The sequence below is a fragment of the Salvelinus alpinus genome, chromosome 4 (genome assembly GCF_045679555.1).
Source record: "Salvelinus alpinus chromosome 4, SLU_Salpinus.1, whole genome shotgun sequence".
NCBI classification, from domain to species: Eukaryota; Metazoa; Chordata; class Actinopteri; order Salmoniformes; family Salmonidae; genus Salvelinus; species Salvelinus alpinus.
Genome location: NC_092089.1, coordinates 56198588 through 56342766, shown reverse-complemented (window position 1 = coordinate 56342766; position 144179 = coordinate 56198588). Strand labels below are relative to the sequence as shown.

At 43.8% G+C, this 144179-nt stretch overlaps 4 protein-coding genes across 10 annotated transcripts; 3 read left to right on the top strand and 1 right to left on the bottom strand.

Annotated features, from left to right (window-relative positions):
- Positions 1-63339: 63339 nt before the first annotated feature.
- Positions 63340-68441, bottom strand: LOC139574003 (alpha-N-acetylgalactosaminidase-like). 4 transcript variants are annotated; one of them, XM_071398075.1, is made up of 10 exons: positions 68277-68441; positions 67189-67345; positions 66641-66781; positions 66133-66344; positions 65840-65934; positions 65064-65225; positions 64479-64676; positions 64097-64237; positions 63668-63903; positions 63340-63525 (listed from the first exon to the last, which is right to left on the bottom strand). In XM_071398075.1, the coding sequence occupies exons 1-9, from the start codon at positions 68347-68349 to the stop codon at positions 63679-63681; spliced, it is 1404 nt and encodes a 467-aa protein (XP_071254176.1). In that variant the 5' UTR covers positions 68350-68441; the 3' UTR covers positions 63340-63525; positions 63668-63678. The 4 variants fall into 4 exon arrangements, with proteins under 4 accessions (XP_071254176.1, XP_071254178.1, XP_071254175.1 ...); XM_071398077.1 differs by lacking the exon at positions 68277-68441 and adding an exon at positions 67775-67899; XM_071398074.1 differs by having other exon boundaries at positions 63340-63903; positions 68277-68394.
- A 6442-nt stretch (positions 68442-74883) lies between these two features.
- On the top strand, positions 74884-77829 carry LOC139574002 (uncharacterized). The gene is made up of 2 exons (XM_071398072.1): positions 74884-75165; positions 75982-77829. Exons 1-2 carry the CDS (start codon positions 75147-75149, stop codon positions 77493-77495), a joined length of 1533 nt encoding a protein of 510 aa, XP_071254173.1. The 5' UTR covers positions 74884-75146; the 3' UTR covers positions 77496-77829.
- An 18754-nt stretch (positions 77830-96583) lies between these two features.
- LOC139574001 (myb/SANT-like DNA-binding domain-containing protein 4) lies at positions 96584-100309 on the top strand. Of its 4 annotated transcripts, XM_071398071.1 has the most exons (11): positions 96584-96967; positions 97255-97325; positions 97413-97589; positions 97680-97741; positions 97824-97910; positions 97998-98039; positions 98108-98281; positions 98361-98396; positions 98495-99049; positions 99331-99442; positions 99537-100309. In XM_071398071.1, exons 1-8 carry the CDS (start codon positions 96810-96812, stop codon positions 98394-98396), a joined length of 807 nt encoding a protein of 268 aa, XP_071254172.1. In that variant the 5' UTR covers positions 96584-96809; the 3' UTR covers positions 98495-99049; positions 99331-99442; positions 99537-100309. The 4 variants fall into 4 exon arrangements, with proteins under 4 accessions (XP_071254172.1, XP_071254170.1, XP_071254169.1 ...); XM_071398069.1 differs by having other exon boundaries at positions 98108-98396; XM_071398068.1 differs by having other exon boundaries at positions 98108-99049.
- A 4633-nt stretch (positions 100310-104942) lies between these two features.
- On the top strand, positions 104943-128303 carry LOC139574000 (transforming growth factor beta-2 proprotein-like). The gene is made up of 7 exons (XM_071398067.1): positions 104943-106235; positions 121083-121246; positions 124439-124571; positions 124691-124801; positions 125160-125328; positions 125699-125852; positions 126138-128303. The coding sequence occupies exons 1-7, from the start codon at positions 105890-105892 to the stop codon at positions 126294-126296; spliced, it is 1236 nt and encodes a 411-aa protein (XP_071254168.1). The 5' UTR covers positions 104943-105889; the 3' UTR covers positions 126297-128303.
- Positions 128304-144179: the final 15876 nt, after the last annotated feature.

The following is a 144179-nucleotide window of genomic DNA, read 5'->3' as shown; positions in this document are numbered from 1 at the left end:
ATCATGACGTCACTCGAGACCTTGAAGTTGTTGTTTCCTTTGCTCTGCAAGGGCCACGGCTTTTGTGGAGAAATATGTAACGATACTTTGAGGGAGGCAGTTGTTGATGTGTTCAGGGTGTGTCACGACTCCCACCGAAGGTGGCTCCCCTGCCTGTTCGGGCGGTGCTCGGCGGTCGTCGTCGCCGGTCTACTAGCCGCCACCGATCCCTTTTCTGTTAGTTTAGTCTTATTAGTTGCACCTGTTCCTGTTTGTTTCTTGATTTTTGGTCTATTTAAGCCTGTTAGGCCCACTTAGGTTTGTGCGGGATTATTTCTCTCTGTCGGTTGTGGATGTGTTTTCTTTGTTCTCCGGAACGTTTGCCCTGTGTTTGGGCTGGTCAGTGTTTATGCGCCCTGTATTTGGCGTGACCGTTTTGTGCCGGAGAAATAAATCTACAAATCACTGAACCCTCTGCTCTCTGCGCCTGACTCCTTCCTACCCACCACTCCTAGTAAACTGTGACAGGGTGTCACTGGTTCCAGCCCAGATTGGGGTGAGGAGAGAGACGAAAGCAACACTGTTACATATGCATTCATGCTGCCAAGTCTAAACAGAATAAAAATGAAACCAAAAAAATGTGATAGCCGGGGTAAAGAATGGTTTTATAATAAATCGATAAGAGACATGGCAAAATATCAAACTGGATTTTCTCTTCCTGATGGACTGACCTACTTATCAGAGTTGCTTCCCAACAAACACAAGCAGACTGTGTTGCAAACTATGAAAAGCTTTGGATGGTTAATAAGGGGCAGGGATGGCAATGAGTTATGGGGGAACTTACCCTATATCCTGCATTATGGAGCCGTACTACAGACACACGAGAAATATTGGTCAAACTAAAATTTGTAATTCAGAAGCTCCTGACTACATAGGTTGTCTAGAAAAACACAAAAACAAAAAATGACTGTGGGAGCCTTAAGCATGAAAGACACAGAGAATCTCACTGCCAATAGACTGCCGATAGGTACTTATCCTTCTCTTGCTAGAACGAAAGCGATACCTTCTGCGTGCAGACCCGGTAGCAACGAACCCACCGATTCTACTTGTAAAATCGTAATGCTTGTCAGTGGCCAACAATTTGACTTTGAGCCAATCAGAGAGCACGATCCCCCTCGTGGGGGAGCCAACAATTTTTTTTTTTTTAAGGGGATTTTCTCCTTACACCCACAGATGAGCCAGTCACACTTCATATGCAATGTAGGCTATGGGATGGTCGCTAGTTAAGTACACAGATGCAATGCATACAACACTAAACACTTCCTTCAAGCTAGCTAACCACTGTAGTTAGTATTGAAATTATACGGAAATCACAATGGATTAGCTAGTTTCCATGAAACAGCTGCCTGTGTTAGCTGCCGAGTTAGTGCAGTTTCTTTAGCTAGCTAGTTATGTTGTTCTAGCTAGCAAATATTCTAAAGTTACCTAGCTATCTAATCATTTTGGTTATGGGCTGGCACTGGCAGTATGGGATTATGGAGAGTGAATTACATTGTTTCTTCGTCATCTTGCTAGGTAGTTATCTAGATGTGGCCATCTGGCTAGTATCAACAAGGGCTTTCTACAAAATAACAACATTAGCGCAGAGAGCTTGGAATCTAGACTATTAGCAATACGCACGGAGGCTGACGACTTCCAATGTCTTTGCTTTGTGAACACAAAAGAGATTGACTATCGACACTCTGTTCAGAGGTGCTAAGCACTGTAGACAGACAAATGTTTGACAATCCTGTCGGTGTGTCTGAGCTTTTAGGTGAGGCGAAGTGAAGGTCGAATCATGCACCCTCCGGACACATGACCCGCCAAACCGCACCCGCTTATCCCGGAAGCCAGACACACCAATGTGTCGGAGGAAACAACATTCATCTGACTACCGAGGTCAACCTGCAGGCGCCCGGCCATTCACAAGGAATCGCTAGAGCGCGATGAGACAAGTAAAGCCCCCCGGCCAAACCCTCTCCTAACCCGGAAGGCGCTGGACCAATTGTGCGCCACCCTATGGGACTCCCGATCACGGCCGGTTGTGATACAGCCCGGGATCGAACCCGTCTGTAGTGACACCTCTAGCACAGCGATGCAGTGCCTCAGACCGCTGCGCCACTCGGGAGGCCCGACATACATAGTTTTAACATGGAAATATATTTTATAGTTTGTAAATGGTTGATTTCACAATGTGCATGAAAAACAGTTTGATCTCACTGCAGGCCAAGTTCAGCTTGGTTTAAGATTTCCACATATCAGTCAAGTGTTTCAGCTTCTTGTGGATTTTTGCATTTGATCAGGTTCCAGGTTGTAATGTTCCTACGAAAAACAGACTTGAAAGATTCTTTGCCCTCAGAAAGGTCAGGCTGGAAGTTTTACAATCAGATAAATATTTGGGCATGTTGAATTTTATGAGCGGATTGTTTGAATATTAGATGCATCCAAAATGTAAACATAAAGCCAGACTCCAATATTCAGTAATGAAATAACTATTCAAACAAGCAAGGTTCTGCCCACATCTCGAGCTCAGTATGTGTGCGTTTATACATGTAAGTATGCCTTTATGAACATATGGATCCACAGCTTGTACGACAGCTCAGCTGGCAGGATGGACGCCTGGCTTGCTCAGTTTGCCAGAGCAGCTGCCTGTGTAGTCGATGAGGAGCATGTGACCATGATGTCAGGCCCAGCTGTCGTGGATGTGGAAACGACCTCCCAGTCTGAACCATGGGAGGGGAGTGATCCTTCTGACTCAGCCTCCCTCTCAGGGAGAGACTCCTCTTTGGGTTCAGCCCAGTCTTATTTACATCACCTTCAAGTGCCTCAAAGCTGAGGGGAGGTGCCCTGAACAGTAGCAGATTGCAATCATTTATATATTTTATACATCTCTCCCTTTTTCTCTCTGTCCCTTTCTCTCTTTGTCTGTCCCACCCTCTCTCACACACTCTCACTCCCTCTCTATCTCATTCTCTACCTCTCTCACTCTCTATATCCCACTCTCTTTATCTCACTCCCTCTCTCACTTAGGCCTACTCACTCTCTAAGTCCAATCTCCCACACATAACTCTAGAAGAGTCTCTCTTGGTGTGAAATGTGAGATAACTGCATAAGGAGGCTCTGACTAGTTGACACTCTATCAATGTTCTCTGGCAGGTCTAAATTAAGCTCCACGGAGCGGAGGACCAAGCATAGGAACGTCTTATTAATAGTCATCTTCACCTGGTGCAGGCAAAGAGCAGCAGTCACAAGATGCACTCACCACCACCCAACCTCCCCCAGAACTGACACCCTGCCTGGCTGTCCTAGAGCACCAGCAGGACACAGGAGGAATCACATTTGCACTGCGGGTGATTAAAGTTGACATTGAGAGTCCTGGGCCTCTGGCCCCAGTAGGGGTTGGATGGATGTGATAACCTGAATATGCTTTGATCGTCAAGGGCTTATTTTGTTCCATGTGTTGACTTGACGACTGGGAGTAGGGGTGTCTTGAAGGATACCCCCCTCTTAACTTACTCCCCTTGCGACCTCCCTGTTTACCCATTACGCAATGGCAAGATATTTCCAACCCAATGAGAGAGCACAGATGTCGGATCTTAATTTGAGCCAGTTTGATACAGCAGGAAAATAATCATTCAGCAACAGGAAATGTGAATTATTATGTGGATTATACTTAAATTTACATTTTTGTAGTGGTTGATATATTTTTCATAATGGAAAATCAAGTCTGAAATTTCAAAGTGTAAATTACAAGCTTCAGAAGCCTTTTTAGACCTCCTGCATTGCAGGAAAGGGTGATCAAATTAAGATCCTACATCTGTATCACCCTCGCTCTATTTATGCTGACGTCAGCAGGCCTTAGTCAGTCAGGTTCACCACCCAATAGGAAAACTCATCTGGGTTTTAAAACAAGCCTATGATTCACTCAGGAATGAAATATGGATTAAATCTGTACTCCAGCCAAGGCCATCCGAGACACCTTGTGTACCACGAGCCAGATTGTGAAGGGACACCGTTTATGATACTGCTCCTTTCTCTCTGTCCCAGAAGCTTACAATAGTCCAGTCACAGCTCCAAATGATTTCTCCCAACCCATTGCATTTTCCTCAGCTCCACCAGCTCTTATACACAGTACATGTTCTTCTCTCTCCTGTACCTATATTCTGCTCAATTCTGCTCGTTCTGTATGTTCTACATTGTTTATCCTATTCTTTTCCTGTTCTCAGATCCATGGAGAGCATATGCTGATATTCAACAGGTGTTCGATTGGTGACCATCACATCAGGAGAGGTTCTGAAGGCCTAAAAGGTAGAGTGTTATAGGAGAGTGAGTGGAAACAGGGGGGTAAAGGATAATGGGGCAAGTAGTGTGGGCTGTGCCTGCTAAAAGAAGAAAGCACCGTGTTGCCACTGGACTTCATGCGTTCTGGACTACACTCAGGAATGGAAGGAATCTTCTAGAGTCACCTTTGCAGTTAGAGAGTAGAAAGATATAAATGTGGTGAGCCATAGTAACCTGTTGCTTCCATAACAGCACACGGGACCACAACCACGTGCATATTGTCATGCAGTGTTATGATGTCACCATGAATAGTACACAGATTGGGCATATTTAGATTAATTTATAGTTAATGTCATCCCCAATCTCCATAACAGTACACACCTGAATTATACATCTAAATAATGCCCCAGTTAAAGTTACTGTGGCGAACACTCCCTCACCCATTTACTAGGCCTGTTGCCAAGATTTATCATGAAGACCTTGAGCCAATAGTGGGAACAATTTGTGAGGAGTTGTCAGATGCTGTTATTGCCCTGCAGAAGAGTTTGTTCAGGTTTGACTCATACAGAATGTCACTTCACCCCAGTGTCTATGGGTCCGTTTCTATTTTCACACATGCTGTAAATGCTTGAATGATCAAATGCCCAGTGACTTGGTCACTCATCCTGTCCAGATAATGTCAAAGCCTTATTTGTTACCTGAGTGAAAGAAGCCTCCCTTAGACTGACCTTGTGTCTCTTGTCTAAGTGCTCTTATATAACACACTCAATACACGTTGCCATCTGGTTGGGTAAGACTGTCACTGGGAAGGGATGGTATTTACTGCTGTTATGCACTGACTGATGTATATACATCAGTTAAGTTAGATATGCTGTTTGCAGGATAGGGGAGTAGGAGGGAGGATGGCAAAAAAGCAACACATGTAGTAGATTGGGCAACAGAAGCATGTCACTGTGACTCTGCTTCAATATGCTATTGTAGAAATATATACAGCATCAAACATGTGGTACACACTCAACCACAAAAAAATATGTGTGGGCATTTATTCCTACATGAGCCACATGTTAAGACATAACTAAGTCACTTCGTATACAGTTGATTGAAGCGAATGATAAATGACTACACTGTATGAAGTTGCGTTCCTATGTGATGCTGTTGTGTATATTGTGAACACTGGCCGCTCTGCATCTCTGGCACTGTGAGAGGTGCTTTTGGGCAAGGTTGGGTTTTTGCAGCTGTATTGTGGGAGTGTACCTTATCAGGGTGCCAGAGCGGGAGGCAGAGCAGTCCAAGCGCTCCCGCTGGTGTGGTCTGACCTCTAGATACCCTCCCAGAGATGGTTATAGACAATAAGGGCAAGGTCACCTTCTCAATACAGCATGGAACTGACATACCCCGTGAGGTCACTGGTCAGCTGATCATGGAAAACATCTCTGACGTGTGCAAATAAACATAGGGAAGCCACATAGCATGTTTGCCAACTTAGCGTCTCTCTCTCACAAGAGCGAGCGCACTCACACACACAGCTCATAAACATGTACTGTATACACTCCCCTCCCTCTGTTTCTATCTCTTACATAAACATTCTCAAACGCACGTAAGATACTTTTCTCAAACATACCCTATTTGCAAACAGACTCGCAGTATCTTCCAAATTACACATGCATGCACACACACACAAATGCATATACACAAAAACACAAGTATACAATCCCCCTCCTCTCATTTCCATAAGCATAGCCCCATTCTGCTTGTTCTGTATCTATCCAAGGGAAGGTCACTTGGATAAGACCTGGTTGAGGTGCAGCCAGTTCCCTATGGAAGTGCCAAGTATCCAGCAGAGCACAGGGTCTAAACTCCCCCTACTCACCCTGAGGGTTATACACTATTATAAGCAATCAGGAAAATCAACAGAGGGGGAGAAAAAGGGGGTTCTTTGGAGGTGTTTATTCCCCAGAAGCAGCCACGGCAGGTGGTGTTGGCTAGGCTGATTTGCCATTACACCTTGGCCGGGATCTGGTCTGTCAACTGAAAAGCTGGTTAGAGGAAGGCTTCCTTCCATTTTGGGCAAGCATCTCTGCTGATGGCCCATGGAGATATGCAGCCGAGGGAATCTAATATGGTTGTGACAATTATCTTTTAGAGAGCTTCAAGGCAGGGGACTCTTTTTCAAATGCGTCCAGTATCATACAACACAAATATACACTGACAATACAAAACATTAAGAACACGTGCTCTTTCCATGACATAGACTGACCAGGTGAATCCAGGTGAAAGCTATGATCCCTTATTGATGTCACTTGTTAAATCCATTTCAAGCCGTGTAGATGAAGGGGAGGAGACAGGTTAAAGAAGGATTTTTAAGCCTTGAGACAATTGAGACATGGATTGTGTATGTGTGCCATTCAGAGGGTAAATGGACAAGACAAAACATTTAAGTGCCTTTGAACGGGGTATGGTAATAGGTGCCAGGCTTGTGTCAAGAACTGCAATGCTGCTGGGTTTTTCACTCTCAGCAGTTTCCTGTGTGTATTAAGAATGGTCCACAAACCAAAGGACATCCAGCCAACTTGACAACTGTTGGAAGCATCGGAATCAACATGGGCCAGCGTCCCTGTGGAACGCTTTCGACACCTTGTGGAGTCCATGTCCCAACGAACTGAGTCTGTTCTGAAGGCAAAGGAAGGGGGGGGGGGGGGGGGGGGAGAGTGGGCAACTCAATATTAGGAAGGTGTTCCTCATGTTTGGTACAACAGTGTACACATTATACACAATATATATTTATATATATATATATCTTGTGGCAGACCAGGGGGTTTGGTCAAGACGTTTACACAGATCAGACACAGACAGAGTATGATTAGCTTGGTTTCAAGGGTGTTTATTAAATAATAAATCAAAAGGAAAGGATAGGTTTCCCCCATGAGACCCTCTCTGGGATACCGTCTTCTGGGCTCCAGGTCTTGCTGTATCCTGTCGGGCACACAAACTCAAACTCCCTCGTCGGGCACCAACTACACGGAAGTCACCTTACTTCCCCCAGTCCTCTCCTGTCCCTTCTGGCAGCTTTATGGGGCTTGTACAGCTGGTGAGCAATCAGCCCTTGATTACTCACCAACTCCCCAATCAGCCCCAATTAGTCCTGGGCGGAGTGCCCGTTGAGACCTGGCACGTCCAGCAGATGGAGCCATCACCTCGTGATGTATACTCCGTCTGTCACCAGGCCTCGACGAGTCTCCCCTTGGTGGCTGACCTGCACGTTCGGGATGCCCACCCGGCTAAAGAGGTGGAACAGCTCCAGGGCTATTCCCTTGGATACCGCCACACGTAGGGGAATGGCCTCGGGATACCGGGTGACATAATCTACTATCACCAGGATGTACCGGTGTCCTCGTGCTGTTTTTACCAGGGGCTATGTCCATGGCGCGGCGTTCAAAGGGCACCTCGATGATCGGTAGGGTGACCAATGGGCTTTGGAAGGGGGCTTTCGGGGCCGTGAGTTGACACTCCGGGCAGCTGCGACAGTAGTCTTCCACGGCCATCCTCATCCCGGGCCAATGGAACCGGGCAGCGATCAGTTCCTGGGTCTTCTCCATTCCCAGGTGCTCCCCCAACAAGTGGATGTGGGCCAGCTGAAGAACGGTTCCCACGTACCGTCGGGGCAGCAACAATACCTCTCGAAGTTCCCCCTGTTGGCGCGACACCTGATACAAAAGGTTACTCTTGATTTGGAACTGTGGGTATCGCCAGTCACTCACCCCCGGAAGTAGCTGTCCATCCACCACTATCACTTGGGCTTCGGTGGCTTTCAAGTTCGGACCCTCCCACTGGGCTGTCCCGAATTGTCCCCTCAGTTGGCCCCCAGCGGGGGTCTCGACTAGCCCCTCAAAATCGAGGAGGGGGAGGCTGGGCTCCTCCTCCAGGGGTTCCCCAGGGGGTTCGGGTTCCGGTGCCCCCTCCGAATCCGACTCCGGAGCCGTAGACACATGCTGGTTAACCGGTTGCTTCTGGGCCACACAGGCTATTGGTCATCCTCACTCTCTTCTTCGGCCGGCTCGTACCTTCTTCCTCAACTCGTGCCCCCATAGGGCCGCGAACAGTGGACAATCCCGTACCACTAGGAGAGGTACCAGCAACTCTGCCACTGCACCCACAGTCATCTGGCAGCTCCCTTTTGGCGTCACCATGTTGGTCCGTATGGTTGGATACCGCTGTGTCACCGTGAACACAGGAAATGGACATCTCCCTACCCCTTTCGGTCTCCTGGTCCAGCAGGCTCGTGGTTACGAGTGTAACCATACTTCCAGAGTCCAATAGCGCTTCCGTGTCGTGTCCGTCAACCTTCGCCGGGACCATGAGTGCAGTTGATTCGGGGTGCGCCCAACAGGAGGTGACATAGATCACAGCGTGACCCACCTCGCCTCCGGGGCTAGCTGATGGCATCGACTCCTCTCGAGCAGGGCAATTCCAGGCAATGTGCCCCCGGGCGCCACACTCAAAACACCTCCTTTGGTCTCCATCTACCTGGGGTCGTCGGTGACGAGTCGGCCCTACCCCAGCCATTTCTCCACGGGTTTGCGGTCCTTTGGCCCTGCCGACTGTCAGTTCGAGGTACACCGCGGTGGGGCTGTCCTTCCGTCCCCTCGGACGGGTCGCCGACTCATCCCGGCTCCCACTCAGCAGGGCCTGCGTGTTATGATGTCTCCACTGCTTCCAGGAGGCCCTCCAACATCTGGGGCACGCATAGACTCACTGCCCTCTTCATGTCGTGGGGTAGAGCCCGTAAGAAGCGATCCAGGACCACTTTGTCAAGGATGGAGAGGGTGGATACGTCGGTTAGGAGCCATGCCCTGGTGACGCACAGTAGGTCGCTCATCTGTGTTCGGGGGGATGCGTCGACTACGAACCTCCAGTCGTGGAACCGTTGAGCCTGATGGGCCAGGCTGTACACGTGGCGGCTGAGTATCTCCCGTTTGAGTCTGTCGTAATTAGCCGCCTGTTCGTTGTTCAGGTCCCAATACACCTTTTGGACATTCCCAGAGAGGAACGGGGCAAACAGACTGGCCCAATTCGGCCTTGGCCATCCTTCCCATAGAGCTGTCCGTTCAAACGTACAGAGGTAGGTTTCGACGTCATCGTCTTCTGGTCGGGATGTGATTCAGGAGACGCTCCTCCTTGCAGCTTCCTGATTTCCTCAACGAGGCGGACGTTTTGTAATCGCTGTTCCTCCAGCGTTCGTTCTTGAACCGCCTGTTGTGCTTGTTGGGCCCGGACGAACTGAGCTATCAACTCGTCCATGCTGATGCTGCGTAAACGTCAACCCTGATCTGCCCACGTTATCAGATTGCCCGCATTCTCCACCACTTGTGGCAGACCAGGGGGTTTGGTCAAGACATTTACACAGATCAGACACAGACAGAGTATAATTAGCTCGGTTTCAAGGGTGATTATTAATAAATAAATCAAAAGGAAAGGATAGGTCTCCCCCATGAGACCCTCTCTGGGATACCGTCGTCTGGGCTCCGGGTCTTGCTGTATCCTGTCAGGCACACAAAAGTCACCTTACTTGCCCCAGTCCTCTCCTGTGTGCTGCCCTTCTGGCAGCTTTATGGGGCTTGTACAGCTGGTGAGCAATCAGCCCTTGATTACTCACCAACTCCCCAATCAGCCCCAATTAGTCCTGGGCGGAGAGCCCGTCAAGACCTGGCACGTCCAGCAGATGGAGCCATCGCCTCGTGATGTATACTCCGTCTGTCACCAGGCCTCGACGAGTCTCCCCCTGGTGGCTGACCTGCTTTTCGCCACAATATATATATATATATACTAGCAGGTGTCCACATACTTTGGTCATGTTGTGTATATATATAGTTCGCAGTCGGCGTTCCAAATCAATCCAAAGGTGTTCGATGGTGTTGAGGTCAGGGCTCTGTGCAGGCCAGTCAAGTTCTTCCACAATGACCTCGACAAACCATTTCTGTATGGACCTCGCTTTGTGCATGGGGGAATTGTCATACTGAAACAGGAAAGGGCCTTCCACAAACTGTTGCCACAAATTTGGAAGCACAGAATAGTCTAGAATGTAATGTTATGGTGTAGTACAGTGGTTCCCAACCAGTGGTACTTGGCCTATCCACAAGGGGTACTTGAGAAGAATCATGAGACCATAGACCTACTGTTTAAATGCACATACTTTGGATAGTCCGGGCAGAGCACAATTCAGTTGGTGGTACAGGAACCCGAAAAAGGTTGTGAATCACTGCTGTAGCGTTAAGATTTCCCTTCACTGAAACTAAAGGGCCTAGCCCGAACCATGAAACCATGACAGCCCCAGACCATTATTTCTCCTGCACCAGACTATACAGTTGGCACTATATATTGCGTCCTCCTGGCATCCGGCAAACTCAGATTTGTATGTCAGACTGCCAGATGGTGAAGCGTGATTCATCACTACAGAGAATGTGTTTCCACTGCTCCAGAGTCCAATGGCGACAAGCTTTACACCACTCCAGTCAACTCTTGGCATTGCTTATGGTGATCTTAGCCGTGGAAACCCATTTGATGAAGCTCCCGGTGAACAGTTATTGTGCTGATGTTGCTTCCAGAGGCAGTTTGAAACTCGGTAGTGAGTTTTGCAAACGAGGACAGACTATTTTTACGCGTTACATGCTTCAGCACTCGACGCTCCCATTCTGTGAGCTTGTGGGGCGTTCAGTAAGGTCGTTATACTGCCAATATTTGTCTATGGAGATTGTATGTCTGTGGCTGAAATAGCCGAATCCACTCATTTGAATGGGTGTCAACATACTTTTGTATATATACAGTATATTAAAATACAAAACACAGTCATGGGAAGCACAAATAAAACATCACAAATCACCCAGAAAAACAGTTACATTCCTTCACAAATAAGTCCCCAATAGTTAACATTTTCCGAACGGTACTTGAACATCAAGATGAAATATATTTAACATTTTGTTCCAGCAATACGGTGCATTAAAACTTAAAGCAGATTTACCTTGCTCGGTAGAGACCCTAGGAGCCTCAAGAGTTAACCAATCCTGTGAATGGGTCAGGCAACTCAGGTGTCTATACTTCAATAGAGACGTTAGATAAGATGGAAGTTTATGAAGTAGAGCCTTGTAAACAAAACGGGAGTAATGTAGAGATCTACAGGTCTTTAGCGAAGTCCAGCCAAACTTTTGATACAGGATGCAGTGATGAGTATCAAAACTATCACCTGTAAAAAAACGAAGGGCACTATGGTAGATGGCATCTAAAGGTTTAAGAGTAGTGGAAGCTGCACTTTTCATAAATAATAGCACCATAATCAACATAATAATCAACCTTTAAAACAGATTTAAAGGTTGACTGAATAATCTGCTTCTTACTGCTAAGAGACAGGCACGATCTATTTCATCCATATCAGTCCAAATGCCTAAGTATTTATATGCAGGAACACATTCTAATGAGTGAATTAATCTGAAACATTCTTACGAGAGTTTAAAATCAACATGTATTTTGTTTTGCCCGTATTAAGCGCAAGTTTTAAATCAGCAAGGATTCCTGCATAGCTATAAAATATGACTGTAGTTTTGACGCAACCAGATCAACAGTCTTTATTTAAATGTTATTTTATTTAACCTTTATTTAACTTGGCAAGTCAGTCAGAACAAATTCTTATTTACAATGATGGCCTACCCCGGCCAAACCCTAACCCGGACGACGCTGGGCCATTGTGCGCCGCCCTATGGGACTCCCAATCACAGCCGGTTGTGATACGGTCTGGAATCAAACCAGGGTCTGTAGTGACGCCTCTAGCCCTGAGATGCAGTGCCTTAGACCGCTGCGCCACTCGGGAGCCCAGTCGGGGCATTAGCATACATAATAGTATTATCCGCATATAGATTGAATTTAACATTTTTAACAGACTGACCATTGGTGTTTATACATATAGTGAAGAGAACAGGTCCCAAAATCAACCCCTGTGGTACACCTTTATGTACTTCAAGAAATTCAGACTTAACCCCATTCAATCACTATGACCTGAGTTCTGTCACTAAGATAATCATAAAACCATGAACAGGCATCAGAGCTCAGGCCTATCGAGGACAACTTATAAAAAAAATAGCATGATCAACAGTATCAAATGCTTTTGACAGGTCCACAAACAAAGCAGCACAGTTAATTTTAGTGTCTAAAAGATTGACAAGGTCATGAACAACAGGTACAGAGTCAATGTGCGGGGGTGTAGCGTGGTTCGCTCTGCGTTGTGTACTTTTAATTAGGACACTGCCACAACTAGAGGTCTGCTGGTTGAATTATTTTTATTTGCCCTGCACACGAAGAGACAACACACAATATTTTAGCCCTTGGCGCAGTCACAGCTCTCAGGCACCTGCGCAAGCACATGGACACTCACTCAAACACTGTCCCAAGTACTCACAAGTTACAATAGATACCCTAGTTAGCGAGCTCGGTGAAACTTGTTAACATAAATCTTTATATTGTTCACATTGTAACAAAGTTATGGTTGCATAACAGCACATTGTGTAACATTACCACAGTTTTATATTGAACAATTTCGGAGCCAAGGACAACATACCTTGCTATGCCGAAGGTCAGGCAAAAGAGAACAATAAGGGGGTACGGAAATACAGATAACCCGCGATGGGCCAAACCAAAATATACAAAACTTTTACAATCATGTGTATATACAATATTGATATGAAAAAGTGTTTGTACACCAAAGAATAACATTAGCTATGCAGCTGTAATTAAATTTAAAAAACACACAGAATTATTATTATTATCAAATTATTAACATCCCCTCTTGACCTGGCCTATTCGAACTGGTCCTTGTGTGCAACTTGGTGCATAATCTAGGGGAAACAACATCCCACTGCTACAGGGGCACCGGTTAGTCGAAGTAATTGAGGTAATATGTAAATGTACAGTTGAAGTCGGAAGTTTACCTTAGCCAAATACATTTAAACTCAGTTTTTCACAATTCCTGACATTTAATCCTAGTAAAAATTCCCTGTCTTAGGTCAGTTAGGATCACCACTTTTTTTAAGAATGTGAAATGGCAGAATAATAGTAGAGAGAATGATTTATTTCAGTTTTTATTTCTTTCATCACATTCCCAGTGGGTCAGAAGTTTACATACACTCAATTAATATTTGGTAGCATTGCCTTTAAATAGTTTAACTTGGGCCATACGTTTCGGGAAGCCTTCCACAAGCTTCCCACAATAAGTTTGCTGTTGTTCTGGGATTGATTTGCACTTTTCGCACCAAAGTACGTTCATCTCTAGGAGACAGAACGTTTCTCCTTCCTGAGCGGTATGACGGCTTCTTGGTTCCATGGTATTTATACTTGCGTACTATTGTTTGTGCAGATGAACGTGGTACCTTCAGGCCTTTGGAAATTGCTCCCAAGGATTACCCAGACCTTTGGAGGTCTAAAAAAAAAATTCTGAGGTCTAGGCTGAATTCTTTTGATTTTCCCATGATGTCAAGCAAAGAGGCACTGAGTTTGAAGGTAGGCCTTGAAATACATCCACTTCCAATTGACTCAAATTATGTCAATTAGAAGCGTCTAAAGCAATGACATCATTTTCTGGACTTTTCCAAGCTGTTTAAAGGCACAGTCAACTTAGTGTATGTAAACTTCTGACCAACTGGAATTGTGGTACAGTGAATTATAAGTGAAATAATCTGTCTGTAAACAATTGTTGAAAAAATTACTTGTGTCATGCACAAAGCAGATGTCCTAACCGACTTGTGAAGTGGTTGAAAAACTAGTTTTAATGACTCAACCCTAAGTGTATGTAAACTTCCAAATTCAACTGTAGGTAGAGTTATTAAGAAGGCCAGCACCCCGGAGTTGTCTGTTCACTGTTGACGTTGAGACTGGTGTTTTGCAGGTACTATTTAATGAAGCTGCCAGTTGAGGACTTGTGAGGAGCTTGTGAGGCGTTTCTCAAACTAGACACTCTAATGTACTTGTCCTCTTGTTCAGTTGTGCACCAGGGCCTCACACGCCTCTTTCTACACTGGTTAGAGCCAGTTTGCTCTGTTTTGTGAAGGGAGTAGTACACAGCGTTGTACGAGATTTTCAGTTTCTTGGAAATTTCTCGTATGGAATAGCCTTCATTTCTCAGAACAAGAATAGACTGATGAGTTTAGAAGAAAGTTCTTTGTTTCTGGCCATTTTAAGCCTGTAATCGAACCCACAAATGCTGTTGCTCCAGATATTCAACTACTCTAAAGAAAGCCAGTTAAATTGCTTCTTTAAATCAGAACAACAGTTTTCAGATGTGCTAACATAATTGCAAAAGGGTTTTCTAATGATCAATTAGCCTTTTAAAATGCTAAACTTGGATTAGCTAACACAACGTGCCATTGGACCACAGGAGTGATGGTTGCTGATAATCGGCATCTGTATGCCTATAGATATTCCAGCTACAATAGTAATTCACAACATTAACATGGTCTACACTGTATTTCTGATCAATTTGATGTTATTTTTATGGACGAAAAAATTGCTTTTCTTTCAATAACAAGGACATTTCTAAGTGACCCCAAACTTTTAAACGGTAGTGTATATATAAAAGCGGGATGAAACCCAAAGTGCAAAATAATAAAGTACAGGAAATAGCTGGAGAGATTCCTCTCAGGAAAAGAAGCAACATTTACAATGACCGACAAAGACAAATGACAGAAGGAGTATATATACAATGATAGATTGGGGATTGGAACCAGGTGTGTGTAATGATGACGAGACAAGTCCGGGTTGATGAGTGAAAGGCATTTGCCAGCAGCAGATTCGGCAGCAGCTAGAAGGCCGGTGACACCGAACGCCTGAGCTGGACAGAAGTGGGAGCCAAAGCGAAGGCTGGTGTGACTCTCCTCAGGACTTTGAACGGTCCCACAAATCGTTGGTTCAGCTTCCTGCAGGGCAAGCAGAGGGGCAGGTCCTTCGTAGAAAGCCAGACCCCGGGGCCACACTGCAGTGACGATTGGTCTGTGCCTTCTGCCAGAGGACGACATGCTGGAGACGGGTGTGCGCTGTGTTCCATACCTCCTCTGCACGCCGGAACCAATCGTCCACCGCAGGAACCTCGATCTGACTCCAGTGCCAGGGTGCCAGGGCCAGCTGATAGCCTAGAACACACTGAAAGGGTGTGAGGTTAGTGGAGGAGTGACGGAGGGAGTTTTGTGTGTATTCTGCCCAAGGCAGAAATGCAGCCCACTCCCCGGGTCGGTCCCGACAGTCACTATGAAGGTACCTACCCAGTTCCTGATTTACCCTTTCCACCTGCCCATTTGATTGGGGACGGTACACAGAGGTGAGGCTGACCGTGACACCCAGTTGTTCCATGAAGGCCTTCCAGACACGGGAGGTGAACTAAGGACCACAGTCAGACACAGTGTCCTCCGGGATCCAGTAGTGCTGGAAGACGTGAGAGAAGAGAGCCTCCGTGGTCTACATGGCCGTAGGGAAACCAGGCAGAGGACTCAAATGACAGGCTTTGGAAAACCGGTCCACAATGACCAGGATGGTGGTGTGCCCCTCCGAGGGGGGAAAGTCTGTGACAAAGTCCATGGAGAGATGGGACCAGGGTCATTGTGGAACCGGCAGCGGGTGTAGTTTGCCATAGGGGTGGTGTCTCGGTGGGCCACCAGTACTTGGCGGAGAGACAGTCGATAGTACGGGCTATACCCGGGTGCCCCGACACAGGTGCTGTGTGTGCCCAGGCGAGGAGATGGTCCCACACATCAGGGGGCACATAGGTACACCCCTCGGGACAGTGGGCAGGTGAGGGCTCCTGACGCAGGGCTCGACGGATGTCAGCGTCCACACTCCACACGACAAGAGCCACAATGCGGGACAGGGGAATAATGGGTGTCACTTTCTCCCTCCGATCCTCTGTGTCATGCACCCGGGACAACGCATCGGCCTTGACGTTCTTAGATCCCTGCCGGTAGGAGAGGGTAAGCTGGAGGCGGCCGGAGAGGTGGACGGACAGAGGAATCCTTGGGCCAGCACCTTCTGGACATAGACCTCCATGGCTTCGGTCTCTGCATGCGAGAGAAGGTAGATGTGCCCCCCTGGGAGGGTAGGTTGATAGTGCAGTCCCATGGGCGATGAGGGGGTAGGCACGTGGCACGAGTCTTCGAAAATGCCACCTGTAGTTCCCGGTATTCCTCCGGGATAGGGACGTGGGTCGCCTGGTCCGGACTTTCCACAGAGATGGCACAGATAGACAGAGAGACACCTCCCCTTACACTCCTGCGACCAACTCAACAACCTCTTCTCTGTCCATGATATCCTTGGTTATGCAACTGTAACCAGGGGAAACCTAAAACTACATGGTGTGCAGGAGATTCTAAGATGAGAAAAGTGATGCGTTCATGACCTCATGGCTTGGTTTTTGCTCTGACATGCACTGTCATCTGTGGGACCATTTATAGACAGGTGTGCCTTTCCAAATAATGTCCAATCAATTGAATTTACCACAGGTGGACTCCAAGTCTAAATACTTATGTAAATAAGGTATTTCTATTTTAAATTTTTTACACATTTGCAAACATTTCTTAAAACCTGTTTTCGCTTTGTCATTAAGGGGTATTGTGTGTAGATTGATGAGGAAAACATTTAACTTAATCAATTTTAGAATAAGGCTATAACGTAACAAAATGTGGAAAAAGTCAAGTGGTCTGACAGTTCTCACATTGGAAATGTGTCCGGTTAATATTATCCAGGAACTGTGCAAAGTAGGTGCAGCTCCTACATGGGATGAAATGTTCATCATAGTCTCTGAAGGTGGTAGAAGTCAATCTGGAAAAAGTAAGTTTTCCCATGTGGCAGAAAGTGGTGGAAGCCATTTTGGAAAAAGTCTATTAAAATCCACACAAATAAAATGGGTTGGCTAGAAATCAGCTAAAAGTCAATCAATCCACACAGTGCGATAGTTAGATTGAATCACAAGGTTTGTAGGATCACCACAGTTATAGGCAGCAAGCCAGATCTCAACCACAGACTAGAAAGCAGCTAGGACCCACAATAAACACAACCAAGGCACAAAACTTGCCAGTATAACAACAGCAAGGAGAGAGCTGGGGCCCATCAAAACAGCAACTTAACAGAGGCCATGTTACCATGATAGCCAGGAGTATAGCACCTTGGAGGGGATGTAGTTTCCAGTATAGGCCAGTGGAGGCTGGTGGAGGCCGGGAGGGAGGGAAGCGCTTCATCGGGCCGTGGGAGAGTCAAAAATAGTCAATCCAAGTTGCCTAAACCAAGCGGAGGTCAAGTTTGGCAGTAGTCCAAAACAGGCAGGAAACTCAAGCCTCTCTCACCCTATTCTCCCCCTCATTTCTCTTACCCCACTCTCATTTTCTCCAATTCTCTTTGCACTCTCCTTCTTTCTCTCTCAGCCACCTTTATAATGTTCATCCTTAATCTTTCTTATTTTCACAAGTACACTAACCTCTGTGTGATATTCATTGGCCAGTCATCACCTGTTGCCGCGTCCGTCTCTGGGGAGGACGTGACAAATGGTTGCACTTTTAACTGAAATCCTGTTCCCTGTGTGACCTGCATGTTCTGTTCATGACCTGTGTCACGTCTCACAGCTGCTGCAGCTTTGCCTGCAGGTGTTTCCGAAGTCACAGGAACTGAAGGGGCAGCCGTCTGACCAAGCTACAGTATGTGACCAAGTTCTATGTCATGTTTCAGTTGGGTGAGGTTTAACTGATTCACGGTCTGAAAAGCACCAGGAGGGACCTTCAAACTCCCTCAAAAATAGACTTGGTCCTCTAGCAGATGTTCAGACTTTATATCACTCTTAGCTTACATGCTGTCTTCTCCTGTGCTTTCACTCAGCACGTATATTCCATCATCCATATTTCTATGAAACTATATGTGCATATGAAACGATACATACATGCATATGATGCTATGTTCCATGAAACACCTGATGATGAAATGGACAACCTGACTGGAGTGGGTGTGGAAGGGTGGAGGGATGGTGTAAATGCCATCAGGTGGGATAGATTTTCAGGCCTGAGGCCGAGTTGCCAAAGATAGATAAACTATCCTTCTCCGATCACTTGTATGTCCTCTGTGCATCAGGACGTCAGCCACCAGCCAACCCTGCCACCCCCCTTGTGTCCCCTGGGGGATTTGTCCCATGTAGACACACCCAGAGGCCTCGTATGCTCTCTAGGGATAGGCGTCCCACTAGCGGGACACCAGCCAACAACATCCGGTGAAATTGGAGGGCGCACAATTCAAATAAATAATCGTAATATTAAACATTCATGAACATACAAGTGTGTTATATAATTTAAAAGCTTAAAGCATACCATGCAATTGTCTGAGGACGGCGCCCCATATCAACATATTTTTCAACCAGCACAGACTTCATAAAATAACAAATTGTGATTATATAAATCACTTACTTTTGAAGATCTTCCTCTGTTTGCAATCCCAAGGGTCCCATCTACAACATGAATGGTCGTTTTGTTAGATAAAATCCTTCTTTATATCCCAAAAAGTCAGTTTAGTTGGCGCCATCGATTTCATTAATCCACTCGTTCAACATGCAGACAAAGGAGTCCAAAAAGCTACCGCTAAACTTTGTCCAAACAAGTCAAACAACGTTTCTATTTAATCCTCAGGTACTCTAAAATGTAAATAATTCATATTTCATACGGAAAGTAGTATGTTCAATAGGAAAGGAAAATTAGTAAGCGCGCCGAAAGGACTGATATTGTTCCGGTGCTCTTCTCACCAAAACTCAAAATTCTTGCTTGTTTTTCAAAAAACAAGCCTGAAACCTTGAAGAAAGACTGTTGACATCTAGTGGAAGCCATGGGAATTGCAATTTGGGAGACAGATTTAAATAGAAACAATAGGTTTCCATTATAAGAGCCTGGGACCTCAAATTATTATTCCCGATTGGATTTTCTTGGGATCTTCGCCTGCCATATCAATTCTGTTATAGTCTCAGACATTATGTTGACAGTTTTAGAAACTTCAAAGTGTTTTCGATCCAATGCTACCAATTATATGCATATTCTGGCTTCTGGGCCTGAGTAACAGGTAGTTTACTTTGGGCACGTCAGTCAGCGGAAATTCAGGAAACTAGACACTATCCTAACAAGATTTATTAACGCTAAGGCAGACTCCCTTACATCACAGTCCATAGGTCTCAGGAGAGACTGACCTGATAACCAAATTACAACCAGATAAAGATGTGTTTTTCATGACTAGATTGAGATGCCTGGGAAAGATGGCATATTTTGTCATAATGCAATATCCGTTGAAAGGACCTCTTTTTCAATCAGTGTTTTTGGGGACATGACCGTTCTACACTATGGTATTCATTGTAGTGTTTTTGCAGACATGACTGTAGTGTTTTTGCGGACTTTACTGCAGTATTCACTATAGTGTTTTTGCGGATATGACTGAAGTATACTATAGTACTCACTGTAGTGTTTTTGCTGACTTTACTGTAGTGTTTTTGCAGAATTTGCTTTAGTCTACTGTAATGATTTTGTGTACATGACTATAGTAAAATATAGTATTTACTGTAGTGTTTTTGCAAGCATGACTATAGTACACTATAGTATTCAATGTAGTGTTTTTGTAGACATGAGTGTAGTATACTATAATATCCGCTGTAGTGTTTTTGCGACTTTACTGCAGTATTCACTGTAATGTTTTTGCGAACATGACTGAAGAATACTATAATACTCTCTGTAGGGTTTTTACGAACTTTACTGTAGTATTCACTGTAATGTTTCAGCGGACAAGACTGTAGTATACTATAGTATACACCGTAGTGTTTTTGTGGACTTTGCTGTAGTATACTGTAATGTTTTTGTGTACCTTGCTATAGTATACTTTAGTATTCACTGTAGTGTTTTTGCAGACATGAGTGTAGTCAACTATAATATTCGCTTTAGTGTTTTTGCGGACATCACCGTACTACACTATAGTATTCACTTTAGTGTTTTTGCAGACATGACCATAGTATACAGTATTCACTCTAGTATTTTTGCAGACATGAGTGTAGTATACTATAATAATCGCTGTAGTGTTTTTGCAGATATGACTGTAGTATACTGTCGTATTCACTGTAATGTTTTGGCGGACATGACTATAGTATACAGTATTCACTCTAGTGTTTTTGCCGATATTACTTTAGTATACTATAGTATTCACTGTTAAAAAAAAATCTGACATTACTGTAGTATACTATAATATTTTCTGTAGTTTGTTTGCAGAACATGACTGTGGTATACTATAATACTCACTGTAGTGTTTTTGTGGACATAACTGTACTACACTATAGTATTCACTATAGAGTTTTTGTGGACTTTACTGTTGTTATCACTGTAGTGTTTTGCTGCCAGGACTGTAGTATACAGTAATCACTGTAGTGTTTTTGCGGGCATTGCTTTAGTATAATATAGCATTCACTGTAGTGTTTTTGCAGACATAAATGTAGTATACTATAATATTCACTCAAGTGTTTTTGCGGACATGATCATACTACACTATAGCATTCACTGTTGTGTTTTTGCAGACTTTTCTGTAGTATTCACTGTAGTGTTTCTGCAGACATGACTGTAGTATACAGTATTTACTGTAATTTTTTGCAGACTTTACTGTCATATTCACTGTAGTGTTTCGGTGGACATGACTATAGTATACAGTATTCACTGTAGTGTTTTTGCGGAAATGACTTTAGTATACTATAGTATTCACTGTAATGTTTTTGAGGACATTACTGTAGTATACTATAATATTCACCGTAGTGTTTTTGCAGAACATGACTGTAGTATACTGTAGTATTCACTGTAGTGCTTTTGCAGAACATTACTGTGGTATACTATAATATTCAACGTAGTGTTTTTGTGGTCATGACTGTATTATACTATAGTTTTCACTTTAGAGTTTTTGTGTAGATTTCACTGTAGTGTTTCTGCGGATATGGATGTAGTATACAGTAATCACTGTAGTGTTTTTGCAGACATTACTTTAGTAGTATACAGTAATCACTGTAGTGTTTTTGCAGACATTACTTGAGTATAATATAGTAGTCACTGTAGTGTTTTTGCAGACATGATCGTACAACACTATAATATTCACTGTAGTGTGTTTGCAGACTTTATTGTAGTATTCAGTGTTTTCGTGGACATGACTGTAATATACTGTAGTACTTACTGTAGTGTTTTTGCAGACTTTACTGTAGTATTCACTGTAGTGTTTCTGCAGACATGACTGTAGTGTACAGTATTCACTGTACTTTTCTTTACGGACATAACTGTAGTATACTATAGTATTCACTGTACTGTTTTTGCAGACATGACTGTAGTATACTTTAGTATTCACTGTAGTGTTTTTACAGACTTTACTGTAGTATTCACTGTAGTGTTTTTGCGGCCATGACTATGATATACTATGGTATTCACTGTAGTGCTTTTGCGGACTTTACTGTAGTGTAATTCACTGTAGTGTTTTTTAGGATATGACTGCAGTATACTGCAGTATTTACTGAAATGTTTTTGCGGATTTTACTGTGAATACTACAGTAAAGTATGCAAAGACACTACAGTGAATATTATAATAATGTTTACATGTCTTGCATTACTCATCTCATATGTATTTACTGTATTCTATACTATCTACTGTATCTTAGTCTATGTCACTCTGACATTGCTCATCCATATATATATATATATATATATATATCTCAATATATCTCGATCTCAATCCCATTGAGCACGTCTGGGACCTGTTGGATCGGAGGGTGAGGGCTGGGGCCACCCCCCCCCCCCCCGAGAAATGTCCGGGAACTTGCAAGTGCCTTGGTGGAAGAGTGGGGTAACATCTCACAGCAAGAATGGGCAAATCTGGTGCAGTCCATGAGGAGGAGATGCACTGAAGTACTTAATGCAGCTGGTGGCCACACCAGATACTGACTGTTACTTTTGATTCTGACCCCCCCTTTGTTCAGGGACACATTATTCCATTTCTGTTCGTCACATGTCTGTGGAACTTGTTCAGTTTATGTCTCAGTTGTTGAATCTTGATATGATCATACAAATATTTACACGTTAAGTTTGATGAAAATAAACGCAGTTGACAGTGAGAGGACGTTTCTTTTTTTGCTGAGTTTATAAGCACAAGCACACCCGCAATAACATCTGCCAAACATATATATGTGACCAATACAATTTGATTTGATTTGATTGATAGTGTAGTACGGTCATGTCCGCAAAAACACTACAGTGAATACTGTATACTACAGTCATGTCCGCAGAAACATTACAGTGAATATTACAGTAAAGTCCGCAAGAACACTACAGTGAATACTATAGTATACTACAGTCATGGCCGCAAAAACACTGCAGTGAATATTATAGTATACTACAGTAATTTTCTGATAAAACACTACAGTAAATACTACAGTAACGTACGCAAAAATAGTACAGTATACTATAGCAAAGCCCGCATAAACACTACAGTGAATATTATAGTATACTAGTCATGTCTGCAAAAACATTACAGTGAATACTGTAGTGTAGTACTGCCATGCCCACAAAAACACTACAGTGAATACTATAGTATACTAGAGTAATCCTACAGTATTCATTGTAGTGAATACTACAGAAAAAAATGTGAATTCCCAGTGAATGCAAGCTATACAATATGTTAGCAAGAGTTGAAATCAAATGTAAAAACAAAGGGGCAATACTGTAGGTGACTGAAGGTATGTCTCACTGCTATCCATGTTGTTTGTTTCTGTGGAGAATAGTCTTTATGCAGTGACCTGCTCACCAAAGTCAGCAGAGATGCTTTAGCAACAAACACTTATGGCACCATGTCTCTCGTGCTTGGTGTTTGTTTACAGAAACATTATCACTTTCAAATTTGTTGCTTTGTTTATTTTTCTGTCTCTGGGTGATTGCGTGTAGTATTGTATGTTACAAAGTTTCCTTGAGAAATTTACTTGGTAATTAGTAAAAAATAAACTCCTGCATACTAGCAAGGAGTGCACTATAGCGCTAACGATGAAAATGTCCTATTAAATGCATTAATCAACAAAGTGTGTGCCTTAAAGATGGAAAAACTAAGATGAATTACTATCCTTTGTATGAACATCCTGTAAAGTAGAGCCAACGATGCACTTGAGACATTAAACGTATCATAGACTTCAAAAATAGATAACAGGACACTGAAAACAAACCGTCATACCCCAGATTCCACTCTCTCTCTGGGTAAGCTGCTGAACATGTGAAGGAGTAGTGGTAGTGTCCATGGTCGGGATAATGCTCCCTTTATCCTTATCTGCAATAGCGTAGAGACGGCCTGTCTCCAGAATCAACCACGTCTCATTTACTCCTGATTATGGCTGAGGCCCGGCGAGACAGGTTGTGTTGTCAGGGACGATGTGAAGGTAGATGTGCATCTCATGTTGTTCCAGGAAGACTAATGGTTCCCATTAAAGATGAGTCCTGTTTGCTCCAAGGGATGACACTGCTAGAGTACACAACACTGTTACATTTTGGGACAGATGGAGAGATGGAGAGATGGAGAGAAAAAAGGTTAGGAGTAATTCAGATGCAAAGTGGTGTCACACTGAATGGTGAGAGTGGGAGCTGAGAAAGATGACCATACATGGGTTCCATATTGTGGTTGCTAAAATGAGAGGATTCTCAATATGGGGAGGTGTGATAGATTTTTTCAGCAATTGTGATAATTAAATGTAGTGACCACCACAATGTTTTTTTTTTATCACTATGGACATATTGTCTGTGGTAAATTCTCTGGCAATTCTTTATTATACAGCATTGTGAGATTCACTGGATATGTCTGGTCATGAGTACTGTTCCAGGAACATGAAGAGATTAAATGGTGATCACTGAAAAACATACCCGTCAGGCATATGAGTAAATTTCAGCCATGAACCTATAATAGCATTTAGTGAAGCCTAGTTTGACCCCTGAGCAAGCCCCAGTCAAAACCTCTCTCATCACATCCCCCTAGGGAGTGTAAAATGTGAGCTGTGTTGTAAATTCTTTGTTTCCACCACTGGAGTTTTACACAGTTATCAATCTTCTCTCTCAGTGCAGTATCATCACTGGGATCGCTGGCCCAACTGGACATAATGGCCATCATCTCGGGGGGGGGGGGGGGGGGTTTAAGTGCATTACACAACACTAATCTCTCATGGACAGACTGTATCTTAACAGTTATGTATCTCTAAATGTATCTTAACAGTTATGCAAGATTTTGTATCTGAGTTTCCGAGATTACACAAAACATACAGTGGTGGAGAATGGGTTTTGGTGTGGGGTTAAGATAATGTACGGATATAGTAATACTATAGTGGTCTAATGGGAAAAGAGGTGGTTTAGTGTCTCTGGATTCCATAGAGAAGGAATCATGGTACATTGAGAAAGAAAGGGACAGTGCAGAATCAGGTCCAGGCCTTAACCTGGCATCTAGCTAGTGTCCATATGGGAATTCCAGGTGGGTGGTATGACTATCAGCTCTGTGAACACTTTACGTTTGGGAATGTGAGAGACATGCTGGAGTTTGACTGTGGCTGCAACCTGTGGTCTAAATACCCATGCTCCCTAACCAAAAACATCCAGAGGATACGATCATTTATGTTACTCACAATTTCACTGTGTCATTGCAGACACTACAGCATTAGCTGTAAAAAGTGTAATTGACAGCATTTGAACTACTTTGCATTTATGAAACTAACAAACAATCATAATAACAGCAATAAATATACAATTCCCAGTTCATGCTACAAAACCAACTTGATAAGAGGTTTTAAAATAGGTTATATTTGACACAACATTCCATGACGTACAGTCGTGGCCAAAAGTTTTGAGAATGACACAAATATTAATTTTCACAAAGTCTGCTGCCTCAGTTTGTATGATGGCAATTTGCATATACTCCAGAATGATATGAAGAGTGATCAAATGAATTGCAAATAATTCCAAAGTCCCTCTTTGCCATGCAAATTAACTGAATCCCCCAAAAAACATTTTCACTGCATTTCAGCCCTGCCACAAAAGGACCAGCTGACATCAGTGATTCTCTCGTTAACACAGGTGTGAGTGTTGACGAAGACAAGGCTGGAGATCACTCTGTCATGCTGATTGAGTTCGAATAACAGACTGTAAGCTTCAAAAGGAGGGTGGTGCTTGGAATCATTGTTCTTCCTCTGTAATCACGGTTACCTGCAAGGAAACATGTGCCGTCATCATTGCTTTGCACAAAAAGGGCTTCACAGGCAAGGATATTGCTGCCAGTAAGATTGCACCTAAATCAACCATTTATCGGATCATCAAGAACTTCAAAAAGAGCGGTTCAATTGTTGTGAAGAAGGCTTCAGGGTGCCCAAGAAAGTCCAGCAAGCGCCAGGGCCGTCTCCTAAAGTTGATTCAGCTACGGGATCGGGGCACCACCAGTACAGAGCTTGCTCAGGAATGGCAGCAGGCAGGTGTGAGTGCATCTGTGTGTGCGCACAGTGAGGCGAAGACTTTTGGACGATGGCCCGGTGTCAAGAAGGGCAGCAAAGAAGCCAATTCTCTCCAGGAAAAACATCAGGGACAGACTGATATTCTGCAAAAGGTACAGGGATTGGACTGCTGAGGACTGGGGTAAAGTCCTTTTCTCTGATGAATCCCCTTTACGATTGTTTGGGGCATCCGGAAAAAAGCTTGTCTGGAAAAGACAAGGTGAGCGCTACCATCAGTCCTGTGTCATGCCAACAGTAAAGCATCCTGAGACCATTCATGTTTGGGGTAGCTTCTCAGCCAAGGGAGTGGGCTCACTCCCAATTTTGCCTAAGAACACAGCCATGAATAAAGCACGGGACCAACACATCCTCCGAGAGCAACTTCTCCCAACCATCCAGGAACAGATTGTTGACGAACAATGCCTTTTCCAGCATGATGCACCTTGCCATAAGGCAAAAGTGATAACTAAGTGGCTCGGGGAACAAAACATCGATATTTTGGGTCCATGGCCAGGAAACTCCCCAGACCTTAATCCCATTGAGAACTTGTGGTCAATCCTCAAGGGGTGGGTGGACAAACAAAAACCCACAAATTCTGACAAACTCCAAGCATTGATTATGCAAGAATGGGCTGCCATCAGTCAGGATGTGGCCCAGAAGTTAATTGACAGCATGCCAGGGCAGATTGCAGAGGTCTTGAAAAAGAAGGGTCAACACTGCAAAAATTGACTCTTTCCATCAACTTCATGTAATTGTCAATGAAAGCCTTTGACATTTATGAAATGCTTGTAATTATACTTCAGTATTTCATAGTAACATCTGACAAAAATATCTAAAGACACTAAAGCAGTAAACTTTGTGAAAATTCATATTTGTGTCATTCTCAAAACTTTTGGCCATGACTGTACACTAACGCATTGTTGGCAAAATAGATGGATGCAGTTCAATGCATGATTAATATAATTCACCAATACATTTCTTGGTAGTCCAAAAAGTATTGCTATCAGGTTGTAAATTACAGCTGACCTGGTACATTGTATGCTGCCTCCATTCGGGATGCACTGTTTCAGTTTCAATGACTCAATATTTTGGACAAAAATTGACAAATGTAAATAAGGCTGGGAATGTCAATACAATCAGACTAGCAAGGGCAATGATCACAAGTCCATCATAACGTGGCTAATAAGCTATCATGTCTATCTATGTAGAAAGCTAAAAACCTGGAGCCTAACGTTAACTAGAGAGCTAGCTAGCTAGCTGCTAGGAGGATGTCAAATCAAAATCAAATCAAATTGTATTAGTCACATGCGCCGAATACAAGAGGTGTAGACCTTACAGTGAAATGCTTACTTACAAGCCCCTAACCAACAATGCAGTTTAAAAAATACGAATAAGAAATAAAAGTAAGAAGTAGTTAAAGAGCAGCAGTAAAATCCAGTTAGAATCAGGAATTCCCCAGGGTAGCTAATTAGGCCCCTTGCTTTTTTCAATTTTTACTACTGACATAACACTGACTTTGAGTAAAGCCAGAGTGTCTATGTATGCGGATGACTCAACACTGTACACGTCAGCTACTACAGTGACTGAAATGACTGCAACACTCAACAAAGAGCTGCAGTTAGTTTCAGAGTGGGTGGCAAGGAATAAGTTAGCCCTAAATATTTCTAAAACTAAAGCATTGTATTTGGAACAAAACACTCACTAAACTCTAAACCTCAACTAAATCTTGTAATAAATAATGTGGAAATTGACCATGTTGAGATGGCTAAACTGCTTGGAGTAAGCCTAGATTGTAAACTGTCATGGTCAATACATATTGATGTAGAAGTAGCTAAGATGGGGAGAAGTCTGTCTATAATAAAGCGATGCTCTGCCTTCTTAACAACACTATCCACAGGCCCTAGTTGTGTCACACCTTGACTACTGTTCAGTCATGTGGTCAGGTGCCACAAAAAAGGACTTAGGAAAATTGCAATTGGCTCGGAACAGGGCAGCACGGCTGGCCCTTGGATGTTCACAGAGAGCTAATATTAATAAAATGCATGTCAATCTCTCCTGGCTCAAAATGCAGGAGAGATTGACTTCATCGCTACTTTGATTTATGAGAGGTATTGACATGTTGAATGCACCGAGCTGTCTGTCTAAACTACTGGCACACAGCTCGGACACCCATGCATACCCCACAAGACATGCCACAAGAGGTCTCTTCACAGTCCCCAAGTCCCCAGAACAGACTATGGGAGGCACACAGTACTACATAGAGCCATGACTACATGGAACTAAATTCCACATCAAGTAACTCATGCCAGCAGTAAAATTAGTTTAAAAAACAGATTAAAAAACACCTTATGGAACAGCGGGGACTGTGAAGCAACACAAACATTGGCACAGACACATGCATACACACGATAACATACGCACTATACATACACATGGATATAGTACTGTAGATATGTGGTAGTGGTGGAGTATGGGCCTGAGGGCACACAGTGTGTTGTGAAATCTGTGAATGTATTGTAATTTTTTTAAATTGTATAAACTGCCTTAATTTTGCTGTACCCCAGGAAGAGTAGCTGCTGCTAAATACAAATACAAATAGCGAGACAATATACAGGGGGTACCGGTACAGAGTCAATGTGCGGGGGCACCAGTTAGTCGAGGTAATTGAGGTAATATGTACATGTAGGTAGAGTTATTAAAGTGACTATGCATAGATAATAACAGAGCGTACCAGCGGCGTAAAGGGGGGGAGGGGGAGGGGGGGGGGGGCAGATGCAAATAGTCTGGGTAGCTATTTGATTAGATGTTCAGAAGTCTTATGGCTTGGGGGTAGAAGCTGTTTAGAAGCCTCTTGGACCTAGACTTGGCGCTCCGGTACCGCTTGCAATGCGGTAGCAGAGAGAACAGTCTACGAAGAGGGTGGCTGGAGTCTTTTGACCATTGTTAGGGCCTTCCTCTGACACTGCCTGGTATAGAGGTCCTGGATGGCATGAAGCTTGGCCCCAGTGATGTACTGGGCCGTACGCACTACCCTCTGTAGTGCCTTGCGGTCGGAGGACGAGCAGTTGCCATACCAGGCAGTGATGCAACCAGTCAGGATGCTCTCGATGGTGCAGCTGTAGAACCTTTTGAGGATCTGAGGACCCATGCCAAATCTTTTCAGTCTCCTGAAGGGGAATAGGTTTTGTCATGCCCTCTTCACGACTGTCTTGGTGTACTTGGACCATGTTAGTTTGTTGGTGATGTGGACACCAAGGAATTTGAAGCTCTCAACCTGCTCCACTACAGCCCCGTCGATGAGAATGGGGGAGTCCTCGGTCCTCCTTTTCCTGTAGTCCACAATCATCTTCCTTTGCCTTGATCACGTTGAGGGAGAGGTTGTCTCTGTACTCCTTCCTATAGGCTGTCTCGTTTTTGTCGGTGATCAGGCCTACCACTGTTGTGTCATCGGCAAACTTAATGATGGTGTTGGAGTCATGCCTGGCCATGCAGTCATGAGTGAACAGGGAGTACAGGGGGGGACTGAGCATGCACCCCTGAGGGGCCCCTATGTTGAGGATCAGCATGGCGGATATGTTGTTACATACCCTTACCACATGGGGGCGGCCCGCCAGGATGTCCAGTATCCAGTCATGTCATTGGAGGACTGGGTGAGTGACTGACTTTTACCCCTCATATATTTTTTTGGTGGCTATAAACAGCTAGATGCAGGTGTCATTTGGTTAGCTAGCAAGAACTTAAACAACTGTTATCGGATTAGCTAGCATATCTCTTTCGCTTTCGCAAATTCACTCTGGCTATCTAGCTAGCTACTCTGATTTCAAAGCAGAATAACTGAGGAATTTACGAACACGCAACACTCGCTGAATATTACTGGTGTCAGTAAACGTAGGCAAAAAAATTATAGTTAGTCACAAACGCTCTAGATAACATGTAAACAGTCTAACCAACTCTGCTAGGGTGAGTAAAATTGTCAGAGTGAGGTGTTTTAGCCAGTTAGCTTTAGCCAGTTAGCCAGTTAGCTTGGGTGCTTGGTTGGGACAAGCATGCATTGGCAGGCAAGCTGCAGAAGGATGAGTAGGCTACAGTACAATTCCCCATCGTTTATCAGTGCAATTTTGATAGACAACTAGCTGGAAAAGTTTGAGAGGGTTTATCTAATGTTCCTTTATTAGATTTTAGCTCATCTTGCTCCGGCTAGCATTAGTTATTGATCTTGTTGTTGTTGGTGTGCATAACTGAGGGAGAGATAGCCTACCTTTTAATGGTTGTTTGACCAATAGGACTGTAAAGTGCCCAAATGCAAGAGACTCCAGTGGTATTTGTAGAAATCCATTCAGCTGTATTTTATGGCTTTTGGCGAATGCATTCTAATAAGCTAATATTGCGCTGTTGCAACTGCCTGTAAACACACAATCCAGTTCAAAGTGAATGATGGCAGGCCTGTGTGGCAAATGGCTTGTTTGCATAAAGGTCTACTGTAGCTCTGATTGGCTATGGTGCAGTAGTCTGCGTAGACTCTGGTCCTGGACAAGGAAGATGTTTTTATTAGGTTTTATAATTTACTGCAATTTGTCCAAACACACGGCCGCTTCCGTCTCTATATTGCTATAGAATTTTCACAAATGCCTTAGTATACGTAAATCCCAAACATTCTAGGAATTTATGAAAACGTGAAAATGCCCAAACCCAAGTGCTCACTTGTCAGAATTTCTTTTTTAAGTGTCATATTCTTCCTGGGAATGTACTGTATATGAACAGATTTTAAGCTAAGATGCTGCCAGTTCCACTTTAAAAACCCATGCACACATAACTCAAACACACATAAAACATGCATACTGTTGTGCACAAATTATATAGATTGTCATGTTGAATGTGGTATAGTCTTAGGTTTACTTGGTCTCTGGTGTCTGCCTGTATTTCTCTCTCTGTCCCTCACAGCTCCCCACGATCTCAGAGACTATGTCTAAAGTTGGACCCATGAATCGCTAAAAGTGCAAACATGTAGTTAAGTCTAAATATGTCTGCGTGCATTTACGTGGGCGACACGTTTTATTATAAGAAAAAAAATGAAAGCATGGATTTGGGGAAAATGCCTGTTTTCCAGAGAAGGGTAATGACAGACCGCTCAGCTAGAAGAGGGGGGAGCTGTCACCCGTGTCGCACGCCAACCTCAGCCAGGCACCATCCGAGCCAGCCAAATCTTCTTGGTCAAATATATGAGCCACGTAACATTACTTCTTGGTCAGATATATGAGCCACGTAACATTACTTCTTGGTCAGATATATGAGCCACGCAACAAAAGCTGTAACAAGCTTTTTTACATGCAATTACAGGCATTCAGAGGGGGATTGCTTGCATTGAAGCACTTGCGAGGGGTGCATTTTTTGGTGGACTCATACCATTTGACTGCTCTGAACTTTTGTCTTTTCTCTCCTACTATTCCAAGCTGGGAAATGGCCTTTTTGCATATGGAGTGTGACAAATAACTTGACCACAACATTTAGCCTATTCGTGCAGTATAGAGGAAAGGCAGGAGAAAATACATTGTGCATATGTTGGCATGGTATAGTACATGATGTGCTGTGTGAGGTAAAACCTGTTTCCTGTGTCTTTTGTCTTATCATGCTGAGGGGTTTGGCACCCTACATATGTGCTACATATCCCCACTGGATGGATAGGGGGACAAATAAATAAAAAAGTAATTTTTTTTTTTCACCAAAGTTTTTTTCTTTTCGTTTTGGCTTTTTGGGCCTTTTTGTGCGGCTTTTATAATTGGGCCTTGCTGCACATGTTGCAAGGCAGATCCTGACTGTGACAGATCTGGAAGTCCCTCAGGGGTGTTTTCAGTTGTCATTGTACGCAACGTAATACATTACAATCAAACACCAACCTTTGTCGGTTATGTTATTTAATTTATTCATCTTTTGATGAATAAATCTTTTTTGACCACTACCTTGTATCCTTTTCCCTCTCGCTCTCATCCAACACTTCCCACACTGCCCCTACTCGGATGGTATCGCGCCGTCCCAACCTTCGCTCTCTCTCCCCCGCTACTCTCTCCTCTTCCATCCTATCATCTCTTCCCTCTGCTCAAACCTTCTCCAACCTATCTCCTGATTCTGCCTCCTCAACCCTCCTCTCCTCCCTTTCTGCATCCTTTGACTCTCTATGTCCCCTATCCTCCAGGCCGGCTCGGTCCTCCCCTCCTGCTCCGTGGCTCGATGACTCATTGCGAGCTCACAGAACAGGGCTCCGGGCAGCCGAGCGGAAATGGAGGAAAACTCGCCTCCCTGCGGACCTGGCATCCTTTCACTCCCTCCTCTCTACATTCTCCTCTTCTGTCTCTGCTGCTAAAGCCAATTTCTACCACTCTAAATTCCAAGCATCTGCCTCTAACCCTAGGAAGCTCTTTGCCACCTTCTCCTCCCTCCTGAATCCTCCTCCCCCTCCTCCCCCCTCCTCCCTCTCTGCTGATGACTTCGTCAACCATTTTGAAAAGAAGGTCGACGACATCCGATCCTCGTTTGCTAAGTCAAACGACACCGCTGGTTCTGCTCACACTGCCCTACCCTGTGCTTTGACCTCTTTCTCCCCTCTCTCTCCAGATGAAATCTCGCGTCTTGTGACGGCCGGCCGCCCAACAACCTGCCCGCTTGACCCTATCCCCTCCTCTCTTCTCCAGACCATTTCCGGAGACCTTCTCCCTTACCTCACCTCGCTCATCAACTCATCCTTGACCGCTGGCTACGTCCCTTCCGTCTTCAAGAGAGCGAGAGTTGCACCCCTTCTGAAAAAACCTACACTCGATCCCTCCGATGTCAACAACTACAGACCAGTATCCCTTCTTTCTTTTCTCTCCAAAACTCTTGAACGTGCCGTCCTTGGCCAGCTCTCCTGCTATCTCTCTCAGAATGACCTTCTTGATCCAAATCAGTCAGGTTTCAAGACTAGTCATTCAACTGAGACTGCTCTTCTCTGTGTCACGGAGGCGCTCCGCACTGCTAAAGCTAACTCTCTCTCCTCTGCTCTCATCCTTCTAGACCTATCGGCTGCCTTTGATACTGTGAACCATCAGATCCTCCTCTCCACCCTCTCCGAGCTGGGCATCTCCGGCGCGGCCCACGCTTGGATTGCGTCCTACCTGACAGGTCGCTCCTACCAGGTGGCGTGGCGAGAATCTGTCTCCGCACCACGTGCTCTCACCACTGGTGTCCCCCAGGGCTCTGTTCTAGGCCCTCTCCTATTCTCGCTATACACCAAGTCACTTGGCTCTGTCATATCCTCACATGGTCTCTCCTATCATTGCTATGCAGACGACACACAATTAATCTTCTCCTTTCCCCCCTCTGATAACCAGGTGGTGAATCGCATCTCTGCATGTCTGGCAGACATATCAGTGTGGATGACGGATCACCACCTCAAGCTGAACCTCGGCAAGACGGAGCTGCTCTTCCTCCCGGGGAAGGACTGCCCGTTCCATGATCTCGCCATCACGGTTGACAACTCCATTGTGTCCTCCTCCCAGAGTGCTAAGAACCTTGGCGTGATCCTGGACAACACCCTGTCGTTCTCAACTAACATCAAGGCGGTGACCCGTTCCTGTAGGTTCATGCTCTACAACATTCGCAGAGTACGACCCTGCCTCACGCAGGAAGCGGCGCAGGTCCTAATCCAGGCACTTGTCATCTCCCGTCTGGATTACTGCAACTCGCTGTTGGCTGGGCTCCCTGCCTGTGCCATTAAACCCCTACAACTCATCCAGAACGCCGCAGCCCGTCTGGTGTTCAACTTTCCCAAGTTCTCTCACGTCACCCCGCTCCTCCGCTCTCTCCACTGGCTTCCAGTTGAAGCTCGCATCCGCTACAAGACCATGGTGCTTGCCTACGGAGCTGTGAGGGGAACGGCACCTCCGTACCTTCAGGCTCTGATCAGGCCCTACACCCAAACAAGGGCACTGCGTTCATCCACCTCTGGCCTGCTCGCCTCCCTACCTCTGAGGAAGTACAGTTCCCGCTCAGCCCAGTCAAAACTGTTCGCTGCTCTGGCACCCCAATGGTGGAACAAACTCCCTCACGACGCCAGGTCAGCGGAGTCAATCACCACCTTCCGGAGACACCTGAAACCCCACCTCTTTAAGGAATACCTAGGATAGGATAAAGTAATCCTTCTAACCCCCCCCCCCCCCTTAAAAGAGTTAGATGCACTATTGTAAAGTGGTTGTTCCACTGGATATCATAAGGTGAATGCACCAATTTGTAAGTCGCTCTGGATAAGAGCGTCTGCTAAATGACTTAAATGTAAATGTAAATGTTTTGACCTTGGCACCACGGGGTATTAGGTGCAGTTTTTAATCAAACAAAAGATGAAAATGCACTCATACAATACCATTCATATCAGGAAGGAGCATGTCTCAGTAAATCATTGGTGATTCTTTTATCAATAGAACATTTGATTTAACTCACAAAGTTAAACATTTATTGTTTCCAACTTTACATTTTTTTTTTAGGTAAAGCAGTATTCAATATGTGCTTCACGTTGTGAGTCTAGGTTGATATGAGTACTGTCATTCACCTGGCTACTGCTCTCATGAGTTTGTTAAAAGTGCTGGTTATTATGATGAAGTTTACATTCTATGGGTGTGTCACTGCATGGTGGGAGGAGGATCGGAATGTGTACTTTCCATCAACCTACCAACACCAACCACACCCCCTGTCTATGTCCTCATATGACCCAATGACCTCACGTTGTCATCCTCACAATCACACATTTGCATGCTCGCACACACGTACATACACACAAACACACACTAGCACACACAGACACTAGCACAAATCCATCAAAGTCAAATGCTACAGAACTCACACTATGCCACAAGGGACCTCACACACACCCGCAAGTCACAATGTAACACACACCCACTGACCCCACAGCAGTTGTCCACGTCAGTCCAGCAGAAGTCATGTGAACTCTGAATCCAGTCCAGTGTAGGGGAGACTGGGGTTGGTTGTTGCACGGGTTGGTTGTCACAGTGCTGTGTAATAAATGTCAAGATAAAAATGTGTGTCCTCCATATGAGAGGTCATCCATGTGGTCAATATAGGTCAAGATCACAAAACATTGAGAGGAATATTATCATCACCTATTGGAACAAAGTAAGCTAAATGACGTTGAAAAGACACCTAGAAGACATATTTTCCGGATGTTGAAAAGACGTCTATGTTGAATTCAGTAGAGTATAGTTACTATATATATACTATATATGCCCTACAAAGCAAAAAGCCAGAGTAACTGCTCATTGCGTGGAACTGAGAAAAATGGCCTTGGTTAAACAGTAACTTTATGCAGTTACTGCTAACATGACCCCCCATTTTCTCCAAAACACAATACAATATAGATACTTGTCCACATGATTAAGCATGTATTTAATGTAGCAAGTACAACATTAACTCATTTTCGACCAAATGGGCAGTTACTGCCTTTTCGCTTGGTAGGGCAGATAGAGCAGAGTAGAGTGCAGTACATTGTACTCTACCCTACAGTGCTGTACTCTACTCTACTGTGCAGAACTGAACTGAACTATACTCTACTTTACTGTACCCTACTGTACTCTACTCTACTGTACGGAATAAACTGTTGTTACTGTTGTTTGTTTTATTAAGCATTTATATGTCCGTTTTAGTGGCGTAAGAACTGCATCACAGCAAATATGTTGAATTTATATTAACTTATTTATTTTTTATTGTGTTCAATAAGTACTGTTCAATAAATAAAGGTTTTACTTTTTTTCTCAAATCAAGGCTTTACTTTTTCAAAAACTTTGTAAATTGTTTCAATTGTTGCTGAAAAACAAATGGCAAACACTATGACAATCAACCCCATACTTAAGTGATAATTTCCTCGAAGCCGGTGTTGAGGATATATTGGCAGGGGGGTTGTTCGTCTCGGGCTAGCAAACCGTGCCAATATATCCTCCAAACACCGGCTTCGAGGGCATTATCACTTTTATACAACGGTTTACCAACATATCAAATAATGATTTATATATTTTAATTAAAAACGTTATTTTGATTAATTTGTTCATACTATTTTATCCTTCCACGAGATGTAGTCCCGACACAAATCTAGGGTTGCTACACAAGCCCGCTGGTTGTTCGTACTATCGGGTCAGTCATTAAGTATTTTTTCTCTGTATCTATGGACGCAACCCAGTCGTTTGTTCTAAATGTTCAATTGCCATACTGGCTGGCAGTGTTCTTATTCCTTGCTTGCTAGCTAGCCAACTACGGCTAACTTAAAGTCACGTCAAACAGAAAAACAACAAAGTATCTGCATTTGCATTTGTTTAAACAGTTTTTTAGTGACATTTATTTGGATACATCCATAACTAGCTGTAAACTAGCTGCACTACCTGTTTTCTATTGATTTTCTTTGTATATACAGTTCCTTCGGAAACTATTCAGACCCCTTGACATTTTCCACATATTGTTATGTTACAGCCTTATTCTGAAATTGATTAAATATATTTTTTCATCAGCAATCTACACACAATACTCCATGATGACAAAGTGAAAATAGGTTTTTACAAATGTTTGCAATGAGACTCCAAATTGAGCTCAGGTGCATCCTGTTTCCATTGATCATCCTTGAGATTTTTCTACAGCTTGATTGGAGTCCACTTGTGGTCAATTCAATTGATTGAACATGATTTGAAAAGGCAAATACATGTCTATATAAGGTTCCACAGTTGACACAGTTGTGCAGGTCAGAGCAAAAACCAAGCCATGAGGTCAAGGAATTGTCTGTCGAGGTCCGAGATAGGATTGTGTCGAGCCACAGATCTGGGGAAGGGTATCAAAACATTTTTGTAGCATTGAAGGTCCCCAAGAACACAGTGGCCTCCATCATTCTTAAATGGAAAAAGTTAGGAACCACCAAGACTCTTCCTAGAGCTGGCCGCCCAGCCAAACTGAGCATTCGGGGGAGAAGGGCCTTGGTCAGGGAGGTGACCAAGAACCCAATGGTCACTCTGACAGAGTGACCTTTGAGTTCCTCTGTGGAGATAGGAGAACCTTTCAGAAGGACAATCTCCGCAGCACTCCACCAATCAGGTCTTTATGGTAGAGTGGCCAGACGGAAGCCACTCCTCATTAAAAGGCGCATTACAGCCCGCTTGGAGTTTGCCAAAAAAGCACCTAAAGATGCTCAGACCATGAGAAACAAGATTCTCTGGTCTGATGAAACCAAGATTCAACTGTTTAGCCTGAATGCCAAGTGTCACGTCTGGAGGAAACCTGGCACCAACCCTACGGTGAAGAATGGTGGTGGCAGCATCATCCTTTGGGGATGTTTTTCAGCTAAAGGGACTGGGAGACAAGTCAGGATCGAGGCAAAGATGAACAGAGCAATGTACAGAGAGATCATTGATGAAACCTGCACAGAGTGCTCAGGACCTCAGACTAGAGTGAAGGTTCACCATCCAACAGGACAACGACCCTTAGCACACAGCCAAGACAATGCAGGAGTGGCTTCGGGACAAGTCTCTGAATGTCCTTGAGCATCTCTGGAGAGACCTGAAAATAGCTGTGCAGCAACGCTCCCCATCCAACCTGACAGAGCTTGAGAGGATCTGCAGAGAAGAATGGGAGAAACTCCCCAAATACAGGTGTGCCAAGCTTGTAGCGTCATACCCAAGAAGACTCGAGGCTGTACTCCCTGCCAAATGTGCTTCAACAAAGTATTGAGTAAAGTCTCTGAATACGTACGTAAATGTAATATTTAATTTTTTGGATTTTTATAAATTTGCAAACATGTCTCAAAACCTTTTTTTGCTCTGTCATTATGGGGTATTGTGTGTAGATTGATGAGGGGGAAAAAACAATTTAATCAATTATAGAATAAGGCTGTAACGTAACAAAATGTGGAAAAGTCAATTGGTCTGAATACTTTCGGAATGCACTGTATCCATTAAAAGGATGCTGATTCATGATTTCAACTGGCTGAGAAAAGCTGTCTGCCTGTCTGTCTCATCCCGACTCCCGACACGTTCATTACTATATGACAGCTGGAGATTGAATTTGAATATTGAAACAAGGTTGCAAATGTCGGAGAGACAGACAGCAAGATTTATGCAAACGTCCACTGTCAAAAATTAATTGTTAGTCTAAAGAAATGTGAGATAATGTCTAGATGCTTTTTTAAATGGAGATCAAGTTCAGAAATTGCCTGGATTTGCTGATGAGACAATGGGTTGCGCAGTCAGATGAAACAGAGTAAATAAGCATTTTAACGTCAAATATTTAGTCGGTGGTAACTTGTGGAATAGACAGGGGGTGGGGCTAGTTGTCTTAAGTTGACAGAATGTGTTTAATGGCTTATAACTCAATGTTGGAATTATATATGAGGATTTAAAGGTTCCCTATTTCAACCTCAGATCTTCTTCTCCTAATATTGAAAATAGTCTTGTAAGATATACTGGTACTGAGAAATACAGTAATTAGTCAAAAGTGTGACAACCAACTCCCCTATGTGTATGTGCCCTAAAATAATTTTGCCACAAGGCCACTATTTTAATATAGGGGCAAATTAAGCCATTCTATGAATTAGTGTATACATTATAACACAATGCATATGATATTTATCTCATGAGGCTAAAATGTGGACACTACACAACACTTGACGACAATGGTATTTTAGACTTGCCATATTTGGGCCAATTGGCACCCCTCCATTGGCATCGTTTTCTCGCTTCTGTGGAAACCAATGACCCAGTGCACAGATAGAGCCCTTGTGGGGCAGAGGCTCTGACCTTTAAATAGGACCTGAGTTAAAAGTCCTATCAGCACCTGATCGTTATGGCTGCTATTTAAAAGCACTGACAATAACATCATTGGCCATTAACAGTGGTATCCCGGAAAGCATCCAAATCTACCTTACAAGATATGTCCGCCAAGAGTCCAATACTAAGTCCCATTTTGGTTTTTCATATACAGTGCATTCGGAAAGTATTCAGACCCTTTGACTTTTTCCACATTTTGTTACGTTACAGCCTTATTCTAAAATAGATTAAATAAAAAAAATCCTCATCAATCTACATACAATACTCCATAATGACAAAGCGAAAACAGGATTTTCAATTTTCTTGCCAATTTATTTTAAAAAATTAAACTCAAATAACCTATTTACATAATTATTCAGACCCTTTGCCAGGAGACTCGAAAGTGAGCTAAGGTGCATCCTGTTTCCACTGATCATCCTTGAGATGTTTCTACAACTTGATTGGAGTCCACCTGTGGTAAATTCAATTGATTGGACATGATTTGGAAAGGCACACACCTGTCTAAAAAAGGTCCCACAGTTGAAAGTGCATTCACAGCAAACTGGGGGCGAAGGTTCACCTTCCAACAGGACAAACACCCTAAGCACACAGTCAAGACAATGCTTGAAAGTCTCTGAATGTCCTTGAGTGGCCCAGATAGAGCCCGGACTTGAACCCGATCGAATATCTCTGGAGAGACCTGAAAATAGCTGTGCAGCAACGCTCCCATCCAACCTGACAGAGCTTGAGAGGATCTGCAGAGAAGAATGGGAGAAACTCCCCAAATACAGGTGTGGCAATCTTGTAGCGTCATACCCAAGAAGACTCGAGGCTGTAATCACTGCTAAAGGTGCTTCAACAAAGTACTGAGTAAAGGGTCTGAATACTTATGTAAATGTGATATTTAAGTTTTTTATTTTTAATACATTTGTAAAAATGTCAAAATTCCTGTTTTGATTTGTCATTTTGGGGTATTGTGTGTAGATTGATGAGGGAACAAAACAATTTCATCAATTTTAGAATAAGGCTGTAATGTAACAAACTGTTGAAAATTGAAGGGGTCTGAATACTTTCCTAATGCACCTGTACAATTACAAAAGATTCCAGGTGGCACCTACATTTTAGGATCAGACTGGCCTACTTTCTTTAAGAAGTTCCTATGGATTGGTTGGTGTCATGCAGCGTTTCACTACAGTCATAGAGTTTAAGCCTTTTTTGGCCAGTCCCTCTTGAGGGTCACAACTAAGTGCATAGCAGTGGGAACTATGGTGACTACAGCCACAAAATTCAATGGGACCACAGCTCCTCCTACTGGTCCCGTGGTTAACTCTCTCTGGAAAAAAATGAAGGATTTACCTTTAGAACCTTAATTGATTTAATTGATGACACACATAGCAGGTTTTACCCCATCATATGAATGCTGTAAAGAAGTATTCTCTGTTGCTGTGACCAGTCTGGTTAAGGTGTTTGGTCTGCTCCAGAACAGTCAATGAAGGTTCAGGTTCCCATTCATCTCTTCAGACAACATCAAAGTTTTAGTTGGACAGATTTATCAGTGCAATGTTGCGACATGCAAAGGAACACTGGCAAAACACTGAAAACCACTGTTATATTGTTTCACTCCAATCATCTTAATACATGGCCCTTGCAGTGGCCAAATAAAAAACTATGTACAATAACATATTGTCATATCTAAGGACAGCATGGCAACAAAGCTCTCTTGGGGGTTGGCTGACAATACTACAAAGACAGAGCCATGATGAGAAACACAAAGCCTTCATTCAGTCTCTAAGAAGAAGCATACATAAAACTTCACCTCCAGACAGATGATATGGTTGGTGTGAATTCTGTTTGTATATAAGATAACAAATAAGAACCATGATGGCAGACTTTTCGGTGGGCTTGTGAGAAAACGAGCGGCAACTGGAGGAGAGTCGAATCCCAGTGATGTGAGTGAGTGTACAGTCCAGACAGGGAGATCAGAGGGGTAAAGGATGGGGGGTAATTGTCCAGAGATCCTGTGCATGTGGGGGTCGTCTGCAGGATTATGGAGTATGAGCACACTTTCATCAGCAGGTAATCCAGCACAGGCTAGAGTTTTGTCCAAATAACTGACAAACCATTCACACAGATACAGTGAAGCTTCGCTTCAGTTTCACAGAAGGAGAGAGCGGAGAGAGCAAAAAGGGAGAGAATAAGAGATACAGTTGAAGTCGGAAGTTAACATACATCTTAGCCAAATACATTTAAACTCAGTTTTTCACAATTCTTGACATTTAATCATCATAGAAATTCCCTGTCTTAGGTCAGTGAGGGTCACCACTTTATTTTAAGAATGTGAAATTTCAGAGTAATAGTAGAGAGAATGATTTATTTCAGCTTTTATTTCTTTCATCACATTCCCAGTGGGTCAGAAGTTTACATACACTGAATTAGTATTTGGTAGCATTGCCTTTAAATTGTATAACTTGGGTCAAATGTTTCGGGTAGCATTCTACAACCTTCCCACAATAAGTTGGGTGAATTTCAGCCCATTCCTCCTGACAGAGCTGGTATAACTGAGTCAGGGTTGTAGGCCTCCTTGCTCGCACATGCTTTTTCAGTTCTGCCCACAAATCTTCTATAGGATTGAGGTCAGGGCTTTGTGATGGCCACTCCAATACCTTGACTTTGTTGTCCTTAAGCCATTTTGCCACAACTTTGGAAGTATGCTTGGGGTCATTGTCCATTTGAAAGACCCATTTGCGACCAAGCTTTAACTTCCTGACTGATGTCTTGAGATGTTGCTTCGATAAATCCACATAATTTTCCAGCCTCATGATGCCATCTATTTTGTGAAGTGCACCAGTCCCTCCTGCAGCAAAGCACCCCCACAACATGATGCTGCCACCCCCGTGCTTCACAGTTGGGATAGTGTATTTCGGCTTGCAAGCATCCCCCTTTTTCCTCCAAAAATAACGATGGTCATTATGGCCAAACAGTTCTATTTTTGTTTCATCAGACCAGAGGACATTTCTCCAAAAAGTACGATCTTTGTCCCCATGTGCAGTTGCAAACCATAGTCTGGCTTTTTTGTGGCGGTTTTGGAGCAGTGGCTTCTACCTTGCTGAGCGGCCTTTCAGGTTATGTCGAAATAGGACGCGTTTTACTGTGGATATAGATTATTGTGTACCTGTATCCTCCAGCATCTTCACAAGGTCCTTTACTGTTGTTCTGGGATTGATTTGCACTTTTCGCACCAAAGTACGTTCATCTCTAGGAGACAGAACGTGTCTCCTCCCTGAGTGGTATGACGGCTGCGTGGTCCCATGGTATTTATACTTGCGTTCTATTGTTTGTGCAGATGAACGTTGTACCTTCAGGCGTTTGGATTTTTTTTTTTTTTTTTTTTTTTTTTTCCCATGATGTCAAGCAAAGATGCACTGAGTTTGAAGGTAGGCCTTGAAATACATCCACAGGTACACCTCCAATTGACTCAAATTATGATTATGTTTCTCAAACTAGACACTCCAATGTACTTGTCCTCTTGCTCAGTTGTGCACCGGGGCCTCCCACTTCTCTTTCTACTCTGGTTAGAGCCAGTTTGCGCTGTTCTGTTATTACTTTTGACAGCCATGGGCACACTCAGACATAATTTACAAAGGAAGCATTTATGTTTAGTGAGTCCACCAGATCAGAGGCAGTAGGGATGACCAGGGACGTTCTCTTGATAACTGTGTGAATTTGACCTTTTTCCTTATTCAAATTGTAACTAGTACTTTTGGGTGTCAGGGAAAATGTATGGAGTAACAAGTACATAACTGTCTTTAGGAATGTTGTGAAGTAAAAGTAAAAAAAAAAAATGTTAAAGTAGAAGTAGTCAAAAGTAGTAGTCAAAAGTAGTCAAAAATATAAATAGTAAAGTATAGATTCTCCAAAAAACTACTTAAGTAGTACTTTAAAGTATTTTTACTTTTGTACTTTATACCACTGGGTATTGTGTGTAGATTGATGAGGAGAAAAAAACCCAATTTAATACATTTTATAATAAGGCTGTAACATAACAAAATGTGGAAAAGGTCAAAGGGTCTGAATACTTTCTGAATGCACTGTACATACACTGTATATATGAAAGTATGTTGACACCCCTTCAAATGAATGGATTTGGCTATTTCAGCCACACCCGTTGCTGACAGGTGTATAAATCGAGCACACAGCCATGTAATCTCCATAGACAAATATTTGCAGTAGAATATCATTACTGAAGAGCTCAGTGACTTTCAATGTGGCACCGTTATAGGATGCCACCTTTCCAACAAGTCAGTTCATCAAGTTTCTGCCCTGCTAGAGCTGCCCCTGTCAACTGTAAGTGCTGTTATTGTGACGTGGGAACATCTAGGAGCAACAACAGTTCAGCCGCAAAGTGGTTGGCCACACAAGCTCACAGGCTCACAGAACAGGATCACTGAGTGCTAAAGTGCGTAGTGCGTAATAATAGTCTGTCCTCGGTTGCAACACCCACTACCGAGTTCCAAACTGACTCTGGAAGCAACGTCAGCACAAAAACTGTTTGTCAGCAGTTTCATGAGATGGGTTTCCATGTCTGAACCAAGATCAACATGCGCAATACCAAGCATCGGCTGGAGTGGTGTAAAGCTTGCGCCATTAGACTCTGGAGCAGTGGAAACGCGTTCTCTGGAGTGATGAATCAGCACCTGGCAGTCTGACGGACGAATCTGGGTTTGGTAGATGCCAGGAGAACGCTACCTGGCCCAATGCATAGTGCCAACTGTAAAGTTTGGTGGAAGAGGAATAATGGTCTGGGGCTGTTTATCGTGGTGAAAGGAAATATTAACGCTACAGCATACAATGACATTCTAAATTATTCTGTGATTCCTACTCTGTGGCAGCAGTTTGGGGAAGGCCCTTTCCTGTTACAGCATGACAATGTCCCCGTGAACAAAGCGAGGTCCATACAGAACTGGTTTGTCATGATCGGCGTGGAGGAACTTGACTGGCCTGCTCAGAGCCCTGGGATGAATTGGAACGCCGACTGCAGGCCAGACCTAATCGCCCAAAATCAGTGCCGACCTCACTAATGCTGTTGGCACTAATGCTCTTGGCACATACTACTTACAGTAATTTCACACAGGAGGCCAGATAAGACAGGAGAATTGGATATACTGTAACCCCACATACTTACTTTCCCAAAGCACAGGCCCCACACAACTAGAGGGATATCAACAGACCACCAACTTACTACCCTGAGACAAGGCTAAGTATTGCCCACGAAGATCTCCTCCACCACACAAACCCAAGGGTGTGCAAAACCGAACAGGAAGTTCACGTCAGTGACTCAACCCACTCAAGTCAAGTATATTGGAAAAGCCAGGCATGACGTGATGCACCCCTCCTAGGGACGTCATGGAAGAGCACTGGTAAGCCAGTGACTCAGCCCCCGTAATAGGGTCAGAGGCAGAGAATTCCAGTGGAGAGAAGGGAGCCGGCCAGCTCACTTTTCGGACTTACTGAAGAGATTTGTTTTCAGTAAAAACTTAAAGGTCGAGACTCTCACATGGATAGGCAGACCATTCAATAAAAAGTATGCTCTATAGGAGAAAGCCCTGTCTCCAGCTGTTTGCTTAGAAATTCTAGGGACAATAAGGAGGCCTGCATCTTGTGACCGTAGTGTACGTGTAGGTATGTACGGCAGGATCAAATCTGAGAGATAGGTATGAGCAAGTCCATGTAATGCTTTGTAGGTTAGCAGTAAAACCTTGAAATCAGCCCTAGCCTTAATATGAAGCCAGCCAGAGGTAGCACTGGAGCAATGTGATACAGTTTTGGGGTTCTAGTCAAAATTCTAGCAGCCGTATTTAACACTAACTGGAGTTTATTTGGTGCTTTATCTGGGTAGCCGGAGAGTAGGGCATTGTAGTAGTCTAATTTAAAAAGTGACAAAGCATAGATGAGCTTTTCCGCATAATTTTGGGACAAAAAGTTTCAGATTTTTGCAACGTTACGAAGATGGAAAATAGCTGCCCTTGAAATGTTCTTGATATGTTAGTCAAAAGAGATATCAGAGTCCAGAGTAACACGAGGTCCTTCACAGTTTTATTTGAGACGACTGTACAACCCTCAAGAATAATTGTCAGATCAAACAGCAGATCTCTTTGTTTCTTGGGACCTAGAACTATCATCGCTTCCTGATGTTTGAAACACAGGCTTCCAGGATAGGCAATTTTCGGGCTTCACCGTGTTTCATCGAATTGTACAGCTGTGTGTCGTCCACATAGCAGTGAATGTGACATCACCAAGAGTTAGAATATATATAGTGAAAAAAAGGTGGTCCAAAAACGGAACCTTGAGGAACACAAACTTACCATTGATTTGTCAGAGGACAAACCATCTACAGAGACGAACTGATATCTTTCTGATAGATAAGATCTAAACCAGGCAAGAACTTGTCCTTGTAGATCAGTTAGGGTTTTCAATCTATCCAAAAGAATGTGGTGATCGATGGTATCAAAAGCGGCACTACGGTCTAGTACCACGAGGACAGATGCAGAGCCTTGGTCTGACGTCATTAAAATGTAATTTACCACCTTCATGAGTGCAGTCTTAGTACTACGGTGGGGTCTAAAACCAGACTGGAGCGTTTCATATACATTATCTGTCTTCAGGAAGGCAGTGAGTTGCTGTGCAACATCTTTTTCCCCATTAAGAGGAATGGGAGATTCATCATAGGCCAATAGTTAAAAAATTCTGGGTCATGGTTTGGCTTTTTCAGAAGAGGCTTTATTACTGCCACTTTTAGTGAGTTTGGTCCACATCCAGAGGATAGGGAGCCACTTATTATGTTCAACATAGGAGTGCCAAATACAGGAAGTAGCTATTTTAGTAGTTTAATTGGAATAGGGGCCCGTAGGCAGCTGGAAGGTTTAAAAGGCATGACTATTTTCATGAATGTGTCAAGATATACAAGATAAAAAAAACTTCAGTGGCTCCATTGATCCTAGCTTGTGGCAGTTCTGTGCAAACTCAGGACAACTGAGTTTTGAAGAAATACCCAGATTAAAAGAGGAGTCCTTCATTTGCTTTCTAATGATAATGAACTTTTCGTTGAAGAAGTTCATGAATTCATCACTGCTGAAGTGAAGGCCATACTCACTTGGGGAATGCTGCTTTTTAGTTGGCTTTGCAACAGTATCAAAAATAAATGTGGGATTGTTTTTATTCTCCTCAATTAGGCTGGAAAAGTAGGCTAAACTAGCAGCAGTGAGGGCTCTTCGATATTGCACGGTACTGTCTTTCCAAGCTAGTCGGAAGACTTCCAGTTTGGTGGAGCGACATTTCCTTTCCAATTTTCTGGAAGCTTGCTTCAGGGCTCGGGTATTTTCTGTGTGCCAGGGAGCTCATTTCTTGTGCAAAATGTTTTTTGTTTTTCGAGGTGCGACTGCATCTAGGGCAGGGCTGCCAAACCCTCTTCCTGGAGATCTACTGTCTTGTGGGTTTTCAGTCCAACCCTAATTTAACACACCCAGTTCTACTAATTAGCTGCTCAACAAGACCTTAACTAGCTGAAGGTCTTAACTAGCTGGGGGCCTTGAACGATGTCTGACAAGACCACAGCCAATCGCATGCAAGCATCATCGTAGCTAGCTTGGCTAGTCTTGTGAGCGAGCTAGCTAGCTAGTTAGCTAGATAGATTTCTTAGCTAGCTAGCTAGCTTGTTATCTATTCTGGTTGTTATCTTGCGTAACTGATATGTGTATAATTTTAACGGACACTTCATGTTTTATGGATAATATTTACATTTACAGAGTGGGTGAGCTCCATTCCTGACAGGCTGTCAGGTATCGTTCAGGGCTTAAATGCCCCGCATTGCAATCAACGCAGCCACAGGGCTCCTTGATGAAGTGGTTATTGTGCATCTGAACAAATTAATGGATGATAAGTGGTACTTTTGATGTCTTGTGATCTCGACAAAACAACTTTTGTTATGTCGTGATCATGAGATAAATAAGTTGTGATCTCTGCCAGAGAGCATAGAATAACTGCTGAATTTATGAATGCTCAACACCTGTTGAATATGGCCGGTGTCAGTAACGAATGGACACTCTGACTGCAGAGTCATCAACACTCTGGAGCCTAACCAGCTCTGCTAGGGCGAGTAATGTTCAGTGAGCTGTTCTCTCTCACCTAGATGTCTGGAAGTAGCTAGCAAGTTAGCTTGGGTGCTTGACTGCTGTTGTTAGTACATTCGGATCACACCTTAAATAGATGGTCGGGGCTAAAGCTTAAGAGGGTGTGAACGATGCTGAACAGATTTTTCCAAACAAGAACGACGCAGCTTTCCACTTTGTTTCTTACATAATACAGTAGTTTGAATACTGTGATCACTTGGAATGCAGTTTTGTTTGGCATGACGAACAAAACTGCATTCCAAGTGCCCACTGTATTCCAACTATGAAATTAGAACGATCATTCTATTTCTATGATTCCAACAGTTTACCTAAGGGTTTTTATCTATAATCACAAGTAAAATCGCAATTGCAGAATTTGGTGCAAAAATGGCAATTCGATTTTTTGGGCCCTATGGTGAAGCCTTAGGACCAGTGGATCAGACTGTGAGCTTCCCTGATTTTGAAAGACTCTTAAGGCTCTTATCCTGGCTTGAGGGTCCTTGACCCTTCTTATGTCTAACCTTTGAGCCACATTATGTCCGCTATAGTGTAGATGGTGGAGCATATCATAGGTGTTATTGTGCTTACTTCGGATAGGCTCTCCCGGTCCTGCCTGGGCATTTTCAGCAATTCTGCCTAGTTCTGACTGTCAACACTGCACAGGTCATGTTCTGGTCATGCCTGGCCTTGAACTTCAGGCTTTAGGAGAGTCAAGTGTGAGCAATCGTAAAGATAATTCGTAATGGTGTGTGAGCACACATTCTCTATTATGTCAACATGAATTCATGAGCTATAGTGTGTATGTGTGTGCAAGTTAGGTTGTGTTAGTATTTATTTACACATGTACAAATCAGCAATCTAAAATCTCCAACCCCTCGGGTCTTAGAAGCCATCCTGCTGACCCCTAATAATGTGGTCATTAAAAGGTGGTCATAATGGTTCTCAATCCTGTGACTGGGACCATGGAGGAAAACAGAGCTTGTTGCCCTCTCCAGTCATTTATCAGCCATCACGGTCCTCATGAAGTTGATATCCTCTGCCTTTAAACCATCTGCCTTGATCTCAGAGCCCTGCCAGAAATGTGAGCTGGGGGGTTGATAGAGCGTTAGGACAATGTTTGGTCTTTGACCCCCGAGCTGGGGGGTTGATAGAGCGTTAGGACAATGTTTGGTCTTTGACCCCCACACTATGTGACACTGGAGGGTATCCAAAGGAGCTCTCGCCGAACAAAATTCTGCCCTGCATCCCTGCCTGCCACTGTTACAGGGGGTTTAATTCTCTTTATGTTACACTTCTCCTCTTAACCAATCACTGACCTTTCCAACTGCCACTATCGGGGAAGGTTGACCAATTAGAATCAAACCTCTCATTAACTGATTACCTTTTTGTGTGTCGACTGGAGTTGTTACCATGTCTGCTGACCTTTCCGCAATAAGCAACAGGGACGCTCAGGTGAAATGTTGAAAAGTGATCAACACTTGTCAGTATTTGGTATCCAAGCGCCAAAGCAAAACAATCTCGCGTTGCAAATACATTGTGGTGAACGAGGACATTCACGTGCATATTTGAGTGAGTGTGTAAGTGTCTGTGAATTAGTTTACAAACATGTAGCTAAATATCACACAAATATCAAACGCGCTTTTTCAATGACATTGCTATATTTTAGAATGTTTAAATCGGTCTTATAAACAAGAGGAACCAAAAAAGATCACATAATCAGGAGCCAAAAATGCCTTTTTGTTCCCCTCGTTATACTGTATACATCAACTGTTTGAATACAGTATTTGTTTCTGTGTGTGACCATAGTTTAATTGGTAACTGTTTATCTCTGTCTGTGAAGTGGATGTCTCCCATTTGGCAGAACGGCCAACTTTCCAATATTGACTCTGTCATCATGCAGACATGTAAGACGGCCAGAGCAGTCACCGTCAGATATTATTGTGAGAAGCTTTGGCCTCTGTCCTTTTGTTTCTATGACAGCCATCAAGTCAATCAAGACCTTTGGCTGTTTTTTAATTTAACCTTTATTTAACTCGGCAAGTCAGTTAAAGAACAAATTCTTATTTACAATGATGGCCTACCCCGGTCAAACCCTAACCAGGACGACACTGGGCCAATTGTGCACCGCCCTATGGGACTCCCAATCACAGCTGGTTGTGATACAGCCTGGAATTGAACCAGGGTCTGTGGTGACGCCTCTAGCACTGACTTGCCTAGTTAAATAAAGGTAAAATAAAAACAATAATAAAAATAGACCACTGCGCCACTCAGGAGCTCCTGTAAGGGGAGTCAATCCCCAAGCGTACACCCGTTCCTAAAGGAGGGGTTTATGATGTATAGTGGATTCCCTCTTTATCTCTGAGCTCAAAGGGAAGTCATTGTGCCCCTGAAATAATTGCCGCTCCCTTGGGAAGGCTGATGACATAACCCTTACAATGAGTGAATTGACTGAGAGGAAACTATAATGCTGGGATCTTTCTTCTCTCCCATTTTCCATTCTGAACATGTTCAATGTAGCTACGATGCCTTTAGGAAGTGTATTACACATTTTATTGGTATGATCTCACTTGTTCTTTATGAATAGTGGTTGATCCCTGACGTCTTGTAGATTAGTTACTGTTTCACAGTGGCACTTGTGGTCACTGAACGTCAGACAGACGGACGTCAGTAAGGTCACTGGACCTCTACACGAAAAGGAGAAGTGCAGGAGTCAGGAGAGGTATGTGTGTGGCCTGTGACAGAAGCAATGTGGAAGCATTAAATCACACTCACACGTATATACGCACACACGTACACACACCCACACATGCACACCCACACCTGGCCCCACAAATACAATTCTGTATGCAGCCATTTAGCATCAGATGGTCTTTTCACATCAGCTGTTCTTTTTATTGGATGCCTCAAAGATGTGTAAACTCTGCAGTATAACTTGATAAACACACAAGTAAAAGCTGCAGTTAGGACACAAATGTCAACGTGACAAAGCTCTGTTTAGAATGATTCATCACTGTGATGACCTGAAGGGGCAATTGCTAGGGACTTGAGCATCCTAGTTGACTGTCATTCCACTGAACCTTACAGCACTAGCATCAGAACTTCTGTGATCAGCACTCTGATATCATTTGGCACTTTATAGTTGATTCCTATGTAATTCTTATGGCATAGAGACTCTTGTCTGGCGCTGAATTTGAACCGTCCTCGCCACCCATCAATTTACCACTACTACCAAGGAGGTTTGCACTGCCAGCAAATAGGAATCATAGCCCACTGACTCTTTAAAATATATTATATGAGCCGCCAAGTCCACTGTCCTCTCACAGCATTAGCATCAGCACTCTGATGGCATTGGGCACCGCATAATTGATGTTCATGGCATTAGACTCAAATCAAATCAAACGTTATTGGTCACATACACGTGTTTAGCAGATGTTATTGCGGGTGTAGCGAAATGCTTGTTTTTCTAGCTCCGACAGTGCAGTAATATCTAACAAGTAATATCTAACAATTTCACAGCATATACCTAATACACACAAATCTAAGTAAAGGAATGGAATTAAGAATATATAAATATATGGATGAGTAATGTCAGAGCGGCATAGACTAAGATAATGTAGCATAGTATAGAATACAGCATATACATATGAGATGAGTAATGCAAGATATGTAAACACCATTAAAGTGACTAGTGTTCCATTTATTAAAGTGGCCAGTGATTTCAGGTCTATGTATATAGGCAGCAGCCTCTAATGTGCTAGTGATGGCTATTTAACAGTCTGATGGCCTCGAGATAGAAGCTGTTTTTCAGACTCTTACCGTTATCAATTTACCAGTATCAATCATCCTGGCTAGCAAATAGGAATCGCATCCAATATCTGTCATCAAATTAACAGTTCAGGATTCAAATGAGTTTGTAACTCCATTCAGTATAACGTCATTTAAAATAAGTAATCGATAGGTTGCCCATAGATACTTTATGGCTGTTGGCAGAGCCATGAGCAGAGATAACAGTATACAGTTACTGTAGGTCTATTCTACTCTAACAATGATCAGTGACACAACGGTTTGGTCATATCAGCCAGCAGTGGCAAGGGCAGTGTGACAAAGCAGTTTTCATTAGTGATATGGGAGCCCATTACAGGTTGGAAGTTTAAACCAGCCTCAACCAGGAGGATAATCTTATCAATCTATGAAGAGTGGAGAGGACAGAGAGAGAAAAAAGAGAGGGGAGTGAGAGAAGAGAGAGAGGAACAGTAGTGGAGGCAGCTTGGGGAGAAGGTAACCTTAAAGCTTTATTCCTTATTTTGACTTAATTCTACCATTTGGGATGTGAATTACACTGAGTGTACAAAACATTAGGAACATGACAGACGGACCAGGTGAATCCGTGTGTAAGCTATGATCCCTTATTGATGTCACCTCAATCAGTGTAGATGAAGGGGAAGAGACAGGTTAAATAATGATTTTGAAGCCTTGAGACAATTGAGACATGGATTGTGTATGTGTGCCATTCAGAGGCTGAATGGGCAAGACAAAAATAAATGCATTTGAATGGGGTATGATGGAAGGTGCCAGGTGTCAAGTACTGCAACGCTGCTGGGTTTTTCATGCTAGCAACAGTTTCCCTTGTGTATCAAGAATGGTCCACCACCTAAAGGACATCAAGCCAACTAGACAACTGTGGGAAACATTCTAGTCAACATTAGCCAGCATCCCTGTGGAATGCTTTCGACACCTTGTATTTATTATGGATCCCCATTATGGATCCCCAATAGGGGGGAAGGCAGCAGCTACTCTTCCTGGGGTCCAGCAACATTAAGGCAGTTATATAAAATACAAAGTATGACATTACATTTCATGCAACTTTTCACAACACATTAAGTGTGTGCCCTCAGGCCACTACCCTACTACCACAAATCTACAATACAAAATCCATGTAGAGTCCATGCCCAGATGAATTGAGGCTGTTCTGAGGTCAAAAGGGGGTGCAACTCAATATGAGGAAGGTGTTCCTAATGTTTTGAACACTCAATGTAGATACATACAGTACCAGTCAAAAGTTTGGACACACCTTCTCATTCAAGGGTTTTTCTTTATTTTTACTATTTTCTACATTGTAGAATAATAGTGAAGACATCAAAACTATTAAATAAAACTAATGGAATCCTGTAGTGACCAAAAAAGTGTTTAACACATCAAAATATATTTATATTTGTCACGTTCGTCGAAAGGAGTGGACCAAGGCACAGCGTGAATAGAGTTCCACATACTTTATTACAAAGTGAAACTTCAGAAAAGCAACAAAGAATAAACTAACGTCCAGGATAGAGCGCACTTAGGCACGAACTGAAAAACAATATCCCACAAAGCAGGTGGGAACAAATGACACCTTAAGTATGATCCCCAATTAGAGACAACGATAAACAGCTGCCTCTAATTGGGAACCACACTCACCAACCAACATAGACATACAAAATACTAGATAACTCCCCGAGTTAGGCCCTGACCTAAAATACCATAGGGAACCCCGAGGGCTCTCTATGGTCAGGGCGTGACAGTACCCCCCCCCCCCCCCCAAAGGTGCGGACTCCGGCCACAAAACCTGAAACCAAATGGGGGGGGGGGGGGTTAGAGAGGGTTGACTAGCGTCGGTGGCAGACCACGGATCCTGCCATGAAGCGGGACTAGACACCGTGCCTGGACTGGGCATCGGCGCAGAGGAAGGCTCCGGCCTTGGAGCGGGACTGGACGCCGTGTCTGGACTGGGCACCGGCGCAGAGGAGGACTCCTGCCATGAAGCGGGACTAGACACCGTGCCTGGACTGGGCATCGGCGCAGAGGAAGGCTCTGGCCATGGAGCTGGGTTGGACGCCGTGCCTGGACTGGGCACCGGCGCAGAAGAAGGCTCCTGCCATGGCGCGGGACTGGACACCGTGCCTGGACTGGGCACAGGCGCAGAGGAGGACTCCTGCCATGAAGCAGGACTGGACACCGTGCCTGGACTGGGCATCGGCGCAGAGGAAGGCTCCGGCCATGGAGAGGAGTTGGATGCCGTGCCTGGACTGGGCACCGGCACAGAGGAGGATTCCTGCCTTGAAGTGGGACTGGACGTCGTGCCTGGACTGGACACCGGCGCAGAGGAAGGCTCCTGCCATGGAGCGGGACTGGACACCATGCCTGGACTGGGCATCGGCGAGGGTTGCACCGGACTGATGAAACACTCATCAGGTCGAGTGCGTGGAGCCGGCACAGGACTCTCCGGTCAGGGCGTGACAATATTTGAGATTCTTCAAATTAGCCACCCTTTTCCTTGATGACAGCTTTGCACACTCTTAGCATTCTCTCAACCAGCTTCATGAGGAATTATTTTTCAACAGTCTTGAATGAGTTCCCACATATGCTGAGCACTTGTTGGCTGCTTTTCCTTCACTCTGCGGTCCAACTCATCCAAAACCATCTCAATTGGGTTGAGGTCAGGTGATTGTGGAGGCCAAGTCATCTGATGCAGCACTCCATCACTCTCCTTGGTCAAATAGCCCTTACAAATCAAATCAAATTTTATTTGTCACATACACGTGGTTAGCAGATGTTAATGCGAGTGTAGCGAAATGCTTGTGCTTCTAGTTCCGACAATGCAGTAATAACCAACGAGTAATCTAACCTAACAATTTCACAACAGCTACCTTATGCACACAAGTGTAAAGGGATGAAGAATATGTACATAAAGATATATGAATGAGTGATGGTACAGAACGGCATAGGCAAGATGCATTATTTTATTTATTTTTTATTTATTTAACCTTTATTTAACCAGGTAGGCTAGTTGAGAACAAGTTCTCATTTGCAACTGCGACCTGGCCAAGATAAAGCATAGCAGTGTGAACAGACAACACAGAGTTACACATGGAGTAAACAATAAACAAGTCAATAACATGGTAGAAAAAAAGAGAATCTATATACAATGTGTGCAAAAGGCATGAGGTAGGCAATAAATCGAATAATTACAATTTAGCAGATTAACACTGGAGTGATAAATCATCAGATGATCATGTGCAAGAAGAGATACTGGTGTGCAAAAGAGCAGAAAAGTAAATAAATAAAAGCAGTATGGGGGGTGAGGTAGGTAAATTGGGTGGGTAGTTTACAGATGGACTATGTACAGCTGCAGCGATCGGTTAGCTGCTCGGATAGCAGATTTTTAAAGTTGTTGAGGGAGATAAAAGTCTCCAACTTCAGAGATTTTTGCAATTCGTTCCAGTCGCAGGCAGCAGAGAACTGGAAGGAAAGGCGTCCAAATGAGGTTTAGATGGTATCGAGTACAGTATATACATATGAGATGAGTAATGTAGGGTATGTAAACATTATATTAAGTGGCATTGTTTAAAGTGGCTAGTGATACATGTATTACATAAAGATGGCAAGATGCAGTAGATGGTATAGAGTACAGTATATACATATGAGATGAGTAATGTAGGGTATGTAAACATTATATTAAGCGGCATTGTTTAAAGTGGCTAGTGATACATGTATTACATAAAGATGGCAAGATGCAGTAGGTGGTATAGAGTGGAGGTGTGTTTTGGGTCATTTTCCTGTTAAAAAATAAATGATTGTCCTACTAAGCGCAAACCAGATGTGATGGCATATTGCTGCAGAATGCTGTGGTAGCCATGCTGGTTAAGAGTGCCTTGAATTCTAAATAAATCACAGACAGTGTCACCAACAAAGCACCCCCACACCAACACACCTCCTCCTCCATGCTTCATTGTGGGAACCACACATCCATTCACCTACTCTGCGTCTCACAAAGACTCGGCTGTTGGAACCAAAAATCTCAAATTTGGACTCATCAGACCAAAGGACAGATTTCCACCGGTCTAATGTCCATTGCTCGTGTTTCTTGGCCCAAGCAAGTCTCTTCTTCTTATTGGTGTCCTTTAGTAGTGGTTTCTTTGCAGCAATTCGACCATGAATGCCTGATTCACGCAGTCTCCTCTGAACAGTTGATGATGAGATGTGTCTGTTACTTGAGCTCTCTGAAGCATTTATTTGGGCTGCAATATGAGGTGCAGTTAACTCTAAAGAACATATCCTCTGCAGCAGAGGTAACTCTGAGTCTTCCTTTCCTGTGGCGTTCCTCATGAAAGCCAGTTTCATCATAGCCCTTGATGGTTTTTGAGACTGCACTTGAAGAAACATTCAAAGTTCTTGAAATTTTCCCGATTGACTTACCTTCATGTCATAAAGTAATGATGGACTGTCATTTCTTTCTTTGAGCGGTTCTTGCCATAATATGTACTTGGTCTTTTACCAAATAGGGCTATCTTCTGTATACCACCATTACCATGTCACAACACAACTGATTGGCTCAAACGCATTAAGAAAGAAAGAAATTCCACAAATTAACTTTTGACAAGGCACACCTGTTAATTGAAATGCATTCCAGGTGACTACCTCATGAAGCTTTTCGAGAGAATGCCAAGAGTGTGCAAAGCTGTCATCGTACCAATGGCTACTTTGAAGAATCTCAAATATAAAATATGTTTTGATTTGTTTAACACTTTCTTGGTTACTACATGATTCCATATGTGTTATTTCATAGTTGTGATGTCTTCACTATTTTTGTACAATGTAGAAAATAGTAAAAATAACGAAAAACTATTGAATGAGTAGGTGTGTCCGAACTTTTGACTGGTACTGTATGTACAATGTATGCAAAGTATGAAGTGATTGATAAGCACCAAAAAAATTGTTTTATACATGAAATTGGTATGTAGGAAAGCCCCTGTAGAAGCTGACCACTGAACATTTCTACTAAACAAGGGGATGATTGTGGTATTGAAACTAGGTGGAGCATGAAGCGTACAATATTGCGGGTGGCAGCAGTGCAGCACTGCACGTCCTCTGGACTAATAGGCCTTGCACCCCCTCTCCCCAATAGTCTACCCCCGGACTCTGTACACAAAAGTACGCCCACTACTCTGACCTAGGACACACTAGCCCAGAAACCATAAGTGTACAATCTGATTGTCTGGTCATCATCAAAATTATTTTTGCTCCAGTTCTTTCTGATTGCTTAGTGTGTCAAATCACCTTACTTCCTGGTCATGGTAATTCAGTGTGAAATCTCGAAACCGCAACTATCAGCCCTTTATGTCCACACCCTTCCTTCATTGCCAGCTGGAACCTGAGGTCCCAGTCTCAGTCTGACAGTGCATGACATAATACAGTAAGTTCAATGTCTGTTCCATAGGCGTACTTTAACTTCCAAGCACCATATCAATGTACTGTATGTACTCCTGTGAGCCTACAAAGTAATGTTATGAATGGTTGAACGTTTGAATGGTGAAATGATGCAATTGCTTCCACTTCTTTAGATCCAATCGTTATTTTGTCACGCCATCCCTAAGAGCATAATAATAACCAGATAAGAGACGAAACTGAAATGTGCACTGCTTGTTAGCATGCTCTATGCTGCATTGCTATTATGATCTATGCTGCTTTGCTAGTATAGGCCACCCAGCAAACATGACTCCGTTGGCCCTTTGTGGGTATTTGGTGGGTAAGGTGGGCACGGGCTAGCCCACAGCAATCCCACATCTACCCAACAGTGGGCTCCTACGACCACAACAAGCCCATACCAGCCCGACATGGGTTAGCCCACACCAATCCCCCATCAGGCCAACATGGGCTAGCCTACACCAGCCCAACACAGACTAGCCCACACCAGCCAAACACGGGCCAGCCCACACCAAGCCCAACATGGGCTATCCCACACCAAGCCCACACCGGCCCAAAATGGGCAAGCCTACACCAATCCAACACAGGCTAGCCTATACCACCCCAACACAGGCTACCCACACCAACCCAACACAGGCCACCCACACCAGCCCAACACGGGCCAGCCCACACCAAGCCCAACATGGGCTATCCCACACCAAGCCCACACCAGCCCAACATGGGCAAGCCTACACCAACCCAACACAGGCTAGCCTACACCAACCCAACACGGGCCACCACCACACCAGTCCGACATGGGCTGGCCTACAACAGTCCAACACAGGCTAGCCCACAGCAGCCCAAGATGGGTCAGCCTAAGCCAAGCCCAACACGGGCCAGCCCACACCAAGCCCAACATGGGCTATCCCACACCATGCTTAGGGTCATTGTCCTGTTGGAAGGTGAACGTTCACCCCAGTCTAAGTTCCTGTGCGCTCTGGAGCAGGTTTTCATCAAAATCTCTCTGTACTTTGCTCCGTTCATCTTTCCCTCGATCCTAACTAGTCTCCCAGTCCCTGCCGCTGAAAAACATCCCGGCAGCATGATGCTGCCACCACCATGCTTCACCATAGGGGTGGTGCCAGGTTTCCTCCAGACGTGATGCTTGGCACTCAGGCCAAAGATTTGGGCATCGACTGGGCACCGGAGCTGAGGAAGGCTCCTCCCCAGTCCAGTCGTCCTCCCCAATCCAATATTTCAAAAAAATATTGAATTTATTTTAGAATAAGGCTGTAGCGTAACAAAATGTGAAAAAAGGCAAGGGGTCTGAATACTTTCCGAATGCACTGTATATAAACTGAGTGTACAGAACATTAAGGACACCTGCTCTTTCCCATGACATAGACTGACCAAGTGAATCCAGGTGAAAACTATGATCCCTTATTCATGTCACTAGTTAAATCCACATTATCTACAGTGATTGAAGGGGAGGAGACATAATAAAGAAGTCTAGGGTTATGAATACATTCCAAATGTACTATAAATAAGTGCATATTATGTAAAACAATATATGTAGGATAGCAACAACCAATGTTAGCAGCCTACATGGGGCCAATATTTCGGCCCACATTGGACCCACATCGTGCCAATGTGGACATGTTTGCCTAGTGCACTCTATGCTGCCTGATCTACATTATGCTGCTTTGCTGGCATGTGCTATGTTACTTTGCTAGCATGCTACTGTATGCCCTACTTTGTTAGCATGCTCTAGGCTAGGGTTACCAAGCAGGTTCTGTGTGGTTTGGTTTTGCTAGCCTGCTGCTCTCTGGGCTGGTTACTGGCAGGTGGCTCTGACTTTGACCTACTCTCTCCTGCCAGAAGGCAGCTGACAGGCTGGCCCTCTGCCACCCAGGGACTTAAGCTTCTGCAACGTGCAGCCGGCCATGTATACGCCTGGGCGCAAGCCCAGGGATTAGGCTTGGCTGGGGTGTGAAAGAGAGGGGGGTGGGTGGGAGTTGTGCAAGGGTTAACCAAGTCTGTCCTCACAGGTCAAGAGCAGCCACTGCTGGGCAAACCCAGAGACCCATTCATAAAAACAGAGAATACTTACTGGACTGTATGCTGATGTGTATATGATCAACTACTTCCTCCAACCACTGCCACTGCCAGCAGCTCAAGGATATCCAGGCCACCCACAGAGTGATGTCCTGCTTCACCAGAGGTTAAATGTGATGGAGTTACATGGCATTTATTGTGTGATTGAGTTGGGTCCACCCAAGCGGGAGGACTGTATTGTGTGTTGCAATTGGTTATATAATGGGTCATTTGAGGTTGTTAATTGGTTTGGTTCTACGTGCCGGCAGTCGGGTCCAGTGTCAATCTGCGTCACTGGATCCCATTTGCCTGGTCATAATGGTGAGGGACCTGGAGTCTTGGCAAAGCATTTGTCACAAAATAGGAACCAGAAATTCCACAACACCTCCAGTATGACGTCAATATCTAAACACGACAGTGTAAATGCCAACAATCAGGCCACAAGAACAGCTTCTGTCAACTTTTTTTTTTAAAGGAGAGTGGTAGTGGAAATCTACTCTCCTTAGGTATTTGTATTGTTTTATTGACAGGGATAGACTTCAATGTAGGCCAAGAGGAGACAGATATGAGGGGAAACAGTCTAGAAGAGTAGTGGGGTCAGTATTAGATCCCATGCAGCCTATGTGAAACTGTATGTTAGTTATATGTCAGCCCCATAGCACTGGGTTCTAGGAAAGCAAGCGTGAGATTCTTTCATCTTTCTGGTACTACTTTTTCATGGTGAGTGTGACCCATGGCCCCATCCCTGGCACATCCCTACCCTGCCCTCAGACAGTGGTCAGTGGGGTGAGAGAGCAGAGGGGATGGTATTAAGGGCAGTAAGTCATAATGATGGGCTGGATTAGTGCCGATGCGAAGATCACCCAGGTTAATCTCCCGCGAGAAGTTTTGGATCAGAATACAGTGATCCAGTAATCAGTATTCAAGCCCAAAGCGCACACAGAGGCAGAAAGCATTAGAGGGGCCATACAATGCATGAGCACTAAAACAAATAGCATTGCACTAACACAATGTCCTTCTCATAAAAGGCACCTGGGTTTGGGTCTAGTCTCCTCGTCGATTTTTATTTTCCAACCTCCCCGTTGACCAAGTAACACTGCGCCCTATAGGACGTTCTCTGTACCACAACCTCAAAGGATACATGCACTGACCTGAGTTTTCAATTGGATATGCTCTATGGATCTCTTCAGAAAAATAACTTGAGATCACACAGTTGGAAGACCTTTTCCCTCATGTATGTAATCTGTGGAATTTGGTTCCATGCAGGTCTTAGCCCAGCATCCTGCAGGGTGGCAGGGTAGCCTAGTGGTTAGAGCGTTGGACAAGTAACCGAAAGGTTGCAAGTTCAAATCCCTGAGCTGACAAGGTACAAATCTGTTGTTCTGCCACTGAACAGGCAGTTAGCCCTCTGGGCTGTCATTGAAAATAAGAATTTGTTCTTAACTGACTTGCCTAGTTAAATAAAGGTGAAATATTGTAAACCACATGAGAGGAGAAGTTTAATTCACAATGGAGAGCTCTGTACAGATTATTGTCTTTGGCTTATATTAAACGTGAATGTAGGCCAAGAGGAAACAGGGTAGAAGAGCAGTGGGGTCAAACTACAAGAGATTATACATTTGAATGCTGTGGGGTTTTAGGGATGCGCTCTACCCTGGCATTTTTATTTCCCCAGGGAAAATTCCCTTATAGAAAGCACCCACTCTTCTAAACTACTTAAGGGTGTCATTTAGCACATGCATGCACAGTCACAGGCACACACAGGGCACACATAAATACCCACGCACCCCTTTTCAGTGACTCCAGCTAAAACAGCAGCAGGTTAACCTAGCAGCCTGTACCAAATCCATTAAAAAAGCAGAAAGTTGTAGAAACACCTGAATCCTATTTGCAGAACAGTCTCCAGGTTTATTTGAACAGATGACTTCCCTTCAGAGGCCATAAATAAAAGCAGGCCAGGACGCCACAATAGGGCAGAGAACCGCCGAGGTGCCAGATATCTGCGGGAAGAAGCAGCCGGAGAAGAAGATGGTGTGGAGATGTGAGGAGACAACTAGACTGGCTCATCTCTCTTCAAATGATATATGTGGTTTTTAGTCTGACTCAGCTGCTTTGGAAGACTAGGCTATATTTCAAAAGTGCAAAATGACTCGTCTGTGATTGTAGGTGCTATGATGTGGGTGTTTACATCAGGTGCTGTGTTGTGGCTAGAAAATGGTGGTTGGGAAAGCGAGCTATTTTTGTATATCTTTTCCACCATGTCAGCCATTATTGTGATGCGACTGAGCTGCTCCAGCCCTTTCAGTCACTCTCACTTTTCAACCACTCCTCTCTTAACGGGCATGGCCTATTTCATCCACCTGCAGCTCCCTGAGGGTGAAACAGACAGAGGAAAGAAAGAGAGGCTTTTCTTCAAAAGAAGCAGTGTGAGGGAGGCAGGATAAAGCCATCTCCTCACAGCAATGCAGCAGGTGAGCATGGTGGAGGGAGTGAGAGAGAAAGCAGGAGAAAGAGTAAGAGAGAAATAGAGAGGAGAGAGAGAGTCAGAGGAAGAAAGAGAGAGTGTCTACGTGAGTACAGTCAGGGATACATTTCTCAATACCAGCCTGTCTCGCTCGCCACAATTCTCTCTCTCTCTCTACACTAGCCTAATGAGACAGTGTAACAATGGGGCAAGTGTTGGATTTCTGAGACGAGATTCCGGACATCGGAAGAGTGCGGAGGGGTTTGATTCCCACATGGGCCCTAATCAGACACATGACAAACATCCCCAGTGTCATTGTGTGTGTGTGTGTGTGTGTGTGTGTGTGTGTGTGTGTGTGTGTGTGTGTGTGTGTGTGTGTGTGTGTGTGTGTGTGTGTGTGTGTGTGTGTGTGTGTGTGTGTGTGTATGGCTGAGCATGTGTATGTGTGTATGGTGTATCATTGCTTCCCTTGATGACATTTACAATACAGCATTTCGGAAACATTGAACTCAGATGAACAGATGACACCAAATACAATGGGTACCTCAAAGTCAAAGTCGACCACAGAGTTTGTGGAGCAGCTGCCCTTGCCAAGCTCCGATGGGTTCCGCAACAGAATGACAATCGGCCCCTTCATCTGTTCGCTGTCGTAGATGGAGCAGGAGGGACCGGCCCATTTCACCAAAACAAAGCAGTTCACAAAGTCCCCTACCACATATTATGCTCACTCTTTCCATCCTATATCAGCAAAACACATGATCTAATTATGAATCCAAAAGCTTCTGAATGCAGCACTGTAATTGTTGCATGTGTCTCTTGTACGTGAGCCCATTTTGTTGGCCACGTGACCACTGGATGACGCAATTTAGATTTCTCTGTCTTTGTGGTTTTAATTCAGTTCCACAAGGCCCTCAAATATCTAATACTGCTGTGTGACAGGCTGATAACTGTATATGAGAACTGCTCATAGCCTTATCCCACAGAATCCCCAAATGTGCAGCATCCATAGAGCCCACATCACAGGGCTGCATAGGAACACCTGTATGACATCCTCTATGAGACCTGGGCACCGCATGCCTCCCGTTTTACGACACAATAAAGACCGGGCTGAGCACTGGGGATGCGTGGGGCTGCGGATGGGGCTGGCAGTGGATGCCATATACTGAACAGCGGCCCGGGAGACGCTGTCCTACTGGGAGGCATCTGCTGTGTGACCTGGCTGTTGTGACTTTCTACTGAGTTCAGGAGGATTTCTGTGTTAATGTATGGAGAACAGTATAAGAGTTCAGGAGGATTTCTGTGGAGGAATGGAGGGAAAATTGAGGAAAATATGGAGGTAAAACATAGAGTAGACCTACAAACTTGCCACAACATGTTAAGATCTGAGCTCTGGTTGGCTAGTTTGCCTCTTCCTCCTGCCAACTCTCCCGTTCACCATTATTGCAGACCTGGAAGTTACTGAATTTAGCTAAAAATGAGGCATAAGAATTCTGTTACAATTAGGATTAAGGTTACGGCTAGGTTTAGGCTTAGTTACGGTATGGGTAAAGTGGTTAAATTGCTTATTACTGCCCAAAAACACGGCTTGCCTCTAGAATTTAGGATAACGTCTGTGATAATGTATGGAGTACAGTTTGAAGGCATTCTCTGAGATCTGGACTGCAGTGTAGCACAGCCAACACATAAACCTGCTAATTTCAGTGTCATATAGACAGAATGGAACATAACGACATGGCATGGCATGACACACTAATGCACCCACAGTGAAACATTTTGTTCTGCTTACTGTATGGGCACATGGAAAATAACATACACAGAAATACACAGACAAAGCACTGTGGACAGAGATGCTCTGTACCAGGAGAGGATGTCAGGACTCCTGCCAGCCTTGATGCTCCCTCCTTACACGTACGCCGAAACAGAGGGAGGCCAGAGGAAGGAAAGAAGAGGACCATTTGGAAGAGGAACAGGCAAAATTATTTTTGTATGTGGACTGGAGATGAGTAAGGATGTGTGATGGTTTGGTATAACATGTATGTGTCCCTTGTATAACATGTGCATACGTTCATGTGATTTGATGTGCAGGTTTGATCATGTTTAATCAAACCCATCTCAGAGGGGTGGCCCATCCTCTTCTGGCTGTACCGGGTAGATGTGTGTGTGCATGTGTGCCACCTTCACAGAACTGACATAAGGCATACCTAGCTAGAGGTTATACCAACAACAAGACACACCGTATCGCTTATCCAGAAGCCCTATCAGACCGGCATTGACTGGGAAGCAATCTCATATCTCCATAATGACACATCACCAGCCGTTTATCCCATCACCAAACAAACATGCCTGGCCTAATCTGGAGCACATCTAATTTCCTTGTGCAACCTAATCTACTGTGATATAGCCATGCTGGTGTTTCAAGGGTAAAGGGAACCCACTAATGGTTGTTGTGGACCTCTGTCTACACTGCCACTCAGTGGTGGAAAGGGGGAATGACTGCTATGGGCACACACTTCCTCTTTTGACACGGCTCCAAACCTTGTACACTATTGCATGACTGAAAGTGCAAACATTGAAGTCTTAATGGCATGTTTCGTTCATCATCTTACTCTATGCAGTCTCAATTCTGCACCTTATGGCACCCTCCTTTTATAAAAACATAGGCAAGATATGAACCGCTCCTTCCTGTTAGAATAAAGTCACACAACAAAAAACTAAATCTACTTTTTAGAAATGTTCAAACATTACACATGGTTTAATCTCTCGTGGGCAGACACACATAACATAAATTGTTGCAGACAGAGACGGTGATGAAGATGCCGACCTGTTTCCGCCACTGGTTCTAGTATCTTTTCTCTTTCGTCTACCCCAAGACCTTAACCGAGTAGCTGGCGCACGATGTAAGTTCTGGGTTGCCAAGATTACATATGGGTTAAAACACAACAGCACAAAAAAATATCAATATTCTTCCTGATTCAAATATCTTTGATTGGATCTGGATTGATGGAGGACTTCTTAAAACAACAGATTCGCCCTCCTGCTTGCTTACTTCATGTCCACTCAGAGCAGACTAGGAGGCACAACCCTCGGCTTGTGGAAGCGGAGCGAGGAGGACATCCTGTATTTCTGTCGGATGTAAGGGTATCTACCATCATCCTGCGGATGCTCGTAGTGCATTTTGGGATAGACGTACCACATGACGACTCCTGAGGGGTTGATGGAGACGGTGAACTCTGTGGTGGCAGACAGTCCACTCAATGTTTCCCCAGTGAACACGTCATACGCCTGAAAGATATAGAAGAGTACAAATGAAGAGGTACAATACTGTGTCACTTACAAAAACACAGCTTACAGCTCAAACTTCCACTTCCCTCAACAGGAATAAATACAGTCATCATACCCTGGAAGAAATAGAGTCATCATGCACTACAACGTGGTTGGAGAGAACTAGGAAAGGAACCAGGAAAGAGGAGCACACCTCGTAGCTGCCTGCTGTGTAGTTTAACTTGGCCAGGGAGGTGTGGTAGCGATAGGGCATGTCCTGGCGACGGCTGAGGAACACCAGAGCACTGGCCGACTGGGAGAGGGGCCGCCAGTACACTTCAATATGACTCCTCTCCTGAAAAAAAGAGAGTGACATACAGACAAAGAATAGGAGAGTAAACAGTGAATTTCGTGCCGAGACCGTGGTCTAGCAGTAACGCCCCCTGTCAGTCACATACTCCACTCCCAATTTGAGACCAGGGTTCAATCCCCTTCCTACTGTTCTCCCACTTGCCTGTCTGCCAACTGTCTGAATGAAGTGAATTTCATATTGCCAGAATCATAAACAAATGTGTAATTTTGTCATTGAGGGTCACCTGTAGCAAGCGTCTTCCCTGGACGCCCATCGGGTCCTGGTTGATGGCGATGGCGGCACCGTTTTGCAGGATGGCCCTGGCCTCACTGCTTAGGGTTCGAAGGTTGTTAGACATAATGAGAGGTGCAGCCATGATCGCCCAAAGAGCCATCTGAGAGCGTGATTGGTCCACACTGAGGCCAAAGTTTCCTATGATCAGCTGGGAGAGAAAAATTATAAATATGTAAGGTTAATGAGTTGTACAACAATACTGATGGTGGAACAAATACACATATTAAATAAATAAAACAATGTGAGCAAGAGTGACTCCTAGTCCCTTCCAAATGCAGGAACAAGGTTAATATTGACAAGAGAGGTGGACACTTAGCAATACCGCGACAATCAGCAAGTAATGTATACAGACTTCAATAAATGTAAGATACAGACCAAAGTAAATGTGAAATAGGGTGAAAACTCTACCAATACAATTCTGAGGAGAGTACAGTATTAGACATGAACAGAGAGGAGAGCACAGAAAGAAGGACAGAGGGATTGGTGTAAGTAAGGGACAGACAATGGTCAGACATAGGAAAGACAGCGGACAGACCATGTCAGGATCGTTCCAGCGTCCAGGGCCGGCTTCAGGCTGCAGTATCTCCTGGTTGTCAAAGAACCAGTCTGTAATGTCTTGTACACTGTCCCATGAGTCCTGAATGTCATCATAGTTACGCCACAGGTTACAAATTTCCCCCAGCAGAGTGTAATTCACCTGAAGAAAAAAGAGATATGGACTGTATGAGTGTTTGTGAGCAATAAAAATGTATTTACATACACCTTGATTTGTTTCCAAAAGGGTACAAATGTTATAAAGACATTAGATTTTATACTGTTGCCTGCCTGTCTTTGGAAGACATCCTGATTCTTCAGGAAAAAAACACAATCATCAAACACCTGTTTGGATCGAACGTGAAGGAGCAACAGTTTCTCATTTAACTACAGCAGTGCTGTCGAGGAATACCTGTAACCATGCAAAAGTAGCTCATGCGAGAAAAAACCCCGAATGGAATCAGTGAAAATATGACAATGAATGGAGCATTATTCAAAGAGAAGGGTCATCCATTACCTTTTCCTCCAAGCCATAATTGTTATTGTAAAACTAAAAATCTTTGCAACACATAGCTATTCACTAACCCTTATTTTTTTTGTTGATATCCTTCTGTATTTTATTATTTTCATGACAGCATAGTAGGAAGCAAAGGCTGGGGAGACAGAGAGGAAGGGCACAGACAATCTGCCGAGCCAGGGCACAAACCCCTGTCGCCAGGGGGCATACGTGGTCCCTTATTTCTGTTATTGTGTCACCGGTAGCATAATGAAACATACACTGGGAGGGAGTCCACCCCGATAGGCTGGCCAACTACAGGAGTAGCCAATTGGACGGCCTGTTGCATTCAAAGCCTTGGACATGAGAGGGTAACCTGTATGACAGAAGAACAAAGTACGTGTCAATAGAAATCCACACTATCCCCCCTCTGAGTCTATTTCCCTCTACCCTCTCTTGCACCCATCTCTTTAGATACTACCATGCCAGTCTACCCAAAGGACCACCAATGCTGATACACTCTATATAGTAACTCCCAATGTACAGTTACAGTTCACCCTCAAGATTCACTCACCCTTCTGTTGCTCCTCTTCATTGGAGTAACAGCCATCCAACTTCAAGAAGTCCACACCCCAACTAGCGAACGTCTGGGCATCAGTATCAATCTTGTCAAGCGTGGTGCCAGGGTACCCACCACAGGTGTGTGTGCCCAGGTCCCCATAGATGCCCAGCTTCAGTCCGCGGTCATGGAGGTACCTCGCCAGCTTGGCAATGCCCCCAGGGAACCTGGGGTTAGAGAGATGGCAGTGAAGTCTTGGGTCTCATACCTAATACTGTCCTTTTATAATGTTATAGTAGATAAGACAAGCTCAAGTCAATATCCTTTATTAACCCATGCTAAGGTATTCATTACAAGCAGCACAGTTTTAGTACACCAGATTTACAGTCTTTAATTAAGGTTGAATGGGAAGAAGAGAAGGAATGGCAAAAATGGAGAGGGTAAGGAAGAGGTAGAAGGCCAGGAAATAAGGAAGAAAGTCAAAGATGGAGAGAGTTAGGAGAAGGGTGAGACCGAGGCTAACCTTTGTGGGTCAGGCTGCAGCCGTCCATCTTTATCCCGGAGCATGGAGGACCAACAGTCATCTATCATGACATGATCATATCCCATCTCTTTCCACCCATCCTCAGCCAGTCTGTCTGCCATGTCTCTGAAGAGATTCTCACTGTAGGGAGATATTCATATTCATGCAATTATATTATTTGATGTAAAATGTTCAGCATCCTATTAATATCAGAGTCACTATGAGAAGAAAATGAATCTACAAGTAAACCAGGCCTATATACACCTCAATAGTCTCGTCCACCAGCTTGGTCACTATCTGTCGAGTTATACTCTATTGGCCAGTTTATCGGACACAGATTAAGCCAAGTTATAGACAAAAAATTACATTCAAAAGAGATTCTCGATTGAAAGTGCTTATTAGTCCAAGACTAATCTTAATCTGTATACAGGGAAGCTAACTGATATGCGGTTGCAATTAGCCTGAGGATGAGGTTAATAGCTCTACAATAGGAGTGACTGCAGAGTCAGTCTGTAAAACTGCACATAAATATGTCTACCATTATGTACCTGATGCAGTTCTTGGGATCATTCTCACAGTCGATGTTACAGCGAAAACGCTCCCAAGACATCCATCCCATGGGTGGGGTCCTCATCAAACCATTGTCCAAAGCAGAGGTAGCTGAGGTTAATGCCAGCAGGAAAATCACTGGCAACAGCTTCATCTCTGAGGAGAAATAGTGATATGCAAAGCAAATGTAAGGTTTGTCCTATATGTTTATATTTAGGTTGTAGGAAAAAATCTGCAAAACAAACAACAAATTGTGTTGCTCAGCAAAGATCATCTGAAAGCACCACCCAGATTTGATGCACGGATCATATTTGTGGTGTCTACAATACTGATGTTGGTTAACTGGGAAAGTGAAAAAACTGTTTAGCCAGAAAGCACTTTGCCCTGAGTCTGCACATGGGTTGTTTATTACATACCATAATAACAGATTTCTGCATAGTTCCCAATTATTGAATTATGAAGCCTGTAAGGTTCTGGTCAATCAAGAACCAGATCACCAACATTGAAGCAGTAAAAGGAAATAAGTCCTTATTCAATAATGTTGTATTACAAATTATATTACAAAACTAAATGCGGGTACTATACCTGCTCAACGTTTAACTTTTGCAGTCAGTAAACCCACTTTATTGGTGCAAATTCCTCACTGTAGCTACTTTCCTTCTATTTTCTCTTGCTGGTCTCTATTTCCTGTACACAGAGCCTGGGTCATGTGACTTATCTCTGTCACATGGCCACCAGAGGGGGAGGGATTGCTGGCTACTAGTTTAGCAGCACATAGCAATTGAACGAGAATGCTGCTTCACACACATTTTGTGCACAGCTTCTAACACGGAACCCAAACCGGATGCGCGCGTGCGCCATCGTGCATAAAGGTATTTTGTCCCCCCACACCAAACGCGATCACGACGCGCAGGTTCAAATATCAAAACAAACTCTGAGCCAATTACATTAATTTGGGGACAGGTCGAAAAGCATTAAACATGTATGGCAATTTAGCTAGCACATGCTAGCTAATTTGTCCTATTTAGCTAGCTTGCTGTTGCTAGTTAATTTGTCCTGGGATATAAATATTGAGTTGTTATTTTACCTGAAATGCACAGGTCCTCTACTCTGACAATTGATCCACACATAAAACGGTAAACCAAATCTTTTCTAGTCATCTCTCCTCCTTCCAGGCTTTTTCATCTTTGAACTTATATGGTGATTGGCATCTAAACTTTCATAGTATTACCACAACGACCGGCAAAACAGTTCATCTTTCAATCACCCACGTGGGTATAAGCAATGAGGAGATGGCACGTGGGTACCTGCTTCTATAAACCAATGAGGAGATGGGAGAGGCAGGACTTGCAGCGCGATCTGCGTCAGAAATAGGAATGACTTCTATTTTAGCCCTTGGCAACACAGACGCTCGTTGGTGCAATAATTGAATAACATGGATTTCTACATTTATTTCGCAACGCTAGCACACGCAACGTGTCCGGTCTGGTCAATATCAAATGATCATGACTGAAACATGAGTGATTCTAATCACACCATATAATTCAATAGGCTTTATTGGCATGGGAAACACATTTTTGCATTGCCAAAGCAAGTGAAATACTGTAGATAAAACAAAAGTGAAATAAACAATAAAATATTAACAGTAAACATTACACTCACAAAAGTATCAGAAGAATAGAGCCATTTCAAATGTCATAGTATGGCTATGCACAGTTATAACGATGTGCAAATAGTTACAGTACAAAAGGGAAAATAAATAAACATACTGTAAATATGGGTTGCATTTATAATGGTGTTTTTTCTTTACTGGTTGCCCTTTTCTTGTGGCAACAGGTCACAAATCTTGCTGCTGTGATGGCAAACTGGTATTTCACCCAATACATTTGGGAGTTCAAATTCCTTGTGGGTCTATGTAATCTGAAGGAAATATGGGTCTCTGATATGGTCATGGGGGATGTAATTTGCAGAATTCTGCATGCAGAGTCTCAATTTGGTGTTTGTGAATTCTTGGTTGGTGAGTGGACCCTTGACCTCACAACCATAAAGGGCAATGGGTTCTATAACTGATTCAAGATCATTTATGGGGTTCTCTCTAATGTTAAATAAAGTGGCGGGTAATTTTTGACCCTTAAGACAACAAGGGTTAAGCTTTCTGCCAATATCAGATATGTCTATGTCCTGGGAAATGTTCTTGTTACTTACAACCTCATGCTAATCGCATTAGCCTATGTTAGCTCAACCGTCCCGTGGATGGGACACCGATCCCGAAGAAGTTTTAAAAAGATAAGAGTAGATTACTACTGAAATAGATAGGCCTAAATGGGCTGCCAACTGAGCCAGAAATTTCCCCCAAAAATGCCTCTAAAATACAACATTGGAATTATATTTAGCATAAATGTAGTGTACATAAATAATTAGCCTAAATGTAAGTGCAGCCTAGGTTGTGTATTGGCTACAGCCTCATGTCCACACCGATGCTGACATGGAGGCAACAGAAAATATAGCCAAACAGACTTTTAATTACATAAATATCGGCTAAACGCCAGTTATGTTTGACAACTATAATGTAGGATAATTAACATTAAATCACTATGAATGACCTATAGGTCCTAGAGTAGACCCAACCTGGCATTAAAAAAAAAATACAATTGGGATGGTGATGAAAAAGGTTAGTCTTGAGCCCTGCTAACATTGGCCAGAATGTTTAAGTCAAAGGAAAACGAGATCGGTGGACAGAGAGGAACCGATTAACTCCATTACTGACTATCAAATTATAATACTAGCGATTGATTCATTAATAGTAGAATTAAACTCCCTTGATGTACTGGATTCATGATGGATCTCTCTTTCCTTTCCATCTTGCTCCAGAGGGATGGATGACTGGGACATCAGGCTGCAGCCACACATTACTTTCCTTTTTTGTTTTATAAAAGCCAAAAATAATACAGTTGGGGCTTTTCGATTTTGTACTCCAGTTGATAATACAATTCTCTTCATCAGTTTACTAAGAACAGGCAGCAAACTGATTGGGCAGCTTTTAGGCAGTGGAATTAGTTTAGCTTCCTTCCACAACTGTGAACAAACACACTCATTTTGGCTTTGGTTAAAGATACAGCAAATGGGGGAGGGGGCAATACAGTCTGCTACCATTCTCAATAGTTTCCCATCAAGGTTGTCTATTCCTGGTGGCTTATTGTTATTCATGATAACAATAGCCTACCACCTCTCCCACATGGACTTGACCAAATTCAAAACAGCAATCCTTCCCTTTCATTATAAGGGTTCACTTTTCAATGTTGTCATTTCACTTGAGTTTTTCTGCTTTACTATTGAAAGTCATTGAAATAATTGGCAATATCAGAAGGTTTGGTTATAAATGAACCATCAACTTCAATGAACATTGGAGCTTAAATTGGGTTTTCTGCCCTTGATATCATTTCAGGTACTCCAAAGTATTTTTCCATTTGTTTATGTCATTTATCTTGGCTTACAAATACCCCCAGTGCTGCATCTGGATTCCCTTCCTCATACACATTAGACCAACATTAATGATTTACATCTTCAACAAGAGAGTCCTGAGAAAACATTTTGTATGATCTCTTATAAACTACTTTAGGCCCACCCTTTGGCTTTTATTTTTATTGCCACAATGTTATGGTCACTACAGCCAATGGGAACTGATCCAAATACTGACTTAGCACTTGGAAGCCTATAGCAGCACCCCAAAACAAAAGGCTTTAGATGAGGCAGGTGAACTTGCAACCACAACACTTCAACATAAGGTCCTCTAAGCTTTACAGGAATATGTATCTTAACATATACAGCAAGACCTCCCCCATAAGAATTCCTGTAGATGTTATGTCCTTGTATTGCTACTGCTATATAAAAGGAATTATCTAAGTAAGTTTCAGAGATGGCCATTGTGTGAATGTTATCCGATGTTAGCAAGTTATCGATTTCATGAACCTTATTTCTAAAGCTACATATATTAATATGGGCTATTCTTAGCCCTTAGGTAGCTCACCCAAAAAATAAACATTGTTTAGCTTATAGAGTCAGTCAATCAGGGACTTGTGTGAGTTGGTGTGTGTGATGTGCTGAAGTTACTGACCCAGAAGTGTGGCTCTCACTCCTCCCAGGCTTTTGAGAGGGAGGGTGGACAATGAGCTTGTCGTAGCAGATGTAAGCAATGTCCTCGTGATCTCTGGCAACTTTCATAGCTGGGATAAGTTCTTTCTGCACATCTTCATTGAGGAAGATGGTTCCTCTCAAGTTCTTGCCTCTCTCCAGAACAACCATCTTGTCCTTGAACCTGACAACTATTGGCCTGGGTCTGTCACCTGGGCTGGTTACAGGTTTTCCAGACATGTGGAGAGTCTGGTAACAGTGTTACTCCTCCTGGATTGTCCCTCTAGACAAGTCTGTTTTCCCAGTCATCTGTAATAATGATTCACAGACAGTGCTGATGTCATCTTGCTGCGCGTCTCTTTCAGGACATGCACCTCTTCCTGGGAGAACTCTGAACTGTTCTTAGGTCTTGGACCTATCTGATCAGATCATCCATTATTTTGTTAGTTGAGCCCAGCAGTATTTGGACAAAGATATGTTCGATCCCAGGTCAACACACAGACAATGTTTAATAAGAGTTTAGATTCGCTTTACTTGAGGCCTCAGGTGTTTACAAAAGTTTAGCACACAAACATTAAATCCTGGCTGCTGCTAAGGTAGAACAAAAATGAACACCACCACTGTGCATTGTCCATCCATTGGGTGTCCACCTGTATATTTTTTTTAGGGGGTAGATTGCCCGTCGCATCACTCCGTCATTGGTACATGCTGCCTCGCCACTGGCACAAAGACCAGAGCAGGGGTGAGGGGCCAGCATTCTCTCTGTAACACTTCATCTTCATTCACTCAGTTCAGGAAAGACCGTCTGGGCTTTGTGCATCGTAACACTCTTCATTCGGCTCTGTCTTCCATCGCCCCTCTAGGTGACAGCATGGCTCTGTTGCAGTCGTCTAGCGGTGGCATGGCAGCAGCAGTCTCGGTAATAATGGTTGACAATTATGGTTGTCAACATCAGAAGAAGGGCTGAAGTGAGCTGTGAGCACTTTTTTGTACAGGGAACATGGCTCGTTAAGGGCATTAGGCTCAGGTGTGTAAATTAGGGGTGTGCCAATCCCCATGGAGACCAGCCAAATGGGAGGACACTATAATTAGGAGACACACAAAAGAAAGGCACATACACCAAGGAAAGCACAGGCTAAAATAATGTATGCCAATAAAGATAGTAGATGTAGAATAAAGATCCCTGCAAACTCAAAATAAATAAACACAAAATGGGCTGGTCTCCAGTTAGGGGGAAACAAGGGTGAGCAACACGTGACAGCTATTTTCCTGTTGCTGTAACAATTGTTTGTAGACATATTTTTGTTGATTTAAAAGATCACTCACCTGTGATAGCGAAACACTGTCCCCTCCGTTACTCCAACCTTCTTTAACTTTGGGCGGCATGGTGGTAGTAACGTAGACTAACACTAGTACTCCATGCAATACCAGCCAGCACAGCTCGCAGGGCCAATGGAAACAGCAACAAACAGCAGGGATTCAAACAGCTATAAGTGGGACTATCCACGGTAGCGGGCTGTGTTCAAACTGTTAAGGAAACCTGGCTAGCTTGATAGCTAGCAGCTAGGCTAGCTGCTTTGCCAAGCATCAGCTCTTCAGACTTTATGGTTTGGCAGTGTCCTGGGAAAGATAGTATTTTTTTCAAGGAAAAATCTTTTCAGAAACATTCAAAACAGCAAACTGAGCTCTCTCTCGTTCCGCATTCAGCATGCGTTGCACTCTGATGAAGTCCGTACTGTCTCCCCACTGTCTAGCCAACTGGGATCAATTGAGAACAGCACTTTTCCCTTGCTGTAGGCCTGGTTTTTTTTACAGGTTGTCAGTAGCTGTCTGTATCTTCTTACAGACGGCCATAGATGGGTAAGGCTTAATTTGCTTTTCTTACTAATTTTCATTCAGGTATGAAAAAACTGTGATTGTCATTGACTGTGTGTGTGTTTGAGAGAGAGAGAGGCTTTAGCCACATATTGCTGATACTTATCTTGCACTTATGTTGCTTCTATCAATACAGAGGTAATATCACATCGGGCTGAGCACAGGCCTAGGTACTTATGCTCTGATCATGGCAGCAGCGAAAGCCATGAAGACTGTGGAAGTGATGATTGCATGGCAATTTTCTGGACTGGTTGCACTGTTGGGCTTCCTAGTACTTGGACGGTCTTTTTATCCATCTCATGTGGCATTATCTTTGGAGCTACTGGTCATGAGAACAAGAGTCGGATCAGCTGTAGAGATGGGTTTAACTGGTCTTGTAAATGGCAATGAGATCCAGAATAGGGGAGCAGTACTAGAATCTACTTTGATGACAGTGGGACCAAAGGGGCTTTGTGTCATGGGACTGATTCTCAGCTTCTCCTTACTTCCCTTGAGACGGCAAATAAAGAGGCCAACGACAACTACTCAGATTGGACTGTTGCTGTTATTCATGGCTGTGGCATTCATGACTATGCGTATAGGAGTTTGGCTGGCAGTGTTTGCAAGGTCTGCTGGGGGTGTCCTGCCTTCCATTCCTTTAGCAGGCATTTTTCTGTTACCTATAGCTGGTCATCTGACCTTTTTGGCAGAGATTATCTTGGGGAAACCAAGTACAGTTGCAGGGAATTGAGCCCTGTGTGGACAGTTTGTTGGTTTGGCAGTATTCCTGTTCGGACTGAGTGCTGAGGAAGGCAGTCACCCTCAGTTTGAAACATCCATGACACACGGGTAAATACTGCAGTGATGCTAGTTGGGGTTGTTGGCTCTGTTCTGGCGGCAGTTTCAGTTACCTCCATGGAGGCAGACAGCTGGCTGGGTGAGTATATCTCTAATGAAGGTTGTGGTGCTCAACAACATACAGGTGGATATGTCACTGGTCGGCCATGAAGGAGACTCATACCTTAGTACTGGAGGAGCGATAGGTTTGCTGATGGGCATGGCTGGGGCATCGGGGGTGTCTCTAGAAGCAGTTGTTATGGTCGTATGGGAAACACCATTCATAGATGGGACTTGGTCTGGCGGTTTTTGGGTCAGTGATTGGCACCATTTTGGGAGACCTAACAGTGACATTGAGCAAAGTAGATACAGCTCTGGTGCGAACGCTAGCCTTGCCAATACTAGCGTTTGCTTGGATGAGGAGAACATAGTTCAGCTGCCTTGGCTTTAGTGGCATTAGGGGCTATGGTGCTGGGAGCAGCAGAACTACTAACAACTGAACTGGGGTCAGCTGGGTGGACTGGAAATATACTGTTTACAACCATTTGTATTGGATGTCACTGGATGTCACTCTGATCATGGTCCCTGAAAAACTATTTCTGAGTCTAATTCGTCAAAGTGTACTTATACAATGACAAATATTTTGTCATTTGAGCTGCCTTCTTTTATTCAAACCCATTTAGACAACTGCACGGGCACTTGAACTCTATTACACTTACGAAAGAAAGCAATTGATGAATAAAGATTAATACATTACTACTATATCTTTATCTCATTTTACCTTCACACACCAGTAGGGTGTGGATGAATGACAGGACAGGGACAGGGAGGAGTCATGGCAGATGCCAGACAAAGGAAGAACAGCGATGCTCATGTGAGTGTTGATAGTCATTTGATGTAGTAGAGATCCTGGAGATTAGTATGAACAGAATGATGGGAGAATTCATGGAACAGTTAATGGGTATATCCTGTTCTAGTCAGCCTCTCAAATAGGGAGCAGAGGAGTACTTCACCTGTATTACACACAGACAGAGCTAGAGTCTCACCTGAGACAAAGGGCTGGAGGAGAGGCTGCACTGTAATCGCTGGAAGAAGAGGGAACTCATCTACTGTACACTGAGCTTCCTGTATCATCATGGTTCCATCAAGGCTGAGTAAGTCACCTGCATTTTACTGAACCTTTCATTTCATATAATGGGGGTGGTGAATGATTTCCCTATGCTGTATAAGGTAGTGTGCAACAACCTTTTCATATGAGGCAAATAGTTTGATAGGTGGTTTTGAATTGACATGTTTGCCATTAAGTACTGCACCTCGCAATATGTAAATGATTCTATTTATCAAGGAGATGGAAACTCTTGTTTTGTCTTGACATACATGTGCAGACAGCACACTGTGAATAATGTTGACTATGTACTTATTTTATGACATCTTATAGCAAACAAGTATTGGAGAACAACTTTTCTGCTTCAGAGAGAAGTCATTGGGACATATACAGTATATCCAGTAAAGTGCTTGAGCATTAGCTAAATCCTAGTATTGTAAGTGTTGGAACCATGTGAGCAATGTGAACACCATATACAGTACATATCATGGCACCATGCATGGCAGCTCTGCTGGTTAAACCCGATCAGCAAGTCTGGTGACAGTCACTTGCTACAGGCACTTCATGGTTGAAGTGACAAATGGGGGTTTCATTCAGTTGCGTGGTACAATACAAATACATAGGCCTACAGTTTAAATACTGTCAATACTGTAAGTACAATAGAAGAATATGATTAATGTACTCAATTTGCCAACCACTTAACAATTAAATATCAGGGATGATTGGATCTCTTTACTTACTTACTTTTTCATCAATATTTACTTATTACACATCTTCAGGCAATATATAGAAACTATACCACAAAGCTGTTATACCACATCCAGTGTTTTTGTCAGTGACCCTCCCTTTTCCTGCTTTGTTTCAGAGGCCAGGAGCCCCATGTTGGAAGCAGTTCTGGGCTTTGTCCTGGGAGTGGTGGGAGGCTGTGTGCTGGGGGCCACTGAGGAGCCAGTGAATGAGGCTATGTCAGTGATGACCTCAGGGGCCCTGCTTAAGCATGTGTCTGACGGAGTCCAGACTGTGGGGCCCTTGGGACTGGGTACCCTCCTGGGAGCAACGGCACTAACCACAGTCATGACTTCAGTGGTGGCTGGAGTCATATTCGCAGCGGCTATGGCTTCCGTATTGCTGGGTGCCAGGAGCAGTGGTGGTGGAGCATCCCAGGCAGAATCTGTGGTTGTGTGGATCGCAGTTGGACTGGCTGGCGCTTTCGGGACCACAGCCAGTGGAGCAACACTTGGAGTCATCATTGAGGCAGTCGTGGTGGGCTCAGGGTTGGTGGGACTTCTCTGGGCACTGAGCATATTCACCCTGCTCAAACCTGCTTTGCACTTCCTTCTCAAGTTCATATGGAGACAAGGAGAGTCCTGTGTCCGCCTGGGACAGAGCTCTCTGGAGGCCAGGGAGAGAGAGCTGAGAGAGATGGAGGCGAGGGAGGTGAAGAAGAGAGACAGAGTGACAGTGGAGATTGAGCAGATGATTGTCACATTGGACAAGGAAGGACAGAGGACAGAGGGCCTGGAGCATAGAGCAAACTGGGAGGCACAGCGCAGAGAGAGAAATGAGATGGAGAGAAAGAGGAGAGAATGGATGGAGGAGGTAAATGAGCAAAGGACCATTCAAGAGCAGATCAACAAAGTGGTAGTGAAATACATGGATTTCCTGGCCTTTTCAGGGATACCCATGACTATGACCGCCATGGTCACAGCAGGATTTGGGGTGTTTGGATTCGGGGACTACCGGTTTGTGTTTGTGGTCCTTTTAGCTTTGGTCCTGTTCATGTCCTTCATGTTCATGAAATCATCAAATTTTTACTTCTGGATGTTCGCAGGGTGCATGGGAATGTTTGCCACGTTTGCCATAGCGGTGCTCACTGTGCACGCACATCAGGAAGTGGTGTCGGAATCTATCAAAATGCGCAGGGTTGGTCAGAATATATCAAGAGGGAACATTAGCACCCAGATGAACCACAGATCTTCTCTAGAGGCCTTGGGCGCAGGATTTTTTGTGTCAAAGCTATGTCAGCTAGGCTTAGGGGCCACCATAGGAGGCCCTTTGGGCAGGGGGGAAGATAAGGGGAAGGTTATAGTAGGATCAGCTGGGTTGGCAGTGGTCATTCTGATAGTAGTGAGGGTCTCTTCCCCTGTAGTGCTGGGAGCGGGAGGGACCTCAGGGGCACTGTTAGGGGTGGTAGGGGCAGCAGGGATGTCTGTTGGGGCCACAGCATCAGTGGCAGTGGGGTGGTCCACATGGGCAGGTACGATAGGGACTACAGCAGGGATGGTTTTAGGAGCATTGGGGATGGGTAAGTGGCACTTTGTCAACATTGGATTGCAGATGCCGGTGGCTTATATCTTTTCTATGACCGATCTTTTTTGACAGAGCATCCAACAGGAGAATGAGATATGGTTTTGTGGCTTTGTGGCATGTGTCGCAATCATGTGCAATGCAGTATAACCTGTTTCATGCCAGCACTCCCACTTGTCTCGATAAGCTAATCAAACAACCTATCAAAAAGTCACGCTCAGGCATTTTTTTATTTTTTTTATGAAATGCTTATTGTCAAGCAAAAACGATACTGTCTAACAATTGTACTCCACTTAATTTCATCATTGATTATAATGATTCATTAATGTGTTAACGTTTTAATTGAATGTAAGCGAAAATAGAGAAATACCTCTTAATAAATGTCATTTTTCAGATGAAAAAGTAATTACACTTCTCAAATAGTGAAACATTGTTAGTTGTAGTCAAAGTAATTGAATGCACGTATAGCTACAGTAACAGAACCAGTCTATTGAAAAGCAGAAGGGAAAACACCAGCTGTATGTCTATACTTCATGAAAGTACAGAGAGAAAGATGCAACTCCTCCGTCACACGCTGGTTCCTCAGAAGGGTTCCAGTGATGGGTTCCCTCTGGCTCAATGCTGGACCTGGCAGACGTACTTCTCTCCAGACTCCCAGGTAGAATGGGGTAAAGTAAGAGTGCTGCTTGTGCTGTAAGTCCCATCAGGAATACGTATAGACTGGCTGTCCTGTTGGTCTCCGGAGACACCCTTCCCATCCATTGTCCAACTCACAGTGACCTGATCAGGGTAGAAGTTGTTGATCAGACACAGCAACGTGGTCTGACCACAAGTTCTGGTCAGGTCCTTACCAGTTGGGACACTGACCTGAGCGGCGGCTGTGGCATGACCTGTGGAAAATATATTAAAGAATAAATGGAAATGCAAAACATCAGCATCTGGTAATATACTACATTATGGTAATTAAAAACATATTTAAAACAATTCTCTTGGAATTAAAAAGGTTAGATATTATACAACCTGAAAATCAAACTAGCAAGTGTTTAATCCTTAAGAGTCGATTAATGAACATAGTACAAAATCCACATCAAAAATCTGTTTAATCTAGAGATATGTTTCTGCATGGGCTGCATCTCAATCCACCGCATCCGCCTATGTTGGCCTTCCTCATCTGCGGTGGAAAGTGGCAGAGCTACAGTACAGCGCGGTTTGTCAGACCAGGAGACCTCCCGAAAATCAGTCTTCTCATGAAAACATTTGTAATATCCGAACGCTTTAACCACTCGTTGGAATGGGGAGACTCCCACGAACACGATGGTGTTCTCCATTTTTCTCTATGACCCCCACTAGTGTCACAGAACTCATCGGAAGGGAACCCGGGACCGGATAAAAAAATTAAGAGGTATGTAAGTAGTTCTGTGCCAACACAAAAAGGAGTTAAATACTGTATGTGTCCAAAAATATATATATATATATTTCCTGAGCTTTCTTATATCTTCTAGATATTGGACAGACACTTCAAAACCTTATTCCTTATTATTAATTTTTTGTTTTGCCATTCTATGCATTTCTATGGGCTATAGTAGTAAAGGCCAAATTCTATATTTTATCAAACAATTAAAATGTTGATACCTACAGGGGTCCTAAAATTCAATATCAAATAGCTAAATGATCCATGGTATGACCATCTAAAAACAATACCATATGTTACCTTAGTAGAACCCCCCCCCCCCCCCCCCTTTAGTATTTCCATAGCCTCCAGCATAAACAGATTGAAATATGTATAAATGCAGATAGACAATATGAATACATCTATTCTAGATTTACATAATAATAACATATTTTGTACATTTGTAAAATACAATATAATTAAGAAAAATATTGGTAACACTTTATTATAATAACTATCATGAATAAATGTGTAAACATTTATAAGCATTCTAAGCCTTCTATTCCATAATAATTTAGAACATTTATTATCATTTTTAAAGCATTTATAAGCATTTATGAAGGCTTCATGAAATTTATAATATGATAGGATGAAATAAAGTGTTACCAAAACATTAGATTTATGAAATTGATTAAATAAAGAAAATCATTAAACAGCGTACACAACTGCAGTGTTTTGATGGATCCATTCCAATTCAGCAGCATAGAGAGGCCAATATCAAAATGAAAATGTCTCTGAAAGAATAACACACCCTTGTTTTTTATGAAAATAGTTGTTTGTTACAGTAAAATATCTGTTCACAATTACACCATGATGGTTCCACTTACAATAATAACAGAAATGTCTATAAACAATATAGTCTATTAATTAGAAACATTGTATAAATATTTGCAACTTACTCTTCACGATCAGTTTGGTCGTTTGCCCAAACATGTACCACAGTCATTTAAACAGATGAGGTTGTTCAAAAACATCTCCTCCACTAAACTCACTGGTCCATGAATGGCACTAGTTGATAAAATTTCAAAACAAATATCAACCACTACAGTATCATACAAATTATCCATAATTTAATGTAACTACTCAATTGTTTATCATCATTTTTTACAACTCTTTTCAGTGAGAGAGATTATATTTCTATTGATTTGTTATAAACTATGAACAATCTTACAGTGGGAGTTAAGGATTTGTTTTCAAATAGTTTTACTCAATAACATTACATTTTCAAACATGAATCCTTATCTTACTGATCAATCCAGTGGATGCATCTTTGTGTACACAAATAGCTCAATACAGATGAAAGATTTAGCACCAGGATTCATCCCATACTGATCATGTCATCATAGTGATTCCTAGCCTGGTCCCATTTCTCAATTCAATAACCATCAATGTAAATTTTAAAAATCATAACAGCCTTTATTCCAGGATCAGCGGTATCATGTCCCAGGTAACATGGGACTTTATAGCTCCTGCAAAAGGAGTCTGCGAGGTTGTCCATGTACAGTAGATATGTCATTATTGATGGAAGCAAAATATCCAGAAACAACATGTTTTCAATAAGGAAATGTAGATCCCAAATGTCCACATGAGCTCTAGCACATACGAGAGAGGCTGTTTTGACCGAATGTAGAGTCTAGTGTAAACCGAGGTTACAAGCATGGAACAGTTTTTCAATTAAGCTAAACTGTGCACTGGAGCTTGGCAACATTCTCATATGAGAACGGTGATCTGAGGTTTATGTACAGCTGTATTTCACTGTGTGGATGGAAATGTTTCACTGTGTTGACAGTAATACTAAGCTTCCTCCTCTGCTTGACCTCCACTGATAGTGAAGGTGGTGTGAGCTCCAGTATAGGAGCCACTGGACCGACCCGGGTGAGCACAAATACCTCTGGTTACCATCATAAAAAGAGTTTTGGGTGCCTGTCCAGGTTTAAACTGGTGCACCTCCATATCATTGCCAATGTCTTGTGAGGCTCTACAGAGAATTCACACAGTGTCTCCAGGCTGGACAGAGAGGACTGGAGGGGACTGGTGCACTGTGATTATGTCCCATGAACCTGCAATCAGGACACATTAGGACAATACAGACATTGTCACTCTACAAGAAACATGGTATAGAGGAGACGGACCCACTGCTTGCCCTCTAGGTTACAAAGAGCTGGTACTCCCATCCACCAAACTACCAGGTGTGAAACAGGGAAGAGACTCAGGGAGAATGCTAATTTGGTATAGAGCAAACCTAACCCACTATTAAATTAGTCCAAACAGGAACATTTTACTTCCGGCTCAAAATTAATAAGGAAATGATCTCAACAGAGAAAAATGTCCTCATGTGTGCTACCTATATCCCCCCAATAGAATCCCCATACTTTAACAATGACAACTTAATTGGGAGATGTACTAGTCTGTGGTGACCTAAATGCCAGAACTGGACAAGAACCTGACACTCTCAGCACACGGGGACAAATACCTCCCTGGAGGTGACAGTATTCCCTCCTAAATATGCCCCCCATAGACACAACTATGACAAAACATCCAACAAAAACGGGTCGCAGCTCTGTCGCATCCTGGGTCTGTACATACTGTAGTCAATAGTAGGCTTCAAGGAGTCTCCAATGGTAGGTATATCTACAGCTCATTCCTTGGCAGTAGTACTGTAGATTACTTTATCACTGACCTCAAACCAGAGTCTCTCAGAGCATTCACAGTCAGCCCACTGAAACCCCCATCGCAGCAAAATCACAGTCTAATTGAACAGAGCAATACTCTATCATGAGGCATCAAAGCAAAAGGAACTGCTCAATATTAATGCTATAGATGGAAGGAAAGTAGTGTAGAAACCTACCAAAAAACTATTAGGCAAGAACAAAATCAATCCCTTTTAGAAAACTTCCTGGACAAAACATTTCACTGTAATAGTAAAGGTGTAAACCTGGCTGTAGAACGTCTAAACAGTATATTTAACATTTCACCTTTCCTATCACATCAAAAAATGTCAAGGAGACGACCTAAGAAAATTAAAAACAATGACAAATGGTTTGATGAATAATGCAAAAACCTAAGAAAGGAATTAAGAAACCTATTTAACCAAAAACATAGAGACCCAGAAAACCTGAGTCTACGCCTTCACTATGGTGAATCACTAAAACAACACAAAAATACACTACGGAAAAATCAGGAACAGCACGTAAGAAACCTTCCGCACAGACACCAGACGTTTTTTAAGCCTGGATAATACTTGCCAGCCTGCCAGTATCGGACTGTTTTCTCCACTACAACGCCGGATTCCTGCCGTAAGCCCTGGACCTATATTCCTGATCATCACAGCTAGCAAGCTGCCACTGAGTGACCCAGCCTCGAAGCTAGCCCTGAGCCAGGCCCACCTCCCGGCCTACTCAGTGATCACCCGGCTACACAGCTGATGCCTCCTGGACTCTACCCCAACACGGCTAGAATCCACTACTCCACCGGATCCTTGCCATAAGCTCTGGACCTTTGCATCGGATCATCGCTGCTAGTTAGCTGCTACCGAGTGGCTATAGTGGCTAACACCTTGCCCCAAAGCTAGCACCAGTTAGCCGCGAGCCAGGCGCATCTCCCGGCTAACAAGCTAAATTACTACAACTATGGTCTTAACAATTACACCCGTTTGAAAAAAATTTAATACGCAAGCGCGTCCACACATAGGAGATCGCAAAAACGTATCTTCCTATTGAAATCCTAGGCCCTTACAACTGATTCGATCTGGTACCGACCCTGCCTAAAACATTTAAACTGGAACAACCCAATACCCCTTTTGCCATCTGGCCTGAACCCTTTGTCGACACGGCGCCCCGCCGTACCACCACGACTGGTCTGCCGACGGAATTCCATCCGCTGTGCCCTCAACTGGCCATTGCCGGACGTCGGAACAGATGCTTCTACTAACCCCGGCCTGCTAACTTTAAACGCTGTGTCTCCCGCGTGCTAGCGTAGTAACGACTACCCTGCGGCTTCCCTGTTCCATCTATTGCTGTTCACTGGACCCTATGATCACTTGGCTATATAGCTGATGCCTGCTGGACTGTTCATTAATCACGGTACTCCATTTTGTTTATTTTTTTGTTTATCTGTCGGCCCCAGCCTCGAACTCAGGCCCTGTGTGTAGTTAACCGACCCTCTCTGCCCATTCATCGCCATTTTACCTGTTGTTGTTGTCTTAGCGGATTAGCTGTTGTTGTCTTACCCATTGTTGTCTTAGCTAGCTCTCCCAATCAACACCTGTGATTGCTTTATGCCTCGCTTTGTCTCTCTCAAATGTCAATATGCCTTGTATACTGTTGTTTAGGATAGTTATCATTGTTTTAGTTTACTGCGGAGCCCCTAGTCCCACTCAACATGCCTCAGATACCTCCTTTGTCCACCTCCCACACATGCGGTGACCGCACCCAGCATAACTAGCGCGTCCAGAGATACAACCTCTCTTATCATCACTCAGTGCCTGGGTTTACCTCCACTGTACCCTCACCCCACCATACCCCTCTCTGTACATTATGCCCTGAATCTATTCTACCACAACTAGAAATCTGCTCCTTTTATTCTCTGTCCCCAACACACTAGACGACCAGTTTTGATAGCCTTTAGCCGTACCCTCATCCTACTCCCTCCTCTGTTCCTCGGGTGATATGGAGGTTAATCCAGGCCCTGCATGTCCCCAGGCACTCTCATTTGTTGACTTCTGTAACCGAAAAAGCCTTGGTTTCATGCATGTTAACATCAGAAGCCTCCTCCCTAAGTTTGTTTTACTCACTGCTTTAGCACACTCCGCCAACCCTGATGTCCTTGCCGTGTCTGAATCCTGGCTTAGGAAGGCCACCAAAAATTCTGAGATTTCCATACCCAACTACAACATTTTCTGTCAAGATAGAACTGCCAAGGGGAGGAGTTGCAACCTACTCCAGAGATAGCCTGCAAAGTTCTGTCATACTTTCCAAGTCTATGCCCAAACAGTTCGAGCTTTTAATTTTAAAAATGAATCTCTCCAGTCTCTCACTGTTGCCGCCTGTTATAGAGCTCCCTCTGCTCCCAGCTGTGCCCTGAACACCATATGTGAATTGATTGCCCCCCATCTATCTTCAGAGTTCATTCTGTTAGGTGACCTAAACTGGGATATGCTTAACACCCCGGCAGTCCTACAATCTAAACTAGTTGCCCTCAATCTCACACAAATTATCAAGGAACCCACCAGGTACAACCCTAAATCCGTAAACATGGGCACCCTCATAGATATTATCCTGACCAACTTGCCCTCCAAATACACCTCTGCTGTTTTCAATCAGGATCTCAGCAATTACTGCCTCATTGCCTGCATCCGCTATGGGTCCGCGGTCAAACGACCACCCCTCATCACTGTCAAACGATCCCTGAAACACTTGTGCGAGCAGGCCTTTCTAATCGACCTGGCCCGGGTATCCTGGAAGGATATTGACCTCATCCTGTCAGTCGAGGATCCCTGGTCGTTCTTTAAAAGTAATTTCCTCACCATCTTAAATAAGCATGCCCCTTTCAAAAAATGTAGAACTAAGAACAGATATAGCCCTTGGTTCACTCCAGACCTGACTGCCCTCGACCAGCACAAAAACATCCTGTGGCGGACTGCTCTAGCATCGAATAGTCCCCGCGATATGCAACTTTCAGGGAAGCCAGGAACCAATACACGCAGTCAGTCAGGAAAGCAAAGACCAGCTTTTTCAAACAGAAATTTGCATCCTGTAGCTCTAACTCCAAAACGTTTTGGGACACTTTAAAGTCCATGGAGAATAAGAGCACCTCCTCCCAGCTGCCCACTGCACTGAGGCTAGGTAACACTGTCACCACCGATAAATCTACGATAATCGATCATTTCAATAAGCATTTTTCTACGGCTGGCCATGCTTCACACCTGGCTACCCCTAGCCCGGGTCAACATCTCAGCACCCCCTGCAGCAGCTTGCCCAAACCCCCACCCCCGCTTCTTCACCCAAATCCAGTCAGCTGATGTTCTGAAAGAGCTGCAAAATCTGGACCCCTACAAATTAGCCGGGCTAGATAATCTGGACCCTTTCTTTCTAAAATGATCTGCTGAAATTGTTGCCACCCCTATTACTAGCCTGTTCAACCTCTCTTTCGTGTCGTCTGAGATTCCCAAAGATTGGAAAGCAGCTGCGGTCATCCCCCTCTTCAAAGGGGGGGACACTCTTGACCCAAACTGCTACGGACCTATATCTATCCTACCCTGCCTTTCTAAGATCTTCGAAAGCCAAGTCAACAAACAGATTACCGACCATTTTGAATCCCACCATACCTCCTCCGCTATGCAATCTGGTTTCAGAGCTGGTCATGGGTGCACCTCAGCCACGCTCAAGGTCCTAAACGATATCTTAACCGCCATCGATAAGAAACAATACTGTGCAGCCGTATTCATTGACCTGGCCAAGGCTTTCGACTCTGTCAATCACCACATCCTCATCGGCAGACTCGACAGCCTTGGTTTCTCAAATGATTGCCTCGCCTGGTTCACCAACTACTTTTCTGACAGAGTTCAGTGTGTCAAATCGGAGGGTCTGTTGTTCGGGCCTCTGGCAGTCTCTATGGGGGTGCCACAGGGTTCAATTCCTGGACTGACTCTCTTCTCTGTATACATCAATGATGTCGCTCTTGCTGCTGGTGAGTCTCTGATCCACCTCTACGCAGACGACACCATTCTGTATACTTCTGGCCCTTCTTTGGACACTGTGTTAACTACCCTCCAGGCGAGCTTCAATGCCATACAACTCTCCTTCCGTGGCCTCCAATTGCTCTTAAATACATACAAGTAAAACGAAATGCATGCTCTTCAACCGATCGCTGCCTGCACCTGCCCGCCTGTCCAACATCACTACTCTGGATGGCTCTGACTTAGAATATGTGGACAACTACAAATACCTAGGTGTCTGGTTAGACTGTAAACTCTCCTTCCAGACTCACATCAAACATCTCCAATCCAAAGTTAAATCTAGAATTGGCTTCCTATTCCGCAACAAAGCATCCTTCACTCATGCTGCCAAACATACCCTTGTATAACTGACCATCCTACCAATCCTTGACTTCGGTGATGTCATTTACATAATAGCCTCCAATACCCTACTCAATAAATTATCACAGTGCCACCCGTTTTGTCACCAAAGCCCCATATAATCAAATCAAATCAAATCAAATCAAATTTTATTAGTCACATACACATGGTTAGCAGATGTTAATGCGAGTGTAGCGAAATGCTTGTGCTTCTAGTTCCGACAATGCAGTAATAACCAACAAGTAATCTAACCTAACAATTCCACAACTACTACCTTATACACACACACAAGTGTAAAGGGATAAAGAATATGTACATAAAGATATATGAATGAGTGGTGGTACAGAACGGCATGGCAAGATGCAGTAGATGGTATAGAGTACGGTATATACATATGAGATGGGTACTGTAGGGTATGTAAACATAAAGTGGCATAGTTTAAAGTGGCTAGTGGTACATGTATTACATAAAGATGGCAAGATGCAGTAGATGATATAGAGTACAGTATATACATATGAGATGGGTAATGTAGGGTATGTAAACATTATATTAAGTGGCATTGTTTAAAGTGGCTAGTGGTACATTTTTACATAATTTCCATCAATTCCCATTTTTAAAGTGGCTGGAGTTGAGTCAGTATGTTGGCAGCGGCCGCTAAATGTTAGTGGTGGCTGTTTAACAGTCTGATGGCCTTGAGATAGAAGCTGTTTTTCAGTCTCTCGGTCCCTGCTTTGATGCACCTGTACTGACCTCGCCTTCTGGATGATAGCGGGGTGAACAGGCAGTGGCTTGGGTGGTTGTTGTCCTTGATGATCTTTATGGCCTTCCTGTGACATCGGGTGGTGTAGGTGTCCTGGAGGGCAGGTAGTTTGCCCCCGGTGATGCGTTCTGCAGACCTCACTACCCTCTGGAGAGCCTCACGGTTGTGGGCGGAGCAGTTGCCGTACCAGGCGGTGATACAGCCCGACAGGATGCTCTCGATTGTGCATCTGTAGAAGTTTGTGAGTGCTTTTGGTGACAAGCCGAATTTCTTCAGCCTCCTGAGGTTGAAGAGGCGCTGCTGCGCCTTCTTCACAACGCTGTCTGTGTGGGTGGACCAATTCAGTTTGTCCGTGATGTGTACACCGAGGAACTTAAAACTTTCCACCTTCTCCACTACTGACCCGTCGATGTGGATAGGGGGGTGCTCCCTCTGCTGTTTCCTGAAGTCCACAATCATCTCCTTTGTTTTGTTGACGTTGAGTGTGAGGTTATTTTCCTGACACCACACTCCGAGGGCCCTCACCTCCTCCCTGTAGGCCGTCTCGTCGTTGTTGGTAATCAAGCCTACCACTGTAGTGTCATCCGCAAACTTGATGATTGAGTTGGAGGCGTGCATGGCCACGCAGTCGTGGGTGAACAGGGAGTACAGGAGAGGGCTCAGAACGCACCCTTGTGGGGCCCCAGTGTTGAGGATCAGCGGGGTGGAGATGTTGTTACCTACCCTCACCACCTGGGGGCGGCCCGTCAGGAAGTCCAGGACCCAGTTGCACAGGGCGGGGTCGAGACCCAGGGTCTCGAGCTTGATGACGAGTTTGGAGGGTACTATGGTGTTAAATGCTGAGCTGTAATCGATGAACAGCATTCTCACATGGGTATTCCTCTTGTCCAGATGGGTTAGGGCAGTGTGCAGTGTGGTTGCGATTGCGTCGTCTGTGGACCTATTGGGTCGGTAAGCAAATTGGAGTGGGTCTAGGGTGTCCGGTAGGGTGGAGGTGATATGGTCCTTGACTAGTCTCTCAAAGCACTTCATGATGACGGAAGTGAGTGCTACGGGGCGGTAGTCGTTTAGCTCAGTTACCTTAGCTTTCTTGGGAACAGGAACAATGGTGGCCCTCTTGAAGCATGTGGGAACAGCAGACTGGGATAAGGATTGATTGAATATGTCCGTAAACACACCAGCCAGCTGGTCTGCGCATGCTCTGAGGACGCGGCTGGGAATGCCGTCTGGGCCTGCAGCCTTGCGAGGGTTAACACGTTTAAATGTTTTACTCACCTCGGCTGCAGTGAAGGAGAGCCCGCAGGTTTTGGTAGGGGGCCGTGTCAGTGGCACTGTATTGTCCTCAAAGCGGGCAAAAAAGTTGTTTAGCCTGTCTAGGAGCAAGACATCCTGGTCCGCGACGGGGCTGGTTTTCTTTTTGTAATCCGTGATTGACTGTAGACCCTGCCACATACCTCTTGTGTCTGAGCTGTTGAATTGCGACTCGATTTTGTCTCTGTACTGGGACTTAGCCTGTTTGATTGCCTTGCGGAGAGAATAGCTACACTGTTTGTATTCGGTCATGCTTCCGGTCACCTTGCCCTGGTTAAAAGCAGTGGTTCGCGCTTTCAGTTTCACGCGAATGCTGCCGTCAATCCACGGTTTCTGGTTTGGGAATGTTTTAATCGTTGCTGTGGGTACGACATCGTCAATGCACTTCCTAATGAACTCGCTCACCGAATCAGCATATTCGTCAATATTGTTGTTGGACGCAATGCGGAACATATTCCAATCCGCGTGATCGAAGCAGTCTTGAAGCGTGGATTCAGATTGGTCGGACCAGCGTTGAACAGACCTGAGCGCGGGAGCTTGTTGTTTGAGTTTCTGTTTGTAGGCTGGAATCAACAAAATGGAGTCGTGGTCAGCTTTTCCGAAAGGGGGGCGGGGGAGGGCCTTATGTGCGTCGCGGAAATTAGTATAACAATGATCTAGGGTTTTTCCAGCCCTGGTAGCACAATCGATATGCTGATAGAATTTAGGGAGTTTTGTTTTTAGATTAGCCTTGTTAAAATCCCCAGCTACGATGAATGCAGCCTCAGGGTGTGTGGTTTCCAGTTTACAAAGAGTCAGATAAAGTTCGTTCAGGGCCATCGATGTGTCTGCTTGGGGGGGAATATATACGGCTGTGATTATGATTGAAGAGAATTCCCTTGGTAGATAATGCGGTCGACATTTGATTGTGAGGAGTTCTAGATCAGGTGAACAGAATGACTTGAGTTCCTGTGTGTTGTTATGATGATCACACCACGTCTCGTTAATCATAAGGCATACCCCCCCGCCCCTCTTCTTACCGGAAAGATGTTTGTTTCTGTCGGCGCGATGCATGAAGAAACCAGCTGGCTGCACCGACTCCGTTAGCGTCTCTTGAGTTAGCCATGTTTCCGTGAAGCAGAGCACGTTGCAATCCCTGATGTCTCTCTGGAATGCTACCCGTGCTCGGATTTCGTCAACCTTATTGTCAAGAGACTGGACATTGGCGAGTAGTATGCTAGGGAGTGGAGCGCGATGTGCCCGTCTCCGAAGCCTGACCACGAGACCGCCTCGTTTGCGCCTTTTTCGGCGTCGCACAGGGTCGCCGGCTGGGATCAGATCCATTGTATTGGGTGGAAGGCAAAACACTGGATCCGTTTCGGGAAAGTCATATTCCTGGTAGGAACGATGATGAGTTGACGTTAATCGTATATTCAGTAGTTCCTCCCGACTGTATGTAATGAAACCTAAGATTACCTGGGGTACCGATGTAAGAAATAACACATGAAAAAACAAAATACTGCATATTTTCCAAGGAACGCGAAGCGAGGCGGCCATCTCTTTTCGGCGCCGGAAGTTGGATACTACCCACCACTGCGACCTGAACACTCTCGTTGGCTGGCCCTCGCTTCATACTCGTCGCCAAACCCACTGGCTCCAGGTCATCTACAAGACCCTGCTAGGTAAAGTCCCCCCTTATCTCAGCTCGCTGGTCACCATAGCAGCACCCACCTGTAGCACGCGCTCCAGCTGGTATATCTCTCTGGTCACCCCCAAAACCAACTCTTCCTTTGGCCGCCTCTCCTTCCAGTTCTCTGCTGCTAATGACTGGAACAAACTACAAAAATCTCTGAAACTGGAAACACTTATCTCCCCCACTAGCTTTAAGCACCAGCTATCAGATCAGCTCATAGATTACTGCACCTGTACATAGCCCATCTATAATTTAGCCCAAACAACTACCTCTTTCCCTACTGTATTTATTTATTTATTTATTTATTTATTTTGCTCCTTTGCACCCCATTATTTCTATCTCTACTTCGCACATTCTTCCACTGCAAATCAACCATTCCAGTGTTTTACTTGCTATATTGTATTTACTTCGCCACCATGGCCTTTTTTTTGCCTTCACCTCCCTTATCTCACCTCACTTGCTCACATTGTATATAGACTTATTCTTCTACTGTTTTATTGACTGTATGTTTGTTTTACTCCATGTGTAACTCTGTGTTGTTGTATGTGTCGAACTGCTTTGCTTTATCTTGGCCAGGTCGCAATTGTAAATGAGAACGTGTTCTCAACTTGCCTACCTGGTTAAATAAAGGTGAAATAAATACATTTTTATTTTCATTCGTTTTGGGTAGAATGTCCTTTTAAAAAAGTCACCAGAACTGAGCTTCTCAATTATCCCGGGGAGGACACTGGACTGACCCCCTAAACAAGGTGACTGGAATTGGTCAAACTCGCAGTTTGGTTCATATACAAAATGATCCTCTTTCCCTAAAAGCATGATGGTCATGACTAGTTTTTACATGAAAGGGGAAGTTAACTTGGCACCGCAGACAATCGAGCTGAGATCGATTTATGTTTCAGTCATGGGATTATTTTTTGCTTTAACACATGTCTTCGTGAGGGTTTTTTGCTCTTAATCATCCATTGGTCAGGGGTCCATACTAGAAAAGCATTACAGAGTCAATGTGTCCTTTCTGTTTCCATTAATTGTATTGCAACTCGGGCTGTCCCCGACTAAAATAAATCTTGGCCAAGAGTCGTCTGTTCTTACAGTCCAAATTTTAAAAAGTGTATTTTTCCATATACAGTATAGACACATCCTATGTGTTTTATTCAAATCAATTATATGCACTGAGCTTGTCTGATGCTTTAAGCGAACATGTTTGATGAAATAATTAAGACACACAAATGATTAGAGGGAGTCCGACGGCAATTGATTTGATTGCCCGGCGTGGCTCAGACTTGCTGGACAGTTATAAAAAATTCAAAAAGACTGTGACTGTGTGACAAGCACCTGTTGTCTCTCTCTCCTCCCTGCTGCAGCGACCAGCACAGAACATCAACAGTGTGTATCGCGCTGTCCGTGTTTCTGAAGCTGCAACATAATTACAGCCATTTCTGACTGTAGTTATGTTACCGACATCCCTAATGTGTTAAGGGAAAAGCATTCCCTCGACCCTTGCATTCTTTACGTGATACATGTATGCATCGCATGCACGTGACCAATAGGGCCTGACCTATAGTGTATCATAGTAACATCAATAAATTGGTTATAACAACCTCTGAACACCGTAACACGTAACAGCAAAATGGATGCAGAGGATGTGACAAACTCAAAACGGGGGGAATGTTTACTGATTGCTCTGGAGGTAAAAGTGAAGTCAGATGTGCGAAATAAAACCAGTTGTGGAAAATACCAGAGATCAAGAAAAAGAAGGTAAGGAGCAAGTGCTATGTGAATTTTATGTGTGCTGGTAGATTTCAATATAATTTCTCTGACCATTTGGAACAATGTAAACAACACTAAATAAATTCTAAACATACCAGAGTCTGTAAGGTTGTATTTTTTTAAAACCCATTATTACAGCAAAGACTAAAGTCCCATTAATTTGTGAATACAATTTCCGAAACGGAAAGCTTTAGGTCTATTTATTGTTTATGTTAATTATTCAATGGTCGCTTTATAATTTTATTTTAAAACTAAAATGCTTGATTGCATTTCAAATCATGAATGACTCGTATGCTGTGTGATGACATGAACGAACAGATGATTGATTGATACAGTAGCCTATATACAGTGCATTCGGAAAGTATTCAGACCCCTTTCCTATATTTTGTTACTTTACAGTAAACTTTTTCCCTCATCAATCTACACACACTACCCCATAATGACAAGGCGAAAACATGTTTTTAGATTTTTTTTGCAAGTTTCTTCAAAATAAAAAACAGACCTTATTTACTTAAGTATTCAGACCTTTTGCTATGAGACTCGAAATTGAACTCAGGTGCATTCTGTTTCCGTTGATCATCCTTGAGATGTTTCTAGGACTTGATTTGAGTCCACCTGTTATAAATTATATTGATCAGACATGATTTGGAAAGGCACACACCTGTCTATATAAGGTCCCACAGTTGACAGTGCAAATCAGTGCAAAAACCAAGCAATGTGGTCGAAGGAATTGTCCGTAGAGCTCCAAGACAAGATTGTATCGAGGCATAGATGGGGAAGAGTACCAAAAAGGGTACCAAAAAATGTCTGCAGCTTTGAAGGTCCTCAAGAACACAGTGGCCTCCATCATTCTTAAATGGAAGAAGTTTGGAACCACCAAGACTTCCTAGAGCTGGCCGCCCGGCCAAACGGAGTAATCGGGGGGGGTTGGTCAGGGAACCCGATGGTCACTCTGACAGAGCTCCAGAGTTCCTCTATAGAGATGGGAGAACCTTCCAAAAGGATGACCATCGGGGGAACAGCACTCCACCAATCAGGCCTTAATGCTAGAGTGGCCAGACGGAAGCCACTCCTCAGTAAAAGCACATGACAGCCCACTTGGAGTTTGCCAAAAGGCACCTAAAGTACTCCCAGACCATGAGAAACAAGATTCTCTGGTCTGATGAAACCAAGATTGAACTCTTTGGCCTGAATGCCAAGCATCACGTCTGGAGGAAACCTGGCAACATGCCTACGGTGAAGCATGATGCTGGTGGTGGCACTCAGGACCTCAGACTGGGGCGAAGGTTCACCTTCCAACAGGACAACGACCATAAGCACACAGCCAAGACAATGCAGGATTGGCTTCGGGACAAGTCTCTGAATGTCCTTCATTGGCCCAGCCAAAGCCCGCCTTGAACCCGATGGAACATCTCCGGAAAGACCTGAAAATAGCTGTGTAGCTATGCTCCCCATCCAATCTGACAGAGCTTGAGAGGATCTGCAAAGAAGAATGGGAGAAACTCCCCAAATACAGGTGTGCCAAGCTTGTAGCGTCATACCCAATAGGACTTGAGGCTGCTTCAACAAAGTACTGAATAAAGAGTCTGAATACTTTAAAAAATGCTTTTTTTAAATTTTTTACTAGCAAACATTTCTAAAAACCTGTTTACTTTGTCATTATGGGGTACTGTGTATAAGTTGATGAGGGGGGGAAAAAACAATGGTCAATTTTCGAATAAAGCTGTAACCTAACAAAATGTGGAAAATGAGGTCTGAATACTTGCCGAATGGCCTGTAATTATTGAAATATAGGCCTACAGTGCCTTCGGGAGACCCCTTAACTTTATCCACATTTTGTTACGTTACAGCCTTATTCTAAAATGGATTAAATAAGATGTTTTTTTCTCAGCAATCTACACACAATTCCCCATAATGACAAAGTGAAAATAGGTTTTTAGACATTTTTGCTAATTTATCTAAAAGAAAAAACTGAAAACCCTTATTTACATACAGTCAAAAGTTTGGACACACCTTCTCATTCAAGGGTTTTCCTTTATTTTTACTGTTTTTTACATTGTAGAATAATAATGAAGACAAACTATGAAATAACATACAGTATATCACAAAAGTGAGTACACCCCTCACATTTTTGTAAATATTTGAGTATATATTTTCATGTGACAACACTGAAGAAATGACACTTTGCTACAATGTAAAGTAGTGAGTGTACAGCTTGTATAACAGTGTAAATTTGCTGTCCCCTCAAAATAACTCAACACACAGCCATTAATGTCTAAACCGCTGGCAACAAATTGAGTACACCCCTAAGTGAAAATGTCCAAATTGGGCCCAATTAGCCATTTTCCCTCCCCGGTGTCATGTGACTCGTTAGCGTTACAAGGTCTCAGGTGTGAATGGGGAGCAGGTGTGTTAAGTTTGGTGTCATCGCTCTCACACTCCCTCATACTGACTGGTCACTGGAAGTTCAACATGGCACCTCATGGCAAAGAACTCTCTGAGGATCTGAAAAAAAAGAATTGTTGCTCTACATAAAGATGGCCTGGGCTATAAGAAGATTGCCAAGACCCTGAAACTGCCAAGACCGCTGTATGGCCAAGACCATACAGCGGTTTAACTGGACAGGTTCCACTCAGAACAGGCCTCTCCATGGTCGACCAAAGAAGTTGAGTACACATGCTCAGCGTCATATCCAGAGGTTGTCTTTGGGAAATAGACGTATGAGTGCTGCCAGCATTGCTGCAGAGGTTGAAGGGGTGGGGGGTCAGCCTGTCAGTGCTCAGACCATACGGCGTACACTGCATCAAATTGGTCTGCATGGCTGTCGTCCCAGAAGGAAGCCTCTTCTAAAGTTGATGCACAAGAAAGCCCGCAAACAGTTTGCTGAAGACGAGCAGACTAAGGACATGGATTACTGGAACCATGTCCTGTGGTCTGATGATACCAAGATAAACTTATTTGGTTTAGATGGTGTCAAGCTTGTGTGGCGGCAACCAGGTGAGGAGTACAAAGACAAGTGTGTCTTGCCTACAGTCAAGCATGGTGGTGGGAGTGTCATGGTCTGGGGCTGCATGAGTGCTGCCGGCACTGGGGAGCTACAGTTCATTGAGGGAACCATGAATGCCAACATGTACTGTGACATACTGAAGCAGAGCATGATCCCCTCCCTTCGGAGACTGGGCCGCAGGGCAGTATTCCAACATGATAACGACCCCAAACACACCTCCAAGACGACCACTGCCTTGCTAAAGAAGCTGAGGGTAAAGGTGATGGACTGGCCAAGCATGTCTACAGACCTAAACCCTATTGAGCATCTGTGGGGCATCCTCAAACGGAAGGTGGAGGAGTGCAAGGTCTCTAACATCCACCAGCTCCGTGATGTCGTCATGGAGTGGAAGAGGACTCCAGTGGCAACCTGTGAAGCTCTGGTGAACTCCATGCCCAAGAGGGTTAAGGCAGTGCTGGAAAATGATGGTGGCCACACAAAATATTGACACTTTGGGCCCAATTTGGACATTTTCACTTAGGGGTGTACTCACTTATGTTGCCAGCGGTTTAGACATTAATGGCTGTGTGTTGAGTTATTTTGAGGGGACAGCAAATTTACACTGTTATACAAGCTGTACACTCACTACTTTACATTGTAGCAAAGTGTCATTTCTTCAGTGTTGTCACATGAAAATATATACTCAAATATTTACAAAAATGTGAGGGGTGTACTCACTTTTGTGATATACTGTATATGGAATCATTTAGTAACCAACAAATCTAAACATATTTTAGATTCTTCAAAGTAGCCACCTTTTGCCTTGATTGCAGCTTTGCACACATTCTTTCAACCAGCTTCACCTGGAATGCTTTTCCAACTGTCTTGAAGGAGTTCCCACATATGCTGAGCACTTGTTGGCTGCTATTCCTTCACTCTGCCGTCCAACTCATTCCAAACCATTTCAATTGGGTCGGGTGATTGTGGAGGCCAGGTCATCAGATGCAGCACTCCATCACTCTCCTTCTTGCTAAAATAGCCCTTACACAGCCTGGAGGTGTGTTGGGTCATTGTCCTGTTAAAAAATAAATTATATTCCCACTAAGCGCAAACCAGTTGGGGTGGCGTATTGCTGCAGAATGCTGTGGTAGCCATACTGGTTAAGTTTGCCTTGAATTCTAAATAAATCACTGACGGTGTCACCAGCAAAGCACCATCACACCACCACCTCCATGCTTCACGATGGGAACCACACATGCAGAGATCATCCGTTCACCTACACTGCTTCTCACAAAGACACCGCCGTTAGAACCAAAAATCTCAGATTTGGACTCATCAGACCAACGGACAGATTTCCACCAGTCTAATGTCCATTGCTCGTGTTTCTTGGCCCAAGCAAATCTCTTCTTATTGATGTCCTTTAGCTGTGGTTTCACTATCCAACGCGGTAGAAAGCTCATTTGTTATAAGATAATATAATTTTTTATTCATGTTGCGGCATGGACTGTGCCATCCCCACAGCCTCCGCAATGGATCAGTCCACAGGTGTCTTGTACACCATGATTTTTTTTGCTACTTCTCAACTAAAGAAATCTCGGTCGACCAATTCACTTTGCAACCCAATTCACCTGGTAAAATAAGGAATAAATTAAGTAAAAACCTATGTTAGCTTGGATATAGCATGTGATAAGTAGTGTTTGTTTTTTTATCTAAAAGACTGATTCTCAAGCAAGAGGGTACTTGACTGAAGTAGTTTGATATGGTGGTAGTTATGGTGCAGAGATCCACTGTGTTGATTGGGAATGTGAAGATGGCCGTAACGGGGAACATAGGCCAAATCCATCTCACAACGTCTGTATAAATATATAGAGACAATTGCTGCTCTCATACTAACAGCAGCACCATAGGGACAGTCTGTTGACATACATGTGCATATACTAACAGGGCCTCTGAGCTTCAGGGTTAGCGGGTCAGTGTTATAGCTGGGCTGGCACTGGAGATTGAATGGCTTAGATTGATGTCCATCCCCAAACTACCATCTATTGTGTCTAGGAAGTTTTTCCCAAGCCCAAAGCCAGGATTTTTTTCTGTTGACAAACATGGGATTTTAACAATAATAAACTGCGTAATGTATAGGCCAGGGGCCTGTTGCACAAAAGTAGAATTAAGACATCCGGGATAAATGACTCAGCTGAGCTCAATGAAGCCAAAACATGTGCGTCCAGGCTTAATTGGTTGCACAAAGACCAAGCCAGGATGAGCAGACACGGATTCATTAAGCCAGGTGAAACCAATCCTGGATAGGTGCGCGCTCACGGCTCACTCAAATAGACCCCGCCACAGATCACAGATTAACTGATTTACCATGGCAACTAGAGCCGCGTACTTTTCCCCGTCGGAAGCACAAATCCTCATGGAGGCATACGAGGAGGTAAAAGATATAATTAAGAAGAAAGGCAACACCGCCACAGTGATAAAGCAAAGAGAAAAAGCGTGGCAAAGTATTGCAGACCGCCTGAATGCGTAAGTAGTGCACAATTACACACTCACCGCTCCGCTGAAACATCACAATTACAATTCAAATATTTAATTCACATCTCCAAAAATGCAGTTGTACTGTAATTATGAAACGGTTAAATTTTTAATTGAAATGCACTGCAGATATGAGTGAAATTGTGTAAAGTAACTCCATCACACTGTATAAAGCTATGATACATTTTTTGATATTTTTACTGAAAACAAGACAAAAATACCAAGTAATTTTTTGCAGTGTGACTCCATTAAATGTGTGTGTGTGTGTGTGTGTGTAGATTAAACATGAACGGGCCAAAACGGACATGGCAGCAGGTCAAAATCAAATACAAGAACATTCTGCAGAATGGTATGGTCCCTGACTAATATTTAACAAAGCACAAGCATATATTGTACCCAGAAGGTGCCTGCTCACACATTGTCTGTACTGTTTTAGCAGTGAAAAAGAATACCCACAGACAAGGCACGGGTGGTGGGTCACCAAAGGCTGACCTTACCCCAGCAGAGGACATGGCCTTGGAGCTAAATAAAGGCAGGCCTGTCTTAGAGGGGATCCCTGGGGGGAAAGAGACGAGCATAGGTTCCTCCCAAGATGCCACCCGCTTCATTCAAGGTATGTCCTTCCATCTCTACATGGGATACAACCACATTCATATTGAATCAATTTGGACTGTCTGACTTTGGTTTACCTATTGCCTTGCAGTGTCTGGCAGCACTGTGTTCCTGTTAGAGCCACCAGCACAAGCACCAGACGATGCTGATCCAGTGAGTACTCCATCAAAGGCATACTGTAGGCCTGGCATGTCTTGTCTACTAGCTTCAATATGAATCCGATTAAATGTGATAGGGTGAAGGCCCCAGTGCAGCAGCAACAGCACATGATGGAGACGATGATGAGGAGGAGACCATCTCTCTGGATTCCAGAAGGCATGAGGTATCATGTTAAGACTGTGAAAGTACTATTTACTCTACAATGGTGAGGAGTCCTCATCAAAATCAAAAAATCTAATTTCTTTTACAGGACCCAGATGCTATACAGTGGGAAAACCAGCCTGGCAACATAGTGCGTATTAATAAAAGGACACCACATCCTGCCAAATTCCAGCTGCGCTAATTGTATTGTGTTCACAGAGCTCACAAGCTATCAGAAAGTTGTATGGCAACCACCTCCGGCGCCAAATAGAACTGGCAGACATAGACATTCAGTACAAGAAGAAAAAGATGGAAAATCTTGCACTGGAGTCCGAAATAAAAAAGAGGACAATTAGGAAACTGGACCTTGAAATAAAAAAACTTGAGAGGGAGGTGAGATATGCCTTCAATGTACACTGTATGCTAACTGTAACACAAATGTATTAATCATTATTTTTCTTTCCTCCCCCAGCTCCAAGAAGATGACACAGCTCAAAATAAAAATTAGGTATATTCTCGTAAAGTCAAGTGAGCCATGACATATGAGCTCTTATTGTGAGCACACAGGACGGTGGCATCTTTCTAAGGTTTTTTTTATTTTCCCAGCAATCAGTACAACCAAGTCATCGTTATAAGGCATCGCCCTCTTTTGCCCACCCCCCCAGCACCAGGTGTGGCCACTAGCCTATATGAAGGCCCAAAATTGTGTGTTCCTTTCTGCTCTGACAATGGCATGCCCATTCGTGCGAGATGTGGTGGATGAAGAAGCACTTGTGCTGAGGAGAGCCTTCAGGCGAGAAAGGGTCTTCAGGGACCGGTTGGACCCACTGGCCTTCCCTGATGACCATCTATATGAAAGATACAGATTTTCTGCAGATGGCATCAGGTATCTATGCAGACTACTGGGTCCCAGGATTAAGCACCGCACTGCACGGAGCCATGCACTGAGTGTGGAGCAAATGGTTTGTGTGGCCTTGCGCTTTTTTGCTAGTGGAGCCTTCCTGTACTCAGTGGGGGATGCAGAACAGCTGAACAAGGCCACAATTTGCCGCACAATAAGGAGTGTGTGTCTGGCTATCAAAGCATTAGCAGATGTCTTCATCTCCTTCCCTGGCCACAGAAGACTCTGTGACATCAAAGAGGAGTTCTATAGGATTGCAGGTAAGAGGATCTACAAATTACAGGACAACTGTTAACACATAGTAGGATACTCATTACTTTGTGTGACAGGTTTCCCCAATGTCATTGGTGCAGTGGACTGCACACACATAAGGATAAAAGCCCCCTCAGGTGCCCATGAGGCCGATTTTGTGAATAGGAAATCCTTTCACAGCATTAATGTTCAGGTGAACATAACTTTTTGATATTGTCCATTGACGAACACTCTGCATTGCCAGTGATGTGCATTGATTGGTGTAATATTCCTCATCTTATGATTTCAGATGGTCTGCAATGCTGACTGTGTGATCAGCAATGTTGTGGCAAAATGGCCTGGCTCAGTCCATGACTCCAGAGTCTTTCGGGCCTCTGAAATCTATCAGTGCCTATCACAAGGTAAGCCACACAACCCCTATTTATAACCATCATGGCTGTGTCAAGAATATCACTGTGTTTATGAGGTAGTAATGATGAGATTTTGTGTTGACAGGTGAATTCTCTGGTGTGTTGCTGGGAGACAGGGGGTATGGCTGCCAGCCTTTTCTCCTGACACCTTTCACAGACCCCCAGGAAGCACAGCAGGCCTACAACCATGCCCATGCCAGGACCAGGGCCAGAGTTGAAATGACCTTTGGCCTCCTGAAGGCACGCTTTCACTGCCTTCACAAATTAAGGGTCAGCCCTGTTAGGGCATGTGATATTACTGTGGCTTGTGCTGTCCTCCACAATGTGGCCTGCCTGAGGAAGGAGAGGGCCCCCAGAGTGCCACCAGCCATGGACTGGGACAATCCGGCCATCTTCCCTGATGACGACAGTGGTCGGCTGCTGAGGGACCAATATGTGTTGAATTATTTTAGTTAATATGTGTGCTTTCAATTTTGGTTAAATATGTCCTGTGGTGGCAGAGGAATTTGGTTTTTTTTGGGTTCGTTTTTTGACGAATTTGGCCTCTTATGATGTTTGTGCGGTATACTGTGTGTAATACAAGGCTGCAGGGAGGCTACTGCATCCATTCATTTGTCTGTTCAGTTGATGTGTATGGATTTGTCCTGCATTTATTTTAGTGTGCAGACATGCAGGGTGTGTTATATACAGACCTTTGAATGTGTATGTATCATTTTGTATAATATGCTTGGATTCTGTGCTTTCCATCTTGTAGAGTCACTGTGACTTCAGTTTCGAAAGGAGCTGATGGTTTACCTGCTTTGTTTTGTCCTTATTCAATAAAGGAACATAATGTTACACATTGTGTTTTTATATTCATATGGAATGTGTATTTGTTTATATGACAGAGTACTAGGGCCACACTGAAGAAAAAGGATAAAGTCATAAATTTATGAGGCTGGTTCTTTCTGCAGAAAAGCTACATATTGTTTTTACAGTTTTGATACTTATGACAATGTGATACTTAATATTCTGGCACATCAGCATGTCTTTGTTTATGAAACCATACTGAAGTACAATTTCACGAAATGCCCCACATCTGTCATTTTAACAACTGTCCTCCTTTAAAACAACTGGTTACAATATTATGACTTGTGTTTTTTTCCCCTCTGTGGCCCTAATATTCTATCATTTTATATATAGCCTTATAGTCTATGGGAAACTGTAAATTATCTAATGATAGCAACATCATCTAAAAATCATTTTTTATCCAAAATCATTGAAATTAATGATCACAAACGTTTAAATAATAACAGTGGGTCTAGTTATATGTGATAACAATGTATAGTGAGCAGTGAAATAACTATTGGTTTCCATTTGTGGTGACTGCTGACTGACATTAGGGATGAGATTAAATAGATCCTGGAATTTAGCCTGGTCTGGAGCAGGCTAGCTCCACAGAATAAATCTCCATGGTAATTTATACCATAACATATCCTCCTGCCCCCTATCCATCTTTAGTGCAACCGGATTACGGATCAATTGAGCCAGGATCACCAAGATATCCTGGCTTAATCCCTTATCCTAGTTTTGTGCAACAGGCCCCAGGTCTGTAATAATTGCCTTCAAAACATCTTATTTAATTGCATATAATTGAATAAATATTCTCTGAAGTGTCCTGTTGTCTTAAGTGTAGTTTCCCTAGATGTCCACATGGTGGCACCGTTGGCTTTGGGATGTTGTGAAACTTTCTAGGAGACTATTGTTATGAATTTGTATTTATTTTTATTTAACCTTCATTTAACTAGGCAAGTCAGTTAAGAACAAATTCTTATTTACAATGACGGCCTATACCAGCCAAACCTGGATGACGCTGGGCCAATTATGTGCCGCCCTATTATTGGATTCCCAATCACGGCCGTTTTGTGATACAGCCTGGATTCAGGGTGTCTGTAGTGACTCCTCAAGCACTGAGATGCAGTGCCTTAGACCGCTGCATCTCAGTTGATGAGACTGAAGAGTTGGGAGTTATAGTGGTGGTCTATTCCTGTGTTTGATCATACACCGGAAGCGGAAATATATTTGATATAAGAAACGGATCATTTATGGACAATAAGTACCATCTTTGTTAAAAAGCTAATATCTTTTGTTTGTGTATAGACTGGCAGGGAGGCAGAAGAGAAGCCAGCTTGGAGCGTGCTGAGAGACGACTTCATGATGGGAGCCTCCATGAAGGACTGGGACAAGGAGAGCGACGAGGAGGGGGGCGAGGAGGAGGCACCGGGGGGTGCAGAGGACTACAACAGCGAGTCGGACTGAGCAGACAGGCCCATCTGTGTAAGTATGTGTATGACTGAGCACACCCAGGAGTGTGTGTACACAAGACCGTGCCTTTGAGTCCACTGTGAGGAATGGAGCTGAAGGGTCCTGCATCGCTGAGATCAGCCCTGTCCCCAGCCTCCCTCTCCTCTTCCCACAGAGGCAGCCCTACCAGGCCCAAAGACCCCTCTTTTGAGTTTTCTATATGGAACCAGGAGCTGAAGAAAGACTGGGGTCAAGGTCCTGTTCTGGCGCACAATTATTTGCGGCAGGATCCCTAGTTTGTTTAATGCTGGTGCTCTCTGGCTTGTAAATGTCCCACTGAACATTTTTCTGTCTGTATATAGACCTTTTTTTCATAACAGTTGCATGTCCCTCAATTAAAAAGCCAGTTGATAAACATTTCCCTTTTCATTTTTGTGATTAGTTCTTTTTAGGTGAACTGAGGGCTAATGTAGCCTTTCACTGAATACTAATTTAGTTATAGTACTAGTTATAGCACTAGTTTAACAATGTGTTTATACACTGTGTACAAAACATGCACACCTGCTATTTCCATGACAGACTGACCAGGTGAAAGCTATGATCCCTTATTGATGTCACTTGTTAATTCCACTTCAATCAGTGTAGATGAAGGGGAGGAGACAGGTTAAAGAAGGATTTTTAAGCCTTGAGACAATTGAGACATGGACTGTTTGTGTGCCATTCAAGGGGTGAATGGGCAAGACACAAAAGATTTAAAGAACTGAAACGCTGCTGGGTTTTTCCCGCTCAACAGTTTCCTGTGTGTATCAAGAATGGTCCACCACCCAAAGGACATCCAGCCAACTTGACACAACTGTGGGAAGCATTGGAGTCAACATGGGCCAGTATCCCTGTGGAATGCTTTCGGCACCTTGTGGAGGCTGTTCTGAGGTCAAAAGGGGGATTGGTGCAACTCAATATTAGGAAGTTGTACTTAATGTTTTGTACAGTATCTAGTGTATTTCATCAATTGTATATATATTTGTATGTGTTATGGTTGTAGTTATCATATGACAAACAAAATACATGGTAGACATGCTCCTTATCTGTCAGAGAATGTGAGATGTGCTACTTATGACCCCTCAGAGAGGAAATGTGTGTGTGTGTGCCAGAGAGCACGGAACAGCTGGTGACATAGAGATGCTGTCCCACTACATAAACTTCTCGTTTTGTGACGCTCACCCCGTTTTACACACTGCTTGCCTGCGTGTGTCTACTGGACGGTTGCCACGGTGACGGCCCTCGCCTCGGAGTGACCCGGAGTGCCAAGTTGATGTGGAGACTGCTTTTGCTGACTCCTCTTTTCTCTTTCTCTCCCTTTCTCTTCTTTTTTTTTATTTTTTACTCCCTCTCTTCCTGTCTGACCCTTGCCACACACACACAAGTAGTGGAAATATTTGCAGAGCGCCCTTATCGCCGCAAGGAGAATGCCGCCACGACTCAGCCGACCTGTCTCCACCGCGTAGAACGCTCATTTGTCATGGCAACACTGCGACCTGCCGCTATGGAATGCCAGGGCTCTCCTGGCTCTGTTGACACACTGCTAGAGAACCAGCCTGCTATGTCATCTCATCCTCTTCAGTCTATATGGTATTTCCCTCTGTCCCTCTTTATTCGGTCCAGCTGTCCCTTTGTTGCTCTAACCTGGGCCATGTTCATTAGGCACAGAATGGAAGAAAGTGTAGGTAATCAGCAAGGCACTTCCTGAATTTGCCCAATAAGACGCACTTGTTTTTGTTTTCCATCATTTTGTCAGTATGCCTAAATGAACACGACCCAAGGGTTTTCCTGAGCCGGTGTACAGGGATTGTAGAGCAGGAGTTACTAATACAGGTTCACTGGGTGTAAAGGAATGATATAGGGGTATCTGCAGGTACAGAAGGGGATTAAACATGACAGGGTCACTCACTACATATGTTTACAGGGCTTAAAGTAATAATGGTGTTCTGTCTGTGTTACTGTACCGTATACACTGACTGAGGTCATGGTGTCTTCAACACAGTGAGCAGGTGTTGGAGAGGACATGCAGGAACTGCCCTCCCTGTGGGCGATATCTACCTCTACTTTTCATGCACCTTACACACACACACACACACACATACTCACACCTCTTGTTGGCCTAAGATGTCTGTGTGGGTACTGATTTAGTGACATCTGGTTTACACCAGTAAGGCTGAGCTCTGAGAGTTTCTGAGAGCCTGTCACAGCTGATGAATTGCAGGCTTTGGTTTGGGTGGAGTGGTGTTGGAGGTGTGGAGGCAGGGTGAGAGAGGGAGGTTTTAGCAGAGACAGGAAAAAAGCCTTGGCAAAGGATGAAAACAGTGGGATTTTCTTGGGGGCGTAAATGTAAATCAACCTGGTGCATTATGACTGTGGGAGTGAGAATACAAGAAAATTGAAAAATAGAGTGGATGCGGGAATGTCCATGGACTCTCATGGCTGACATGGTACAGTCCCCCTAAAACAGGTGCAGGGATGACGAGAGAGCTGTAATGTACCACTCCCTGACAAAGACCCAGGGGAGAACCATTCTAAACATCCACCATTTAAGAGCTGGATAAAGGGTTTTAAAAAGAATGGGCATAAAAAATAACACCTTGTAGTAGTGATGTTGTTTTTTATTGAAGTTATTTAAACCTACGGGAAGCAGTATTCTTGCCAACATCTGTCATGTTATTGAGGAGGATTGAGAAATGAAAAGGCTTACCCAGAGCCCACAAATCAAATCAGCCTATATAATTTATTTATCCAGTTCATATCATTTCTCAGGAAGCTAAATTGTATGTTCTTGTATTTTCTGAGTTTTCATCTGCAAAATGTTTCTTTCGAGCCATCCCAACTCGAATCTTAAAATATTTCTGGTCTACTTTGTCCATTGCGTAATGCGGTAGCAAAATAAGTGTGTTTTACACCGTACTTGTGAATATGGTTATTTAGCTAGAGGACGCCAAATTAACTATCTGGCGTTAGGACCCCGTGGTTGCGCGCAGGGACATTACCCGCTGCACTGTCTGCACTGTCCGGATGGGCACACTAAACACTCGTTACAATAAATCGTCTCGTAACCTGAAGTTGAAGGAGTCCCCCGGTCTGAAAGTGACGACCACAACATCAATTTGAAGAAGGGGGAGCACGTGGTTAAGTAAGTCTTATAAATATCCCTCTACAACCGGCCGCATGCTGTTGTGCCACTGGCAACATCAGCTCTGTGGACCGATTTTCAGCAAGAAGGGATGGAGGAACGCGTTAACGGTTTACCATTGTATTAAAAGGAATTATTATCTTTATACTTCAACGTACTTGCCATACTTTTGATTTAAATTATCCTGCACTTTCTCCATTTATATTGACCAAACACATGCGTTATAACAACTTTAATAGGTTATATCTCCTCGAGACGACACCTTGCGAGTACCAGGACGGGTGGATTTTTGCACTGTTGTATGTTCTTCTGTCAAGAACCGCGATGCAACTGCTCAGCGAAGCCCATCTTGATCTTGAGATAGAGAAATCAAAGACGGACTTGTGCTGAGCGCGTTACTGGCCACCGTTGGAAAGCTCGCAGCGCTCTGATGCGGTGGAGGTGTGCGCTAACCCACAGGCTACACGTCTGTTCTGTACAACTGGAGATAGCGAGCTAGCTGGTTGTAGTTTGTTTTACTTCAAGGTTTTTGTATTGAACTTTGATTGCCATTTAATGGCCACAATTCGGTCTTTTTGTTTGGACAATTGTAACGTTACGCGCGTTTAGTATGCGTTTATTGTGAAGTGATTGGTAATATACATAGCCTACTGCTGCTGTCTGCTCCCCGCTGCCCGTATAACGGATTTTACAGATTATTTCCCTTCCATGGTTGTTAAATGGATGTCCAGGTACAATTTGAAAAACTGTGCTGAAACTGGGATCACAAAACGACCACGTTTCCCAATATTTAGGCTACAAGTAGTTAAGTGTGTAGGCCTATATTTAGTTGTAAAAAAAATCAAATATTTTGGCATTTTTTTCATGTTTATATTCCCTTTTACTGTTATATCTAAATTCCCTTTCCAAGGCCGCTTTATCATTTTTTTGTCAATATTTCAAGACGCTGCTGTAGTCTACTTTTAGAGTTCACAATGAACTACTGCGTTTTAAGTCTTCTCCTGACCTTGGATTTAGCCACTGTGGCCGTCAGTTTGTCTACATGCAGTACGCTGGACATGGATCAGTTTATGAAAAAGCGCATAGAAGCCATCCGGGGACAGATACTGAGCAAGCTGAAGCTCACGAGCCCCCCGGAGACATACCCCAAGCCAGAGGAGGTGTCGCGGGATATCATCGCCATCTATAACAGCACGAGGGACCTGTTGCAGGAGAAAGCCAACGAACGGGCAGCAACGTGTGAGCGCCAACGAAGCGAGGAGGAGTACTATGCAAAAGAGGTTCACAAAATCGACATGCAACCCCCCTACCCCTCTGAGAGTAAGTGTGTGTGTTTGTGTGCGCGCCTGAATACGTGCCAGAGCGCCTGCGCACATGTGTAACGTTATGGTTAAAGGCATAATTTAAAAGGTCCAATAACCGGTAATTACCCACTGGGCACAGAAGTCAGTTCAATGTATAGTTTTGATCTACATTTGGTTGAGTTGTCAACTAAAGTGAAATCGACAAAACATGTCACCATGTCATTGGATTTAGGTTAAAAGTTGGATGACTGCAGTTTTCCACTGTGAGTTGTTGGGTTGAAATGACGTGGAGACGTTTTTGCCCAGTGGGTAGTATTATCTGCAAAGTATTCAAAGATCGCCATCCCTTTATATATGTCATCATGTGTGTTTGTGGAAACTATATAAACTATTCCTGGCACTGTTGCATCCAGGCAGGTAAAACAACGATAATGCGGGCCTGTGCTGCTAGAGCGGTCATCGAAAGAAGTTGCCTGACATGAACTTCTCGTGAGATCGATTTCCTTCTAGGCTGACTCCCGGCACCGGCTTGACAATGTGTTATTGCATAGTTATGAGGTAGTAGAAACAGACTACAATGAAACACTGATCCAAGACTTACACTCTAAAGAAGGAGTACCTTGTATTGCGTATGTGAGTACATTTGTAACTTAACACGAAAGTATTCCCAAATGTTATGTTAATTCAGCGTGTCCTTGCCTGAGTCTCTCCAGCCTGGAGCTGCTGTGTAGATAGGGACAGGGTGAGCACCAATGGCAAATGACTCATTAACACATAGAGAGGCCTATGAGTATTTATATCACATTGAAAGAGTGGATTATATCAGTGACAACCTCTTATTCTCAGTGGACGCCTCTGAATTCCTGTTTTCTCTGACTGCTATAAAGCATCAAGAGGAGGGCAATCTAATATATTGTCAGAACAGTTTTGAGATACCAAGTTTTATTCCTTTCGTCTCCGGGGGCAGGGGGTGATATTGAGAGAATGGTGTGTGTGTGTTTTGTGTGACCTACACTCCCAAATTGGATTGGATTAATAGGGGTCTGGGACTGCTAAACCTGGCCTCCCAGAGTCACTACAATTACCTAATTTAAAGTTGCTTTTACCCCCCCAATGCTTTCAAGTAATAAACCACTGTGTTAATAACTACATTTTTACATAGTCATTCATATTTTCAAAGTTATGGTTGTCTAAACACAATAATAGTATTGAACACTGCTATTGTGCCATTAATTAGGATATATTTTATATGCCCCCAAAGTATATTTTGCATTAAATATTATCCTTGGCCCTGCCCGTTGTATAAATACCCTAAATATGAATAGATCAGGCAATGTGCCAAGCGCAGTCAGGAAGGCATTTTTAGGGTATAAATAATCCTGAGTCAACATCCAGAGAAAAAAAACAGATTATTTTTTAATTTATCCTTTTTGATTTTCACTTCTGACACTGCTCCACTCTAGCTCCTGGGAAGAAAGATGACAAAGAGAGAGACGTGAGAGAGGGAGAGGGAGTCAAACCACCAGTTGTTAGTCCCATAGTGCACAGCCAAAGACGATACAGGTGGCTCTTTTTTTAACAGTTGACTGTGTGTGTGTGTGTGTGTGTGTGTGTGTGATCCAGTGTCAAAGTGTGAATGTCTTTGCCAGCTAGTAATGCACACAGACACACAAACGCACAAGGGTATCAACCTTATTTGGTAGGGCGCCAGGAAGTCCTCAGAGGCAGCACTGCGGGGCACCACGGCACTGTAACTCGCACTAAAAGGGGGAGAGGATGGGCTGTGGAGGGGAGGAGTCGGCCGGAGCAGGGGGGGAGATGGGTGGGGTTTGGGGAGGGCATAGTGGGGGCAGAGAGAGAAGCCTGGCAGGGCCCACAGTGCACTATTTAAACCAGCAAGCAGGCATTGTACATATAATACTGAATGCTGCCCTGGGCTCTGCTCTGCCACTTGCTCCATGGAAAATTCCAGCTGGAGACCCACTGTTGCTGGGCTGTGGAGTGGTTGGTAGAAAGATAACCTATCCTTCCCCCATCCCAATCTCGTCCTCTCTTTTTCTCATCTCCCCACTCATTTTTGCCCCTCATTGATACTCATTGGCCCCCAATTAAACTCTTCCCAATGTTTGCCTTCTCTCACCCCCCCCCCCCCTTTCCCAATCTCGTATGTGTGTGTGCGTGCTGCATGCATTGCCTGCATGTGTGCTTGCTGCGTCTTTTTCAACCTTGTCACCTAGGCTATGTCATGGGACAGTCTCTCATGATGCTGCATTAGTCTCGTTCATAATGGACTGTACATTAGCCTGTTAGCATGCCCTCATTGCCCTATACATAAATGCTTGTTTAGCATAGCCCTGCCTACTCTATAAGTTATTGTATGTCTCCAGTGTGTTATAGCTCTCCTGTGGACTAGAGGCTTCCAGGAACACAGTGACCCTAGTGTGTGTGTGTGTGTGTGTTTGTGTTTGTGTTTGTGTGTGTGTGTCTGTTGGGGGATAGTTTTGCCATTCCATTTACTGTGGCACATGGTTTGTGTATTACACTAAGCTGTCTTTATGATTTGTGTATGTATGTTTAAACTATATGTGTTGCTTGCTTTTATAAAATGGGATTTAGATGATGTCATGTACACAGCATCTTTTATTTCAGCTCATGAAACATGGGACCAACACTTTACATGTTGTATTTATATTTTTGTTCAATATAGAAGTGCAATCCTCGTTCAGAGCAGCCTATTCCTCCCATGATTTTAGTCATATCACTGGGAGTGTTTGTATTAAACTATATATAGCATTTGATTTACATTAATGTTAACTTTGGAAATGTACATTGTAGAATAGAAGCGTACATTGTACGTAGTGTAGTACAATTTACGACACTATCTAAACTACACTCAATGCATTAGACATTGATATATTGTACTCACAGCAAATAACTTGACTTATTTCCAATTTATGAGACGTTGTTGGGCAAACATTTCAGTGTTTTAAGAGAAGTCAGCTGTTAAGGAGCTAACACAGTCTGTGGAAAGCATCTACCTGTTGTACCAATGTAAATAGAGACCACATGTTGATTCTGCCTTTATCTAGTAGTGACGATTCAATGGAGCACTAATTACCTAGCCTTTCGATAACACATGACACTTCGAACAGGTTCTGAACATTAAACTTTACATGGTTAAAATAAAATGCATTATGGCAGGTTTGAATCACTTTAGAAAAGCCCAGTGTGTATGTGTCAAGTGTTTGAGTTACAGAATTACTTCTAATCAGCTTTTTAAACTGTCTGCAGGAAGGATGTGTCACTTGTATTATGGGAGGCAGAGAGTGTCAGACTTACATAGGACTTAAAGACAAATGCACATTTATGAATAGCACTGCCTGTATTAAGATTTAATGATGTGTATTGTGTGCATGCATGTGTGTGTGTCCGCCCGTGTTAGTGTTACATGTGTGCTTGTGTGCATTCAAGCATGTACAATACCAGTCAAAAGTTTGGACACACCTACTCATTCAAAGGTTTTTCTTTATTTGTATCTTCTTTATACCACCCCTACCTTGTCACAACACAACTGATTGGCTCAAACACATTAAGAAGGAAATACATTCCATAAATTAACTTTTAACAAGGCACACCTGTTAATTGAAATACATTCCAGGTGACTGTCTCATGAATCTGGTTGAGAGAATGCCAAGAGTGTGTAAAGCTGTCATCAAGGCAAAGGGTGGCTGGTTTGAAGAGTCTAAAATATATAATATATTTTGATTTGTTTAACACTTGTTTGGTTACTACATGAATCCATATGTGTTATTTCATAGTTTTGATGTCTTCACTACTATTCTACAATGTAGAAAATTGTACAAATAAAGAATGAGTAGGTGTGTCCAAACTTTTTACTGGTACTGTATGTGCTTGTGTTCTTGTCTGTGTGCCTGTCTAGTATGGTAACGGTCCAATGTAGCCGTTTTTATCTCAATATCAAATCATTTTTGGGTAACAATTAAGATTGGTTTCAATTAAAATGGTCAAAAAGAAACAAAAATAGCTTCTTAGCAAAGAGCAATTTCTCAAGCAAGATTTTCTCTAGGACTGTCTGGGAGTGGTCTGAGTGGGGAGGGTGGAAAAGGAGCTGTTATTGACAGAGAGGTTTGGAACTCTCTTTCTTATTGGTCTATTAACTAATTTAACGCCTGGTGATGTCACCAGGCAGGTCAAAACTCCATCCCACCAAAACAGGCAGAAATTTCAGGCAGTCTTTTGAACAGCTCTTACACTAAAAGACCGTTGTCATCATTTGCACTTTTTCACAGTATTATTCCCTCATAGTGCAGAAATATGAAATACAGGCAAATCTAGTTTTTGACTGCATTGGGCCTTTTCTATAATATCAGCATCTTTGTTAGTTTCTGTTTGACTGCTGGTGTTTGTGTGTTCGGATGTGTTAGCTCAGTATGTTGAAAGCCTTGTATGTGTTGAGCCTGGTGTGGCTCGATGTGTGTGATGGATTGTGTTTAGTTAGTTTAAGTGAACACTCTTGCCTATCTCCCCTGAACTTCGGTAAATACCATGGTCTTGTGGCGCGTGTGTCCGCATGTGCGTTCGTGCGTGTGTTGCTGCTTCGTGAGGAGAGGGCTGTACAAACAACAGCCAAACAGATGAAGACAAACACACTGTGGAGAACGGGCCCGTTTGAACTATTTGTGGGCGAGACGAAGCCTCGCGCTCACGCTGTGTTTGCCACTATTATTAGCTGCATCTGACTTTCACCAAGCTGTTTCAAGGGAGAGTGATTTTCCTGGGTTTGGTGCCACTGTACCTCAAGCAATTGCACATCAGTCTTGAAGGGATATTGTCTGAAAGCAACTCCCATAGTCAATGTGTTTCCCCAGTATCCCTGTTTCAGGTATATGGCTGTGATACGTAATCCTGTCTTTCTTTATACTGGTGGCTATGTTGTTGCTGTGTCATGGAGCTGAGTTCTATCATAATGAAACTGTGTTGGATATGGAATCATAATGCCATGTAGCCTTGGTGTTGTGTAGTTCTTTGACTGGGGTATCTGCAGTAGGTCTTTGTCAGTGTCAGTTTCTCTGCTGTTGTGCACCCTGTTGATGTCTCACTGGTGTTCTTAGAGAGGGAGAGGGAGAGACAGAGAGCCAGGAGGTATCAGCAGCAGCAGCACTGTGGGATTGTTGTTGAGAATGGGACTCGATCCTCCGCTAGACTTACGCAAGACCTGGACGCTGCTGCCATTTGAACTGGAGGACAACCGTGGCCAAGCAGCATTGCATAACCGAGGGAAAGATTAAAAAAAGATACCGGGGAAAGAGAGAGAAAGAGTAAGCAAAAGAATAACAGCTGTTTCTCCGACAACTTTTCGTATTGTTTACAACAATGGGACAGGTTCCCGTGTAAGATGATACTCTAACATGAGAGTAGTAGGAGGGAGTGAGAGCTAGTTCTGATGTTAGTGGAGGGCAGTTTAGTGAATGTGTCCTGCAGAGAGGCACGTTTTATGGGACTGTTGAATGTGTGATTGCGGTTTGTAATGTTACGCAATCGCCGAGCAGAGGATAGTGTATTGCTGTGTCTGTCATAGTGTTCCGAAGGTTTATGTATTCAGCGATTAATGAGGTGAGGTATTCTCCCACTGAGTTTGGACCAGGCCACTGCTACCCAGCATGCATGCACACCCTCGCTCTCTTGCTCGCCCTCTCTTGCTCGCCCTCTCTCGCTCTCTTTTGCTCTCTCTCTCTCATACACACACATTTAAACACAAACACAAACATACACACACCGCCATGAGGTATCTCTCTCCTTCCCCCTTTCTCTATATATCTCTCTTACACTATCTCTCCCCGTCTTTCTCCATCGCTGCTCTGTTATGCTGCTACCTAGTTTGCTTGTTTTCTGGTTGCCATACAGCAACAGTGGAGAGGGACCATGTGTCTGACTGGTGGCTGAAGCCCAAAAGCCCCTCTCATCTGAGTCTCTCTCTCTCTCTCTCTCTCTCTCTCTCTCTCTCTCTCTCTCTCTCTCTCTCTCTCTCTCTCTCTCTCTCTCTCTCTTTCTCTCTCTCTCTCTCTCTCTCTCTCTCTGTGTTTCTGTGTATGTGTGTATATACATTTCTGTGTGTGTGTGTTGGTCTGTTGCTGGGATAGAGGCCTTTGGAGACTGACAGGCCTTCGTGGAAGGGGCTTCAAAGCACCGGGTATTTTTAGTTCCCAGGGATTATGTGCAGAGTTGTTTTCAATTTGCTATTGGCAGGTGAGTGGCTGGGCGGAGGCGTCTGCAGGGAACGAGACAGGCGGGAGCTCTCTTCCGTCTCACATTCCCTCTCTCTCTCTCACTTTCTGTCGTCTTTTTCCCCTTTACTCTCACTCTCACTCTCCCCCCACTCTTTCCTCTGTGATCTCCTGTTTGTCTGTCCCTGTTTCCTTCTCGACTTCTCTCTTTATCGCTGTCTCGTTGTTCTCCTATTCCATCTGTCAAGTTTGACTTTCTCAGCCAGTCGACTTTACCTCTCCTCTCTCCTTTCCTCTCCTCTCCTTTCCTCGACCTCTTCGTTACCTTTTCTTGACAAATATTTCTCTCCTTTGTCATTGCTCATGCCTTTTTTTTTCATCCTCAGATGGTCGTCTTGATTCCACACAGGATCTGTCTCTCCCTCTCTCCCGCTCACCTTTGCATTCCCTCCCTTCTATCTTCTCTCTCCTCTCCACGTCTCCTCATCTCAAATAACATTTTATTTGTCACATGCTTCGTAAAACAAGTTGTAGGTGTAGACTAACAGTGAAATGGTTACTTACGGGCCCTTCCCAACAATGCAGAGAGAAAAATATATAAGAAATAATAAGACAAGAATAAATACACAATGAGTAACAACAATACACGGGGTACCAGTACCGAGTTGATGTGCAGGGGTACAAGGTAATTGCGGTAGATACAGTGCATTCGGAAAGTATTCAGACCACTTCCCTTTTCCACATTTTGTTACGTTACAGCCCTATTCTAGAATTGATTAAATAAAACATTTTCCTCATCAATCTATACACGATAGCCCATAATGACAACGCAAAGACAGGTTTTTAGATAATGTTTTAACCAAACCATGAGGTCAAATGAATTGTCCGTAGAGCTCCAAGACAGGATTGTGTCGAGGCACAGATCTGGGGAAGGTTACCAAAAAATGTCTGCAGCATTGAAGGTCCCCAAGAACAAAGTAGCCTCCATCATTCTTAAATGGAAGAAGTTTGGAACCACCAAGACTCTTCCTAGAGCTGGCCACCCAGCCAAACTGAGCAATCGGGGAGATGGGCCTTGGTCAGGGAGGTGATCAAGAACCCGATGGTCACTCTGACAGAGCTCTAGAGTTCCTCTGCGGAAGCCACTCCTCAGTAAAAGGCACATTACAGCCCGCTTGGAGTTTGCCAAAAGGCACCTAAAGGAATCTCAGACCATGAGAAACAAGAATCTCTCGTCTGATGAAACCAAGATTGAACTCTTTGGCCTGAATGCCAAGCGTCACGTCTGGACGAAATCTGGCCCCATTCCCACGGTGAATCATGGTGGTGGCAGCATCATGCTGTGGGGATGTTTTTCAGTGGCAGGGACTGGGAGACTAGTCAGGATCGAGGGAAAGATGGACGGAGCACAGAGAGATCTGTGATGAAAACCTGCTCCAGAGCACTTAGGACCTCAGACTGGGGTGAAGGTTCACCTTTCAACTGGATAACGACAGGAGTGGCTTCGGGACAAGTCGCTGAATGTCCTTGAGTGGCGCAGCCAGAGCCCAGACTTGAACCTGATCGAACATCTCTGGGGAGACCTAAAAATAGCAGTTCAGCGGCGCTCCCCATCCAACCTGACACAGCTTGAGAGGATCTGCAGAGAAGAATGGGAGAAACTCCCCAAATACAGGTGTGCCAAGCTTGTAGCGTCATATCCAAGAAGACTCAAGGCTGTAATTGCTGTCAAAGGTGCTTCAACAAAGTATTGAGTAAAGGGTCTGAATACTTATGTAAATGTGATATTTCAGTTTTTTCTTTGTAATACATTTTGGGTATTGTGTGTGGATTGATGAGGGGGGAAAAAACAATTTAATCAGTTTTAGAATAAGGTTGTAACGGAACAACATTTTCAAAAAGTCAAGTGGTCTGAATAGTTTCTGAATGAACTGTATGTACATATAGGTAGGGGTAAAATGACTAGGCAACAGGATAGATAATAAACAGCAGCAGCGTATTTGATGAGTCAAAAGAGTTAGTGCAAGAGGGTCAAATGCAGATACTGCAAATGCAGATACTCTACGCTGACTTTTTTTTACAAAAAAAAGTGGAAAAATGTAGGCGGACACAAAGAAATGTTGAAGCACAATGTTAAATATTTAAGGCAAATAAATAAAAATTATAGGTTGCACAGAAAAATGTTTGGGCACATATGTGAGTAAATGGTCGCACTGTAAAGTCCTGAGATAGTCTGGGTAGCTATTTGGTTAACTATTTAGTAGTCTTATGGCTACTCCTGGTAGAAGCTGTTCAGTGTCCTGTTGGTTCCCGACTTGGTGCATCGGTACCACTTGCCGGTCCAGTGTGTGTGAGAGAGAACAGACTGTCCGTCCATAGAGTAAGCCTGGGGAATCTGAGAGCATGTCTTACAGAAGTGAGAAATTCTCCAAAGTAGGTCAAATAATTTTCCCTTCGGTCTGTCCCGGTATCCCGGCCCTGCAAACCAATATTTGGTCTCAATTTCCATTTTCAAATGGTGAAAATGACTCTGAGGTAGCAAACAGTTGCATCCAGTAATTTTACAAAGTCATATATCAGACTTTTGGGAAATCTGAACAAACATTTTGATATTTTCCTGGTAATTCATGGCTTGTAGGACCATTCCAACAATAAAGAAAATGAATGTCTCCTCGTAAAATATATACCACTTAATGTCATATTTTATTAAAGCCACATGTTATGCCATAAAGGTCTCCAGGCAACTCAAATGTTTTAATATTACACAAAACACCCTGTAATATCCCCCTGTGTGTGTGTGTGTGTGTGTGTGTGTGTGTGTGTGTGTGTGTGTGTGTGTGTGTGTGTGTGTGTGTGTGTGTGTGTGTGTGTGTGTGTGTGTGTGTGTGTGTGTGTGTGTGTGTGTGTGTGTGTGTGTGTGTGTGTGTGTGAGACTGTGTTTGCATGCACTATGCCAATTTATCTGCAAAAACATTTGCAGGTGTTGTTATGAAATCCTAATAGCCTGTGATAGTATCACAGGTTTTTATTGAAACTGCAGTTTTTAGCCTGGTCCCAGATCTGCTTGTGCTGTATAGCTAACTTTGGGTTGTTGTCATGCTAAATGTTTGGCATGACAATGATCATTGGCAAGACAGCAAACACAGATCTGGGACCAGGCAAGTTTTCTCCAGAGCAGAACCTTGTGAGTTAGGTATTTAAACTTTTGTAGGCACTCTTCAGCTGTTTCTCAATGATTTTCACTCTTTATTATCAGGGAGTGAGGACAGGAAAAATCAAGTTGTCTTCAGTTAAGGAGACGAAAGAGCTTGTTGAATGAGATTTTAAAATAGTGTAAAAACTGTGCAGACATTTTTATTGGCTGACCATTAGCAAAAGGAGTCAAAGTCAAGTGCTGCTGGAGCAGTGGGCTCAGCCGAAACCAGCACAGACCAACTCCAAATTTAACAGTTCGGCCTTAAATAGTTTTTTCCTTTCTCGAAGGTCAAATGTTTGCCCACTTCAGGTGTTTCACTGACCTGTGCCAAGCACCATAAAGTCCCTTTCATGTAAAAAAAACCTCTCCTTAATGTCACTCTCTAAAGTAGAAGTCAGACACAGCTTGACACATCACTATTTGACAAACAGTCTGCAATTAAGGGCAGTTTTAGTGTCATTACAGTATAAACTGAGAGAGTTTGGGCAACACACACACACCACGGTGTACTTTATAAAACCTGCATGTCTGGAGTGCATTAAAAGACAAAGATGATGCTGGCTGCAGTTCTGGAACTGCTCTGGGGACAGGAAGCAAGGGGGTGGAGCCAGGGTGCAGGAAGTGTGTGTAGGGTCAGTGGAGGTCAGTGACAGTGTGAGGAGTGAAGGACGCTGGGAGGGGTTCCATTGGTTGGCACAGGTCCCTGTGACTCTGCTGTTTAGATAACTGCACAGCAGACATTGAGCAGTTCACAGTCCTCCCGGCTCTGGAGCCGTGGGAAAGATGCATATTTAATGTAATTCCCCCAAGATAAACGCTAGTCAACATATTTTCTTTGCATTATTTGAGGTCTGACAACACTGCATCTTTTTTTGTTAATTTGACCAGTTGTCATTTTCTGCAAGTAAATGATCTAAATGACAATATTTTGGGGGGGAATTTGGGAGAAATGTTGTCAGTAGTTTATAGAATAAAACAAAAATGTTAATTTTACCCAAACACATACCTATAAATAGTAAAACCAGAGAAACTGATAATTTTGCAGTGGTCTCTTAATTTTTTGCAGAGCTGTATATTGTGAGAGGGGGTGGACCCCCGCGAACCCTCTGCTGACGCCAGAGTTTGGGAACCACTACTCTATAGGACTCCACTTGTGAGGAGAGCATATTAATGCCCATGATTTTGTAATGAGATGTTCGGTGAGCAGGTATATACAGTGCCTTCGGAAAGTATTCAGACCCCTTGACTTCTTCCACATTTTATTAGTTTATAGCTTTATTCTAAAATGTATTGAATTGTTTTTTCCCCCTCATCAATCTACATACAATACCTCATAATGACAAAGCAAAAACAGTTTTTTAGAAGAAAAAATATATATAATATCACATTTACATAAGTATTCAGACCCTTTGCTCAGTACTTTGTTGAATCACCTTTGGCAGCAATTACAGCCTCGAGTCTTCTTGGGTATGACGCTACAAGCTTGGCACACCTGTATTTGGGAGTTTTTCCCCATTCTTCGCTGCAGATCCTCTCAAGCTTTGTCAGGTTGGATGGGGAGCGTTGCTGCACAGCTATTTTCAGGTCTCTCCAGAGATGTTCTATCGGGGTCAAGTCCATGCTCTGGCTGGGCCACTCAAGGACATTGAGAGACCGAAGCCACTCCTGCGATCTCTTGTCTGTGTGCTTAGGGTTGTTGTCCTGTTGGAAGGTGAACCTTCAACCCAGTCTGATGTCCTGAGCACTCTGGAGCAGGTTTTCATCAAGGATTGTTCTGTACTTTGCGTCGGTATCTTTGCCTCAATCCGAACTAGTCTCCCAGTCATTGACACTGAAAAACACCCCCACAGCATGATGCCGCCACCATCATGCTTCACCGTAGGAATGGTGACAGGTTTCCTCCAGACATGACGCTTGGAATTCAGGACTAAGAGTTGAATCTTGGTTTCATCAGACCATATAAACTTGATTCTCATTGTCTAAGAGCCTATACGGTGCCTTTTGGCAAACTCCAAGTGGGCTGTCATGTGTCTTTTACTGAGGAGTGGTTTCCGTCTGGCCACTCTACCATAAAGGCCTAATTGGTGGAGTGCTACAGATATGGTTGTCCTTCTGGAAGTTTCTCCCATATCCACAGAGGAACTCTAGAGCTCTGTCAGAGTGGCCATCGGGTTCTTTGTCACCTCCCTGACCAAGGTCCTTCTCCCCTGATTGCTCAGTTTGGCCAGGTGGCCAGCTCTAGGAAGAGTCTTGGTGGTTCCAAACTTCATCCATTTAAGAATGATGGAGGCCACTGTGTTTTCGGGACCTTCAATGCTGCAGACATTTTTTGGTACCCTTCCCCAGATTTGTGCCTCGACACAATCCTGTCTTGGAGCTCTACAGACAATTCCTTCGACATACAATTCCTGTTTTCGCTTTGTCATTATGGGCTATTGTGTGTAGATTGCTGATTATTATATATTTTAGAATCCATTTTAGAATAAGGCAAAACGTAACAAAATTAGGGAAAAGTCAAGGGGTCTGAATACTTTCCGGCACTGTATGTTTCCGAAGGTTGTTATGAATAAATGTTATAAGCTGATGTTGGAAGTATCCCAGGACAGGGTTCTTCCTCCCCGCACAGGAAGACATTCATGGTGTATTATTATGAAACAGTGTGATCCCTGAAAGATAAGCCCAGTTTTTTTCCTCCTTCAGTTTCTTGTATGTGACTTGCCACATAACTGACTTGCCTGATTGAAATATGTGATAAGAAATAAAACTATGTGCTTGTTGTTTATTTTTGAAAAGTCCATGACAATCATTGCTTGGCTTCTGAATATACATGGGGGCAGTATAGTATTTTTCTCCCAGCAGCACATGCCTGACTATTTTGTCATTGGCCTGTAACGTCATGGAAGTGATGAGTAATGAAGGGAACGATGAGAGGGATCAGGGGGGCTGTCTATTCGCTGTGTGTGACAGCTCTCATGTGACATCAGGCTCCCCTCTGGGAGGAAAGGGGGAAGAAGGGAGGCCTTGGTCTGGTTAATGAAAGTATAGTGCAGCCCCTCTAACCAACCCCCTCCCAATGAGCCTGCGCTTGGTGTGTTCCGTTCCATGTGTGACATCACCACTGCCTCCTCGCGTCTCAATTCCCTGAATGAGCCCGGGTGCAGTGCACACAGTCAGACCACAGCGGCGCCAGTTGTGGTGGATCATTTTGGTGTGATGTTCGTATAAATCAGTGTTACCGTGGTCAGACTGACTCTCTCTCTCTCTCTCTGCCACTGAACCTCATGTCAACCAGCTTATTGAGTCACCCAGAATTCCCCAGTTGACTTGAGGATGTATTACTGTATTGTGTGTGTCTGCTTGACTGTTTATGTTTTGTTGAGTGAAAGGACCTATTGTGCAGTAGTTGTGTGTGAGAGAGCATTCCATGTGTACATAACGGATATACAGTATCTTTGTGTGTGCTTGCGTGTGTTTGGTTTAGTTTATTACGATCCCCAGTAGCTACTGTACATGCAGCAGCTACTATTCCTGGGGTCCACATAAAACGTACAAATACATAACGAAGTACAGAACAGTTATAGACAAGATACATTAAATTATACCTTTTATTTATTAAATAAGAGTTATATAGGAAAGACAGGTGGAGACCAAAAAAATACTATTTTACACACAATTCATATATTCATATTCTTAAATACAGTACAGTTAAATTACATCTTTAGAAAGAGGAGGCGCTGTGATGCACAATGTATTTTTAAAGCTAAACTTGCGTTTTGCTTAAGTAACATCTGGTGGAAGAGCATTCCACGATGACATGGCTCTATACATAACTGAGCAATGCATTAAATCTGTTTTTGGTTTGGGTACCATGAAGAAACACGTTGTGGCGTGTCTGGTGGGGGTATGTATGTCTGTTTGAAGTGTATGCAAATAGATTGTATGTGTGCGAATGGATATCCAGACCTGTACATTAGGTGAGTGTGTGTTCATTGTGGTTAGTCCAGCTGCACTATTTCCTGTGCCCTCGGTCAATGCGGCCAGTGTTGTGTTAAGCACAGCGGCCTCATTCATGAGGCAGCGCTGCTGTGAATAAGTTACACACCGCCTTAAGCTGGCCCATTGGGACTTGGAAGTGTGACTTTCTCTGTTGACGGATGGGAAGGAAGCGAGCAAGAGCGTAGTTAGTCTTGGCTCATCTGACTCTCTGGTCACACAGAGAAGGGTTAGTGTTGGCGCGCCCAGACCATTGGTCACTGGCGCAACACACAGAGAGAGAGAAGAAAGATTGATAGACTGATAAAAAAGACAGGAACTGCTCTGAAACATGACGCTGGGACGGGTATTTGGTAAGTGCCTGTGAGAGACCTGAGTGGGTATCTCACTAAGAAGGTCAAAGGTCACATTAGACACAGTCACCTCACCCATGGTCCCTCTGACACAAGAGCATTGTCACAGCTTTGTGTTTAACACGCATACAAACTGCACACACACGCAAGCTATTATAATTCAACTGATTTATCTCAGAGTTGAGTAAAGTAAATTGTATTTTGTCTGTAGTTGTCCATTTAGGTCCGGCTCCAAGCACAACTGCTTAGCAGTTTCTCTCCTCTCTCTCCCTCCTGTCTTGATGGTCGTTGCGGTTGTATACTCTCTTTAAACAAACCATGGTGGCTGGCTAATCCTGGGCTTCTGCCTAACGTTGCAGCCATCAATTTAAGGCTCCGGGCCTCCTAATACACCGTGGTGTAGGGAACTGTCAAACACACACCACCGCACACATGGTTCCCAACATTACGTGTGTTGCATTACTTTCTGCGCCCAAGCACGGCTGTCAGGCGCACCACTACACACAGGGTTGTCAATGTTAAGTGTGTCACCCGGTTCCACTGTGTAAGCTTCTGTCAAACACACGCTTCCACCACACATGGTTTTGAGTTGTGTGTGAGTGTTACAGTACTACTGTGCAGATCCCATATCAGATAGTTACACAGAGCTACACACATGTTCGGGAGTATTCAGTGAGTGTTATGATAGTACCGGGTTCCTATAGGAACCATATGAACTGCAGCATTACCCCCAAGTGACCCTCGCGAGAGACAGGGAGATGTGTGTGTCTTAACATTGCAAGAGAGCGAATGGCATCAATTCTAATCTGGTGTGTGAGCCGTTTTGATAACTGCTGTGGTTTCTCATAGAGAAACTATGATAATTCTTTGAAGTTGCAAAGATGAGAGTGAATGTCATTTTGCCTTTTTATGACCTCTCAACTGAACACAGTGAGTGAATTAACTGGGGAAGAGTAAAAGTAGGGAAGAATTTCCACACTGTCAGCCATTACATTTGGATTGGTCTTGTCTTTACACACACACAAACACAATCGTCAGTCGTGTTGCTAAACTTCGTCCTCCTTCCTGTATTTCAGATGTCATCTCTCCCATGCACTACAACCCGTACTACAGACGGCTCACCTTCGACGTGACCTCCATGGAGAAGAATGCCTCAAACCTGGTCAAGGCTGAGCTACGCGTCTTCCGTCTCCAGAACACCAAGGCCCGCGTGTCTGAACAGAGGATTGAGCTGTACCAGGTAAACCTCCCTTCTGTCCTCATCTCTAACCAGGTTTCCATCCATCCAACTTTTTTTATTTTTTTTAGTGTATTAGATTTTTTTTAACCCCCTTTTTCTCCCCAATTTCGATCTTGTCTCATCGCTGAAACTCCCCAACGTGCTCGGGAGGCAAATGTCCAGTCATGCGTCCTCCGAAACATGACCCGCCAAACCACACTTCTTAATACCCGCCCGCTTAACCTGGATACCAGCTGCACCAATTTGTCAGAGGAAACACCGTTCAACTGACATCCGAAGTCAGCCTGCAGGCGCCCGGCCCACCACAAGCAGTCGCTAGAGCGTGATGAGCCAAGTAAAGCCCCCCCCGGCCAAACCCTCCCCTAACCCGGACGACGCTGTGCGCCGCCTTATGGGACTCCTGATCACGGCTGTGATACAGCCTGGGTTCGAACCTAAGTCTGTAGTGACGCCACTCCAACCTTTTTATGTGAGTGAAGTACTGTACATGTTGGATAAAAAATGTAAGACAAGCCTGATGGAAACAGAACATTTTTCAGTAAACTTACCAAATGTAGACTGAACAAAGTACACTAGACAAGTTGCCATCTTTTTGTTTCAGTATAATTAATTATGCGAGAAATGTCGGTGGAAATGCTTTTATTCACCAATATTGATATAATAACCATCATATTGAAGTAAACTTGGAGTGACACGATGACATGTTGTGTGGTACTCCCACTACGACTTCTCCAGGAAAGCATGCAATTTATTAGGTTACAGATGAAATCAATTAAGATGAACTTCACAGGTTGGTGAAAGTGCAATGTGATGAGCTTGATGCTCCTTTCCAATAAATACAGAGGGTCTTATTTTGGTGACGTGATCATCGATGCTTGGCGTTTGACAAATACAAATGATCTTGCTCTTTTGTCCATAATAATCTCGTTTTGTAGGCTATAGGCCTAACCGCAGTGTATCTGCGAGCTGTTGGCTAGAGCGCATGTGTCAATACCAGAGTGGGCACACTCGCTATATAACGCCAACATCTTTTGTGAGAAAACCATCAGTAGAGTTGAAAATGCATTGGAAACCCATTTTACTTTTTTATTCGGTACATGTGCACTATGTCATCACGCACAGCTTTTTATCCACAACAAGTCCATTTTATGGAAACACATCTCCGGTGGGAGAATGTGCATATTGTTTTTATGCGGATTTTAGAATATTTGCATGAAAATCTTTCGCCAATTGGATGAAAACCTAGTTGATGAACCACTCTGAGCTGGATCTAGTGTCATTTCCACTTAAGGACAAAACAGAACGTGCCAGCGAATTAAAAGCAGTGAGTGGCCATTTTATCACCTCTGACCACAGAACAACAGCTGTAATTTTCTGTTAATTTCCCGACGATTCTACATGTTCAATCGCCACCATTCATCGGCACTCAGCAGGTGATTTACTGTGCACGGCTGATGTACATTATGGTGTGTATTTTCCTTTATTCTTTACTCAACCACTCCATACTATATACATACTGTGTCTCTATTAGCACATTTGACATAGCATGAATAACAATATGGTGGTATTCCACAAAGATACTATTTTTTGTTTTAATCCCCCAAGTTTTACCACTTCACACCAGTACGTAATGCTTACCACTAAATTACGTACATGCGTGCACTCACACACACATTATGAAGCTCAGCGTGGGCCTGTTAGAAATGTGTTAGTCAGTAGTGTCGGGAGCCGGGCGGCTCATGGATCAGTCCAGCGTTATTTGTGAGTCGAGAGAGGAGCGATGATTTAGACCCGGTGCTGAGTCTCCGAGGGCTGCGCTCCGGCCCAGCCAGCCCAATGTCTACTGCCTCCACACAGTGTAGGACCGTCGGCACCAGCCCATTCCCAGGGCGTGGTAGTGTTTATGTCCAGCCAGGGTGAATGACAGGTGGCCTAAACACAGCTCAACATGAAGGATTTTCTCACGCGAACACAGGCGATTGAAAGCGTGTGAGGGAGGACGGATAGAGCCGGTACAACCAGGGAGAGTTTCTCCAAGGAGATCAACTGACAACCTTCAGTAATACATTCAAGTCGCGCTGTACATGAACTGGACACCCAAAACCTTACGCCGATGTGTGTAGTTCCACACACATTCAGATACAGAGTGGAATTGAGCCTATCATAATTATGTATTTTTCAGAGATACAGTGATACTATACATTAACTACTAGGAAGGTTTTCTCTTTGCCATGACTGTTGAGGAGTGATCGGGCCCTGAGATGGTTCACTCGCCAGGGCCTAGTGAAGACTAACCAGGGCCTAGAGGAAAGATAGCTAGGGCCTAGATATGTTGAAGTAAGTGACCATCCAGGTCGATGGGCCCTCCATGTCTAGATCTGATGATCTAGACCCTACTAGATCTGATGATTTATCACTCCAGTGTTAATCTGCTAAATTGTAATTATTCGATTTATTGCCTACCTCATGCCTTTTGCACACATTGTATATAGATTCTCTTTTTTTCTACCATGTTATTGACTTGTTTATTGTTTACTCCATGTGTAACTCTGTGTTGTCTGTTCACACTGCTATGCTTTATCTTGGCCAGGTCGCAGTTGCAAATGAGAACTTGTTCTCAACTAGCCTACCTGGTTAAATAAAGGTGAAATAAAAAAAATAAAAAAATGTCTGTCTCTCATCTCAAGGGTTTGTAAGCAATTGGCCACAGTCTCTGTAGGCTTACTTTTCAGAGATTTTGACTGGTCTCAACCTCCTTTTTCTCTCGCTCTGCCTCTCTCTCTCTCTCTGCCTCTCTCTCGCCTTTCCCCTACCTCTTCTCCCTCCCTCTCTCGCGTCTCTCGTCAGGCTTCCCTGTAGCAGCAGTAGATCTCAGTGGTGTAGCAGACAGTGGTGGAGTAGAGGAGCAGTGTTTTTCACATTAAGGAGAGCATGGCCAACATCAATACATGGTTATGAAGGACAGCAGAATAACAACGCTCTGTCCGGCATCTGTTTCCGGCCCAGCTCGGCTCCTCCTAGACCTGCTCAATCAATCAGGGAGAGAGCAGTCTGGGAGACTGGGGGGACAGGGGGGACCACTACTAGACCCGAGTAACTGAACCAGGAGTGACTTCTGGGACTTACCAGAATTTCCCTCCAGGTTGTTCTCATACATAGGACTTGTGTTGTGCGCTTGATGTGTTTCCACAGATTTTAAGTCACAAGGACCTGGCTTCCCCGACGCAGCGCTACATCGACAGCAAGGTGGTACGCACGCGCATGGAGGGGGAGTGGCTGTCTTTTGACGTGACAGAGGCAGTCAGTGAATGGTTGCTTCACAGAGGTAGGACACAGAGGTTTTTACCTCCTATACTACAACTGAATCACTGATCAGACAGTACATGTTGCTGAAATCTCATTGGCCTGTTGTATATGAACAATCCTGTCTATTTTTCCCCCCAGACAGAAACAGTGGATTCAAGATCAGCTTGCACTGTCCGTGCTGCACGTTTGTGCCCTCAAACAACTACATCATCCCCAATAAGAGTGAGGAGCTGGAAACCCGCTTTGCAGGTATGTATTGGACAGTATATGTGTGTTACTCTACAGGTATACAGATGCTATCTTAATTTGACCAGTTTCTCACAGCAGGAAAAGAATCCTGCAGCAACAGGAAATGTGAATTATTATGGACAGTTTTGAAGGGGTTGATACATTTTTCATTTGGGAAAATCAAGTCTGAAATTTTTAAGTGTCACAGAGAATTTTCCTGTGCAGCAGGAAATGCAAATTGTAGTGTATTCAAGTTTTTTTTTTTACTAAAAAAATTTGTCATTTCCACTTTAAAATGTCACACTTGATTTCCCCTAACTTGATTTGACATTGTATGAACATGATGAATATTGATGATATGTATGTGTGTGATTGACAGGTATAGATGACAGCTTCCACCACAGCGGAGACCTGAAGGTGTATAGGAAGCGGCGCCACAGCGCCCAGGCTCCACACCTGCTCATGATGCTGCTGCCCTCCTACCGCCTGGAGTCCCAGCACAAGAGCCACCGCTCCAAACGAGCCCTGGACGCTGCCTTCTGCTCCAGGTACTGACCCATACTTATCTCTACTGATCCCACTGATTCTCACATGACCCCGACACCACTCTGCTGTCGGGAACTCAACACACACACAAGCATGTGCGCATACACACACACACACCTAATAGATACGTTACATACCTAGTAAATAGTTACCTTCTCTGTCAGCAGTTCACCCTCTCAGTGACACACACACAGACACACACACACACTTGGCAATTGTTCTTATTGCAGAACTCTCTCTGCTCACAGCTATGCATGTATTCACTCTCTTACACACACACCCCCACACACAGACAAACACACACACACGTGTGGCTCCCACAGAACCGTATCCATCCCTCACTCCTAACTCTCTCGGTCTTCCTACACACAGAAACGTCCAGGATAACTGCTGCTTGCGGTCGCTCTACATCGACTTCAAGAAGGATCTAGGCTGGAGGTGGATCCACGAGCCCAAGGGTTACAACGCTAACTTCTGCGCCGGTGCCTGTCCCTATCTATGGAGCGCTGACACCCAGCATTCCAAGGTGAGAAGTCAAGGGTCAAAGGTTAAATAATCCACAGGATAATAATCCAAATAATCCACAGTTTAGAGCCAGCAGAGGTCAGAGTGGTAGTGTAGAGCAGTGGTGAGAGTAGCAGTGTGGCGTAGCGATCATTGTGGCAGCGTTGTGCAGTGGAGTTCTTCTGTAGATCGTCTCATTCCTATTTTTTTGTTTTTTTCATAGTTTCAAGCAGCACTGGTCAAAGACCATTGCCTTTGTCAACATCAAGCCTCATACTTGACCTCTGTGTGTGATTCTTCGCTTCAGGTGCTAGGTCTGTACAACACCATCAACCCGGAGGCGTCAGCTTCGCCCTGCTGTGTGTCTCAGGATCTTGAACCTCTCACCATCCTCTACTACATCGGCAAGACCCCCAAGATAGAGCAGCTCTCCAACATGATCGTCAAGTCCTGCAAGTGCAGCTAGGAACTGTTACAAGGCAACACACATGTGCATACACGCACATTCAGTCATACACATTCATACACGTGTGCATATTCAGTCACACACACACACACACACACACTTGGGTACACACACATTCAGTCACACCCACATGTACACACACATGTACACACACACACAAATACACATACTGTACATATACACATACACACATTCATCAACAAACACATACTGTACATTCACACAGTCAGTCACACGATCACTCTCCTGCACTATTGTAAAGACATATTTGATCTCCTACAAGCACAAGTGGAAAAGGTGCTGAGCAGATCTAGGTACAGAAAACATGTCTCCCGAAACAACCATGCACACACACACACACACACACACACACACACACACACACACACACACACACACACACACACACACACACACACACACACACACACACACACACGCATGTGCACACACACACACACACAGCTGTGGCTTTTGTACAGGCGTGCCTGTGTTTTTGTGTTTAGAAAGGCCCTGTTAACATGCCTCACCTCACACACTTGTCACACAAAGACGCAAGAGTACGGCAAACACTGGAAAAAAAGTATACGTGTCTATATGTGAAATAATACGTCTGAGAAACAAAGGCGACCGCCCCCCGGTTTCAACATTCAAAGCAAGCCATCTCCTTGATTTTGTTTGTCTCGTTTTGCATCCTTTTGAAACTATTGTAATTTTATATTTTGTTTTGATTTTTTGATAATTGTATTGCCTATTTAAAATCCAGTGTTTTATGGTTAGCACCCAACGCGTTTTCAACTCTCTCGAGAAGTGGTGGATGAATCCACTCCCCAATGTCAGTTTACTAATATGTTATAACATAGTCATGTTATAATCGCATCCCATATGCTGTTTATATGTGCTGTAACAGCCACGTAAGGCAGAAAGAGGCTAGGAGACTGTAAGCGGGAGACTGTAAGCGGGAGAGAGACAGAATGAAAGAAAATAAGCACACCTAGTATGCCTACCTTTTCAACAGAGACTCATCCTCACACAGGCATACTCATCAAAAAAGCACACACCCATCCCGAACCCTGCAGCAGGCAACATATTCAGACTGCTGGAATGAACAGTTCTGACATTTTTATTTTAAAAAATTAAAAAGTGTCCCAAAGTAGTGTTGAGCTCTGTTTACCTTGTGCATTGAATCTTGAATGCTTTAGGGAGCCCAACAGTGATTCCATCAACCACACAAGGTATGTCACCATAAACACACATTTAAGATTTCTGTGGATATGTTGGTTTGTTCTTATTGGAACAGGGTTGTCCTTGTCTATATGACGCAGTGGTATAGGAATGGGGAGGTATATTAGTTAGGGAGGTATAGTAGTGTTGTAGTGATAATTCGAGAGAAGGGATACAATAGGTGAGAATGGACAGTAGATGTGACCTGGTTCAGAGATTGTCCATGAACCTTTGAGACCATTCCATTAGGTCTGAGATTACTTTAGGTCGGAGGTCAAAAGGTCATATTTACAGGTGTGCAGTAGTTGTTATGGACACCAGCGTTATATCTGCTCATTTGCATCTGAAAAGCTTCGTCTCGCCCGCCTCCCTCAAAGTGTAAAGCCATTATTCAGTCATAGGTTTTTGTCCTTTGTAGAAATAAAAATTGTTGGATACAAAGAATTGCACTGACGCTATTTTGATTCTGTTTTTTATTTTTTATTAGTCGTTACTTCCCCCTTATTAAATGAGGAGTGTTGATGATGTGACTTAGAGCAGGAAGTGTAGGTGACACCACCCCGCCCCTAACCCCACCCCCCCTTGGGCACCCGCGCCAGTGGACTTCCTGGAAAACCAGGAAGAGGAGCGAGGCACCAATCTTGTCATGATAGAGCTATTATTTTTCGGTGTTGTTGTTTATGATAATTATGTTTTTGTTGTTGTTGACCCACTATGATGTATTGTAACACATTATTGTTGTTGTACTCTAGTGGTAAATAAATTATTTAAATTACAAGGGAATAACACAATTCGCCTTTTCTTTTTTCTGTTAATCTGTGTTAAACGAAGCGTGATATTACATACATTTTATCAAACATTGAGAGAGAAGTTTCAAAAACAGATTTTTTTTTACACTCCCATTGAGCAACACAATAACATTATGATTTTCTTATGTTGCATGAGTGTGCTGTCATTTCCATCTCCAACACAAGCACTGAATGCATCTCTCTCTATTTCTTACTGTGAAAAGCTATGGAGGTAAGCTAGAATGGCACGTTGTTAGTACTCCATGAATATACATTTACAGTATTTGCCAGAATTTAATAACTCTCCAGAAGAGTAACTGCCAGATATTGACTAAGGGAACGAAAGGGAGTCTGCAGATGAGGAGGGAAAAAGAGGGAGTGTGTGCACAGATAGGGTGCAGGAAAGTAAAGAGAGATGGAAGGATTATGGACAGTATTAAAAGTATGTGGGAGGTGTGAGTCAGTTTGTTCTGGTATGACGCTTCTCACCTTGAAAGTGAGAGGGAGACAGGCAGGCTGCCCAGGGACAAATATGACATGGCAGATATCTACTTAACCGCTGAGATAAATAAAGACAGTGTGGTCCCAGGCATAGCTGGGCTTACTGTGTGGTAACTAAGGAAGACACGCACACACCCTCTAGGCCAACCTAGTGCCTGGCTCCACTCTAAAGACATCTGGCCCCTTATAAAACATGTCTCAACATCTCTGCTGGACCCAAAGAGACTCTGGCATCATCTGAGCCTGAACCAATGGGGGGTCAGTTCTATTCTCAAATGACCCCGTTGGACATGACTGCAATGTTCAACACATCATTCTCAATGCATTTTATGCACGCTTTGAAAACTGGGACGTTTGAAAAAAACAATATCGAGCCGTGTGTGAGGGCCATCACCGACCCAGAGGACTGGGTGAGCTCGCTCTGCAAGGGCGACGTGAGAAAGGTCTTTAATCAGGTCAACACCCGCAAGGCCGCGTACCCCAGCGGTATTCCAGGGCGCGTTCTTAGAGCACGCGCAGAAAAGCAGGGAGGCATATAAACTCAGCAAAAAAAGAAACGTCCCTTTTTCAGGACCCTGTCTTTCAAAGATATTTCGTAAAAATCAAGTTTCCCATGCTTGTTCAATGAACCATAAACAATTAATGAACATGCACCTGTGGAACGGTCGTTAAGTCACTAACAGCTTACAGACGGTAGGCAAATAAGGTCAAAGTTCTGAAAACTTAGGACACTAAAGAGGCCTTTCTACTGACTCTGAAAAACACCAAAAGAAAGATGCCCAGGGTCCCTGCTCATCTGCGTGAATGTGCCTTAGGCATGAGGACTGCAGATGTGGCCAGGGCAATAAATTGCAAAGTCCGTACTGTGAAACGCCTAAGACAGCGCTACAGGGAGACAGGATGGGACAGCTGATTGTCCTCGCAGTGGCAGACCACGCGTAACAACACATGCACAGGATCGGTACTTCCGAACATCACACCTGCAGGACAGGTACAGGATGGCAACAACAACTGCCCGAGTTACACCAGGAATGCACAATCCCTCCACCTGTGCTCAGACTGCCCGCAATAAGCTGACAGAGACTGGACTGAAAGCTTGTTGTAAGGCAGGTCCTCACCAGACATCACCGGCTACAACGTCGCCTATGGGCACAAACCCACCGTCGCTGGACCAGACAGGACTGGCAAAAAGTGCTCTTCAATGACGAGTTGCGGTTTTGTCTCACCAAGGGTGATGGTCGGATTCACGTTTATTGTCGAAGGAATGAGCGTTACACCGAGGCCTGTACTCTGGAGCGGGATCGATTTGGAGGTGGAGGGTCCGTCATGTTCTGTGGCGGTGTGTCACAGCATCATCGGACTGAGCTTGTTGTCATTGCAGGCAATCTCAACACTGTGCATTACAGGGAAGACATCATCCTCGCTCATGTGGTACCCTTCCTGCAGGCTCATCCTGACATGACCCTCCAACATGACAATGCCACCAGCCATACTGCTCGTTCTGTGCGTGATTCCATGCAAGACAGGAATGTCAGTGTTCTGCCATGACTAGCGAAGAGCCCGGATCTCAATCCCATTGAGCACGTCTGGGACCTGTTGGATCGGCGGGTGAGGGCTAGGGCCATTCCCCCCAGAAATGTCCGGGAACTTGCAGGTGCCTTGGAGGAAGAGTGGGGTACCATCTTACAGAAAGAACTGGCACATCTGGTGCATTCCATGAAGAGATGCACTGCAGTACTTAATGTAACTGGTGGACACACCAGATACTGACTGTTACTTTTGATTTTGACCCCCCCCCCCCTTTGTTCAGGGACACATTATTCCATATCTGTTAGTCACATGTCTGTGGAACTTGTTCAGTTTACATATCAGTTGTTGAATCTTGTTATGTTCATACATTTTTTTACTAATGTTAAGTTTGCTGAAAATAAACGCAGCTGACAGTGAGAGGACGTTTCTTTTTTTGCTCATGGTCATTTTAAACCTCTCCTTGTCCCAGTCCTTATTCCCCACACGTTTTAAAATGATCACAGTCATCCACCTCAAGCTGAACCTCGGCAAGACGGAGCTGCTCTTCCTCCCGGGGAAGGACTGCCCGTTCCATGATCTCGCCATCACGGTTGACAACTCCATTGTGTCCTCCTCCCAGAGTGCTAAGAACCTTGGCGTGATCCTGGACAACACCCTGTCGTTCTCAACTAACATCAAGGCGGTGACCCGTTCCTGTAGGTTCATGCTCTACAACATTCGCAGAGTACGACCCTGCCTCACGCAGGAAGCGGCGCAGGTCCTAATCCAGGCACTTGTCATCTCCCGTCTGGATTACTGCAACTCGCTGTTGGCTGGGCTCCCTGCCTGTGCCATTAAACCCCTACAACTCATCCAGAACGCCGCAGCCCGTCTGGTGTTCAACTTTCCCAAGTTCTCTCACGTCACCCCGCTCCTCCGCTCTCTCCACTGGCTTCCAGTTGAAGCTCGCATCCGCTACAAGACCATGGTGCTTGCCTACGGAGCTGTGAGGGGAACGGCACCTCCGTACCTTCAGGCTCTGATCAGGCCCTACACCCAAACAAGGGCACTGCGTTCATCCACCTCTGGCCTGCTCGCCTCCCTACCTCTGAGGAAGTACAGTTCCCGCTCAGCCCAGTCAAAACTGTTCGCTGCTCTGGCACCCCAATGGTGGAACAAACTCCCTCACGACGCCAGGTCAGCGGAGTCAATCACCACCTTCCGGAGACACCTGAAACCCCACCTCTTTAAGGAATACCTAGGATAGGATAAAGTAATCCTTCTAACCCCCCCCCCCCCCCCCTTAAAAGAGTTAGATGCACTCTTGTAAAGTGGTTGTTCCACTGGATATCATAAGGTGAATGCACCAATTTGTAAGTCGCTCTGGATAAGAGCGTCTGCTAAATGACTTAAATGTAAATGTAATGTAAAATAAATATTCACTTACCTTTGATGATCTTCATCAGAATGCACTCCCAGGAATCCTAGTTCCAACATAAATGTTTGATTTGTTCGATAAAGTCCATCATTTATGTCCAAATACCTCCTTTTTGTTCGCGCGTTTAGTACACAATCCAAACTCACGAGGCGCGGGCAAGTCCAGGCGAAAGTTCAAACGAAAAGTCATATTACAGTTCGTAGAAACATGTCAAATGAAGTATAGAATCAATCTTTAGGATGTTTTTATCATAAATCTTCAATAATGTTCCAACCGGAGAATTCCTTTGTCTGTAGAAATGCAATGGAACGCAAGCTAACTCTCACGTGAGAACGCGTAATCAGCTCATGCCACTCGGGCAGACCTCTGACTCATTCAGCTCCCATTCCCCCCTCCTCCACAGTAGAAGCATCAAACAAGGTTCTAAAGACTGTTGACATCTAGTGGAAGCCTTAGGAAGTGCAATATGACCCCATAGACACTGTATATTCGATAGGCAATGACTTGAAAAACTACAAACCTCCGATTTTCCACTTCCTGGTTGGATTTTTTCTCAGGTGTTTGCCTGCCATATGAGTTCTGTTATACTCACAGACATCATTCAAACAGTTTTAGAAACTTCAGAGTGTTTTCTATCCAAATCTACTAATTATATGCATATTCTAGCTTTTATGGCTGAGTAGCAGGCAGTTTAATTTGGGCACGCTTTTCATCCACAATTCCGAATGCTGCCCCCTACCCTAGTGAAGTTAAAGACAGGGTCCTGAAAAGGGGACGTTTCTTTTTTTGTTGAGTTTATGTGGTAGTAGAGTGGAGGCCTGAGGGCACACACTTAATATTTTGTGAAATCTGTTATGAATGTATTGTAATGTTTTTAAAATGTACAGGTGCCTTAATTTCGCTGGACCCCAGGAAGAGTAGCTGCTGGTCCCTGCCGTCCAGGACCTCTATATCAGGTGGTGTGAAAAGAAGGCCCGGAAAAATCGTCAAAGACCCCTACCACCCAAGCCATAGACTATTGTCTCTGCTGCCGCATGGCAAGAGGTACCGGTGCATCAAGTCTGCCAACAGGCTCTTGAACAGCTTCTATCACCGAGTTTACCTTGTATCATAATTTACCTTTTATTTCAATATCTCTATGCACACTCACAGAGCCCTACACACTCACACACACTGTCACACACAAACACTCGATCCATCACTTGCTCGCTCACACATAATATGCACATACATTTGACTGTACACACCCACACACCCCCTCACATGCAAGCTGCTTCTACTCTGTTTATCTAATCTGTTGCCTGGTGCCCTTACCCCTATACATATCTACCCCCATCACTCCAGTATCCCTGCACATGCTATTGGAACTGACTTCTTAAATATTTCCTACATATAGTATGATTACTTACTTTATTGTGTATTTCATATTTCTTATTCTTATTTCTCGTGTTTTTTTTCTAGTAATACATTGTTATTGATTGTTGCATTCTTGGGTTTTTAGTTTGCAAGAATGCCATTTCACTGCACTTGTCCAAGTGACATTAAAACTTGAAACTAATAAGTTGCAATATGGGTTATGCAGTTAACTATTTACATGGAACTATTTATATGCAATATGCAACAATATATCACTAACTACAGTACGCAACGACCTTCTCGCTCATAGTCAGAGATTTGCAAACCAATTCTTAAGCACATCTATAGAATACCATCCATAGCAGCATTCTGGTCCTTTATGGAGAACACAGGCTGTTGATAATAACAGGCACTTCCTGTGATTGAGACAGAGTTGTGCTTGGAGAGATAAATGCTCTACTAACTGATGATGTCACAGTTCCCAGCAGTGCAAAAATCACTGAACAGCATCGAGTTTCTTCCAGCAGTCCCTCCCTGCCCACCCCAATCATTCCTAAGCATCAAGATGGCATCATAATTACTCATATGAATTATCAAACGGAGAACAACAGAGTGACAAACCATTTAAGCCATTAGAAATAATTATGCTTATAAAGTATTAGATAGCATTTTGATCATTGCAAGAGCTAGGTAAGAACTTCTCACCTGTTATGGTTGGGACACTTTACTGCAACTCCCCTTATGTATGCATTTATAAAGTCGTTATAACAGCTACATAAGACATTATAACATCTGTCATAGGCAGTCATAAACATTATAAACAATGGCACAAGATTACCAATGGTTGATAGGTGCAGGGCTATGGGATTCAACTGAGAAACACTAACACACAGCTCAGGGAGTATAGTGCTCTTGGGCTTTAGACAAAGACCAGCTGTGGCAGCAGGATGAGCAGTCTAATTGGGTTGTCGTTTCCTCTTTGTTGTGATTCTTACTGTGTCCAGGTGTGGCCTCTCTCTCTCAGGGTTTGTAACCTAGGGGGAATGCTGGAGATTTCACATTCACTTCTGAGACACTGTTTAATGTCTTATCTGCTTCTCAACTTCCTCCCCGCTGGCACACACATACACAAACGTATACACACATGCACACTTGTCTGCTCTAACACACGCATACATATGCACAGGCACGTAGACATTCGATCTTTCTCACACATGCGTATGCACACATGCATTATTTTTCTCTCTTACACACATACACACCCATACTGCAATCACCCATACTGCCCACACCACACACTTTTAGATGTCCACAATACCTCAGAAGTGTTCTCCCTCCTTGGCCTTCATGCACAAACACACAGTGAAAGCCTGCGAGTATCCAGCAGATCAGAGCGAGGGGTTTGGGGTGAAAGGGCTCCTCGTCCCGAGGGAGTAAAGCGATTTGGTGATTCAGCCGCAGCTGGCGGCACACAATAATATGAAATCAGAGAGAGGCACTCTGAACAGTGACATCAGCATGGAGCAATGCACAGGCCCTGATTATCACAGAGAAAATCTCAGGCTACTTGTCAGAAAATGTATGTCTGATGACAGTTTGTTTGTGTGTGTGTGTGTGTGTGTGTGTGTGTGTGTGTGTGTGTGTGTGTGTGTGTGTGTGTGTGTGTGTGTGTGTGTGTGTGTGTGTGTGTGTGTGTGTGTGTGTGTGTGTGTGTGTGTGTGTGTGTGTGGCTACCCTAATGGGTACTGGAAATCCCTGAAAGTCCCCACAAGGACAGTAAAACAAGGAAAATTCTCCCTCGTGGGTATCAAGGCACAAGGCGAGACCCAGATGTAGACACAGGAGGCAGATAGTTGGAGTCTTACAATGTTTAGTAATCCAAAAGGGTAGGCAAGAGAATGGTCGTGGACAGGCAAAAAGGTCAAAACCAGATCAGAGTCCAGGAGGTACAGAGTGGCAGACAGGCTCATGGTCAAGGCAGGCAGAATGGTCAGGCAGGCGGGTTCAAAGTCCAGAAACAGGCAAGGGTCAAAACCCGGGAGGACTAGAAAAAGGAGAATAGCAAAAGCAGGAGAACGGGAAAACCGCTGGTTGACTTGGAAACATACAAGACGAACTGGCACAGAGAGACAGGAAACACAGGGATAAATACACTGGGGAAAACAAGCGACACCTGGTGAGGGTGGAGACAATAACGAGGACAGGTGAAACTGATCAGGGTGTGACAGTGGGTTAGGGGTTAAAGGGAAACTTCACCGCTAAACACTACTATTTGGAATGTTTTTTCAGTCTCCCTACATAATTATGAGTGATGAGAGGTGTTTCAGACATAATTATGCACCATAGTAGTATTTTAGAATTTTTGCGCTGGTTGAGTTCAGCCAATGACGTCATTGGTTGATTGAGCCTGCTGTCTGATCTAAAATTGAATGGAGTCATGTTTTGTAGCGATTATGCTGGCCTTTGTGTGTCGCCGATTGCACAACCACACTAGCAGGGCATAAATATGGATGTCCTTGTTCAATAAAGCCACAACCTGCAGCCTGACAGCTGTAAACGGGGCGGACAGTTCTTACTGGATCGTGTGTCTGTGACAGACCATCACAGTTTCGATGCAGATATGGATAGAGGTGTGTTGGAGACATTCTTCAGAACCTCCATGATCAACTGGCGGCGGCAGCCTAGACCAACTTGACCAGGAGGTGAAATGACAAACGAGTAAGTTGTTTTGCTGTCAGTAGTTGGCTATCAATATACGTAAGCTCTCTTTTCACACGAGGCAGTGTTGTGCAGTGTAATTTTGTGATCGAGTCAGCCGTAACGGGGCTTGCTAGGACCACTACAAGCCAAGCTAGCCAAGTTGAGCTAGGTAGCTTTGTTTGCTATAGCCAAAATGTACTGTAGCCTAATGTTATAGCTAGATAGCTAGCATCTTATTAGGATATTCTTATTAGCAAAACTGGAGAAATGTTTTGTTGATAATGATGATGAAAACAAAGAATGGAATGACTTTGGTTTTATGACACATATTAGTCTTTGAGTAACTATACCTGTATGTTGTAGCTAGATTGCTAACGTGTGCCTGTGAGATGTGTAATATTATTAATTGTGCTGCTACAGTAGGAATACAGACTGTACACAACGATTGCTCATGAAAGTCTAATAGCGTTTGTCATTCTCGTACAGGCAATACTGTTTGGTGGCCTACGGATTCTGTTTGGAGTTAGTTCTATGTGGGGAGAAATTAGGCACAGGACACCGAATCTCCTTGCCTGTGTGTGCTTTTGGGGCCATTCATCCCTCACAAGATGGACATGTTGGATACAAATAAGTTGATGACTCAAGAGGAGATGTGAAATCTCCCGTTGTATCAAAGTGACTCCGAACACCTCACTGCACCCACCAAACACACCATATGCAAGTATTCCCTTTGTAGAACTGTAGTATTTATTATAGGCGTTAGTAGTATATTTGGTCATAACTGTTCCTGCATACTGCTGTGTTAACTCACCTCGTTCTCCTGAGCAAATAAACTTTATCTTGAATACAATCCATGTCTATTTATTTGCTACTGTTTTATTGAAATATGTTTACTTGCCAAGAAATAAAAGTTGAAATGATAAACCAACTCCCTGCATAATTTGTTTTAGCAGTAAGATTGTAGCTACAGTGCCTTCAGAATGTATTCACACACCTTGACTTTTTCCAAATTATGTTGTGTTACAGCCTGAATTTAAAATGTTATAAATGTAATGTTTTTTCACTGGCCTACACAGAATACCCCATAATGTGAAAGTGTAATTATGTTTTTCTAAATGTTTACAAATTAATAAAAAATGAAAAGCTGAAATGTATTGAGTCAATAAGTATTAAACCCCTTTGTTAGGGCGAGCCTAAATACGTTCAGGAGTGTGAAATTTCTTAGTCACATAATAAGTTGTATGGACTAATAGTGTTTAACGTGATTTTTGAATGACCGCCTCAACTCTGTACCCCACACATACAATTATCTGTGAGGTCCCTAAGTCGAGCAGTGAATTTCAACCACAAAGACCAGGGAGGTTTTCCAATGCCTCGCAAAGGGCACCTATTGGTAGATGGGTAAAAAAAAACAACAGACACTGAAGTTATTAATAACATTTTTGGATGGTGTATCAATATACCCAGTCACTACAAAGATACAGGCATGCTTCCTAACTCAGTTGTCGGAGAGGATGGAAACCGCTCAGGGATTTCACCATAAGGACAATGGTGACTTAAACAGTTACAGAGCTTAATTGCTGTGATGGATGAAAACTGAGGATAGATCAACAACATTGCAGTTACTCAACAATATTTACCTAATTGACAGTGAAAAGAAGGAAGCATGTACAGATTTAAAATATTCCTAAACATGCATCCTGTTTGCAACAACACACTAAAGTAATACTGCAAATAATGTGCCAAAGCAATTAACTTTTTGTCCTGAATACAAAGTGTTTGTTTGGGGCAAATCCAATCCAACACATTACTGAGTACCACTCTCCATATTTTCAAGCATAGTGGTGGCTGCATCATGTTATGGGTATTCTTGTAATCGTTAAGGAATGGGGAGTTTTGGGGGGATAAAAAATTAACTAAATGGAGCTAAACACAGACAAAATCCTAGAAAACCTGGTTCAGTCTGCTTTCCACCAGACACTTGGAGAAGGATTCACCTTTCAGCAGGATAATAACATAAAACCCAAGGCTAAATATACACTGTAGTTGCTCACCAAGAAGACAGTGAAAGTTCCTGAGTGGCTAAGTTACAGTTTTGACTTTAATCTACTTGAAAATCTATGGTAAGACCTGAGAATGGTTTTCTAGCAATGATCAACAATCAATTTGATAGAGCTTGAAGAATTTAGAATTTTGGGCAAATGTTGCACAATCCAGTTGTGAAAAGCTCTTAGAAACTTACCCAGAAAGACTCACAGCTGTAATCGCTGCCAAAGGTGCTTCTACAAAGTATTGTTTCAGGGTTCTGTAATTCATTTTCAATCAGGCGTTGTCAGAGGAAGGCCCGAAAAATTGCCAAAGACTAAAGCCAACCAAGCCATAGACTGTTCACTCTGCTACCGTCCGGCAAACTGTACCGGAGCATCGGCTCTCGGACCAACAGCTCCAAGACAGCTTCTACCCCCAAGCCAAAAGACTGCTAAATAGTCAATTATTGGTACCCAAACTATCTACAATGACTCTATCTTGTACTGACCCTTTGCACACTCATTCAATTTTATATACACACCATATACACACTCACACACACACACTGTCAGTCCCACACAAATCTCTCACACATTCAAACACTACATACGTATACACACTTAAAACACACACACGCATACCGACACAACACAACACAAACATACATACACACAATCACACTCACTTTTACACTCATCATTTGCCGCTGCTACTCTGTACTTTATTTTGCTCTTATTACTATCTATCCAGATGCGTAGTCACTTTACCCTGCCTTCGTGTACATATCTACCTCAAGTACCTTGTACCTCTGCACATTGATCTGGTACTGGTACTCCTTGTATATAGCTCCATTCTTGTGTATTTTATTTTATTCCCCTTGTGTTAGTTACCATTTAATTTTGTATTATTATTCTTTAAACTCTGCATCGTTGGGAAAGGTTCGTAAGCAAGCATTTCACTGTAAAGTCTACACCAGTTGTATTTGTCGCATGTGTTAGCTGTTGATGTTACTCGTCAATAACACAGACCCCAAAGCAAATCAGGGGGAGGAAAATAGGTTTATTCAAAGAGAACAAATCATGCGGGGAGGTAGATGTTCATTCTCTCCTGTCCTCAGTGATTCTCTCCTCAATGATTCTCTCCACAGAACAAAGGGACAGGATGTAGTTTTATAACCCAACCCTAGCCTGTGGTTGACCAATTACAATTCCTTGCAATTAGCTGGGACAATGGCCAAATAACAAGTATCATATTTCAGGCTCAATGTATAAACAATTTGGACCAATGAGAACTTGCCATGTAGCTATGAGTCCCAGACTGCAATTCCTCCCATGTCTCATTAATCCCTTATTACAGAAAAAAACACTATTTCCATTGATCGTTAGTACTCCATTGGCTTTTAGTCCTCTTGACAGTTAATACTCTATTGACCTCTCGTCCTCTGCATTGTGTATTTATCTTCTAAATATTCTTACACTCCCCCCTAGACCATTTTAAAAATAAATATACTTAAAATGTATTTTTAGAAAACAATAGAAAACATAAAAAAATAGACAGTATAAAAAACATTAGCAGTAAGCATAAAATCATTCACATGAAACACCTTGCATTTCTATAAAACACAAAGGCCATATTCTACTTGCTGTTACAATAAGAAATAGATTTCAAACAAAGTTATATAAAATAAGTATTGACATGTGTAATGATGATGTCGCTTACGAATCCTACCACATCCTGTATTTGGAGGAAGACAATAATATTAAATCGTCCAATTGGCAAGGTAATCATTCACCAAGTCTTTTAAAAGTGACCAGCTCTTCCACACTGGTATCAATCCCACATAGATCATTTCTAATAGTTATGTACTGACAGTCTGCTGGTAGTGAGGAATTCTTCTTCCATTCCACTGGTTGATAAGGACTGATCTTGTATCATGTCAAGTACAGTCCTTGGTTCAAGGAATATTGCTTCAGCTTCAGACGGTAGATTCTCATAACCTGTAACAAAGGAAACAAGAGTGAAAGTAACATGTCCTTGTTTCAAGAGAAAATTATATTTCACATAGATTTCCCTAAGTAATCATGTCCCAATGTTCAGGAAAAGATGGACATTTCACCTAGATATCCCTAATATGATGACTCCGGTGTACAACATAGAAGCTTATCAAGTTCTGATCATCTTACTATGCTTCTTCACCCGAGATTGGCCCCCGATTGCTATTCAATCAGTTCTTTATTCTCCAGGCTCCGCTTTGTCATCAAAATGGACAATCTTGCAATGAGTGACATGTATTCATCGTGATTTTCCCTGGACTTTAACTCGTTATGAGCAAAACTAATAAGGACCTTCCCATTTTGTCCCTAATGTGTCTGTTACATGTTTTTTTACCATCACCCACTGTCCTGTTATTATGTCATGTCCCCCCTCGGGAGTTATTCCCCACGCCTCTTTTACTTGTCTGTCTGTCTATCAAATCAAATTTATTTATATAGCCCTTCTTACATCAGCTGATATCTCAAAGTGCTGTACAGAAACCCAGCCTAAAACCCCAAACAGCAAGCAATGCAGGTGTAAAAGCACGGTGGCTAGGAAAAACTCCCTAGAAAGGCCAAAACCTAGGAAGAAACCAAGAGAGGAACCAGGCTATGAGGGGTGGCCAGTCCTCTTCTGGCTGTGCCGGGTGGAGATTATAACAGAACATGGCCAAGATGTTCAAATGTTCATAAATGACCAGCATGGTCAAATAATAATAATCACAGTAGTTGTCGAGGGTGCAGCAAGTCAGCACCTCAGGAGTAAATGTCAGTTGGCTTTTCATAGCCGATCATTAAAAGTATCTCTACCGCTCCTGCAGTCTCTAGAGAGTTGAAAACAGCAGGTCTGGGACAGGTAGCACGTCCGGTGAACAGGTCAGGGTTCCATAGCCGCAGGCAGAACAGTTGAAACTGGAGTAGCAGCACAGCCAGGTGGACTGGGGACAGCAAGGAGTCATCATGCCAGGTAGTCCTGAGGCATGGTCCTAGGGCTCAGGTCCTCCGAAAGAGAGAAAGAAGGAGAGAAAGAGAGAATTAGAGAGAGCATACTTAAATTCACACAGGACACCGGATAAGACAGGAGAAGTACTCCAGATATAACAAACTGACCCTAGCCCCCCGACACTTAAACTACTGCAGCATAAATACAGGAGGCTGAGACAGGAGGGGTCAGGAGACACTGTGGCCCCATCCGATGATACCCACGGACAGGGCCAAATAGGAAGGATATAACCCCACCCACTTTGCCAAAGCACAGCCCCCACACCACTAGAGGGATATCTTCAACCACCAACTTACCATCCTGAGACAAGGCCGAGTATAGCCCACAAAGATCTCCGCCACGGCACAACCCAAGGGGGGGCGCCAACCCAGACAGGAAGATCACGTCAGTGACTCAACCCACTCAAGTAACGCACCCCTCCTAGGGACGGCATGAAAGAGCACCAGTAAGCCAGTGACTCAGCCCCTGTAATAGGGTTAGAGGCAGAGAATCCCAGTGGAGAGAGGGGAACCGGCCAGGCAGAGACAGCAAGGGCGGTTCGTTGCTCCAGAGCCTTTCCGTTCACCTTCACACTCCTGGGCCAGACTATACTCAATCATATGACCCACTGAAGAGATGAGTCTTCAGTAAAGACTTAAAGGTTGAGACCGAGTCTGTGTTTCTCACATGGGTAGGCAGACCATTCCATAAAAATGGAGCTCTATAGGAGAAAGCCCTGCCTCCAGCTGTTTGCTTAGAAATTCTAGGGACAATTAGGAGGCCTGCATCAGTCTAACTGAATATGGATGTTGTGTTGGCTGAATATTCCAAGCAGCGTGAACCTCGTTTTGTGTTGGGCAATGGCAGCAGACCTGACACTCATAGACTATACACTTTGACTCTTGCCAGCCATGTGCAGTCTTTTCCTCATCCGAGTCAGATGATGTTGAGCTTGAACGTGTTCCAGGCTGAAAGCTTTCATCCAATGGGTCTACAGGCCTAACAAAAAAAATATATATATATTAAAACTGCAGTTAAAGTGTAGTAACTGCAGTCAACTATGCTATTTTGGATGCAGTAATTGCAAAATAATTGCAGTTATAGTGCACTATAACTGCAGTTATACTGCACTCTGACTGCAATCTTTTTTCGTAAGAGCAGCAGCAGCAGCATGATTAGTCTGTAGGACATACACTAGTCAGTGATTAGCCAACATTTGACTACTTTCAGTACATCAGTACACACTCAAACACTGTACTATATTGACCCATCCTCCTCGTGTCAATAGATCATGCATACTAAACTTCACAAATAAAACCCACCCCCAACAGACACCAGTCAGTCACCCACACCAATCCCTCCTTACTAATAACTCAGATTTTCTTCAATTTAGACCTCAAGCTCTGCATAAACAATCAACTAAGCCTCCTTAATACAGAAAAACTACAGTAGAAGCTATAGCCTACTTATAAACACACCAACTATGACAGCAAGACACAGGCCATGTTTATGCCTAGCTCCAGTATATTTATTTGCACATCATGGAGTCATGGAAAGATTTAGCAAAGGTTCCTGGTGCTTAGCTCGATGTTTATGCCGCTATAGATGTTGATGGAATTGGACTCTGTGAATAGAACACATAGGCCAGTCACATTAGCCTCTGCGGTAGTTAGTTAGCTAGCTAACGGTTAGATATGGTTCGGTAGTCGGTAGCTAACGTAACCGAACATAGCTAATGTTAGCTTGCAAAGTTACAAATTACATCGCCCGATAGTATCTGGCTAATTACAGTGATTTGCTTTGGAATGTCTAGCCAGCGTATTATGAAAGCTAGCTAGATTTGGGTTTAGATAAACAAATATAGTTAGCTAGCTAAGTTAGCTACTTTACCTCTGCTTGACTTCTTAGTAAGGTAACCAATGAAATGTTACCCCAACAGCCTGTGCTTGCTTGTAGTTTGCACATCCAAGTACTAAGCACCACACCATGACAAAATGTTACAGTTGTTCTCTACACAAAAATACAAATAAATAGTTATTTGCAAGCTGACGTTCTATGGATGAATGGCTAATCCAGGGAGTATCATTAGCTAGCTACCTTTTGATACCCATTCTCAATTGGATCCACCTTGACAGGGGCAGTACTACATCCTGAAAAAGCAATGAATTCTGAATATTGTGGTTTGCTTACAGCCAGGAAATTTAGATGGCCCATTTCTACCAGTGAGATGCAGAAATGCTCGTATTTGCATCCAGGGAGGAAATTCGCGATTTTTATGACACATATATGTTAATAGCATATTAATGGACATTTACAGTGAAAGAGCAGCGATGAAATTTCCCTTTAAGGTTAGGGTTATGGTTAAGGTTAGGGTTGGGGTTAGGATTAAGGTGAGGTTTAGGGTTAGAGGTTAGGGAAAATAGGATTTTGAATGGCAATCAATTTTAAGTCCCCACAAGGATAGTAAAACATATGCTGTGTGTGTGTGTAACAGTTTAACTTTAGTCCGTCCCCTCGCCCCGACCTGGGCGCGAACCAGGGACCCTCTGCACACATCAACAACAGTCACCCACGAAGCATCGTTACCCATCGCTCCACAAAAGCCGCAGGCCCTTGCAAGGGGAACCACTACTTCAGGGTCTCAAAGCGAGTGACGTCACCGATTGAAATGCTATTAGCGCGCAGCACCGCTAACTAACTAGCCATTTCACATCCGTTACACGTGTGCGTGTTTGTGTGTGTGCGTGTGGGTTCGTGTGTGTGTGGCAAAGACATGCCTTTGATAGCAATTTGACTGAACTCAATATCACTCAGTTTTCACCTCTTTTTCCCCTTTACCCCTTACTTTCTCTCTCTCCCTCCATCTCTCCCGTGTGGCAGCTGTAATTGCCTGGCAGACAGAGTGTTGCGTTGTGTCTGTAATTACACAGGAAAAGCCAGCTCTCCTTTGAGCTCAGGATTAGCAACTCTCTTTGTGAGCGGACAGAAAGAGGCACAAAAGGAGACAGATTGAAGTATCACACAGAATCCAAGTACGAAGTGTTTTTTTTCCCTTCCGTCTCCCTTCTCCTTGAGTTTGACAAGCGTCTTGGAGATATCACGATAGAAGCAGGAAGGGAGCCCTGAAGCCCCAGACATTCAATCCCTTCAGCGCCGGCCTGCACGCATGCACACACAAACACACACACACACACTGCCTGCCTTTCTCTCGCCAGACAAAGCTCCAAACCAAGCTACTGAACACCTCCCCACACACACACACACATTATACAGTATGTAAGAACACAGTCACACATTTAGTCAGTCAGTCAGTCATTCAGTCAC

Excerpts from the sequence above, each read along its gene's own strand:
- LOC139574003 (XM_071398075.1), bottom strand. The coding sequence starts at position 68,349 with ATGACTAGAAAAGATTTGGTTTACCGTTTTATGTGTGGATCAATTGTC. Across the intron at positions 67,346-68,276 it reads AGAGGACCTGTGCATTTCAG|AGATGAAGCTGTTGCCAGTG; the intron begins GTAAAATAACAA and ends ATTTCTCCTCAG. Across the intron at positions 63,904-64,096 it reads ACACAGCAGGCAGCTACGAG|GCGTATGACGTGTTCACTGG; the intron begins GTGTGCTCCTCT and ends TATATCTTTCAG.
- LOC139574001 (XM_071398069.1), top strand. The coding sequence starts at position 96,810 with ATGGCAACTAGAGCCGCGTACTTTTCCCCGTCGGAAGCACAAATCCTC. Across the intron at positions 97,326-97,412 it reads CAAGAACATTCTGCAGAATG|CAGTGAAAAAGAATACCCAC; the intron begins GTATGGTCCCTG and ends GTACTGTTTTAG. Across the intron at positions 97,590-97,679 it reads TGCCACCCGCTTCATTCAAG|TGTCTGGCAGCACTGTGTTC; the intron begins GTATGTCCTTCC and ends ATTGCCTTGCAG.
- LOC139574000 (XM_071398067.1), top strand. The coding sequence starts at position 105,890 with ATGAACTACTGCGTTTTAAGTCTTCTCCTGACCTTGGATTTAGCCACT. Across the intron at positions 106,236-121,082 it reads ACCCCCCTACCCCTCTGAGA|ATGTCATCTCTCCCATGCAC; the intron begins GTAAGTGTGTGT and ends CCTGTATTTCAG. Across the intron at positions 125,329-125,698 it reads GACGCTGCCTTCTGCTCCAG|AAACGTCCAGGATAACTGCT; the intron begins GTACTGACCCAT and ends TCCTACACACAG.